The sequence below is a fragment of the Microcaecilia unicolor genome, chromosome 9, assembly GCF_901765095.1.
Source record: "Microcaecilia unicolor chromosome 9, aMicUni1.1, whole genome shotgun sequence".
In the NCBI taxonomy this organism is placed as follows: Eukaryota; Metazoa; Chordata; class Amphibia; order Gymnophiona; family Siphonopidae; genus Microcaecilia; species Microcaecilia unicolor.
This window is the reverse complement of record NC_044039.1, coordinates 133644822-133773824: the sequence shown is the minus strand read 5'-3', so window position 1 is coordinate 133773824 and position 129003 is coordinate 133644822. Positions and strand designations below refer to the sequence as shown.

Genomic DNA, 129003 nt, shown 5'->3' with positions numbered 1-129003 from the left:
ATATTCAAAAATGAATTATGTAATCGACTGGCTTCCTATGTCTTCACCCCCACTTAATTCAATACTTTGGGAGCCTGTTTTGAGGCGCTAACAGCCTAAGTTGTTTAGCATAAGTTTTTACCAACATTGCAGTTTTTGCCCCTTCTTCCTCGACTAATTTAGGGCCCCTTTTACAAAGTGGCGGTAAGCCCCCAACGCAGGCTTACTGCTCGCTAAAAAAGAAGTACCACTGGGCTACCGTAGCAGCCCGGCGGTACTTCCCACCCCCAGCACGCTGTCATATCCAGCACTACAAGAATATATTTTTGTAGCACCAGTGTGTACCTGGAGGTAATCGGGCATGGCTGTGCACTGTCCAGTTACCGTCAGGTTAGTGTGGTAGCCCTTACCAGCACCTCAATGGGTGGTGGTAAGAGCTTCCCCCTGAAATGGCCATGTGGCAAGTGCTTTATTTGCTGCACGGCCATTTCCTGCAGAAAAGCAAGGACCTACCTTTTACCCGCTGCAGTAAAAGAGGGTCTTGGCGCAACTCAGAAATACATGCTGATGCCAGCACAGGCCCCCTTTTGCCGCAGCTTGGTAAACGGGGCCCTTAAACTCTTGTCAAGTTGGTTGGGGATCACTATTGACTGCGTCTTGCCAGAGATATTCTGTTGAATTCGGTTCTGGGCTTCGACTGGGGCACACGAGGACATTCACAACCTTGTTGCCGAGTTGCTCTAGTGTTGCATTTGCTTTATGCTTAAGGTAAATCTTTTATTCAATCCAATGTCTATGGCAGACTGAAGCCAGGTCCTCTCAGATATGCCTGTATTTTGCACCATTTATCTTTTCATCTTCACAAGCCTCCCTATCACTACTGCTGCAAGGTATCCTCATGCCATAATGCTGCCAGCACCATACTTCACTGTACAGATGATACTAGCAGTAATGCACTATGTTTGTTTTACACCACACATATCACTTAGCCTTGAGACTAAAATGGAACTTTTTTTACCTCTCATCAGTCTACAGAACCATCTCCCGATGTGCCAGTATCCACCCAATGTTTCTTTGTAAATGCAACCAACACAGTAAAAGGGAATACAAGCTCAAACCCTTCTGAAGAAAAGATCCACTTCATTCATTGTAGTTAGATTCCTACAGAATAATACATTCTCTATCAATGTATATAAAACTAACACTGATGGTTAGAATATTGTTTGTGTGCTCAAAGGTTTTCACCGGCCTGTCACTGATCAATGGGTCTAAACATGTCCAAAATATTTAATCATCATACCCTCAGCTATCTGACATTTTTTTTCAAAACTTTTCATGTGCCACACCTTGCTCAAATTCAAAATAATGCAAATTAGTCTTTATAAATGATAACTTAGGGCCCTGTTTACTAAAGTGCGCTAGCGTTTTTAGTGCACGCTAATGCTAGCGACACCCATAGGAATATATGGGTGTCTCTAGTGTTGGCGAGTGCTAAAAACGCTAGCACGCCAACAGCATGGCTTAGTGAACAGGGCCCTTAGTTTAATATGATGTCTTGGGTCGGTGCTAGTTTTACATACAGTGATGGAGAATTTATTACTCTTTGAAAATGCGAGATAGCACATCCTACCTTCATTAGCAGAAGCCGCCGTCTTGCCTCTGTTCTGTATGGGCAATGTTTGTGGAATAATCTTGAAACTGTTGAATAGTCAGCGTTTTCTCCAGTGTCAGCCAGAGTCATCTTCTGTTCTATAATTAAAGTAATCTTAGGCTTCAGCGTGATCTTCCTCAGCAATTTCCTTAACCCATGATTACTGATTTTGGAGGGACAACCTGATCAAGGCAGTAAGTCGGTGATGCCAATCTGTCTACACTTTATAGTGATGGAATTGACAGTGCCCCCAAGTGTATTCAAACACATTGACATTTTCTGATAGCATTCCTCCAATCTAACCTCTGAATAACTTTATCCCACAGTTCTTTTGGCAGCTCTGTGTTCAGCTTGTCTAGAATTTTGCTTCCAGTGCACTTCCTGCAACTGCTTGATTTTCATTCCAATTCAAAGTCAGATCAACTACTGTGACTGGACACAAGTGTGCTCTCCTTAATTTATTATAAGCCTTACAAAAGTGATTTCTGGAAATGATGATGATTTGGATTTTCTCCAACAATGGGTATGAAGACTTATATAATCAAGGCTCTTTGTTTTCTTATTCTTATTAACTTTTCATATAGACAGCATAACTTGAAGAAAGTGCAAGGGTGTAAAGACTTTTATAAGGCATTCTATATAGTGAGACTATTATATGTTTTTCCTCACATGAGTGTACTAAGCGCCTACATATTGCAATATTATAACATATGTATTCCTTGTCATTGTCAGTAACTGAATTTAAACTGGTTTATACTTTTCAATGATAAATATCCACTGTCTCTTTTAATGGAATGCTTTATCTACGGGCTTGATTCTTCAAGGTCTTCTCCCATACCCAAAGAATAGAAAGAAGGCTTAGTGAATCGACTCCCATGTATCATATTGTAACATGCAGCAAATTGAAAAGCTTATTTTCCTTCTAGGTCAGCAAGCCAGTTGCTGTTAGTACACAACACATTAAGATAAAGGGTACTGCCAGGAAGGATATTGAAAGGTCTTTTCTTCCACAGTTCTGGCATCCTCACCTGTTTCAGCAGGCAAATACAGTACATTCCTGACATACTGTAGTACTTCCACTGCTCTCAGAACAAGTCACTGGCTGGAAGCAAACCAAACTTGATCCTGCGAGTGAGTGGTTCTCAAACCTGTCCTGGGGACTCCCCAGCCTGTCAGGTTTTTAGGATATCCACAATGAATATTGATGTGAGAGATTTACATGCACTGCCTCCACTCCATGCATATCTCTCTCATGAATATTCACTGTGGATATCTGAAAGCCTGACAGTCATTTTCCTTATTAGGACTATTGATTTTGCTTGCAAAGTGGTCAGTCCTACAGCCATGCTTGGAGTGAATTGAAGAGAATAGGGGGGAAGGCATCCAGTGGGGTGACAAAGGCTGGAGGAAGAGATCCATCATCTTTGACTTGATGTATTTAAAGAAGGGCAGTAGTCTATAGAGACACCAAACTGCAGAGGAGTTGAAGAGGAAGATAGAAAGGAAAGAGTAGTTTCTAGAGGAGTGGGGTGTATGAATCCACCCGATCTGAAGAGCAAATCATCAGTGCAGAATAACCAAATGTGACTTTTACATATATACTAGTAACGAAGGCCCGTTTCAAATCGCAATGAAATGGGCGCTAGCAAGGCTCCTCTCCGTCCGTTTGTGTCTCCGTGTGTCGCCGGCCCCCCTGCAGCCTCCGTGCGAATGTGCTGTCACCCTGGCCCTTTTGGCATGCCCCCCAGCGTCCGTGACCGTTCCCTTCCCCCCGATGTGTGTGTTGCCAGTGCACCCCCTTCCACCCCCACCGATGTTGTCGCTGCTGGCGCTCCCCCACTCTCCAAAGGACCCCCACCCCACTGACCTGGCGAAAGGAACCGATAGAGTAACGTGTGCCCCGCCGTCGACGTCATTGCGTTTTGACGCAAGGGCAGAGCACAGCTACAGTGCAGTACAACATTGGAGCTGAGAATGTGCTCCGCCCTCAACGTCATAACGTTTGACGTGAGGGCGGGGCCCACAGACTGTGATTTTGTGTGGCTTCAGAGCTTCGAACTTACGAACCTGGCTTCAGTGACGTCAGTGCAAATAGATATATATAGATAGATATTGGACTCTCTTGAGTCATTTGTTTCCTTCTGAAGTACAAAGACCCCGTTTCTTGGAAGATTCTGCTGGCTGTCTTAACCTCCCTCTCTCTCTGAAACAAAGAGACCAAATATTTATTTATTATTTTTTATTTACAGATCATTGATATACTGCAAAAGGCCAATGGATGACATCTATGCAGTTCACAAAGTACAACAACTAGAAGGGAGGGGTAAGGGAGAAGGAGGGTAATTAGGGCAGAAAGCTATATTTACAGATCCTTGATATAGTGCAAAGGGCCAATGGATGACATTGTGGTTTACATGCTTTGGAGGAGCTGTATTCCATGCCCAGTTATTCCTCTCTCTGCCAGGTCTTACTTGAGCATCGTTATAGAACTGGTTTGTTAATCACTGGACATGTTAATTGTTGACATCCTGAGGTTTTAGATCAATGTTATTATGCCTAAAGTGAAAATGTTCAGTTATTGTTCTATACTGTGTATGCAAAAATATTGTTACACTTCCTTTTCATTTTGTTTCAAGTCTTTTTAAAATTGATTTTACTGTATCTCACTGTTTTGCTTTTAACATATGCTGTCTTTAAATAACATTCCAAAACAACAGAACCACCAGAAAACAACATTTTCTTCTCATGTATGTCGGTCAGAAAATGCCATGATGAAACGACATAGGTAATATTGTTTTGAACAGCTGTACATCCCTAAAACATAGTGACTTCAGAGCTGCATGCAATAAAGGGTCAAATATCTGGACATATCCAAATCGTGGGATATATTTTCATGCTACTTGAATGGAATTGTGGAGAGATGAGGCCTGATGTATTAGAGGATTTAGTGCGCCAGTAACCATTTTTTTCACACTTGAACCTGACAATGAAAGGGGTATAAAGATCTTCAAGGGATCCAGAGGGATATATTTGGACACCTTTGGACCTGTAAACGTCCCCATATCACCAAAACGACCATCTCAACATTTAGGTCGACCATCTCTAAGGTTGACCTAAATGTTGAGATTTGGGCGTCCCCGACCGTATTATTGAAATGAAAGATGGATGCCCATCTTGTTTCGATAATAGTGGTTTCCCCGCCCCTTCACGGGGCCATCCTGCGGGGATGCCCTCAGGAAAACTTGGGCGCCCCGTTCGATTATGCTCCTCCATGTTGACAAATATTGGAGATGTAGGTCTATGGGATGAGGTCCTCCTCTAACATGGACCTCCTAAATCCTCCTGTGAAAAATTCAGGTATTGGGGCCAGTTCAGCTACTACACTAGTCCCCAAACAAGCCCCTGCAGGAATTGCCACAGTGGCACAAAAAGTGGTGGTCCTCTTCCAAGAGTGGTAACAAGCCAATAAAGCAGTATTAAAAATGGGCAGATATCACCCAGAGGCAAGATAGGGTACAAATACAGTGGAAGCAAGATGACCCTGAGTGGTGGGAAGACATCTGGGAAGAGTTGTTATTTGCTCTTCCCCACATGTCGCAATGTCTGACCCATCTAAATACACAACATAAAATACTGTTTCGGATATATCTTATCCCGGTGCAATTGAATAAAATGCACGGGGCCATTCTGGATACATGCTGGCGGGGATGTATGGAGCAGGGTGATTTTGATGATATGTGGTGGGGGTGTCCAAAACTGCAGACCTTTTGGGCGCAAGTCAAGAATGAGATTTATTTAGTGACCAGAGAACTTCTCCCATTGGATAAACATATGATGCTGCTGAGTTCTGCAAAAACATCTGGCTTGAGAATCCTATCAAAAAATGACATTCCCTCTTACTCGCTTTTAGTGGCAGCCAAGTGGAGGAAGATGGAGCCCCCATCCATGCAAAAATGGTGGACGAAGGTCTGGCAGATTGTAGATCTGGAGAGAGCAGCAGCAATTTTCTATAACAAATTACAGGCCTTCGAATGTAGATGGAGGTCTCTCTCCTGTCACTCAGATAGCTCATAAGTTAGGTCGGAGGAGTTTAAGATTATCCTCCATTATGGGGTAGAGAAAGAGAGTCGGGTACGCTTTTCGGGTTGTTTTTGTATGTCATGAATACCTATCATACTGGATATGCATATGAGTCGAGATATATGCATATGTTTCTATACTTATGTTTATGCACCTACTGTTGTTTCTCATGATATGATGTCCCTTCCTAGTCTGCCTTGACTGAGATTTGTTCTGGCTCTCTCCTGCCTTTTATAAAAATAAATAAAAGCAAGCAAGCACCTGGAAGCAGATTCCCAAATGGGGGTGAGTATGGGGGCCTGTGCCAGAGCTGGAGGTGGGACTGGTGGTTGGGGGGGCAGGGATAGTGCTAGGCAGACTTATATGGTCTGTGCCAGAGCCGGTGGTGGGAGGTGGGACTGGTGGTTGGGGGGGGGGGGCGGGGATAGTGCTGGGCAGACTTATATGGTCTGTGCCAGAGCCGGTGGTGGGAGGTGGGACTGGTGGTTGGGGGAGGGCGGGGATAGTGCTGGGCAGACTTATATGGTCTGTGCCCTGAAAAAGACAGGTACAAATCAAGGTAAGGTATACACAAAATGTGGCAGCTGTGAGTTATCTTGTTGGGCAGACTGGATGGACCGTGCAGGTCTTTTTCAGCAGTCATCTACTATGTTACTATGTCCCACCAGGAGGAATTTCGAATCCACTTGAATACAGATTTACAGGTTGTTAGATGTTCACATGTAGTCAGTTTGCATTTTGTATCCAGCAGTTTATTTGCTTAAGACTTAATTATATCATTGCTTGCATTTGCTGTATTATGTATTTGAAAATGTCAATAAAAATATGGATTAAAAAATGGGCAGATAATAACATGCTCTGCCATCAAGTCTGGACTGGAGTTACACCAGAGCCCTCTTTATTTCCCACCTCTGCCCCCTCATGGAAAAGATGCATCCTGTGAAAGCCTCACAGGCCTCAAAAAAAAGGGACAGTTCACCCACTGTTCCAGCCCTGCTCATATGCTTGAGACAAGCTAGAATGACAAACACTCCAAAACCCCTGCAGTTACCAAGCCCTCCCCACCCCCTTTGAGGAACCCAGGTGCTCACATGAAAGTGCATCAAAAATAAGTACTGCATCAATACAAGGACATCATCTCTCACCAGTGCAATAACATCAAATTCAAAAAAATTTCCAAGTCAACATCTGCCTCCTTCAGGAGGGCCCATCTCCCCCTAAGTGCCCTTGTCTGGTCTCCTATGAGACCATCAGTGGTCATTCCTACCAGTGCCTTATGTGAACACTGATGCCAGATGCAACCATCCAGAAATGCCCTATTACTGCAGTTCCTGCATAAATGATTCCAGGACAATGTTACTTTCTTAAAGACCACCACTGGTTCACCAACACTGTCACTTCTGTCATTTAGCAGAAAGGCTTCAAGCGGGACCCTTTGGACCATTATCTCCTTTCAGACCATCTGCTGGGGTCCAACTGCTTGTCAGATGAAGGCTGAGAGTCCATAACATTATATCCCATAGAGACCCATGTACTCTGAGGGTGACACCCTTTCTCATCATAGTGCTATGGAGACAGGAACAATCGCTGAGCACAGCAACTTATAAGGCTATCTTATCTGAACTGGATGGGCAGTCTATTAATACTTCTTTTCCAAACTTCTTGCAAAAATTTTCAAAATACTTCTTTCAGCTGATGCGGAAGGTTCCAAAAAACAACCAAGATTTTAACTCTGTCTTAAACTCCATTAATGTCCTAAGGGACTTCAGTGGCCTGCCTATCCATCAAATCTTCCAAGCTCTCCAAAAAAATATGGTAAGAGCCCTTTTCTGTAGCAGCCATAGCCAAACATTTGGATCTCAATTACAAAGTACACTCTGCCCCAGGACATGAACATCCTCAACTTCCACACCACTCAGTTGTGGTGGAGACAATGCTGCAAAGATCGAAAGTTGCATGGTCTTATGCCAATGTACCACATGACAAGGACCCTAAGATTGCTAGGAAAATGGCTGTGTATTACTTGGAATGCACATTTGAATGGTAAGTCGCTCATTTAAATAACTTAGCATGCAATTATCAGCTGCTACTGTGACAGGAAAAGAGCCCACAAACCCCTATTTATTTATTTAGATTTTGCTCACACCTTTTTCAGTAGTAGCTCAAGGTGAGTTGTCTTGCTGAACTCCGTTCTCGCTTAACCGGCTAAAACCAGTATAAAAAGCACATTGCTGGCTCGTTCATTTTTGTGCATCTGGGCCACAGTCACTGGATGAATATAGGGGTCCTTTTACAAAACTGCGGTAAGCACTAGCGTATGTTTCCTGTAGCTGAAAAGGGCTTACCATGGGACATGCTGAGGCATCCCGTGCTAATTTTGTAATGTGTGTGTGCAAACCACATGCTAAAAAAAGTTTGATTTTTTCACTGGAAGCAAAAATACATAGTAAAAACTTTTTTAGATACATTAAAAGCAGGAAACCGGCCAAAGAGTCGGTTGGGCCGCTGGACGAAAATGGTGTTAAAGGGGCGATCAAGGAGGACAAAGCCGTAGCGGAGAAATTAAATGAATTCTTTGCTTCGGTCTTCACCGAGGAGGATTTGGGGGGGACACCGGTGCCGGAAAGAATATTTGAAGCGGGGGAGTCGGAGAAACTAAACAAATTCTCTGTAACCTTGGAGGATGTAATGGGTCAGTTCAGCAAGCTGAAGAGTAGTAAATCACCGGGACCTGATGGTATTCATCCCAGAGTATTAATAGAACTAAAAAATGAACTTGCGGAGCTACTGTTAGAAATATGCAATCTGTCCCTAAAATCGAGTGTAATACCGGAAGACTGGAGGGTAGCCAATGTTACTCCGATTTTTAAGAAAGGTTCCAGAGGAGATCCGGGAAATTATAGACCGGTGAGTCTGACGTCGGTGCCGGGCAAGATGGTGGAGGCTATTATTAAGAATAAAATTGCAGAGCATATACAAAAACATGGACTGATGAGACAAAGTCAGCACGGATTTAGTGAAGGGAAGTCTTGCCTCACCAATCTAATGCATTTTTTTGAGGGGGTAAGCAAACATGTGGACAATGGGGAGCCGGTTGATATTGTATATCTGGATTTTCAGAAGGCGTTTGACAAAGTGCCGCACGAAAGACTCCTGAAGAAATTGCAGAGTCATGGAATCGGAGGTAGGGTATTATTATGGATTAAGAACTGGTTGAAAGATAGGAAGCAGAGAGTAGGATTGCGTGGCCAGTATTCTCAGTGGAGGAGGGTAGTTAGTGGGGTCCCGCAGGGGTCTGTGCTGGGTCCGTTGCTTTTTAATGTATTTATAAATGACCTAGAGATGGGAATAACTAGTGAGGTAATTAAATTCGCCGATGACACAAAATTATTCAGGGTCGTCAAGTCGCAGGAGGAATGTGAACGATTACAGGAGGACCTTGCGAGACTGGGAGAATGGGCGTGCAAGTGGCAGATGAAGTTCAATGTTGACAAGTGCAAAGTGATGCATGTGGGTAAGAGGAACCCGAATTATAGCTACGTCTTGCAAGGTTCCGCGTTAGGAGTTACGGATCAAGAAAGGGATCTGGGTGTCGTCGTCGATGATACGCTGAAACCTTCTGCTCAGTGTGCTGCTGCGGCTAGGAAAGCGAATAGAATGTTGGGTGTTATTAGGAAGGGTATGGAGTCCAGGTGTGCGGATGTTATAATGCCGTTGTATCGCTCCATGGTGCGACCGCACCTGGAGTATTGTGTTCAGTACTGGTCTCCGTATCTCAAAAAAGATATAGTAGAATTGGAAAAGGTACAGCGAAGGGCGACGAAAATGATAGTGGGGATGGGACGACTTTCCTATGAAGAGAGGCTGAGAAGGCTAGGGCTTTTCAGCTTGGAGAAGAGACGGCTGAGGGGAGATATGATAGAAGTGTATAAAATAATGAGTGGAATGGATCGGGTGGATGTGAAGCGACTGTTCACGCTATCCAAAAATACTAGGACTAGAGGGCATGAGTTGAAGCTACAGTGTGGTAAATTTAAAACGAATCGGAGAAAATTTTTCTTCACCCAACGTGTAATTAGACTCTGGAATTCATTGCCGGAGAACGTGGTACGGGCGGTTAGCTTGACGGAGTTTAAAAAGGGGTTAGATAGATTCCTAAAGGACAAGTCCATAGACCGCTATTAAATGGACTGGAAAAATTCCTCATTTTTAGGTATAACTTGTCTGGAATGTTTTTACGTTTGGGGAGCGTGCCAGGTGCCCTTGACCTGGATTGGCCACTGTCGGTGACAGGATGCTGGGCTAGATGGACCTTTGGTCTTTCCCAGTATGGCACTACTTAGGTTGCATGTCTGAAGCAGAAAGCGGACATTTCTGCGCTAATTAGTTTAACACATCTGTATTCCTGCATGCAAACTGATTTGTGTGTGATTAGTGCATTAGCCCTTACTGCCTACAAAATAGGTGGTGGAAAAAACTCACACGCTAATCTTTTTAAATGACCACATGCTAATGGTAAACTTAGGGCATCTTTTATCAAGCCATGCTAGCGGTTCTCGGTGCGGTAATGCCGGCAAAACCCATTCACTTTGAATAAGCTCTGTTGGCGTTACTGCACAGGAACCGCTAGTGCGGCTTGACAAAAGAGGCTCTTAGTGCATGGCCATTAATTAAAAGAATGGAAAACCAGCCATTTTCTGGCTGTGCTAAAAATGGCCTTAGCATACGGGAAAGACCCGCATAAGGGCACACTAAGGCCACTTGTTTGCACAGCTTAGGAAAAGTACCCCTTAGGTATCACAATTGCATATAGCATAATAGGAGGGCGCTCTGGTGTGTTCACCCCAGATGAAGACTTTTACTGCCGTGATTGGGCAGGTGAGCTGGAAGGAGATATGGATTATGAGAAAATCCTGGATATTGTGAATGAAGGCTTTCAGTGCATATGTCAACAGAGGATGGTCCCCTTGAGCTGAAAGGCCAAAGAAGCAGGACGAAAATGATGGCCAAAACAGTAAACAAATAAAATTAATCTAATATAATAATTCACACCTCCAACGTTCTGAAGCTGACTCCGTGGCAGTGAAGCCGTGTAGTGTTCGTAGGGTTCGTAATCGCCCCGCCCTCGAGGGAATTGTATAGTTGCCAGGGAAAGAAATGCAATGTCAGAAGGAGAAGGGACCAACCACAGGCCTCGCATTCGACCTCAGTGCCCCGCCCTCAGAGGGAAGGGAAGGCTGCATATAATATTCACCCACCGGAAGTTCGTTCCCTCCCTCCGAGTTCCAGGGTCATCGTCCGTCCCCCCTCCCTCCCAGTTCCAGCGTCCTCCCTCCCTCCCAGTTCCAGGGTCGTCATCCCTCCCTCCCTCCCAATTCCAGGTCCCCTCCCTCCGAATTTTAAAAATAATCCTGACTTACCTCGCGTGGTAAAAAGCATGCAGGCTCGGCATTTACTTCAATTTTTCCTTCTCTGTCTCTCAGCTCTGGTCCCGCCCTTGCAGAAACAGGAAATGAGGGCGGGACCAGAGCTGAGAGACAGAGAAGGGAAAACTGAAGTAAGTGCCGAGCCTGCACGCTTTTTACCGCTGCTGCCGGCTGCCGAAACCCCGACGAAGTAAGTCAGGATGACTTTTAAAATTCGGAGGGAGGGGGCCTGGAACTGGAAGGGAGGGAGGGATGACGACCCTGGAACACGGAGGGAGGGACGACGACCCTGGAACTTGGAAGAAAGGGGGGGGGGACCCTGGAATTGGGTGGGAGGGAGGGAGGACACTGGAACTTCCCTTAAAAACATTAATGGCAGAAGGTAATTACCTTGCTAGCACCTGTTTCATTTCAATGAGAAACGGGCTTTTTTTTACTAGTATATAATAAATTACATAAACTTAGAAAAAGGACATCATGTTAGCGGGAAAATATTGTTAACACATACATGCAGCACTATGGAGAGACATCCTAATGGAGAATATGTGGATAAAAATTAGTATTAGCTCATGCCTTTTCCAGTTATAGCTCAAGCTGAGTTACTTTCAGACACTGTCCCCAGAGTGCTTACAATCTAAGGAGCCCTTTTAATAATGGATGTTAAGCCCTAACAACATGCACTTAGCACGTGAAAAACAAGCCTACTGCAAAATGTGTTAAAGTGCTTTGTGGCGTTTTGCAGTATTTTGTCTGTTAGCATGCGCTAGGTACACAGTAACTATTTTTTAAAAGATATTATTTTAGAGAGGACATGTTGTGGACAGAGAATGGGCATGGAAGCATTAACCAGCTAGCGCATTCACATTAGCATGTGCTAACTGGCTAATGCTCAGTTAACACAGGAGCCCTTAGCGTAAGTGCTCTCACAGTAATTTTTTGTCAATTCCCATGCACTAATGGAAAAATTAGCGTGGGAAGTGCAAAAAAAAAAAAGGGCCTAAATACTGCCTCATTAAGTCTGGGTTTAATGTGTGGGGAAAGTCCTGCATTAAGATGCACTAAACCCAGATTCTAATGCCCTTTAGTCAAAGGGTCCCTAAATTTCTACCTGAGTGAATAGAAGGTTAAGGGGTTCTTTCATTAAGCTGCAAGAAAAAGCGCCATGCGGTACTAGTGGGGGCATTCTTCCCATGTGTCAGGGCCTTTTTTACAGCAGTGGGTAAAATGCCCCCTCTCAAAAAAGTGGCCATGCAGAAAGATAACCCTTACCACATGGCCATGCTGTGGGGACCGCTTACCGCCACCCATTGTGGTGGTGGTAAGGGCTCCCGTGGTAACTGGGCAGCACACGGCAATGCCCAATTAAAACTGGGTTGGCACTGTGCTACAGAAACAAAATTTCCAAAGTGCTGGAAATGGTGCATTCTCCAGCCAGAACTACTGCCAGCGCCCACATTAGACCGGTGGTGGTCACGGATTAGCTAGCAGTAAGCCTGCACTGGGCTTACTGCCGCTTTGTAAAAGACCCCCTAACTGAGTTGCCCAAGATTGCAAGGAGCCACAGTGGGCTTTGAGCTGGACTTCCCTGGTTCTCAGCCTTCTGCCCTAACCCTTATGCTTTTTTTCCATACTCATTGGATTAGACCATAGCAGTGCAGGTGATATTACAGAGGTGTGGTACATTCAAAGCCAGTGTGTACTGCTACCATTGCTGCAAGCCAACCAGGGGCACTGAGGGTGCACTTCAAAAGAATAAAATGTGGCAGAAAGGGGAAGAAAGAGGAGACGACAACAATAATTATAGTACATAAAAATATTTGTGTGTGTGTGTATATATATATATATATATAATTTAAAATAAGCTATAAAACACGCTAATAACAAAAATAATATGCAGCAAAAGTAGTGTATGTGCCTCTCAGGTTCAGGTACACTAGAAGCATGGACTGTTAGCAATTCTCGGTTCTGTCCACTAGATGTCAGCAGTAATACTGGTAATGTGCCCCCAGAATTGCTCAGTCCATTCTATATAGGTTGCTGCTCTCTTTCTTTGAATTACCTCCCCACCATTCTGATTGGACTCCTTTTTCACTATTGTGAATTACCTCCCCATCATTCTGATTGGACTCCTTTTTCACTATTGAGAATCTCATTGGATCAGAGGGAGAACTCATCAGTCTGTCGCTGTGGCATACGATTGCTTCAGGCGCAAGGCCAGCAGACAGTTTAATTGAATTCCATGGCAGGCAGCCAGCTGCTCTGTACTTTGAAGCAGCTTATTTATTGTATGGTGTAGCCTTTCCCGTGGTCCTGATATCGCTAAAGATTGGGGCCCTTACCAATTACAAACTGCTTGATTTCCTAACACATTGCTAGATGAGAAAAATGCATTTTTAAGACTGATTTGGAGTATTTCTTTAAGAGGTACAGACATCCTGGCTCTGTCTGGAGTTGATGTAAAGCTCAGACCTAGGAAGAACACTTTATGAAGAGTATCTAAAAATAGCAACCTCTGTCTATAATTTATGTATTAATTTATGTAGCCTGGTCCCTCAGGGAGATATCTGAAAGCCTATGGACGCAGATAAGTGCTGAGTAGAATTGGTGAAAGCTTAAGAAAGCCTGTCTAGTTACCAAGCTTCCATTTGACAAAAACAGATTTAAAAATGCAGCACCACTGTACCTACCTACAAGAGTAATTCTGTAACAGGGCACCTACTTAAGGAGCTTGTTATGGTGCCTATTTCAAACCTACGCTGCAAAGATTCTTTATAGAAGAAGCACAAGTAACCAAAATGTGCTTATATTTAAAGTGGGAGCACTTACACCAGCCCTAGAGCTGGTGTAAATCCCAACACCTAGTTATGGTCGTGGCTTATTAACATATTCCTTCCAAACCTAGGTGGATCACACATTATGGGGCTCATTTTCAAAGCACTTAGTCTTACGGTAAGTCTAAGTGCTTTGAAAATACACCTCTATGCTAGGGATGGACAGTCATTTCCTGTCATTGACAAACAAAAATGGGCACGATTTTGTTTGGCAACGTCAAAACCCCCCGAGTCTCCCTCCCTGTAGCCCCTCCCTTCCTCCCTCCATTCCCTGTAGCCCTCCTGGGCCTAGCTGAATCCCTGGTGGTCTAGTGGGGGTTCATTGGGGCAGGAACAATGCCCATTCATTCCTGCCCATGATCATAGCTGTATCCAATATGGCAACTGTGGCCTTCCACCCTAGTCTCATAGTACTTAGTACTATCAGACTAGGGTGAAAAGTTGTGGCCAACATATTGGATGTGGCCACGGCCATGAGCAGGAATGAATAGGCCTTGCTAGACCACCAGGTAGGGCTGGGGGGCCACAGGGAAGGTGAGGGGGGTTGGCAGCTTCTGGTGAGGGGATGACAAAAGTGTGTGTCTGGGCATTCCCCTAAATGACATGAGAAACAACACAAAGCAAATCCAAATACCCATCCCTAATACATACATAATCATAAAAGAAAAAGCCTAAAAGTAAAATACAATTGCAGAAAACAAAACTATAAAATTGAAAAAAAAAGAAATACAATAAAACAAACATACAAGAAATACTGCCATGTTGTCACTAGCCATACAGATATCCATGTCCTATGCTTAACGATAACAATAAATCTCAAAATATTATAACAATCATCATACACCTGAGCTAAAAAGAGTATGCACAAGCCTACTTCATATTCCAAATGCTTTAACAAACAAATGACATGTCAATAATTACTTAAATGCTGCAGTGTCTGAGTTTTCTTGATGTTCAAAGAAAGCTGGTTCCAAATAAACCTATTGAAAACAAACCCTTGTGGGTTTCCTCAAAATGAACTTTTCCTAAAGTTGGAACAGCCAAATGGCATGTGCCTACTGATCTTAAAGCACAGTTTGAAACATATATTTTCAGTACATTTGATAAACATTAGGCAGATTTATTTTCAGTGTGTTATGTATCAAAAACAGGATTTCAAAATTAATCCTTTCACTAGGAACAACCTGGTACTAAAGATGTCATACAGCATTTTGAAACCTGCAAAACTCGGATCTTGAATGCAGGTTATCCAAAATACAAATGAGTTACAATGATCTAAACCAACCACTCACAATTGAACTCTGTTATCGCAAATCTAAAATTATCAGCTGGTATACAGTTCTTCAACTTAATCAACATCCTCAATTTATAAAAGCATTGATCCATACCTTGCCTCGTTTCATCAATAGTAAAAAGTGAAAGTGACTCGGTATTGTGTGCTTTCCGGAATCCATATTGGAATGCATCCAGCTGATCTGCCTTTCCCACAAATTCATCCACCTGCAGCAAAACAACTCTCTCAATGATTTTTGCAAACATAGAAAGGGAGAACATTGTGCACTAAAATGTGAAAAATAATTATAGTATTCTACAATTTATGTGCATACTTCAGCACCACACTCTGCCCAAACTCTGTTCACTGGCAAAGTATGCACTGTGCACATGCTCCATTCTGCACAGGCTCTGTTCATACACAAGCTGTGCTGACTGCGGTGGCAGCACTTTGAGCCAATGACAGCTGTGGATTATGGGATCAGGGCGGGAGGGAACGGAAAAAGGGATGCAGAGGAGTGGGGTGCTTAATGCGCACCTATGGTCACCGTAGGCTAGCCCTCACCCCCTCCCCCCCAAAAAAAATGGTGTCCTGGTTATGTCACTGGGTGTTAGTAGTTATGCATGTATATGGCTGGAATACCACCATATATGTGCCTTCTTGCCACCTATGAATAGGCAGCTCCTTTTAGAATTACCCCCAGTGCATGGAGAAAGAGAAGGTCTCTGATATGTGCAATCAGAGATCAGGAGAACATGGTGGAAGGACATAAAAATTGTCCCAATGTCCTAATAAATGCATCAGAGACCAGGAAAAGATGGCAAAAGGAGTCGGAATTGTTCCAGTTGTATTGGTACTACTAGCCTGATAAAAAAAGAATTTTGAATTGCCATGGTGAAAGTACTAAGCGGCAAATTCAAGAGCTTGAGATCATATCTAGAGGAGTAGCCTAGGGTTAAAGCACTGGGCTGCAGGGCCACCGAGAGGGGAGGCAGAGGGGGCAAAATTCCCCGGGCCTAGGCCTCTCTCTCTCTCCTGCTTCTGACGGGACCTGGGAGATTGTCTCCCAACGGTAGCAGGAGAGAGAAAACTCAGGCACCGGGTCCCCCTTGGAGGCTGGGAAGGACCTGGAGGAACAGACACAGAAGGCTGCTCTTCTTCACAGTCTGCTGCATTGCCTTCCCCTGCGGCTGCTTTTCCCCCTCAGGCCGCGCATGCGCAACCTGAGAGAAAAAGTAACCGCAGGGAAAGGCTACGCGGCAGAAGGAAGAAAAGCAGCGCTGGAGAACTCTTTTACTGGCGGGGCCTTGGGATCCCCGCCAGCCAAGGTACCCAGTGCAGGTGGCAGCAGTGATCGGGGAGGGTGGGACGGCGAATCCTGGGGGGGGGGCCTCACGGTGGCAATGATTCTGGGGGGCCTGCGGTGGCGGCGACGATCCTGGGGGGCAGGCCCGGCAGCGGTGATGATCCGGGGGGGGGGGGGGCTGCACCAGCCTTTCCCAGGCCTGGCTCAGTCTCTCGGTGACCCTGCTGGGCTGACAACCAGAGAAGCCAAGTTCAATATGGCTGCTGCTCCTTGGGATCTTCTTGGGCAAGTTGCTTAACCCTCTGTTTCCTTAGGTATAAAAGATTGTGAGCTACAAGTAGGTACCTGAATATAACTCACCTTGAGCTAATACTGAAAAAGCCTTCAGGTGTGTATGAGAGAACAATCCAGATGCATTCCGGAAAATGTCCTGATGGGCATTTCCTTCTGCTTTGAGTCATGCATAACTGGCGCCTAACTTCTCATTCAGGCCTGGACTTTGAAAGAAAGTTGTTTGAAAACACCTTGAAATGCCAAAAGTTTGAGTTTGACAGCTTGGCTCCATAATTAGTTCCCTGCAAATATGGAGTTTAACAAAATCCACCTTACACACACTTAAGTAGTAGAATGCCACTTACATGTGTAAGTTGTGCTATTTAAATGAGTGATGCGGCTCTTCTTTTGAATGTTTTTCATTTTAGGTAAAATGATGCTTTCTGATACGTATTGTACCAAATACTGTGTACTGTGATGATTTTACAAGTATTTTGGAAAAAGCTCTCTTTGTAGAGCTCTTCCTAAAATCCAGATCCAGATGTGCTCTGAACTGACTCCTGGTGACCATACAATGCAGGATCCCCCTCCCCCACCCCCTTGCAGTTTTCTTGGCATAATACCGGAGTGGTTTGGTATTGCTTTCTCCCAAGGCACGGAGGGTAAAGTGACTTGCCAAAGGCCACAAGTTGCCGCTGTGGGATTTGAACCTGAGTCTTCCAGTTCCCAGACCACTGCTCTAATATTAGGGTACTCCATCACTCTTTTCTAAAATACTAGGTTTTTTTAAATGCATGGACATAAATGTCAATTTTCCTACCTAGACATCCTATAAAACGTTACATGCTAATGCCGAATTAGCCTGTTTCTTATCTGGGTTTAAATCTTTGCTTGATAAAATTTCTCTTTGTCTCTCTCACTTTCAGTTTGCTTTCACAAACTTAATTTAATTTAGTTTAACATCGGCATTTATATTGTACCTCAGTGATACAAGGCAGATTCCAGATATTTGATATGAAACAAGCTGTGAAAATGACACCCAACTTATATAGCAAACACTCAATATCAATAAACCTATGCCTGTAAAAACATTCAAAGTGGCCCTATTTCAGGCAAAAACTCAGAACAAATAACACATTTTCCAGCTTAACTGTATCAGTGACATTTTAAATCATAATTGATGATTACAGGCTCATCTCCAGGGTTGATGCAGCAAAACTGCAAATGTTGGCATGAGTTTAGCACATCTGTGCACAGATCTGTGGCCCATGATGCAGAAAACAGTTTTGCAGAGAAGTTAACCCTGCGCAAAGCCACGCGTGAAATACCAGTGCTTTGTATATTAAAATCAGTGGTTATGAGACTATTAGCTATTCTATGCAGATGCAGAGAAATGCACAGAAGACTTTAAGGCTGAGCAAAATGCAGGAGCTTTGACATCTGAGGAAGCATAGAAAGGTTAGCTCATTCTTCTGTTTCTTCTGTATTAGCATCTGTGAGGATTAACCTCCTCACTCTATAACAGATCTCCTAAATTTGAGCTTATAGAATACTGCAATGGTTCTCAATCCTGGTCCTGGAGGCACCCCAGCCAGTCAGGGTTTCAGGATATCCACAATGAATATTCATGAGAGAGATTTGGATGCAATGCATGCAAATATCTCTCATGGATATACTGAAAACCTGACTGGCTGGAGTGCCTCTAGGACCAGGGTTGGGAACCACTGGAATACTGCATCTACACAGGTCAGGATAAACTTACACACATACATGGCAGTAAAGGGATCACGGATTTGATATATTGCCCTTCTGTGGGTATAATCAAAGTGGTTTACATATATTATATAGAGGTACTTACTTTTTCTGTCCCTACTGGGCTCACAATCCAAGTTTGTACCTGGGGCACAAGAAGCTGCAGTGGGAATTGAACCCAGTTCCCTAGTTTCTCGGCCCACTGCACTAACTATTAGGCTACTCCTCCACTGGAGCTCTTTTTAAGGATCAGCATACATTGGCCACCCTCCAATCTGCAGATACTACAGACAATTTTAATGACAGGTTACAGATCATTAACAAATTATATCTTAATTTTTTTCAGTACACTAGGATGTATACCATCCAGTCCAGGTGATTTACTACACTTTAGCAGAGAAGTAATTTGGAGAACTAGTAAAGAATACTTTACATAGGACATTGAGGTAGGAATTGGAAAGCACAGGCATGGACATTCGCAATTCCCCCAATATTTTACAAAAGGCTCTGCCAAACACAGAACCTTTTGTTTGCTGGCATGTATAGTGGGAGAATTGATTTCAAGAACCTACACTTGCAGTAAAAGAGCAGCATCACTTGTAATCTTCCACATATAAATGCCACCAGAGATTAAACTTGGAAGTGCTGATTTGTAGTAATTCCACATATAACTGTAGACACTATACAGTACACATAAGAGCCATATTTCAGACAATTATAAGTACAACCAATTAAGTAGTGAAGCCCCAGAAGTTAATGTTTACATTTTTAAGGTTATAAATGTATCAGGGGATTAAGCACACTAGCCCCGTCAATCACTTATTTCAAGCTCTGGCTGAAATAAACACTTCGCACAAGCTTATGCATACCTCAGAGGAGGTGCAAAAGTTGATAGGGAAATTTTTAGAAATAAATGTGTATTCCCACTGTAAAATTGGAAATAACATGTATAATTTTTGGCCTGCCCAAGTCACCTCCACCCCTTTGAATCTTGGTGTCTCAGGAGATCTGCATGTGTAAATAATGGCATTCTAAGATCACCATTTAGGGGCACATTTATCAATGTGGGCTACTGTTAAGATGTGTTATTTTACCAGTACCTCATGCTATTTTAGCATAGATCCCATGTTATGCAATGAGACCTGGCTACTAATAACTGGGATTAACAGTAATAATAACACATCTTAATGGTAGTTATGTTGACAACTTCCCCCCTTAATTAAGGAAAAAAGAAACGTCTCTAGAAATCAAAATCATTACAATATGTAAGAAAAGTAAGCCAAGTATAGAGCAATTAAGCCATTGTGACATTACTGATGAGGTTGGCTCTTAGGTATTAGTGGAATGAGGCATTATGACATCACAATATCAGCTCTGATTCCCAGAGCCAAAACCTCTTCATACTAAGGGGAGATTTTCTCAACATGGACTACTGTTAAGATATGTTATTTAACCACAGGTCCCATTTTATGCAATGAGACTTGGGCGCTCATTTTCAAAGCAGATGGATACCTCAAAATGCCTAAAAAATCAAAGTCCATCTGCTAAAAACATCCAAATCCCGATTTTGGAAAGTCAGCATTTGGATGTTTCAAGTTCATCCAAATAGCAAGGGGGCATGTTGTGGGTGTGTTTTGGGCAAGACTAGGGAAGGCACAAAAGTAGGATGTCCGACAGCGATTTTCAAACAGAAAGAATTGTCCTAGTCTAAAAAGAAGGACATTTTTTTTCTAGACCTGTTTCAGTCTCATCCAAGTTACAAAAAGGTGCTCTATTTGAAAAGCTGACCACTGGAGGGATTAAAGCGTGATTCCCCCTTCTTAATCCTCCAGTGAATGCTAGCCCCTCCTCCCCCTCCCCTGAAAGTGAAACCAGAAAGGGAAAAAAAAAAACAGGTTTTATGTCAGCTGCAGGTATTGTAGCTATTTATTCTGAACAAAGTAGCAAGTAGGTTAGAGCAGTAGCCTAGTGGTTAATGCAGTGGACTATAAACCAAGGGACACAGGTTCAATTCTACTGTAACTCAATCATTTTTATTTCCTAGGGCTCCCCCTAGAAATAGAAAAATACTTACTGTACCTAAAGATATAAGACACCTGAAAACCTGAAGGCTACTGTGTTACAGTGGGATTTGAATCTGTGCCCTTTGGTTTACAGTCCACTGGACTAATCAATAGGCTTCTTCTAAGAATATATAACATAGCAAAAATTATTTCAAAAGTGCAATATGTACTCTCAGCTGGAATCGGGGCAAGTATAGCACTGTGACCGTTGACCACGACATTCTATTTCTTCACCACTAGAAGGCAGCAGCAATACCAAAAATGGATCTCTGTTTAAAAACTAGATTGTACACTACTGATAAAAGTGGTTGCTGGCTGTGCTGATTGGCTATTAGAGAGCACCTGAGACAGGTGGGCCTTTGAATTTATCATGTGAACACCAGGGAAGCGTCTATCAGATGACTGAAAATGACAGGGTGGGGAGCTTCACCTTGTTAATACAGCAGAGTAGTAAATTGCCTAAGAATAGGCTAATTGTGCAGTTTCTCCCAAAGCAATGGGATTGCGGAAGCCTAGGGGCACAGAGCATAGTATGAAGGAGGCATGAAATATCAGTTCCAATTCTGTAGAATATACTACAAATTTACATACAGACACGAAAACAAATACTGTGAGAGGATTTGAGTTGAAAAGAGTGGTGTCATGATTAGGAATAGCTAAACTCAGGACTATAGATGGGATTGAGGAAGGGGCATATTTAATTGAGTAAAAAATGCAAGAAATGGGGCTTTAAATTTGTGTAGGCCCTGCTTCCTGGGTACACCTCTTAGTTCAGTGGTCTTTGCTGATTTTTAAGTCAGATCCACTTTGTGTCCAAAAGAAATAAAGAAGAGCTGACAAATATCTTCCTACATAGGGCAAGGTGAAGTCATTCCTACAGAGATGAAGTTTTCCTTCCAGTTCCTGTTTAGAGTCCCGGGATCCGCTCCAACAGAGCTCTTTTTCCAATTCTTCCTCCCAAGATTTGAGTTTTTGGTGGATTAAAAATGTTAATTGATAATGCAATTCAATCTACTTCCCCACAGACTGCCAGTCCTGCCCTCGACTTCCACAACTGCCTCTCACATAGCAACCCATATCCTCCCAGACCTCCGCTCAAGCAAAACAATTCTCAGAATATAGTGAGCATAGAGACAAAGCCTATTCTCTCAGCCCACTCCCCTCCCTCGCATTTGGTGCGGTGGAGGATAGTGACTCTGTGAGGTCGGGGCCTAAGCTCTTTGAAATATGAGCACTATATTGCTAAAATGAACACACAGCAATATATAAGTACAGGCAGAGAAGTTTGCAAGAGGACAGTATGTAAGAGTGGCATCTGCTGTATTTATAATTTATTTATCACTGCTCTCAGCTCTCTCAGTTCCTTCTAACCACACCCCAGGCACTTTCTTTTTCATCCTTCAATTCCTCCTTACTCCTCCAATGAGTACTCATCTCATTCTTCAGCAGACTCTTTTCCTCTTATGGTTCCCCTTGAACTGATACCCCTATCCCTCTTCATCCTTCCTGAGCCAATGGTTCTTTAACCACGCCCCCCCCCCCCCCCCCCCATACCTGTGTCCTCCACTGGTCCAAGCTGGCAGGAAGAAGAAGACTAGGTCTTTGGGTTACATCCTGTTTCTCTATTTCTTGGAGTCCACTTATGCTTTGAACCATAAATCAATGCAGTTAAATGGAATGGAGGAGCGGCCTAATCATTAGTGCAGCAGGTTGCCAACCTGAGGAATTGGGTTTGATTCCTACTGCTGCCTGATAGTTGGCAGTGGATTGAGATCCTGGGGAGCCAAACTCAACTCCCTCTGCAGCTCTCTGTGACCCTGGGCAAGTCACTTAGCCTTCCATTGCCCCCGGTACAATATATAACTTAGATTGTGAGCCCATTAGGGACAGTGCAAAGTATCTGTAATAGAAATTACAAATCACATAGTTGCCTCAGGGATCACTTGCAGTATATCAAGAGCTGAAAATTAAAAATAATAATAATAATAATAATAACTGTAGAATTTACTGCTAGATGATCTGGTTAAGGTTAATAATATTTAGCTCAGTTTACAAAAGGTATGGACAAGTTTCTGAAGCAGGGCCAGCGTTAGACATGCTAGCATGGGGGCCAGTAGCATAGCCAGATGGCCAAATTCTGGGTGGGCCCTAGCACAAGGTGGGTAGGCATGCAAGTCTCTCTCCTCCCAACACCCTTCCCCTCCCAGGTCTTCTCCCTCTGCTTCTTAAATTATAAATACCTTTGTTGGCAGGGATGGCAAGCCCCACCAGCAGAAGACCTCTCTTGATTGACTTGTGCCTGCAGCATCACTTATTCAGCAGGTGCGCTTCGCCGCTAATGTCAGCTGTCCTGCGCATGCTCATCTAGCATTAGCAGCGAAATGTGCCTGTTGAATAAGTGCTGCTGAAGACACCCTTGGCATCCTCACCAACCAGGAAAACAGAGGGGTCCTGAACCAAAAGTGTGGGGGGGGGGGGGGGGGCAGGGCAGAAATTTGGGAGGGGGCTTCAAAGCCTGCAAGCAAATTGTGCCTCCTTCAGCTTTTTGGGCTCCTGGGACAGATGAAAGCATAGGCAAACTAGGCATGTGATTAGGGTTCCAATATTTAGGGGGGACTCTTTCAGATGTGTTCAGGACTCAGAACGCAGGGATTACCAACGATTTGGATTTTTCAGAGTTTTATAAATTTGTAAATTAACTGTCAAAGCTAGAAGGAAGACTAAAAGTGTCTGGATATTTTTCAGAGTTTAGCTCTATTTAACTCTTCAATATTTCCTCTTTTCAATTCAGCCAATAAGAAGTTTGCCCTAGTCACAGGGAGGAGGGACTGAGCTTCAAGTGCTGTGGGGGAGACTGAGCTCTGCAAGATGCCTTGAAGAGAGTCGGTGGAACCAGTGAGTGTTCAGGGGAGAGAGGGTTGTTGAGAAGGGGAGGGATGTAAGAAGAATGGGAAAAGGTATGAGAGGGTCTGCTGCTGCAGGCTGGAAGAGAGAGCTGGTAGCAAAGGCAAGAAGTTTACATGATAGTGGGCAGAGCTGGGGGGTGGGGCCCCTGGACCACTAGGTGGGGGAGGATTGACCCAAGGCCCACTGGGCCACCAGGGACATCTGAGGAGATGCTAGGGAGGTTAGGTGGGCTGGAGACCCCCTGGATCTCCAGCCCCCCTCCAAACTTGTGTCATGGGGGGTCAGGGGGACCGGAGGTCCACCAGACCTCCAGCCCCCATTTCACTTGGCTTGGAGTGGGGGTAGTTGGAGTCTGATGGTCCCATGGACCTCCAGCCCCAGTGTTTGACAGGTCTGGGCTGTCAAACAAGTGCATGAGGATTGTGCCTGAGCATCCTCCCGCACTTCTACCCTATGATCAGAGAGAATAGCGTGCTTAAATTTGCATGCAATTATCTCTGATCATAGGGGCGGTAAAGCCCCCGTGCTGTTCCAGCGCTATTTTTAGAGCGCTGTTTGGAACAGTACGTGACTTTTGATCATCTGCCCATAAATGACCACATAAACAGCACCAAAAGAGTGCACTTGTCTTTCTGAAAAGACTGAAAAGTGAGTGTGCCTGAAGAGCGAGAGTACGTTTGCATGTTTGAACAGTGAGAGTATGCATGTATGGATATGAGAGTGTGTGTGACTGAAAAGCAAGAGCGTGCGTGCAAATGTGTATATTGTAAAGGGGTCCCGCTTCCTCCGCTCTGGGTTGGGGCCGGCAGCCCTGTTAGGCTCACAGGTTTCCAGCAAAGAACCAGACTGCCATATGGACATAAGACCAAAGTGCTTTATTCTCAATTCAGTTCCACTCTCAAAATTGAAATGCAGTTCACAAACAGGGTTCAGGCTGGGTTCCAAACTCCAGCCAACATTTAGTTCCTTAACAGTTCAGGCCCACTTCCTTTGCACTACCTCCCCTCCCCCTCAGAAGGGCTTAGTCAAAGTCCAGCCTGCTGTTCTGTTCTATACATCCCAATAATTCAACCCTTTCACAAATAGTCTCTTCAAAGGAAACCACTACTTAATGCCCCTGTCCTCTTCACAGCACCCAGGAGGACCCTGTACCAAACAGGGCTGGCAGCTTTCCTCCTACCTCACAGCACCACACCCCTGTGGCCTCTCACACTGCCTTCATGTGCTGGACAGGGCTACCTTTACATTCTCACACTCCATGGCAGCTTACTCTCCCCCCCCCCCCCCCCCCCAGGGAAGCTCCAGTGGCAGGCCCTTTCCATCCTCCACCTATTCCATGGCAATTTCTCTCTCAATCAGTTTCCTCTCCCTCCTGGTGGCTGGGAGCCCCCCCCCCCCCCCCCCCGGAAATCTCTCTCTTCTCTCACAACTGGAGGGAATTATATACTGACGATGCAGCTAAGGGACTGAGCTTCACACCTCCCCTTCTCCCTCTAGTGAGGAAGGGAGTAACTGGCTCCCCTAGCACTGAGCCACTGCTCCCCCTGCTTTTGGGGCTACCCTCCATTCCACCCTTTTGGGGCTACCCTCCTCTCTCCTGCTTGCAAGGGCTTCTGGGAACCATAGTTCAGGGATTAGCTGCTTCTCTGTGGGGCCCCAAGTGCTAGCTTTGTCATAATATTGTGACTCTGATGGAGACAGTTTCATATAGAGTTTCTTTTTGAAAATTGGGCTAAAATAGAAAAGTCTGCTAGTACAAAGTGACTGTGTACACACTAAGGGGGTCCTTTTACTAAAGAGCAGTAAGGCCACCGTGGGCTTACTAGGTGCCAATCCAGAAGTACCGCCAGCCTACCGCAGGAGCCCAGCGGTAGTTTCCACCCATAATGTGCGCCATTTCCGGTGCTATAAAAATATGATCTATTTTTATAGTGCTGGAACTTAACTGGTGGTAATTGGGCAGTGCGTTACCATCTCAATGGGTGGTGGTAAGGGAAATGGGACTTGATATTTTGTCTTTCTGAGGTTTTTGCAACTACATTCAAAGCAGTTTACGTATACTCAGGTACTTATTTTGTACCAGGGGCAATGGAGGGTTAAGTGACTTGCCCAGAGACACAAGAAGCTGCAGTGGGAATCAAACTCAGTTCCCTGGGATCAGAGTCTGCTGCACTAGCCACACTAGGCTACTCCTCCACTAGCAACATTCCATGTAGAAGCCTGCCCTTGCAGATCAGCAATGCAGCCACGCAGGCTTCTGTTTCTGTGAGTCTGACGTCCTGCACATACGTGCAGGACGTCAGACTCACAGAAACAGAAGCCTGCGCGGTCGCATTGCTGATCTGCGAGGGCAGACTTCTGCATGGAATGTTGCTAGTGGAATAGCAACATTCCATGTAGAATCTCAAATAGTAGCAACAGAATCTCAATGGTAGCAACATTCCATGTAGAATCTCATATAGGGAAAGGGAAATGGGACTTGATATATCGCCTTTCTGAGGATTTTGCAACTACATTCAAAGCAGTTTACGTATACTCAGGTACTTATTTTGTACCAGGGGCAATGGAGGGTTAAGTGACTTGCCCAGAGACACAAGAAGCTGCAGTGAGAATCAAACTCAGTTCCCTGGGATCAGAGTCTGCTGCACTAGCCACACTAGGCTACTCCTCCACTAGCAACATTCCATGTAGAAGCCTGCCCTTGCAGATCAGCAATGCAGCCACGCAGGCTTCTGTTTCTGTGAGTCTGACGTCCTGCACATACGTGCAGGACGTCAGACTCACAGAAACAGAAGCCTGCGCAGTCGCATTGCTGATCTGCAAGGGCAGACTTCTACATGGAATGTTGCTAGTGGAATAGCAACATTCCATATAGAATCTCAAATAGTAGCAACAGAATCTCAATGGTAGCAACATTCCATGTAGAATCTCATATAGGGAAAGGGAAATGGGACTTGATATACCGCCTTTCTGAGGTTTTTGCAACTACATTGAAAGAGGTTTACATATATTCAGGTACTTATTTTTTGTACCAGGGGCAATGGAGGGTTAAGTGACTTGCCCAGAGTCACAAGGAGCTGCAGTGGGAATTGAACTCAGTTCCCAAGGATCAAAGTCCACTGCACTGACTACTAGGCTCCCCCCCCCCCCCCCCCCCCACTGAAATGGCTACCTGGTAAGTGTTTCACTTACAGCCATTTCTTTTCCTCCAAAAAAGACAGCCTTTTACCCGCTGCGGTAAAAGGGGGCCTCAGCGTGCATCAAAAACATGTGTTGACACTAGCACAGGCCCCCTTTTACCGCAGTTTAATAAAAGGGCTCCTAAGTGAAGGTAAGGTTTCAGCCCAGGGAATTACCAGCCAAATATTGTTAATGGGAAACTTTCTTTGAAATCTGTCTTTATGCTGCCTCCACTGTGTCTATATCCTTTCAGAGGCACCAACGAAAATGAAATATCATTTTAAATCTTATTAGAGTAATACCTTGGACCCATCTCCTGTAAATCTCACTCTTTGAGGCAGTCCACCCTTGACAATGGAGGGAGAAAAAATCTTCCCCAAATTCCTTGATTCTCAGCCCACTGCTGCAGCCAAGTAACCCAGTTCCAGAAGGAAAATGCTCTGGCCAGTTCTGCTTTTGAATTTACATTTTAATTCAGTGTGCTATTTGTAGTCCCTGATTCTATCCATTGAATCAGCACTGCAGGGTCCAAAATGCATCAGGATGGGGTTATCAGAAATCCAGAACTGGCCTAAAATCCCCCATGTAGACCTTGATAATTTGACAGCTCTCTAGCTCTAACCATTGAGCCACTCCATTTGAAGCATGTGCTTGCTTAGTCCATATGGTCACTCATAGACTATTACTAGCACCACCCATGCAACTGTACTCTGCACTTCCTCTGCTGCTTCTGCAGAAATGAAATGTGTGTGTGTTGGGTGAGAGGGAACACCATGAACGAACAGCTGGGTAGGGAAAGTGAACATGACTGGGGCAGGGATACGAGAAAAGTAAATGGGAGGGGGGTAATGATAGAGTGGCTCTCAAATGCACGATTACTTAGGACCTAGTATAGTGTTAATCCAGTCCTGTGGCCTCTTGTGGAATGGGGGCCTGGGTAATTACCCTACCTGTATTCCTCTAGTACTGGCCCTTTCTGGAGGATATATCCATTAAAAATTATTTAGTCAGACATGGAAATGGGAAATAAGGAAAAGATCTTCCCATTATAATCTGGATTGGCCACTGCCAGAGCCATGAAGTTTGGTTGATGGACCATTAATCTGACCCTGTATAGTACTTTTGAGTTTTTACCAAGTCCCTCTTTCTTTTGCTGGTCCATATCAGCAGTGGCGGGTGAGGCAGAAGTCATCAGGCAGGAGAGGGGATCAGTCTTTGTTCTGATGGGATGGGATCTGCAGGGCTTCATTCTCTGGTCCATCAGAATGGGGTCCTCAGGACCAGCTTGGCAGTGTGCTCCAGGCTTCGGTCCAGCAGGATGACCTCCACGGGGCCACATCAGTGTGCCTCTTCCTTCCAAGCCCCAATTAGGGGTGAAAGATCTACCACCTCCTGCTAGGTTCCACATCTGGGTATGTTTTCATTGGGGCACACATCAGGAACACACAATATGTCATTCTCCAGTATATATGCAATAGATAGATAGATAGATAAACACCTTTATGTTTGGAGGAGCCAAAGAAACCAATCTCTCTTCCTGTCCCCAAGCTCTCTAGTTGCTGATGGTGTGTTGGGTAAAAGGTTGGTTGGAAATGGCCCCAGATGGGCACATAGGCAGGCACATAAAGCATTCTCCAGTGCACATACTGTAAATAATGCCTAAAAAAAAGCCAGTTTATTTCTCTGACACACTCCCATAAAAGGAGACTGACATCATAAAGTATCTTGCCAGTCAATCAACTTTTGAAGCAGTTGCCAGGCTGAGGGAGGGAGAGATTGAGGTTGTGGTGAGGGCACTGAGGTTGAGAGAGGGAATTGAGGCTGGCTGGGGTTGAGGGCTGTCACCCATTCTGCTCAGAGGAACAGCCACTGAGAGGGGAGACTGAGGCTGAAGGGGGTAAACTTGAGGATGATGGGGTGGAAACTGAGGCTGAAAGAGGGGTTGCTGAGGGCCACTGAGGGGGATGATTAAGGCTTGGAGGGGGGGTGGCACTGAGGGAAGTGTGAATTGAGAGGGAGAGGAGACAGAGGACTGAGGATTAATGGAGTGGAGAAAGGAGAAGAGAAACGCTAGGGATTGAGCAGAGACACACAACACACTCACACACAATGTAAAGCACTTTTTGTGAATTCTATGTACTCCATGCAGTACACCTTTCCAGTGCTGAGAGGTAATGGACGGTTTGTGTACAACTGTGATATTTTGGAACTCTCTTTGGCATTCTTCTAGTTAACATTGAAATTATTGCTCTGTGGCTCTTTGCTGCTCCTTTCTCTCTCTCTCTCTTCCTTCCTTGCCTTGGACTTTAGGAAGCGCTAAGAAATGAGGACGCCTCGTCATGGTTCTACCAGGAAGGCAGCTATTGACTCAGCAGTTTAGGTATTGATTCTGAGCATCTCTCTTGGTCTCGCCCTCTCTCTCTCTCTCTCCTGCTGTGTTATTCTACTTCACTGTCCGTCTGGCTTTCCCAAGCACAAGAGATGTTCACTTCCAAATCCACCTCGGTCTCTCCGTCTCCTTCCATGGACCAGGCAGATACAGATGCTTTGGACATCAGCACCAAAGTGCAGCTGTATGGCGTGCTTTGGAAGAGACCCTTTGGCAGGCAGTCTACAAAATGGTCCCGAAGGTAAGGAGCACGATTTGGGGGTTGGAGGGCACGGGGGAATGGGACAGATGGATGTGGGAAAAGTGACATTAGATGCTGGGGTGGCAGGGAGAAGGGCTCATTAAATTCCTCGCTGTTAAGGTTGTTAAATTCTTCATTGTTATCCGTTTCCCTAAAATTGCCAGTGCTTTAAAATTGCTATTTCCGAAGTTTATTTATTTTATTTTGCTTTATCTCTTTTCATAATTTTTTTTTTGCTTTTTCCTCCCAGTTATCTCGTTTGCATACTTTTTAAACTGTTTTAACCCCTCACCTCATACCTTGCATTGTATATCCTCACTGAATTAACAGACTGACCGTAAAGTCTCTTCAGAGAGATTCTGCAAGGATTGATCCCAATTACATTTCAGCACATTAAAGCAACCGTCCTAGCAGCTCTGGTTATATAACACAGTTTTATAAATTCTTTGCTTCAGTCACAGGATTCCACGTGTTAGGAAACTCTTTGACATACGGATATGTTCTTGTGTGTGGGTTGAATCTATACGTAAATGATTAAAAAAAAACTTCTTAAGAGCAGTAGCCTAAAAAGAAATACTCTGTAATTATTGTTCAGGAAGCTGGCTCCCATTTTGTCAGTCTGGCATGAGCTATATTTGTTTTGCCTTGTGCGCTTTTTATTTGGGCAACGAGGTGAAAAAGGTAATTTTATGGAATTTACCAAGGTTGTTTTTCTTGTGCATAGCAGATATCCTATAAAAGAGTGAACAATTTTCACTAAGACGTCTGATCGTTAGTTGCAGCAGAAGCCCCCCAGCCCAGATGTCAGTTTGAGATACATTATAGCCTGTTTTGTACTTTTACAGCGATTCTGGGGGTACCTAAGGGGGGCCCGTGGCATCAAAGGTTTCCTGTTTTGCTTCCGTTCTTTTTACAGCTTAATGGTTTGCTACTTTCACAAAAATGAGTTAATTCTATAAAGACGATGATTGAAAAATATTTATTACAGTCAATGCCTTTTGCCTTTTTTTTTTTTTGCCTCTGCTTGAAAACAGTAGGAAGAGGTGGAAAAATGGAAATTGCTTCCATGAATACAAGGAATACACTGAATGCTTTTCTAATAGCATTAATAAACATGTTCTGAAGTTAGGGGATGAAGGAGGATTTTCTAATGACATCAATAATATTTTGTGAAGCATTGGGATGAAGGGACATATTTCCTCCCAAGTAAAGATTTCATATGCATGGATGTACCTTTCTGTTATCTCTGATTTAAACCTGCTTTGTTTCCAGATATACACCTCCCTATCACCAGGAAAAGCTTAAAGTGTACCATTTATTGGCACCTTGTAACAAAGAGCAAGATCAGAGATCTGAATGATTATTTTCTTTAACTCTTTAGGTTCTTGCTATACTCTGTTCTAAAACTGGAGTTTGGGGCTCCTAGGAAACCCCTCAATAAATGGAGCCTTACTATAAAATGAAAGAACCACAGGTGGTATGTTGAAGGTTTAAACCCAATATTATCATTAAGGAGCTAACCTCAAGAACTGTTGCAGCAGAAAATCTGCTTCAAGTCCATTATGGCAACTTATAATTTCTATAACCCATCTGGATTTGGAATTCAGATAAACTAAAGCATGGATGTCTTTGTATGCTTTGTGTTTGGATATTAATGCACGGTGTGTGTAATTGGATTACATAAAGGTTTTTCAACATCTCCATCAGTCAGATTCTGTGATCTGCCAGACTGTTAATGTTTTTGAGTATTTCTGTTGGGATATGGTACAGCCTGGTTATACAGAGAGTTAATGTTCATGAATGTTTCTACTAGGGTATGGGGTGTTGTAAAATGGTCAGTAGTCTTCATCATAAAGCGTATTAGGATAGACTTAAGATCTCAATATGTATATTTTTGAAAGAAAGGCAGGAGAGGGGAGATATGATAGAGACGTTTAAATACCTATGTGACAAAAATGCATAGGAGTAAAGTCTCTTTCGGTTGAAATGAAGCTCTGGAATGAGGGGGCATAGGATGAAGAGTGAAAGGGAATAGACTCAGGAGTACTTCTTCATGGAAAGGGTGGTGAATCTGTGGAACGGCCTCCTGGGAAAAGTACATAGAATCTCTAAAGGAGAGAAAGGAAGAGTACATGGCATGGATGTGCAGACCGAATAGGCCATGTGGTCTTTATCAGCCTTAATTTTTCTCTGTTTCTATGTTTATACAGAGAGTATTAATGTTCATGAGTATTTCTGCCAAGGTATGCTACAGCCTGGTTATACAGAGACTTAGGACTAGATTCTATACATGGCACCTGAAAAACAGGCATCAAAAATATTTCTGTCTAGGCGTGTTCTGTAAACAGCGCCTAGATTTAGGCACGGTTTATAGAATACACCTAGCTGGTTTATAGAATACACCTAGTGGCCATGCCTGCACCTAACTCTAGGCACATCCATTTACGCCAAGTAAAACTTGGTGTAAACACAGTCTACTAGTACCTCATGCTATTTTAGCACAGATCCTATGTTATGCAATGAGACCTAGCTACTAATAACTGGGATTAACAGTAATAATAACACATTTTAATGGTAGCTATGTTGATAACTCCCCCCCTTAATTAAGGAAAAAAGAAATGTTTCTAGAAATCAAAATCAATATGTAAAGAAAGTGAGCCAAGTATAGAGCAATCAAGCCATTGTGATATCACTGATGAGGAACGGAGTTCGGCACGGAGAGGTGTATTCCACAACCATGCGGGTAGACTTTCAGAATGCCCATGGTCTGCCCATTCCATGCCCATGGCCATGCCCCCTTTTTGGCTGCACGCATTAAAATGTACACACACCACTTCACAGAATATGCCTAGCAAACTGTGCATGTAAATTCTCATTAATACCAATTAGTATCAATAATTGCTTGTTACATGGCAATTATCAGCACTGATTGGCTTGTTAAGTAATTAAATTGTATGTGTAAATCCAGAATATGACCGGATTTGTGCATACAATTTTAGTCGAGCTATATAGAATCTGAGAGTTAATTTTTATGAGTATTTCTTCTAGGATATTGTACAGCCAAGTTATACAGAGAGTTAATGTTCATGAGTATTTCTGCTGGGATATGGTACAGCCTGGCTATATTGAGAGTTAATGTGTATGAGTATTTCTGCTGGGGTATTGTACAGCCTGGTTATATAGAGTTAATATTCATAAGTATTTCTGCTGGGATATGATACAACCTGGCTATATTGAGAGTTAATGTGTATGAGTATTTCTGCTGGGGTATTGTACAGCCTGGTTATATAGAGTTAATATTCATAAGTATTTCTGCTGGGATATAGTTCACCCTGGTTATGCAGAGAGTTAATGTTCATGAGTATTTCTGCTGGGGTATTATACAGCCTGGTTATACAGAGAGTTAATGTTCATGAGTATTTCTGCTGGGATATGGTACAGCCTGGCTATATTGAGAGTTAATGTGTATGAGTATTTCTGCTGGGGTATTGTACAGCCTGGTTATATAGAGTTAATATTCATAAGTATTTCTGCTGGGATATAGTTCACCCTGGTTATGCAGAGAGTTAATGTTCATGAGTATTTCTGCTGGGATATGATACAGCTTGGCTATATAAAGATTTAATGTGTATGAGTATTTCTGCTGGGGTATTGTACTGCCTGGTTATACAGAGTTTTGTTCATGAGTATTTCTGCTGGGGTATGCTACAGCCCAGTTATATAGAGAGTTAATGTTTATGAGTATTTCTACTGGAGTATTGTACAGCCTAGTTGTAGAAAGAGTTAATGTTTGAGTATTTCTGCTGGGCTATGGAACAGCCTGACTAATAAAGAGGACATGATGCTTCTGTCAAAAACTAGTACCAAGATATACTTAATAAAAACTAATAATGTAGCTACTTGATCTTCATTGGGAACTTGCAGTCTCTTTTCATACAAGCACTACTGTATCTTCGGTAGAATACATTTGCACTATTGTAATAAAGAATTGTCCCAAGCAGATTACAATACTTAAAAAATATATATTTCATTTCAATAGATTTCATACAATTCATTTGAAAATAGTACCTGCTACATATCACCTTGGTTGAATCTCTTCATAATAATTTGCTGACACCTAGTGAAATTCATGGGAAAAATGTGTTTAGTTCCCTTGTCTCTGCCAAATCACCTTCCCTCAGTCTGGATGTCCTGAACATAAACCCCAGCTGAAGCGCAAACCCATAAGTCTCTCTCTCTTTCTTTCTCTCTCTCTTTCTCTCTCTCTCTCTCTCTCTCTTTCTGAGCTGCCTCTTCTTCCTTGTCTCCATACTTTTCTCTCTTTTTCTCAATCCCACTTCCCTTCCTTATTGTCCTCAGCAGTTTCTGTCTCTCTCTCTCTCTCTCTCTCAGTCTCCTCTCCTTCCCTGTCTCCTGCAGTTACTCTTACAACTTCCCCAGCCAGGCACCAGCAGCCATCATTCTGATAATTCCCACCCCCACCACCTCTACCCACTTTCCAGGCTCCAGCAGTCACTCTCACTATTCCTTCCCTTTGCATGATCACTCTGAGACCACAGTTGAAGACAGGCTGTCTTCCTCCACGGCTTCTCTAGTGCAGCTCATGGACAACATGGCCTCTTTCCTCAGCCATGGCTTGTGGAAGAGATGTTCTTTTTTCCTCTACAACAGCTTGCTTTACCTCACAGCTTCTGTGGCATGGCAACGAACCTGCCTCTTTTTCCTCTCTTAGACTGCTTAATCCAGGCTTGTCCCAAGTTCAGTCCTCGAGGGCCGCAAATGGGCCACATTTTCAAGATATCCCTAATGAAAATGTATGAGAAAAATTTCCATATAATCGAGATAATGGGCACATTATACCCTAAATGCAGTAACAGAATCTACATCAACATTCTCATCTGAATTGCTGCTGGAATAGTCATGGTTTAAAGAGCATCTTTAACTGATATAATACTCTTTTAATCTAATCTCAAAAGGGAAGCTCTTTCAGTGACACATGGCACTATAATTTATGGCTTTTATCATATGAGTCCATAAGCAGCAATTCTTTGCAGGTTGGCTGACCCAACTTGTTAATGCCAGTAGTCCCAATTTGTCTTACAGAGGTACATAACTTGACCAGTAATAACATAAGGAGCTAAGCCATGAAAAATTATAAAAGTTAAGCACAAGAGTGTTTATGGTATAAAAATGTAACATTAAAGACGTGCTGCTGATCACTTTAATGGCCAACATTTTACACTCTAGTTCCAGGCGTGTCAACTATAGATTCTGGCTCATTAACAACGTAACACTAACTTATATTGTTGCATTGGGATTTGACCAGATATCCAACAGCTCTTACGCGGGGGAGTAATACGTGTGACAAATACAGTTACTTTTAGAAGACACATTTTTGTCAGTTGAGTTACTGGACATTTGTTTAGAAGGTGACACTTGTCTAGAGAAGATTTCAACCTCTGAACATCATGCTGTGATGGGAGTACTGATGTCGTGCCTTGTTTGAATATTTTTAGACACAATCCCCCAATATTCAAAGGGGGTCTTTTACAAAGGTGCAGTAGCGTTTTTAGAGCATGTTAAATGCTAGAGATACCCATAGGAATGTATGACTTACTGATATGTTAGGCAGTTATCTTCTATATGTCTTACTAGGAACCCTAGATATATAAACACTTCAAGCTTACTTGGTCCTAGATATACAATTATTTCTTATACACTTATCTCCACCATGTTTTCCAACTTTTACAGTTTAATTCAATTTTTTGCCTCAGTAGTGCTCATTTGCCAATAATTATTTTTTTGGCAATTCATTTAGCACCGAATTCTTCATCGGCTTTTATGCAATCATTTTGATTATATATTAATACTTTAGACACTTATCTTTATAGATAGTCAGACTGGGGGCTCAAAACTGTCCGACATGCATGTTTCGCCTGCTAGGCTGTGTCAAGGACTTCCCCTAAAAAATTAAACAGAAAAACGTCTCAATGCATTAGGTATGAGTTGTACCTTTACTTCTCATACAAAATGACTACCTCCTTTCACTATCTATTCATCATACATCTCATAATTACCCTTTGCCGTTTAGTGCCAGCTTCGCTACATTATTTTCGGGATTACTCCTGCAAAGATGGCGACGGCGTTCTAATGAAACCATTTAAATGATTTGTGTTGTGACGTCTCAAAACCCCTCGGTTCCTATTGGATAGTACCAGAAAGACATTTACATTAAGGAGGCCCATTCCAATTCGGCATTTAAGCCATTCGGAGTTACCGTCTTTAAATTATAGATGTGCCATTGTTCTCTATAATTTAATATTTTCTTTATCGAGCCACCCTCACTACCCTGCTGTATGTGCTCCAAAACCTTTCACCTTATATCTTCTGCCGTATAATTTTTCTCTAGTAGTAGCTAGCAATGGCTGTGCATGCAGAAGCTAAAGATAACTTCGAGATTCCTTATAAACTTCAGACGTTGGAGAATTACCCGCATTGGCTGATCCTGAGGTCTCTGAATTTTCCTCCGCCAGCTAATGTTGCTCTGGCAGATGAGATATTGATGGTTCTGGATAATGCTCATCTTTCCCCTCTCCCCCATTGTTAAGCTTTTAAGAAAAGATAGGAACAGGGTGCTCTGGTAGGGTATGTGATTTGGTCTTGGATAGTCTCAATTTTATGTAGTATTTGGTTAGAAGTTGAAGTGGCATCTAGAAACCTGTTGATGTGCAAACTGATTGGGAGAGGAAATTGAAGTTATTCTTTAGATGTTAAGAATGATTTGTTTTGGGGTAAGTTCATCTGGGTGTTTTCTGGATGTATGGCAAGACAGTTTCTCAAAATGTTCCAGGAGTGCATAGCTCTGGGGGCAACTTTTCTTCTTCATTTCTCATGTAAGTACTTAGTAAATTTTGGTATAGATAAGTATAACACTAGAAAGCCAAGTGACATCCACAACAAAGAAAATGTTCCATTCAGTGGAAACTTAAACGCGTGAAGCAATCCTTCCTGAGGGAAGCATTTCCCAACCTGATACAATCAATAGTACTAAGCCACTTAGACTACTGCAATTGAATCTATGCAGGATGTAAAGAACAAACCCTAAAGAAACTTCAGACTGCTCAAAACACGGCAGCTAGGCTTATATTTGGTAGATCATGATTTGAAAGTGCAAAACCCCTCCGTGAAAAACTACACTGACTCCCAATCAAGTAACGCATCGCCTTAAAAATCTGCATCATGGTCCACAAAATTATCTACGGAGAAGCCCCGAGTTATATGACAGACCTGATCGACTTACCAATTAGAAATACATCCGAATCAACACGGACTCATCTAAATCTGCACTACCCAAGCTGCAAAGGACTTAAATACTGAACTTACGCATCTAGTTTTTCCTACATAAGCACACAACGCATTTAGAACGCATTACCTAAAGCCTTGAAAACAACGTACGACCACCTAAACATCCGCAAATCACTAAAAACTAATCTGTTTAAGAAGGCATACCATAATGACCCAACCTAAATGCCCAGTCTCAGCAACATGACCAACCTAAAGCATGCAGTGGACATAACACAACTCTTCCGCTCTACGATTCCCTAATGTGGCTGTACCATATGAACTTTATCTTACCACAACAACACCTTGTATTTGTTCACACCGGAGCCTGCAAAGGCCCTCCGGTATTATGTAAGCCACATTGAGCCTACAAATATGTGGGATACAAATGTAACAAATAAATAAATAAAATAAATATGTGTACTGACTCTAAACAGCTAAGGAGTTTTCTTAATAAAGGGCTTCTCCTGGTTGAGCGTTAATATCCAAGGATGAGGACCATTGCAATATGCCAGCTTCTTTCAGTAATTTCCTGCATTTGTTAATGATTAATGTATTCAGCTTCTAAGACTGTTGGTTCCCCTCCCTTGACTATCCCTTCCTCTCCCTGCTGCTTTTGTAGGCTAAGAAGTATATATTATGTTTTCTTTTTCTTTTTCCTTTTTCTGTGTTAGTAGATGACTTCTACTGTTGTACACCATTTCTTTGTCAAATACTATTTTTCATGATCTATATGTTTAATTCCATAAATAAGTATCAATAAGTGCCCACTTAATACAGACTAAAATCAGTAATCAAAATTTTATATATTATATAGAGCTACATTGTGATCACTGTTTATATATACATACAGATATTTTTTTTATTATTATTATTGTATTATCTTCAGACTGTTAGAGGTAGAACTCCATTCACTGGCAATACACCATATAGCATTTCACTTATGGTGACTTAATTCATACCTTTCTCGTCATCAGTCTTAAATTTTTATATATATATATATTTTTTTTATTTTTACTGTGTTATTATTAAGAAGACATGGAGGGGCATAATCGAATGGGGCGCCCAAGTTTTCCTGAGGACGTCCTCGCAGGACGTCCCAGCGAAGGGGCAAGGAAACCCGTATTATCGAAACAAGATGGGCGTCCATCTTTCATTTTGATAATACGGTTGGGGACACCCAAATCGCAAACTTTAGTTCGACCTTAGAGTTGGTTGTCCTTTGAGATGGTCATCCCTGGTTTTCGGCGACAATGGAAACCGAGGACGCCCATCTCAGAAACGACCAAATGCAAGCCCTTTGGTCGTGGGAGGAGCCAGCATTCATAGTACACTGGTCCCCCTGACATGCCAGGACACCAACCAGGCACCCTAGGGGGCACTGCAGTGGACTTCAGAAATTGGTCCCAGGTGCATAGCTCCCTTACCTTGGGTGCTGAGCCCCCCCAAAACCCACTCCCCACAACTGTACAACACTACCATAGCCCTTACAGGTGAAGGGGGGCACCTACATGTGGGTACAGTGGGTTTGTGGTGGGTTTTGAAGGGCTCACATTTACAAACACAAGTGTAACAGGTAGGGGGGATGGGCCTGGGTCCGCCTGCCTGTAGTGCACTGCACCCACTAAAACTGCTCCAGGGACCTGCATACTGCTGTCATGGAGCTGGGTATGATATTTGAGGCTGCCATAGAGGCTGGAAAAAATATTTTAAAGTTTTTTTTAGGGTGGGAGGATGTTAGTGACCACTGGGGGAGTAAGGGGAGGTCATCCCCGATTCCCTCCAGTGGTCATCTGGTCAGTTCGGGCACCTTTTTGAGGCTTGGTCACAAGAAAAAATGGACCAAGTAAAGTCGGTCAAGTGCACGGCAGGGCGCCCTTCTTTTTTCCATTATTGGCCAAGGACGCCCATGTGTTAAGCATGCCCCAGTCCAACCTTCGCTACGCTTCTGACATGCCCCCAGGAACTTTGGTCATCCCCGCGATGGAAAGCAGTTAGGGACGCCCAAAATCGGCTTTTGATTATACTGATTTGGGTGACCCTGGGAGAAGGACGCCCATCTCCCGATTTGTGTCAAAAGATGGGCGCCCTTCTCTTTCGAAAATAAGCCTGAAAATCTTTTTTATTTAGCTTTAGAGTCTCAATGTCTTGTCAGACTGAGAGTCGGGGCTGCATACCGACACGTATTTCGCTGATAAAGCTTTTTCAAGGTATGCCCCTTTATGTCTCTGTACAGAGTATCGAATGCTCAGACTCCATCAGCCAACATCATGACAAGACATTGAGACTCTAAAGCTAAGTAAAAAAGATATTGTCTTCTTAATAAGAACACAGTAAAAATAAAATATATATATATATATAAATTTAAGACCGATGACGAGAAAGGTATGAATTATGTCACCATAAGTGAAATGCTATATGGTGTATCGCCAGTGAACGGAGTTCTACCTCTGATGGTCTGAAGATAATACAATAATAATAATAAATCTGTATGTATATATAAACAGATATCACAATATAGCTCTATATAATTCCATAAATAATACATTGCTGCCGGGGGTGGGGGTTGCTCTTTCAATATCACATTTTCAGTAGCATGGAATGGTCAAGTTCTGCAGGATTCTAGAGGACACGTCTGTCCTTAGCAATTGAAAATACAATATCGAATCGGCAGCACCCTCCACTGGCAGCAATGTTGTTGGAGGACTCCCGCTCAGCTTAGAGGGAACTGTGCAGGGCATGCCCCCTACAGTTAGCACAGAGGCTTCACACCAACTCTGCATTAGTTTTTTTCATTTAGTGTATGGTAAGTGCAAAGATTTACTGCACTTTAGCAAACAGGCCCCATAATCTTTTTTCAAGATATATTAAGTGTAGTTTTAGTCAGAAACTATAAATGTAGTTGGCTGTACATCTGCATTGCACAAGTTAGATTTAGTATGCTTGAGAGATTTTGCTAGCAATTTTGGATACCACACAAAAGTACTTTTAGTATATAGCTTCTTACTTATTCAGTGACTGCAGATGCACTATGTACAATGCTAAAACGAGCAGGTCTGTGAAGAAAGAGGAGTCCGTACAATCAAAGCATGAAGATAATGGTGATCTGATGACATTATAAAGATTCTGTGGGTTGATCTGATGTCATTACAACAACCTCCTTAGTGCAAAATGTGACCTTTTTACAGCACTGGATGGTTTTCTGTTATTTATTTTTAATGTGGAAAAATATCACTTAGCTTTTTGGGAGTTATTTGTGTTTTTATATTGCGATTGATTTCTCACCTGTGGATGTCTGTCTTCTTACTTGAGAAAAGACTGAAGAGCTTGGGAAAGTTAGCAGGAAAGCAGACTCCCAGCTTCTTTGGCTTTTGTTGCACTGCTACATTCAGGGGTGAAGTTATTATTATTATTAGCATTTGTATAGCGTTACCAGACGCACGCAGCGCTGAACACCTGATACAAAGAGACAGTCCCTGCTCAAAAGAGCTTGCAATCTAAATAATACAGACAGACAAGACAGTTACGGGTGAGGGATGTAATGGGTGAGAAGGAAGGAAGGGACAAGGGGAGGGCAATTGAGTAGTGGCTAGGGGCTAAAAAGCAGCAGTGAAAAGGTGGGTTTTCAGCATAGATTTGAAAATAGGTAGAGATGGAGCTAGATGTATAGGTCCAGGAAGTCTATTCCAGGCATAAGATGCCGCGAGAGAAAAGGAACGAAGCCTGGAGTTAGCAGTGGAGGAGAAGGGGGACGACGAGAGATTTGTCTAGTGAGCGGAGTTCACGGGAGGAATGTAGGGAGAGATGAGAGTGGAGAGGTAATGGGGGGCTGCAGAGTGGATGCTTTTAAAGGTCAGTACGAGAAGTTATCAATGTGGGCTACCGTTAAGACGTGCTATTTTACTGTTAATCTCAGTTATTAGTAACTAAGGGGTCCTTTTAACAAGCTGTGGGCTTACTGCTGCTCTGTAAAATGGCCCCTGAGTACACGCTAGCATTTTTAGCACATGCTAAAAATAAGCATGTGCTAAATACTAGAGACACCCATATATCCCTATGGGTGTCTCTAGCATTTAGTGCACGCTAAAAATGCTACTGCGCTTTTGTAAAAGGGAAAGGGGGGAAGGGAAATGGGACTCAATATACCACCTTTCTGAGGTTTTTGCAACTACATTCAAAGCAGTTTACATATATTCAGGTACTTATTTTGTACCAGGGGCAATGGAGGGTTAAGTGACTTGCCCAGAGTCACAAAGAGCTGCAGTGGGAATCAAATTCAGTTCCCTGGGATCAGAGTCTGCGACACTAACCACTAGGCTACTCCTCTACTAGCAACATTCCATGTAGAAGCCTGCCCTTGCAGATCACCGATGTGGCCGCACAGGCTTCTGTTTCTGTGAGTCTGACGTCCTCCACTACCCCTCTAAGTCTCATTGCATAAAATGGGACCTGTGCTAAAATAGTTAGCGGTAAAATCACATGTCGTAATAGTAGCCCATGTGGGTTCTCTGTGTTTGACTTATAAAATGTGGTCTGAGCTTTCCTACACAAAATGTAAAGTGAGTTTTTAAACCCATCTTTTCAGTTTGGTATTTATTGGGCTTTGATGCAGGTTGGGAATCTGTGGGGCAGTTCTCTGCTTCTATTATCTTGTCTTTCTGCTTCTCACTATTAGCTGTCTTATCATATTATTGGAGTTCTTTTCTTCTGTCTTTTTACTTTATTGTAAACTGCTTTTATATTTAGATATGACCAGCACTATAGCAAATTCTCGCAATAAGCATAAACACATTAATAACAAGCAGTGCATTAATGGTTTATGAATGAGGGCAGTATTGGCAGTATTCAGCCCCTGGGGATTAGCAGAGGTTTTGGGGGGGGGGGGGGGGGGTTTAAGCACTGGCCACTATGGGCTGATTTTGACCTAGATTTTCAGTGGCTACTGGCGCTGAATATTTGGATTTTCAGAGGATGGTGGAAGTTATCCAGATACCACCGATATTCAGTGTCGATACCCAGATACTGCGTCCATTGAGATCCTCTCAAGGGCTATTATTATTATTATTAGCATATGTATAGCGCTACCAGACGCACGCAGTGCTGAACATTGCTTGAGGTGCCATCTTACCATATGGTGTGATTGGAAGACTATAGGTCTTCTATTTTTTCCATCATTGGTCCCAAATTTTGGAACACCCTACCATTCGAGCTTCACGCAATATGAAACATAGGACAATTTAAAAAAGAATTAAAGACCTATTTCTTTCTCCGAGCATATGGGATTGAGGAATAACCAGGACCTATTTTATCTGGTTTACATTGATACCTGAAATGGGTTTTTTTTAATGATATGTCTGTAAAGTATTGATAGTTTGTTTATATTATTGTATATGTGAATTGTTCTCCCCTTAGAATTTGTAGATAATGCAGATTATAAATAAATGTGTTATTATTTATGTGGTCTTACTTGCCCAGAGAGTTACCGGGTATCTGTACTAAATCTCCATGTTGCCTGGATAACTTCTGGGCCCGTCTTAGCTTTGCTGCCTGACTGACCCAGCACTCACCAGACACTGCGGAATGCCTAATATTCAGTTAGGACCTGGTCAGCAGGAGTTAACCAGAAGGAGCCGCTCCTGCCTGGTAAATCTCACTGACTATCACTGGTAGTCTGGCCAATTGCTACCTATCAGTCTTGAACGCTATGTACTCAAATAGATTTACTTACATCTTGTCTCAGGCTTGCATTAGTCAATTAGGGAAGATGGTATTAATTACTAGGAAAACCACAAGAACTCTTTATACAGGTATCCAGTAAAAAAGAAATTCAAAAATATGTTTTGATAGCTTGCTTGCTGTGCAGTCTAGTGTAGATATATTTACATTATTGGGACAAGTACTGAAGCCTCAGGCTGCCTCATTATTGAATTTAATCATTACAGTGTTTGGTCTCTTCTTTCCAGGTTCTTTATTATAAAAGACAGTTTTTTGCTTTACTATGCTGAAAATGAAAAAAGAAGTTTTGAAAGTAATAAGTACTTCAACATCCATCCGAAGGTGAGATAGCTCAAATGGCATTTTCTTGCTCTGTGTAGTCTGCTGCTTTTCTTTTTGCACCTGAAGGAATTGCTGCAGGGTTGGTTCAGTCTTTCAAATTAGACAGACAGCTTCTGTATGGGAGATAATACAGTCCATAGGAGCCAACTTTTCAAAATTATTGGGGGTGCTAAGCCCAAATGAAATAACCCCTCCCTGGACACATACAAGGAATTTTCTCAATATTGGGGGTGCTCAAGCACCCACAGAGTCGGCTCCAATGATACAGTCCAAACCCTGTAATACAAGGGTGATGAGAATAGCATTCCTGTACAATAGAGTGATCATAGTCTATTGGGAGTTCTAGACTAGAAAGTTCTGGAGGATTTACAACACATCCTTCCCCTGAACAGCTTGATTCCTACTTCTGTCTCTTCTTCCTCCTTTCTCAGCATGATCCTCATGAGATCTTCCTCTTTCCTGGCCACTCTCTATTTTCCCTTCCCCTAATTCATACATATTCTCACCCATCTCCATTAAAGGTCAAATAATTAGTGAAAAGTGTGTAGCATACAATGAAACCAGAAAGCTCTTCAAAAGTAGTAGAAATTTATTGCATAAGATAATGTGGTTGCTATGTTAGTCCACTTCACAGGTAATAAATAGAAATAAAACAAAACAAAAAGAGATAAGATGATACCCTTTTTATTGAACTAACGATTCATTTTTTGACTAGCTTTCAAAGGCAATGTCATCTTCTTCAGGTCAGAATTGAGCAAAAGATGACAAAATATCAGAATATATAAGTGAAGCATACAAACATTCATTTCCAATCACATTCTTAGGGTGAAAAGTAGGGGGTGGAGGATGGGGCAAGAAACAAAGAGAAATGTAGATGGGTAATCAGAAAGTGACAAAGCAGTATAATTTTATGGTTCATAATGTGATAGGAGAGAGAGAAGAGAGCAATGTAGTACCTGAGAGAGGGAAAGAGAGCTCCCTTGTTGGAAGATTCCACTGTTGGGTGGTAACATTATTTTGCCTCTGTGACATCTCGATTGGAGCCAACTGATCAAAAGCACACCTGCCCCTGCCTTCTGGTGGGAGAGAAAAGAGCAATGTAGTTAGTACCTGAGAGTGTGAGCCCCTGAGAAGTCATCAATTAGGACCGACTGAAGAGATAAAAGTGCACCTGCTCCTGCCTTCAGATGAGAGAGAAGAGAATAATGCTGTATGAGAGAGAGAGAGAGAGAGAGAGAGAGAGAGAGAGAGAGAGAGAGAGAGAGAGAGAGAGAGAGAGAGAGAGAATGCTCCCTTGCTGGAAGATTCCACTGCTGGGTAGTAGCATTAGTGAGCCTCTGTGACATCATTAATCAGAGCTGACTGAAGAGACAAAAAGCGCATCTGCTTCTGTGTCACATGGCCACAGGGGTACAGAAGACCAAAGGGGCTTGCCCATTTGGAGCCCAAGAGCCTGGTGCCCGGAAAATATTTTTCATCTGATTATTGGACTTCTCAGGTACATTTTTGTATTTCTTCTTGCTTGATAATGCAATGAGACCATTGTGAAAAGAGAAAGTGAAAGACTCAAGCTCTCATGGAATAGCATCTCCTATGGATAAACATTTATTACCAAAGCAAGGAACCTTTCAGGCAACTGTATCTTCTAGACTAGTTTCGGGAGCTTCTCCCAGTTTGGAAGACAGACCTACCCTGCCTCCACCTATCTCCCCTATGAATCCAGTAGGATTAAGTGATACCCAAGCAAGTTCTCTTTTCCTACTGGAGAGAAATCAGTCCACCCCTAATTTAATGTCAGTTCTACCACTGAGTTCATTGACTGTGATTTGGAGTGAGAGGGTTGGAAGTGAATATTCTGTCCCTCTTACTGGAGTAACTCTGGTAGATGTTCAGAAGATTGTTCATGGTTTGGAAAACCTAATGAGAGGTCCAGTGTTTCAGCTTTGTGATTTCTCCCATCAAGTGATCTCATTTACAAAAACTGGAGAATCGTTTGTCTTCTATTGACTCTTAGCTTGGAGGTTTACTTGCAGCAAGAACATCAGGAAACAAGGATAGCTTGGAGACCCTGGAAAACCAATCAAGAAGTAGGAATTTATGTATTTTGAAATTTCCAGTATGTTCTTTGCTTTCAGCTGAAAAAAAATGTTTAGAAAATATCTCAAAGAGATTTTAATGATATCAGAATCTGATAAAATTATTATTTCCTCGTGTTACTATTTGCCTTGAAATGCAATAAAGGTGAACCAAAGGGAGGGTGAACTGGGTATATTGAATCCTGTAGAAATGTTTAATTTAACTAATTTCCTTGAAGCATCTCAAGACAATATTATTGAGTGAGTCACCCTTCTGGTGACCTTCACATGTGAAAAGATAAGATTACAGTATTAAAATATTACTTCAGAAAGAAAGATTTCCTGTTTAGGGGTAGTAAACTTCAGATATTTCCAGATGTGGCTTGTGCCACATAACAGCATAGAAAAGTATTTCTTCAGTTAAAACCATGTGTTTTGGCTGCAGGAGTGAGCTTCTTTTTGAAGTTCCTCTGTAAATGTTTAATCAAATTTCCTGAATCCAATTATATTTTTTTACAAAAATCCTATTCAACTGGAACAATTGCTTTAAAAAAAAAGAGAGGCTAAGTGATTTCTTTGTCAATCAATAGGGGTTCTAATCTTAATTAATAGGTGATGTGGAGGAGTGGCCTAGTGGTTAGCACACCAGTCTTGCAATCCCAAGGTGGCCGGTTCAAATCCCACTGCTGCTCCTTGTGATCTTGGGCAAGTCACTTAACCCTCCATTGCTTCAGGTACAAACTTAGATTGTGAGCCCTCCTGGGACAGAGAAATATCCAGAGTTCCTGAATATAACTCACCTTGAGCTACTACTGAAAAAGGTGTGAGCAAAAGCTAAAATAAATAAATGTGGTAGAATGTAATCCTAATTGCCTTATATATCTGGTTTTCCTTTTACTATATTCTTTTCTTTCTCTGGAAATGTAGACTTGATATAGTTTATTTTTGCTGCATTGTATTATACGTAAAAGTTGAGGTGAAATATATATTTACATTTACATAAAGTGATAGGAAACCCAGATCTCTGTTAAGATCTCTTTTGCATAACATCATCTTAACTTCAAAGGCCTTTCATTCCTGGATTGTTTTAAAATTCCCTCTTAGTATTCTGACCATAAAGTCATTGATGCTATGCTCTGGTCTTGCAAAGTGCTCTCCCACAGATGTGTCACCCTGGTTAGCTTTGTAGTGTTTAATATTGTGTTGGTGTGAGTTGATTCTTGTCTTTAGCATCTGTCCCGTTTTTCCAGTGTAGCATTCTTCACATTTTGTATATTGAATGATGTGGAGGAGTGGCCTAGTGGTTAGAGTGGTGGACTTTGGTGCTGGGGAACTGGGTTCCATTCCCACTGCAGGCACAGGCAGCTCCTTGTGACTCTGGGCAAGTCACTTAATCCTCCATTGCCCCAGGTACAAATAAGTACCTAAGCCACATTGAGCCTGCCATGAGTGGGAAAGTGCAGGGTACAAAAAAAAAAATTACTAAGTTTGAGGACCTCCTCCCCATTCCTATCTTTCCCTATAAGACTGTCATTGGAATGCCATGTTTCACTTATATGTTCTGATATTTTGTCATCTTTTGCTCATTTCTGATTCAAAGAACAGGGTGTTGCCTTTGAGAGGTAGTCGAAAAATATATTGTTAGTCCAATAAATAAGTTATCATCTTACCTTTTTTTTGTTTTGTTTTATTTCTATTTATCAGAAATTCATTGTAATCCTGGAATACTTAGCACAAAAACCTACAGTAATCCAGCCCCACAAGGAAATATCTTGCTATTCTTAGTTACCACAAGTGTAGCATTTTTCTCACCCAATCAGCTGATTCTTTCCTTTGGGCAGAAGTGATAAGATCAAGAACTGAGACAGGTCAGTTATATTTGCTCAGAAGAACTGTTCACTCTCATGGATGGTTGCTTCTTTTTGCAGACCGGATGGAAGTCCTTGTATGTTTATCTGTACGTGTATGCCTGAAGGTTGTCTTCTCTTGAAACTATCAGCAGGAACCTGTATTCCAAAAGCTGTCACTCAGACTATGGGTTATCACCCATCTGTGCCTGGAACATGTACTGGCCTAGGCTGTGCCAAGACTTTGTGGTTTGCTTCTTTTGGGTGTGTTATGCTTTGTCCTTTGCCAATAAACATGTCCATAAATGGAATCCTTATAATTGGTTAGTTCTCACCAGATTTCTTTGGAAGATCTGTGTATGTGCAAAGATAAGGTGTATTGCAGCTGAACAGATGCAGGAAGTTCATTGTTATCATGACTTTGACCAGATTATTCTGCTTCTGACATTGAGTTTAGGAGGCTGATTACCTTAGCCTATATAGGCCTTGCTATGCTAAGTAGGGGAATAGGATTAGGCCACAAAAGAGCATGTGAGCACACATTGACTGATAGGCCTCATACTCACTGACTGCCACTGCAGCTTCCTTCAATTTCATTACAGGAGAGGCTGTTAGGGGCAAAAAGTGGAGGTCTAGGGACTCCTAGAGTTACATGAAAACCTAATCAGTTTGTCTGCTTATGCCTAGCGCCAGCTCTGTATAACTAATGGGATTATTCTATTTATTATTGCTTTTTTGTTTCATGCAAAGTATGATGACCATCTATGCTAGTCTATAAATTTATTGAGCCTTCACTCTGAAGATGATGGCAGGCCAGCCTGGTGGCACAGGCAGCAAGTGTTGCCCACTGCCATGTGAAAGGTCCCTGGGTCAATCCCTGCATCTTGGTTTCTGTTGCCTAGGCCAGCTAGGGCTGGGGATGCTGCAGAAGCTGGGGGGAGGGGGGCAGGTGGAGGATGTTCTAGTCATCTTTCACCTGCCCCCCTCCTCCAGCTTCTACAGCATCCCCAGCCCCAGCTGACCCAGGCAACAGTGGCCAGATTCAGGGCCCATGACTAAGTGTTCCTGAAAATTCCCAGTTGGTGCAATGATGAAATTAGATATATTGGCAGTAAGGGGGAGGGAATTTTCAGGTGGCTGCAGATTCCAGAACTGGAAGCCAAAAGAAGTTGGAGGAAGTGTCGGGTCAAAAAAAAATTGTAGCCAATAAAATACGTGGAAATGAATCATTTTATGTGGAGAAATGTCTCTGATGGTGTTTTGTTAGCATCACATGAGCATTTCAGGTCTAGATGTGTGGTTTCCTGTAAATTAAAATTTATATGACATTTCTCAATGTTTTACAAAGATGTCTAGACAAAATGGCTCTTCTGTATTCCTTTGTTGGGATAAGACCATTCTTTCTCTGAACATCGTATTGTTTACTTCTACAACTCATTTCAATAATAGCAAGCATTTCCGATATTACTTTTAACACTAATTATATTTTCCTCCCACATTACAATATAATTAGTGTTAAAAGTGATATCGGAAATGCTTGCTATTATTAAAATGTGAAGTACTCATATAAGCAAGGCAGCCATATTAATTTTCAATTTTACTTCTACAGCTGAAAAAAAAAATCTCAAAAAGAAAGCTTTTTTGCTGATTTTGCTGAACAGAATTAATCACATCCTGTACTAAAATATGTGTTTTCCAAAAAAATCAAATACACCTTCAATCAGCTTTTTTATTTTCCCCATTTTCACTTATATAATATATCGCCAGCTCCTTTACATTATGCCTAACCCTAGTGGCTAGAGCAATGGGCTAGGAAACAGGAACGTTCAACTTTATTCTACTTTCAAATGCCACTTTGACCACTGACATAGCAAGTCACTCTCTGCCTCATTCTATAAACTGGCAACTAAATATAGGTACCAATATCGTGCCACATGTCGTGATGCATGCAAATTATAGAGTACTGTCAGTTGCTTGTGTTGATTGCTGCACTTAGGCACACCAGCTTTTTACACTAGCCATTGGCATGACACAAATTGGTGCACCTAATGTTTGACATGCCCAAGCAGCTTCGCACTATTTATTTATTTATTTATTTAGATTTTGCTCACACCTATTTCTGTAGTAGCTCAAGGTGAGTTACATTCAGGTACTCTGGATATTTCTCTATCCCAGGAGGGCTCACAATCTAAGTTTGTACCTGGGGCAATGGAGGGTTAAGTGACTTGCCCAAGATCACAAGGAGCAGAAGTGGGATTTGACCCGGCCACCTCTGGTATTCTACAATGGTTTAGATGCACCTTCAAGACATTATAGAATTGTCACAAGGGGTCCTTTTACTAAACTGCAGTAAAAAGGGGCCCATGCTAGCATCAGCAGGTAAAAGGTTACCTTTTTCTGGAAAAGAAATGGCCGTGGTAAGTGAATCACTTGCCACATGGCCATTTCAGGGGGAGCACTTACCACTACCCATTGAGGTGGTGGTAAGGGCTCCTGCGGTAACCCTATAGTAACCGGTGCCCGATTACTGCCGGGTAAGCACCGGCGCCAGAAATGGCGCGCACTGGGAGTGGGAACTACCACTGAGCTCCTGTGGTAGCCCGACAGTAGTTCCAGATTGGCGCATGGCAAGCCTATTGCCATGCGCCAACCCTTTAGTAAAAGGGCCCCTAAGTGCACCTGTTTGTGGTTTCCTAAAATGAGGTGCAAATTTATAGAATAGCCCCTTATACCTTCTGCTACCTCTAGGGGTGTGGAAGCCAACATTTTTCAGTTTGTTTAATTTCCCATCTTATTTATGGGATTTTCTTTGTGTTTAGTTGTTTTTTTTTAAAATATACCGTGAAACCTCGATTTTCGTCAATAATCCGCCCGAAAACAATCGGCGAAATCCAAAACTGATGAAAACCGAGGCAATTAACGAGGGCGCCCAAAATTGGGAGAAGGACGTCCATCTTCCGATACAAATTGGGAGATGGACGTCCTTCTTTTTCGACGAAATCTGAGGCAACCAACAAAAACCGAGACAAATTTCTCGTCAAAAAAATGAATGAAATACGACGTCAACGAAAACCAAGGTACTACTGTATATATTTGGGAGGCAGCATCATCAACAGTGTGAACTGTTGCTCAGCAGCATGCACTATTGATCAATAACATGCACAATTTAGCAACCTATTGCTATATTTCAATAGTGTCTACTGATTTTTTTTTTTTTGTTACATTTGTACCCCAAGCTTTCCCACTCATGGCAGGCTCACTGCGGTTTACATATTGTATACAGGTACTTATTTGTATCTGGGGCAATGGAGGGTTAAGTGAGTTGCCCAGAGTCACAAGGAGCTGCCTGTGCCTGAAGTGGGAATCGAACTCAGTTCCTCAGGACCAAAGTCCACCACCCTAACCACTAGGCCACTCCTCCACCGATAAATATTGGGCCCCTTTTACTAAGCTGCGTAAGTGTCTACGTGCACCCAATGCACGCCAAAATGGACTTACTGCCCAACTACCGTGTGGCTCTTGTGGTAATTTCATTTTTGGCACATGTCCGACACGCACATCTGAAAAAAAATTTTTATTTTCTGGCCCGCGTAGCGGACATGTGCCAAGTGGCATCTGACGCGCGTTGGTCATTACAGCCCAAATTCTTTACCGCTAAGTCTGTGGCTGACGATAAAGTCTGAGACCCAAAATGGATGCACAGCAATTTTGATTGTGCCGCACATCCATTTTCAGGAAAAAAGAAAAAAACAGGCCTTTTTTACAGGCGTGCTGAAAAATAATTTTGCATGCGCCCAAAACCCGTGCCTACACTACCGCAGGCCACTTTTTACAGTGGCTTAGTAAAAGGACCCCATTGTGTACTGTTGAGCAATAGTGCATGTTATTGATGAGCTGAGAAATCCCCCCCCCCCCCAAAAAAAAAAAATATATCAGATTTTTCTTGTTGTTTTGGTTAAAAATGACATATGCTCATCCCTAATAGCCTTTGGTACCAACATGCATTGTAAACTCACTATTCTAACATCACCAATATTTGGAAGAGGTGGAAGAAGTAGAATAAACAGGGTTTCAGAGTGACATAAGCTTGAACTAGAAGCAAAGACATAATAATGCAGGTGCCCACTTTAATCACCACCCCCTCATTTACATAGCATGAGACTAGACCATAGTAAGCAATAAGGCATCTAAGTTCCTACTAATGCCTGTTACATCTGCAAACATTTGAAGAAATAAAAAAGAGAAAAGCAAAGCAACTGCTAAAAGCACATCTTCTTTAGCTGAGCATTCTGGTTCCTGGATCCTGCAGTGAACTGCAGTAAAGTAAAAGAGGAAGTGAGGTCAGAGCTCATTCTAATTGCTTTATTAGCACTTCAATGATTGCCTCAACCTTGCAGTCAGTCAGTAACCTATGTGACTTTGTGCTTTGAAAACGAGCCTCTAAATAACACGCTCAGGCCCACAATGAGTATGAGTGATAGATGTGGTATTTGAACCTTGGTTTCACTGGTTCTCAGCCCATTCTACTAACCACTTGGTCACTTCCTCTGCCTGTATTGTACCCTTGCTGAGTTCAGTCTATTGTTCTGTTCTATGCTAACTGTGCCTCTTAACTATAGAGCTAAATGTTATCAAATAATCAGCATACTTTGGTTAATAGGGTGTTATTCCTTTGGGAGGCTGTGCTGTAGATGCCAAAGAAGAACCCAACATGCCTTTTGCAATCACGATTTCCCACAAAGACTTTCATGTAAGTGACCGTGGTCTGCAGAATATATCTTTAATTAGGGTTACCATATGTCTGGTTTTACCCAGACATGTCCTCTTTTTGAGGACATGGCCGGGCAACTGGTCAGGTTTTGCCAGCCTGCCCGTTTGTCCGGATTTCCAAACAAACAGGCAGGCTGGCGGGTGGGCCTAATGGTGTCCTATCCCCTCCCCTTACTTTACTCTACTGCCCTGGTGGTCTAGTGACCTCTTTGGGGCAAGAAAGAGCCCCCTCTTTCCTGCCCAGAGCACTGCCCTGCATTCTCTCTCTTCCCCTTGCAATGCTGACGGTCCCGGCGCCAATTCAGAATGGCTGCAGAGAGTTGAAGCAGCCTCACTAGACCACCAGGGTGGTAGAGTAAGGTAAGGAGAGGGGACTAGGGGATAGGACACCCTTAGGGGGGTGTGGGGGGCGGGGGTGAAAGGGGTGGGGGTGGGGCATGTGTCCTCTTTTTGGGGGGACCAAATATGGTAACCCTATCTTTAATATCCTTCTTCAGAAGAAATATGAAGGCCCTGGTGAAATCTTGCTGAACTGTAACAGGGAGATGCATGCTTCAGTATAACGGTGGAGAAGTCACTTTCTGCTTCTTCTGATCTCAGACTGCATTTTGTTGCATCCCTGAGTCAATAAAATCTGGACCTAAAGACGATAATGTTTGTGCTTCAAAAGTCATGGCAGGAATCCAGTGTCCAAATGGAAAACAATAACCATAACAGTATATTTGGCCAGTAGTTTCATTTGTAAGTGGCCACCTAGGCACCATGATGTGTTGGCAGTGCAGCACAATCTGCTGGCCAACTAACCTTTAAAAATGATTTGACTATCAGTTGTTATTACCAAGGGACTAAATGACCACCAAGCTTTAGAAGGATTTCTGTCATGATGATATCATGCTAGCCTTAATGGCTTAGATAATTAAATACATCATTTGAAGAACACTTTTCAAAGACACATCCTGGTCAAGAACAGTTTACCTGGATAAATGGGCCTGTCTGAAAACTGTGAAAGGTACACTATGGACCTGATTTTATAACAGGGCACCTATGTGAAAAGGCCAAAAAAACCACCTATTTTAACCCTGTTTTCTAAAAGCAACATAATTCCTTATGTGCCTTTATAAAATCAGCTCCCAGATCCAGCCAGAATAGCATACAAATGCTGATAGTGGTGTAGTCAGGAGGTGATTTTTAGGTATGCCAACAGTGCATTTCCTCTCCACCTCACGCTCCTCGTCTAATCTCCCCCACCTCCATCTCCACCCCCTCATCAAATTTAAAAAATGAATATCTTGGTTGACAGGGATCCTTGAGTACTGTGTGCCAACATAGTTTTATGGCCTGGGGGTTTGGGCTGAGAATATCTTCAGCTGATAGGACTTTGGAAATCCCCACCAGCTACATCAGTGGTGCACACTGCTACTGGAGGAGCCTGAGTTGAAAGTGTATAGGCCCATGCCCTCACATGCTCACCCATAGCTACACCCTTGTGATACATATATTTACTGCTATTCTGAAGTTGGTATAAATGTGTACTTCTAAGTTAAGCATGTACTTGCCTATTTTATATAAAATGCACATACATTGCAACTCTGCCCTTAGAGGGCACTTGAAACTGGGGTTCTTGGTTTTGACCAACCTGAATCAGCAGCCAAAATTTGTCGCTTGGTTTTGGCCAAAACCAAAACTCAAATCGAAAATGGTGCCCCCTCCCTAGTAGAAAGCTGGTCCTCCTGGGCCTCCCCCAGCAAAGAATGGGTCTTCATGGGCCCTCCCAGGCCCTCCCATCCACCACAACCCACCTCCCATCACCCAAAGGCCCTCCCCAGGCCTACCTTTAAATGCCCTGGTGGTCTAGTGACCTCTTCTGGGCAGGAACAATCCCTTGTCACTCCTGCCTCAATCAAAATGACTGCCGGGATGTCCCTTGATATGCTTCATGCATCTTATTATTCATGTGATTTAGTGTAGTGTTTTACACATTATTAGTTGATTTTTCTCATTGGTGTTACTTTAATTTTGGCATACATTATTTTTTATATTGCAAGGTTAGTGTTTTCATAGACTGCTTTGTTGGGACTTTTTAGCCAGGAAATGTGGTTTATACGTTTTTAAATAAAATTAGTATAAATCATCATTTATAATGCTATTGAGTTGTCTTTATTTAAAGAGATCATTTTTCACAAATTTGCTAACGCTGGTCTCGTACAAACATATTGAGTCATGGCCTTGCTACCTTAACTCAGGCTCTCATTTTTTTTGTTGTGGATCCTGTGTATATTGTCAAGACTGTAAGGGGGTAATTCCATAAAGAAGGCGTTAACATTTATGCGCCTAACACACGCATAAATGATTATAGTACTGGCATATTCATGCATATGTGTGCAGTATGTACATAAATGCCAAAATTCCAGCTACGCTCTATTCCATAAATTCTAGCTATGCTCTATTCTATAAATAGGTGCATAAATGCAATAGTGTATAGATTGAAGGTGAGCGTACACATGTGCAGCATTTAGGTGGAGTGTAGGCAGGGAGCATATAGTAACAATAATTACTGAATTCTATAGGTTAAACACATTCCAACAATTTAGGCCTGAGCAATTACACCAGCCTTGTGGCTGGTGTAAATGCTTGTGCCTAAATCACAGGCATGTATTTTACCTGCACCTACTTTCTTTTATAAAATATGTACCGTCACTGTACCCTCTAAGCTGAGCAGGAGTCATCCAACTACATTGCTGCCAGTGGGTGGTGGTGCTTCAATGGTGTATTTTCAGTCAATAGAGACAGGCAGGTTCCCTGGAGTCCTGCAGAGCTTGCCTATCCCTCACTATTCAAAATGTGATAGTGAAACAGCACCATAGCGGAGAGATTAAATGAATTCTTTGCTTCGGTCTTCACCAAGGAAGATTTGGGAGAGATATCGGTGCCAGAAATGGTATTCAAAGCTGATAAGTCAGAGAAACTGAATGAAATCTCTATAAACCTAGAGAATGTAATGGGGCAATTTGACAAATTGAAGAGTAGCAAATCTCCTGGACCAGATGGTATTCATCCCAGAGTACTGAGATTGGAGGGTAGCCCATATAATGCCGATATTTAAAAAAGGTGCCAGAGGGGATCCGGGAAATTATAGACCGGTGAGCCTGACATTACTGCCGGGCAAAATGGTAGAGACTATTATAAAGAACAAAATTACAGAGCATGTTCACAAGCATGGATTAATGAGACAAAGCCAACATGAATTTAGTGAAGGGAAATCTTGCCTCACCAATCTATTACATTTCTTTGAAGGGATGAACAAATATGTGGATAAAGGCAAACCGGTTGATATTGTGTATCTGGATTTTCAAAAGGCGTTTGACAAAGTAATTGTAGAGTCATGGGATAGGAGGTAGTGTCCTATTGTGGATTAAAAACTGGTTAAAGGATAGAAAACAGAGAGTAGGGTTAAATGGTCAGTATTCTCAATGGAAAAGGGTAGATAGTGGGGTTCCTCAGCGGTCTGTGCTGGGACCGCTGCTTTTTAACATATTTATAGATGATCTAGATATGGGAGTAACTAGTGAGGTAATTAAATTTGGTTAAATCGCAAGAGGATTGTGAAAAATTACAAGAGGATCTTACGAGACTGGGAGACTGGGCGTCTAAATGGCAGATGACGTTTAATGTGAGCAAGTGCAAAGTGATGCATGTGGAAAAGAGGAACCCGAACTATAGCTACATAATGCAAGGTTCCACGTTCGGAATCACCGACCGAAAAAGGGTTCTCGGCGTCATTGTTGATGATGCGTTGAAATTCTCTGCTCAGTGTGCTGAAGCGGCTAAGAAAGCAAATAGAATGTTAGGTATTATTAGGAAAGGAATGGAAAATAAAAGTGAGGACGTTATAATGCCTTTGTATTGATCCATGGTGCGACCGCACCTCGAATATTGTGTTAAATTCTGGTCGATTCCCTTGTAAGTGTTTTATTTCCTTATTACTTATTTGTTGAACCCAAGAAATTACAAGAGTTTGTGGAAGTTAAAAGAACAGATGAAGAACCCTCTGCAGCAACTTCCTTTAGTTACCACTGTACCAGCTGCAATTACCGATTAACCTTCCTCCCTCAGAAAATATGAATTTGTAAGATTAACCACTTGGTGTTTTTCTTATTTTCTTTGAGATTGTTTTCCTGATCTTGGATCCCCCAATTGTGGACAATTCTATATATTGTTGAGAGAAAATGTTTTTTCTTTTTCCTTATATTAATTTCTGTTTTTCCTTACATTTACGTGATAAATGTGAATGTAATTAAGTAAAATGATAAATAAAAATTTTTTAAAAAAAATTCTGGTCGCCGCATCTCAAAAAAGATATAGTGGAAGAATTAGAAAAGGTAAAGAGAAGGGCGATGAAAATGATAAAGCGGATGGAACGACTTCCCTATGAGGAAAGGCTGAAGCATCTAGGGCTCTTCAGCTTGGAGATGAGACAGCTGAGGGGAGATATGATAGAGGTCTATAAAATAATGAGTGGAGTGGACTTTGTTTACTCTTTCCAAAAATACTAGGACTAGGGGGCATGCGATGAAGCTACAAAGTAATAAATTTAATACGAATCGGAGAAAATATTTCTTCACTCAACGTGTAATTAAACTTTGGAATTCGTTGCCAGAGAATGTGGTAAAGGCAGTTAGCTCAGCTGGGTTTTAAAAGGGTCTGGACGACTTCCTAAACGAAATGCCCATAGGCCATTATTAAATTGACTTGGGGAAAATACTCTGCTTATTTCTGGGACAACCAGCATAAAATGTTTTGAGTTTTCTGGGATCTTACCAGGTATTTGTGACCTGAATTGACCACTACTGGAAACAGGATGCTGGGCTTGAAGGACCTTTGTGTGGAAATACTTATGTACTCACTGGCAGGACTGTAGGTGGAGGACTCCCACTCAGCTTAGAGGAAACAGTAGGCACCATATAGACACCCTCTAGGTGCTTAAAAATAGGCACTCTGGTAAAGAATTGCCGTAAAGTCCAAGGAGTAGAGATTATCCATTAACCCCGTGATCCTGTATATGGCGCCTTAATTTCCATGCACAATCGAAGCATATTCTATGACAATGCTTATAACTTAATTGGTTAACTAGCCAATCAGTGCTGTTAATTGGATGTTAACAAGCAATTATCAGCACTAACTGGCATAAATTAAGATTTATAAGCACAACTCACTAAGCGTGTTCTGTAATGTGGTGTGCCTAAATTTTAAGTCAAACTTGAAAAGCAGGTGTGGCCATGGGTGGGGCATGGTCATTTCTATACTCTATGTGTGTTGTTAAAGCAGAATTTTCAAGTGCCATATATAGAATCTAGCCCTAAGTGTCTTTATCTAGCGCTACAAACCTCTGATATGCGCTACAGAAATCACAATAATGCCACCATCAGTGCTTCAGTTCTGAAAGTGTCAGAGCACCTTCAGTGGGAGACATAAATTCTGATATTTTCAGCTGCATTCAAATTTGTATCTGCCATGATGCTTTTGTTTCTCTCCTCCAGGGTAATATCATGTTGGCAGCAGAGTCGGAGTTTGAGCAGGCTCAGTGGCTAGAAATGCTGCATGAATCAGGAAAAGTGTAAGTAATTAGATTGTTTTTTTTTCTGTCCTTAGCCTCATATTAACAATAATTTAGTAACAGTAACAACTGTGCAGAGGAATTCTATAAATGGCGCTTAAAATTGTGCTCGCAAATTTAGGCGTGTGCCCAATTGGCACATGCAATATAATTGACTAATGAGGCTAACAATTATTGGTGCCAGTTGGCAAGAATTTGGATTTACGTACGCATCTTGCTGAGAGCTAAAAGCCCACCTTTTTGTTGCTGCTTTTAACTCCTAACCCTTATTCACTTGTTCAGAACCCTTATTTTTTCATCCTCACTTTAATATTCCCTTATCTATTGATTTTCCTGTTTGTCTGTCCTGTTTGTCTGTTTCTTCATGTTCAAGTGTACAGCGCTGTGCACGTCTAGTAGTGCTTTAGAAATGATAAGTAGTAGTAGTAGTATCTATTGTATGAAGTTGCATGCACAAATCCTTCAGCATGCACCTGAGAAGGGGGTGTGGCCATGGGAGGGGCATGGGCGGATTACAGGTTACTTCCTGTTCCGGGGCAGAGGGAGCTGCAGCCAACGAGCAAAGTTAGTAAACTTGCAGCAGGAGCATGCTACGGCACCCCCCCCCCCCCCCAGCAGCATACACCCGGGGGGGGGGCTCTTTCGCGGGGGGGTGTCTTTCGCCGGGGGGTCCGCGCTGCATCAGGGGGGCGGGGCGCTGCACCCGGGGGGCAGGGCGCCGCCCCGGGTGTCCCCCCCCTAGGAACGCCACTGGGTAAAGGTGGTTAGCTTAGCAGAGTTTTAAAAAGGTTTGGACAGCTTCCTAAAGGAAAAGTCCATAGACCATTATTAAATGAACTTGGGGAAAATCCACAATTTCTGGGATAAGCAGTATAAAATGTTTTGTACATTTTTGGGATCTTGTCAGGTATTTGTGACCTGGATTGGCCACTGTTGGAAACAGGATGCTGGGCTCGATGGACCTTTGGTCTTTCCCAGTATGGCAATACTTATGTACTTATGTTGCTTAATGTTTGTCATTATTTTGACAAAAAAACATTTTGTTGTATTAGTTCAGGATCTCGCATTATCCCATCTAGATTACTGTTAACAGTTTGTATTCGTCTATCACTGTTAAATTACAAACTAAATTGTAGATCTTATAGAACGCTGCCGCCAGACTCATATTCCATTTAAAGAAGCATGATAGTATTACTTCAGCCCTGATTTCCCTACACTGGTTACCTGTACAAGCCCACATTTCTTTTAAATGAGCTTGTTTGGTATTTAAAATGTTTAATGGAATCAGTCCAGAATATATGTTAAACTTGGTGGTCTTTCTTTTCAAGAGATCCTCAAGAACAGGAGATCCTTTTCTCTTACTCTTTTTTCGTTTGTTGGCATTAAGCATAAGAGAATTCTAGAAAAATCTTTTAGTTATCAAGCTGTTCAGTTCTGGCTCTTATTACCTGAGGACCTGCATTCTGTTACCTCTTACACTGTTCGTAAGGATTTTTAAAACATATTTATTCAGGAAATATGCCTGAAATCTGCAGAAATTATTTCTTCTCTTTCTGGTTTTTAATATGTGATTAGTCTATAACCTGCTTTGAACCACCATTTGGTTTGGGATTTAGCGGGACATAAGCACTATGCCATATTATATATCATATCATACTTATAGGATACAAAGCAAACAATGGGATCATAAGAGCATATGTTCAGGAGACAACTGTTTTCTGGAAAACATCCTTTTCAGAGATCAAAAATGTATGTAATAGCGCCCTTCGTACAATGTTAGCTATCTTGTAGCATGTTTTCCTCTCCCTTACTCTGTAATTGTTGCCACATTTAATCACTAGCTCACTCCTTCCCCAGATAAATACCTGGGCACCTCAAGTTCCCTGAGTAACTTCCAAATAAACCTCCAAAACTACAAAAAATGGTTTCATAATCTTTTCTCCTTGGTATTCAAAACTCATTGATAGAGATGAATTAAAGTGTTCTACCCACATATATTATGTCTGTTTTAGAGATATTCAGTGGCGATTTGTGCTGTCCCATCCAATTAGGATCATGACTATGTTTTTCAAGGGGAAAAAAGAACTGCATATCATCTGCATACATTCTATAAGAAACTTGCAAGTTCTGAAACACTTTTCCAAGAGAAACTATAAACAAATTGAATAAAACTGCCAACAGAGCAGATCCCTGTGATACATCTCGTGAAATAGAAAAAATTTCAGAAAGTTTCCTGTACTTTGACATGAAATGGTCTACCCTGCAAATAAGAGTTAAACCATGACAACACATGTCCATGAATACCAAAATCAGATAGGGGCCTTTTATGAAGCCTCAGCAAAAAGTGGCCTGTGGGTGTGTGTTTTTGGCGTGCGTCAGGCCAGTTTTTACCATGTCTGGGAAAAAGGTCTCTTCAGAGGGCCAGGAAAAGGGCCTGTGGTAAAATTGAAACCAGCACGCACCTATTTATGGCCTGAGCTCTTAACATCACCCATTGATCTAGCAGTAAGGGCTCTTGAACTATATGTGCGGTGACCGGGTCGGTGCGCGCCAACTGCTGATTAACACTGGAAATGCCACTCGTGGTAGGAAAGAGAAAAAAATAATTTGTCACGCTAGCCTGGCAGTAGTTTCATTTTGGCGTGCTTCACGTGCATAGAGCCTACCGTGCCCTGTAAAAGGGCCCCTTAATATATTAAGTAAAAGCTGATGGTCAATGGTGTCAAAAGCAGATGCAATATCTAGTGTAACAACACAAAAACATATATTCTGATCCATACCAATTCTTAACTCATCAAGCATAGATAACCATAAAAATTCTACACTATGATCTGACCTGAAGCCATATTGAAAATCATCCAACAGATGTCAATCTTCCATAAAATCCTTCAGTTGATGCAACGCTGCCTTCTCAATAACCATAGCTAAATATTGGTTTAAAATCAGTTTCCATTATCGCCAAAAACTGGGGACGACCATCTCTAAGGCTGACCTAAATTTTATGATTTGGGCGTCCCTGACCGTATTATCGAAATGAAAGATGGACGTCCATCTTGTTTCGATAATATGGGTTGCCCCACCCCTTTACGGGGCCGTCCTTAGAGATGGGTGCCCCCATTTGATTATCCCCCTCTCTGTCACCTACGAACCTTAATGCAATATAACTCTGTATTTCTCATTCCGGAAATGGCGATCGCCATTACGGAACAATGTAAGCCACAATAGTTTAACAGTCGCCTGTTAAAGAGAGTTTACCAAAAACCCTTCTTGCAAAGATTTATTTACCAAATTGTTCAAAAAAGGCACAATCACATCAGGAATTGATCTAAACAATGCAGACGAGCATGGATCTAACTGAGCCCTGGCAGGTGATAAACCCTTCACAATAAACTCTCTCACTTTCTCACCTGCTATAGAGAAACTATTCCAAACAGTATCAACTTGCTCTTTCACTAGTAATAACAAGTCTTATTTAACAATTCAAACACAAAGAGGGGCATAATTGAATGAAAATGTCTATCTCCATGGGCGTTTATCTCCGAGAACGGGTCCGTGAAGGGACGGACCGAACCGTATTTTGGGAAAAAATAGACGTCCATGTTTTATTCGACAATTTGTGAGCTGGGCGTTTTTGTTTTTCAGCGATAATGGAAAATGAAAGCGCCCAGCTCAAAAACGAATAAATCCAAGGCATTTGTTCGTGGGAGGGGCCAGGAGTCGTAGTGCACTGGTCCCCCTCACATGCCAGGACACCAACCAGGCACCCTAGGGGGCACTTTTACAAAAAAAACAAAAAGGTAAAAGAGCTCCCAGGTGCATAGCACCCTTCCCTTGGGTGTTGAGCCCCCCAAATCCCCCTCAAAACCCACCACCCACAAGTCTACACCATTACTATAGCCCTAAGGGGTGAAGGGGGGCACCTACATGTGGGTACAGTGGGTTTGGGGGACGGTGTGGAGGGCTCCCATTTACCAGCACAAGTGTAACAGGTGGGGGGGGATGGGCCTGGGTCTACCTGCCTGACGTCCACTGCACCCCCTAATAACTGCTCCAGTGACCTGCATACTGCTGCCAGGGAGGTGGGTATGACATTTGAGGGTGAACATAAAAAGTTGTGAAACGGCATATTTTTGTGGTGGGAGGGGGTTTGTGACCACTGGGGGAGTCAGGGGAGGTCATCCCCGACTCCCTCCAGTGGTTATCTGGTCATTTAGGGCACTTTTTGGGGCCCTATTCGTGGAAAAACAGGGTCCAGGAAAAGTGCCCTAAATTCTCGCTACAAACGCATATTTTTTTCCATTATCGGCGAAAGGCGCCTATCTCTGATCGGCCGATAACCACGCCCCAGTTCCGCCTTCACCACGCCTTTGACACGCCCCCATCAACTTTGTCCGCATCCACGACGGAGTGCAGTTGAAAACGTCCAAATTCGGCTTTCGATTATACCGCTATATTCGTTTTTGTGAGATAAACGTCTATCTCCCGATTTGGGTCGCAATATAGGCGTTTTTCTTTTTCAATTATAAGCTGGAAAGTGTATTAACATAAAGCTTCCGATGCAACCATTCTGCATATACATGGGGATCTAAATACATACATACATACATCAAGATCCACATGGTATATGTATGTGCACAATATGGAACAATTTTTAAAGGGATTTTCTCAGGTAAATGAGCATTTATGCATAGAAGACTTCTTTGAAAATTACTTCTCACTTTATCTGTGGGAAGAATAATACACTCCCCAGATTCCATATAAAGCAAGGCAAGCAGCGAACATTAAATTTTGTACTACTCAATTGAGTAATAGATAATTAGTTGTCATAATTGGCCGATAACCAATTATTATCACTAATTGGCAATAACTGGAATTTACACACGTGTAAATTCTAATGCGCATAGCTAAAAAGGGGGTGTGAACATGGGAGGAGTGTGGATGTGTTGGGGGCATTACTCAAATTTACGCATGTTGTTATAGAATTCGGAGGAACACACTTACATTTAGGCGTGGGTATGTACACCTGGTTTTCAGTGGCATAAATGGCCACTCCTGAATGTAGGCGAATTTCCCTGCCCTATTCTACATGCTTTTTTTTTTTTTTTTGGACATGTCTAGATTTTAGATGTCACTTACAGAATCTGGCCCACTAAGCTTGTACTTTTCACCTTGAGAAGATGGAGCAGCACCATGAGTTCATTTAGTTGATAATGCTCCTGGGATTTTATTTTGGGGTGCAGAAATCCAAAGGGACTATATACAATAGGAGTTGAGAGGCTGATATGCACAGACCAAGAAAAAGAACTTAGGGTTATAGTGGCTGAAGATCCGAAGGTGGCAAAACAATGTGACAAGGTGAAGGCCAAGGTCAGAGGGATGCTTGGCTTCAAAGAGAGGGGCATAACCAGCAGAAAGGAGGAGATAATAATGCCCCTGTACAAGTCATTGGTGAGACTGCATTGGAGTACTGTGTTCAGATCTGGAGGCCTTATCTTGCCAAGAATGTAAAAAGGCTCAAATTGATCAGATGAAAGCAATCAAAATGTTATGAGGTCTGTACCAGAAGAGACTTGAAGACTTGAAAATATATAGCCTGGAGGACAGGAGGGATAGGAAAGATATGATACAGACATTTAAATTCTTGAAAGATAATAAGTGCATTCACTCTGCAGCTCCTCAGTACCTCTCCACTCTTATCTCTCCCTACACTCCTCCCCGGGAACTCTGTTCACTGGGTAAATCTCTCTTATCTGCACCCTTCTCCTCCACTGCTAATCCAGACTCGTTCCTTCTATCTTGCTGCACCATATGCCTGGAATAGACTCCCTGAGCCGGTACGTCAAGCTCCATCTCTGGCCGTCTTCAAATCTAGGCTAAAAGCCCACCTTTTTGATGCTGCTTTTAATTCCTAATCCTTACTCACTTGTTCAGTACCCGTACTTTATCATTCCCACCTTAATAATTCCCTTATCTCTTATTTGTCCTGTTTGTCTGTCCCAATTAGATTGTAAGCTCTGTCGAGCAGGGCCTGTCTCTTCATGTTCAAGTGTACAGCGCTGCAAATGTCTTGTAGCATTATAGAAATGATAAGTAGTAGTAGTATAATAAGGGACAAAACAACCTTTTCCAAAAACTGAGAGGCTATAAAACTACAGGACATGGAATGAGGCGGCAAGGTGGAAAACTTAAAAGCAACATAAGTACATAAGCATTGCCACACTGGGACAGACCAAAGGTCCATCAAGCCCAGCATCCTGTTTCCAACAGTGGCCAATCCAGGTCACAAATACCTGGCACGATCCCGTAAAAGCTCAATACATTTTATGCTGCTTATCCCAGAAATAAGCAGTGGATTTTCCCCAAGTCAATTTAAAATTGGTCTATGGACTTTTCGTTTTGGAAGCTGTCCAGACCCTTTTAAAACCCCGCTAAGCTAACCGCCTTTACCACACTCTCTGGCAACGAATTCCAAAGTTTAATTACACATTGAGTGAAGGAAATTTTTCCCCGATTCGTATTAAATTTACTACTTTGTAGCTTCATCACATGTCCCCTAGTCCTAGTATTTTTGAAAAGAGTAAACAAACGAATCATGTCTACCCGTTCCACTCCACTCATTATTTTATAAACCTCTATCTCCCCTCAGCCATCTCTTCTCCAAGGTGAAAAGCCCTAGATGCTTCAGCCTTTCCTCAAAGGGAAGTTGTCCCATCCCCTTTATCATTTTCGTTGCCCTTCTCTGTACCTTTTCTAATTCCACTATATCTTTTTTGAGATGCGGTGACCAGAATTGAACACAATATTCGAGGTGCAGTCTCACAATGGACCGATACAAAGGCATTATAACGCCCTCACTTTTGTTTTCCATTCCTTTCCTAATAATACCTAACATTCTATTTGCTTTCTTAGCCACCGTAGCACACTGAGAGGATTTCAACGTATCATCAACAACGCCGATCCCTTTCTTGGTTGGTGACTCCTAACGTGGAACCTTGCATTACGTAGCTATAGTCAGAATCCTCTTTCCCACATGTATCACTTTGCACTTGCTCACATTAAACGTCATCTGCCATTTAGACGCCTAGTCTCCCAGTCTCGTAAGGTCCTCTTGTAATTTTTCACAATCCTCTCACGATTTAACAACTTTGAATAACTTTGTGTCGTCAGCAAATTTAATTACCTCACTAGTTACTCCCATCTCTAGATCATTTATAAATATGTTAAAAAGCAGTGGTCCCAGCACAGACCCTGAGGAACCCCACTATCTACCCTTCTCCATTGAGAATACTGACCATTTAACCCTACTCTCTGTTTTCTATTCTTTAACCAGTTTTTAATCCACAATAGGACACTACCTCCTATGCCATGACTCTCCAATTTTTTCCTGGAGTCTTTCATGAGGTACTTTGTCAAACGCCAATATCAACCGGCTCACTTTTATCCACATGTTTGTTCAACCCTTCAAAGAAATGTAATAGATTGATGAGGCAAGATTTCCCTTCACTAAATCCATGCTTTTGAATATGCTCTGTAATTTTGTTCTTTTTAATAGTCTCTACCATTTTGCCCAGCACTGACATCAGGCCAATTTCCCGGACCCCCTCTGGAACCTATTTTTAAATATCGGTGTTATTTGGGCTACCCTTCAATCTTGCGGTACCATGCTTGATTTTAAAGATAAAATATTTTAAGGTTAGATCCAAGATGGCGACAGAGTAGGTCGCAGGAGTGGAACGCTCCTCCTCAGAATACTCAAAGTTGCCTTTTTCCCTGCGAGCATGCCGAAGAAAAAGGAAAAGCCAGGGGGACCTCCTCTCCCCAGGCCGGAGCCCTCCTCCTCGAGACAGACTTCCATTTCTGTTTTTTTGGTGTCCACACCGTCGGGCGAATCCATGACCGGGGCAGGGAAGAGCCCCGGTCTGGAGAGCGATATCTCGCTTAGCCCTTTGGGACCGGCTACCCCCCGCCGCCACACCTAATTGGAGCCGGAGTGCCGAACGCGGAAGAAAGCATTTCGAAGGGGCGGCAGACCCCGTTGAGAGAAGTGGTGTCAGCAGGTCATTCGGTTGAGGGGAAACGCTTGCCTACCATGGCTGGAGAAGAATTATCAACAGAGGGAACCCAGTTACTGTAGCTGGGGAGGAAGCCTTACTCTCCGCCCTGGTATTACAATCTTTGGTGAAGCCCCAAGAAATAACTTTGGACTCTATTTGGGCTGCTCTCGAAGTACTGCACAAGATAAGTACAGCATTTATTTCTGTCTCATTGAATAATGTAAAATAAATAAAAACTTTGAAAGAAAATATAGATACTATCTCTACTAAGCAAAAATCATTAGAAGGGGACTTAGTTAAAGTGAAGGAACAACAGGCACAAATGGCTGGGGATCAATTGATGATTTACAGGAAGATTGAAAACCTGGAAAATTCAGCCAGGAATTTAAATCTTCGGATATTAAATTTTCCGCAGACTAAATATACCGCGCCTAGAGAAATGTTTAATAGATTCCTAAAAGAGGTTTTTAAGTACCCCGCCACTACATAAAATATACTATATTGGAGAAAAAAGAGTGCAACAGGATTTATCACAAGCGACTTCTACTCAACAAGCACTTCCAGCAGAAACGTTGGATTTAACTGGCCTCCTTGAACAATCTATTGAAGATATTAAAACACGAGCAACTGTAATAGTTTCTTTTGTATTCCAGCAGGATAAAGATTCTCTGCTCTGTTTATACTTCAAAAACATCCAACCTGACTTTTTAGGGGCCAAAATTTTGATTTTTCCGGACATTTCTTGCTGGACTCAGCAACGCAGGAAGGAATTTCTGGACTTAAAACAGAGAGCCATGAGGCTTAGTGTTTCCTTCCAACTGAGGTTCCCCTGTAAATGTTTGATTTACTTTGAAAATACTAAATACATTTTCTATGAGCCAGAACAGTTTTGTAAATTTCTAGAGTTGCAAGAAAATAAGATTGCAGCCCAATAGAGTTTATTAGCCGGTAATAGTATAATTAAGGATAACCACCTACTCTATATTTACTGTGATTGATATATTTTATTAATAATCTAACTTCCTATGATTATAACCTTGGATCCTTCCTAATTGTGGACTATAATTACCAACTTTATTTTCTGTTATATAAAATAATGATATTCTTGTTATTAATGACCTACAGGTGGTAGTGTTAACTTGTAGTTGGTATATCCTTCAAAGATTTCTGATCTTTGTTTATAATGAAAATCAATAAAGAAATTAAACATAAAGATAAAATATTTTTTCACAAAGAGTGGTGGATGCCTGGAATGTTCTTCTATTGGAAGTGGTGGGATCAAAAACAGTGATGAAATTCAAGAAGGCATGGGGATAAACAGAGAAGTTTCCTTTATGGCAAGAAGATGAAATGAAAGTGTAGAACATTTCCACTCACTTTAAAACTTCAACAACTTTCATACTTTAAGGAATAAAAAATAAGCATAGATGGGGGGCGTGTCCAAGATGGCGACTCACACTCGAGGCTGAACGCTCTGGTGCTGCTGGATGTTGTTCTCTTTCCTTGAAAATACAAATCGGAGAGAAACCTAATGCCTCACACCAAGAGAAAAGGTGTGGTGAGGAATATGCCGTCGGTGGTCCTCACCTCTACGCCTCTCCAGACAACGCTGGATCGTTTCGTCGCGAGCTGCCCTAGAGGAACCGGCGTGGTGCAAGCCGCTGTGAATGATGCCGAAGGAGCGACGCCATTCCAGGCTGTTGAAACATCTCTTTCACCGCCGGAGTTTAACACCCCTCCGTGTCCTGCTCGCGAGAGAGGGGGGATGTTGGACCTGATCTCATCGGAAGGCGACGGAGACAGGCCTGAAAATGACGGCGCCACCCCAGAACGAGCAGAGGAATTATCTTTGGAGTTATCAACCCCACCGGTAGTAACGTTGGATTCAATTTGGAAGGCTATTCAGGCCCTGACAAAAATAGTGACGAATACTGCCCAGGAGACCAGACTTCTAGTGAGTAAAGTAAATACCGTGACAGAAATAGTGGAGAAAGTAAAAATTGAGTATACAACAAAGTTTAAGTCAATTGAAACAGATTTAACAACGCTGAAAGCAGTTAATATGACTATAATAAAAGATAAAACGTTGATGATGAGGAAAATAGAGAAAATTGAAAATTATAATAAACGTTTAAATCTAAGGATTTTTAATTTCCCAGTGGTAGATGGTATTGCTCCAATGGAACTATTTCAAAAATATTTAATTGAGATTCTGCAATATTCCCCTTCACTTATACCCTTCATTGAACAAAATGTTTTACATTTCCTTGCAAAAGAAAAGTCAGGGGGAATTGAGGGAAGAAACTCAAGTTGAAGCTGGAAATAGTTTACAAGATTTAACAGCATTCTTGGAACAGTCTTTGTCAGTGATATCTCAGCGTCAAACACTTTTAATTTCTTTTGTCTTCGAGCAAGACAAGAATTCATTATTAAAACTATACTTTAAGAATTCTAAGAAGATTTTCTGTGGCTCAAGGCTTTGGATATTCCCGGACGTTACAAAGACTACACAGGATAAGAGAAAATTATTTCTATCACTGAGGGAAGAAACCAGGGCTTTAGGAGCCACTTTTTTGTTGGCGTACCCATGTAAATGTTTAACCAAATATCTGAATGTAAAATACGTTTTTTTTGAACCAGATCAGTTAAAGTTTTTTCTGGAACAGAAAAAGCTCTCCAATGTGAATCCAACATAGTTTGAACATACTGTTAACATGGGATAAGAGGGTAGAATATAAGTCAGGCCATTTTTCTTTATTATACATATCTTATGTTCTCCTGGTTAAAAGACTAACCCCCCACATGTAGTGGTCTAAGGAAGAGTAGAAATTATGATGATGTATAACTGCTTGGTTTATGGAAGAGAATTATTTATTTGAATTTTACTATCTCTGTTTTTCCTGATACAATATGTATATTCTTGTAAATTGTTAAAATAAATAAATAAATAAGCATAGAGGGAATGGACTGCATCAGGCATCAGTTACAACCCCAAGGCGAGGGGTGGGGGCAACCTGCATGGAGTTGCAAGTACAACCATGGCTATCTTTCTGGGCAAACTGGATGGACCATGATGGTCTTTATCTGCTAACATTTACTAAGTTTCTATGAGAAACATGTCACAAAACTCAACTGAAATGCATTGGACAGGATAAATTCTATCGCAGGAGAGGATGAAGAAATGTTTTTCAACTACCTGGCCGTCTTAATGATGCTCTCAATTGAAAAGGAATGGCCTCATCCTCCCCTCCTACAAACAAAGGTCTAGTGCAGTTCATTGTATTTCTAGCAAATCTATTACATCTAATAAATTATTTAAAAAAAACATTAGCAAACGGGCATCTGGCACTTAACTTAACCCAGGTTCAATGCTTCCTTTGCTCTAGTCCAAAATTCTGGATCTACTTTTGATTCATGACACATTGAAAGAGCAAGGCAGACTTGATCTGTTATCTGCATTGCAGCGTGACTGTACTAGCCAAAAAATCTGCTTACATCATTTTCTTCCTTACCTTCTTTGTCACTGTTAACATTGAGCCATAGTGATTGGTCTGTATTTCACCTCTTGTGCTGGGCATGATGTGTGAAGGACGAGGAAGATAATGGGATTTAGGTTTGCAAAGTCAATGCAGTAGGTGAATAGATTTAAAAAGTACTCACTTCATCTCTTAAATAATTCAGTGATTGAGACAGTAGTTTCAAAGAGGAAATATAAAAATAGTAGTCCACTCACAATTCACACAATGACGTAAAGACAAGAGACTTTGGTCCATTGTCTTCAGCAATGACATCATGAGATGCATGTATGGTCCACAAACCCATAATGCATGGTACTGATGGCAGGAAAAGGTCAAATGTAAACATTTGTGAAACAGAGGGCAGAAATGTGATTAGCATTCTTGAGGCAGTGTAGAGTGACTGAGGATTCCCAGCCAGGTGGTTTGCTCCCTACCACATGCAGGTCCATGAGCTGAGCGGAAGGGACAAAGCAACTAAAGGATATTTGGAAGACTGGGAGATAGAAAGTGGCGACCCACCTACACTTCCCACCGTTATTTACAGAAAAAGTTGAGTTCCAGCTGCATGGCTATCTTCCTTCTGTTCTACTTCTCTCTCTTTTTCAGGACTTGGCAGAATGCCCAGCTGGGAGAAGCAATGATTGAAAGTCTAGAAGCCCAGGGCCTCCAGCTTGCCAAAGAGAAACAGGAATATTTAGGTTTGATGAGTTCTGTTTTGTGGTATAGATTTTGAGATGCTAAAAACAGTCTCTTACTTTGGGATAGGTTATCTGGGTAAATACATTGAATTGGTTGTTCCCTCCTTCTTCCTGCATCTTAACTCATTCTTGTATATTGCTGATAAGATAGCCTATCTCACAGGGGTCACCCTGACATATCACAGCTACACAGATTAGGACTTTGCTCAACTATATTTTGCCACACTTACTTGAGTATCATCAGTGTTCTCTAATAAGAATGCTAAAGGTTGAAAAGCAAAAGCAAATGCATGGGAAAAAATATAGGAATAAAACAACACTTGCCTGAGCTGCCTCATATAACACAGCCAGCACTCCATGGCGCAAGATTTTGCATTTAATGCATTTTCAATGGCAGTTCTGCTAAGAGTCCTTCCTTAAACTTTTAAATGACTATTGATTTTCTCTTGCCTTTTGCTTGTGTATTTGCAGATAAACTGATGGAAGAGACAGAGGAGCTGTGTCTGCAGAGAGAACAGAAAGAGGTGAGTGTCTGGTAGCCTGTCCACCACCTTTCTCACACATCTACTATAATAAAACACACCCTCAACTTTCTGAGGACACTGACGTCACTGCAGGCACTCACACACCGGTTCATAACTTCATGATGGTGAAGCCACAACACTCACCATGTCTGCATGCCCCGCCCTCGCGTCACACGTGATGACGTCGAGGGCGGAACACGAAAACAAGGCAAATCAACACAAGGGGAGCAGTAGTTTCCCTACTCCTCCCCTTCCAACAAATCCCAGCCGCAAATGACGACGTGCCCATCACCCCGGCCCCTTTCACCACATCGCCCCGCCCCTTTCAAGGTACCGGCCCGCCCCCGGTACCACACTCTTCCCCTCATCACCTTCCCTCCCCCTGTCACCTCCAATCCCCTTACGCCACTATCCCTGGTGGTCTAGCGGTACCTGTTCGCTCTGGCAGGAACAAAGGAACCCCCGCTTTCCTGCCCGGAGCGCTGCTGCTAGCTGCCCGGCTGCATCGTGTCTGAGTCTGGCTCTCGGCAAATCAAAATGGCCACCGAGAGTTGAAGCTGCCTCGCGAGACTTCAACTCTCGGCGGCCATTTTGAAACACCTAGAGCCAGACTCCCACATGATGCAGCAAGGAAGCTAGCAGCACCGCTACGGGCAGGAAAGAGGGGGCTCTTTCTTTCCTGCCCTGACCGAACAGGTACCTCTAGACCACCAGGGAGACAAGCGTAAGGAGAGGGGAAGGGAGTCCGGTGCTGGCTAGAGCCCATTTCATCAGCGGCAGAAACGGGCCTTTTTTACTAGTAAGCTATAAAGTGAAAGAATTTGTACTAGAAAATTATTTTGACCAAAGAAGTCTTAATCTGTTAAAAGCCAGAGTACTTTCAGAGGAGAAAAAATGAGATGGTATTTCAACATTCTGTGTCCTTTCATCTTAGGAGCTTGAACGACTGAATCAAGTGTTAGAAGCAGAAAAACATAAGTTTGAGGAGGTGGTCCAGGAACTCAGGTGTGAGCAGGAACAGATTAGAAGGTAAAGAAATCTCTGCATTGGGTCTGGTAGGCCACTGTTTACCATAACTGCAGAATATAGCCCAGTGGGTATCAGGGGCGTAGCCAGACTTTGCGGTGGAAGGGAGCCAGAGCTCAAGGTGGGGGGGGGGGTACATTTTGTTCTGCTGCTCCGCTGCCACCCCCCACCCCCCACCACTACCACCTTGCCCCCTCCCCCACCAGCCTGCCGCTCCCCACCCACTGCTGCAGCAAATACCTTGGCTGGCGGTGGTCCCCAACCCCCGCCAGCTGAAGTGTTGTCCAGCACCGATCTCTGGCACTGGCACGTTGCCTGCCCTGCTCTGTCTTCCCCTCACGTCCTGCATACTCCTTTTAGTGAAAATGGAGCGTGCCATACGTGAGGAGAAGACAGAGCAGGGCAGGCAACACACCGACGCTGGACAACGCTTCAGCTGGCGAAGGTTGGGGACCCCCACCAGTAAAACCAGGGGCCCAGAGGAAATTTGGGGGGGAGGGCCCAGGCTCCTGTGGCCCCACGTAGATACACCACTGGTGGGTATACAGTCTCAGCTTTTTCAAGATCTATGTATCCTGAGTATAACGCATTTTTATAAAGTGATTCTCTCCCTAACACAATGTGCTTTTTATAGCCCTGCCAATTAACTTACTGTACAAACTTCAATTTGCATAAGGAGAGGATCACTCCAGTGTTAAAAATCTTGCATTAGTTATGGGGACCCGTTTCACCACCAGCTTTTTCAAGGGAACTGCCTGCTTTTATCTTGTGCCTGTAAAACTCACCTACTACTACTACTATTAAACATTTCTATAGCGCTACTAGACTTACGCAGCGCTGTACAAATTAACATGAAAAGACAGTCCCTGCTCAACAGAGCTTACAATCTAAATTGGACAGACGAACAGACAGAACATTTTTGTGGTGACTCCAATTTTATTAGGGATATGAATTCATGTTGAAACAAGCTTGTTTTGCTTCATTTCAAAATGAAATGAATAAAGTGCAATGAAATTCATTTTTTTTTAAATTTTGCTTCATTTTGTGTGAATCCTGAGGGACTGAGCAGATGTTGCCTCTGCTGCTGGGTGAACACACACTCCGGTCGATATTCAGCACGAGTTAACCAGTGGGGAACGGCCACCGACCAGTTAACTCACTTGTCGGCAGCTAACTGGCCATTTTCAGCGAGACTTAACCAGTTATTTTTGCTGAAAATGATCAGTTAGCACCAAAGTGCAAGTTGGCTATGTTAGGGGCATTCCAGGGGCTTTTCAGGGGTGGAGTCCAGTTAGTTCCCGGGTTTTCAGAGCTAACCAGACAATGTTAGCATGTAAAAAGGACCACATAAATAGCTGTCCTACCTTTATGTGACCTGTTAGCTCTGAATATCGAGTTAACTGGGCATGCACTAGCCAGCTTTTTTAAAAAATGGATATTCGATTCCAGCAGCTAGCTATGGCCTGACATTGAATATCTTGAGTTTAACACCAGCGGGGAACATCAACAGCACTGCCCGCCACTGGCTGAATATCGGGGTGGACTGTGAATATTGTTGTGTGGGCAATTGTGACTTCCATGGAGAGAGATATTGTGGGTTGAACTGTGATATTCCTGTGTCTTAATATTCTTAATAGCCTTTAGGGCAGTGATTCTCAAACCTGGTCCTGGAGGCACCCCAGCTGGTCAACTTTTCAGAATATCCATAATGAATATTCATGACAGAAATTTGAATGCACTACCCCCCCCCCCCCCCCCACACACACACACACATACACACACTACATGCAGATCTCATGAATATTCATTGTGGATATCCTGAAAACCTGACTGGCTGGGGTACCTCCAGGACCAGGTTTGGGAACCACTGCTCTAGAGGCTTTTAAAATCCTTGAGGCTAATATTCAGCCCACGGCAGGCAGTAGTTTTTAGGCTGCTTATTGCCATAGGCTAAACTGAGCCCAGATATTTAGTGCTGGGCCATTTCCAGGCTCCAGCATTGAAAATCCAAGTATGTGCAGCAGTGGCGTAGCTACGTGGGGCCACGGGGGCCTGGGTCCCCATAGATTTGGCCCTGGACCCCCCTGCCGACGACTCTCTCGAACCCCCCTCCTGCCGCCAACCATCCCCCGCCGCCACTGTCAGCTACCTTTGCTGGCGGGGGATTCCAACCCCCGCCAGCCGAGGTCCTCTTCTTCCGGCGCTTTGTTCTGTTTCTGTGAGTCTGACGTCCTGCACGTACAACGTGCAGGACGTCAGACTCACAGAAACAGAACGAAGCCTTGTGCCGGAAGAAGAGGACCTCGCTGGCTGATCTGCAAGGCTTCGTTCTGTTTCTGTGAGTCTGACATCCTGCACGTTGTACGTGCAGGACGTCAGACTCACAGAAACAGAACAAAGTGCCGGAAGAAGAGGACCTTGGCTGGCGGGGGTTGGGGGTCCCCCGCCAGCAAAGGTAGGCGACGGCGGCGGCAGAGGAGGGTTGGCGGCGGGAGGGGGGTCGAGAGGGTCGTCGGCAGGGGGGTGGTCAAAGTCGGTGGTGGTGTGGCGGCAGGGGAGACAAAAATGGCGGGGGGGGGGGGGTCAGCGGCACCGGGGGGGCCTAAAATGTGCCCCCTCACCTTGGGCTCTGGACCCCCTCCCGCCAAAGTCTGGCTACGCCCCTGATGTGCAGTCACCCAGACTCTGGAGAGCAACTGATATTCAGACCAGTGCCTGGTTAGCTCAGCAGATAAATTTAGAACAGCATTTAATTTGGAGGAACTGAAACAAATCTCAGTGAAACTGGAAGATGTAATGGGGCAAAATGAGAAACCAAAGCATAGTAAATTGCCTGAACTGTATGGTATACACCCCTGTGTACTGAAAGAATTCAAAACTAAAATGCAGATCATTGGTTTATTTGAAACCCATCATTACAAGTTTGGAAAATGGCCAACATTCGCCAATTCCAGGTGTGTTCTGGGAAATTATAGACAGCTGTTGTGCCCACATGCTGCCCTCACTCCACTCTGACACTAATCCCTGGATTCTGTATAGGTTACCCAAATTTGGGCGTGGATCCCAGATTTACGCATAAACTAATTAGTCAGTTAGGTGCTAACAATCAATTACTGGAGTTAACAGCACTTAATTGGCAGTAATTAGCAGTAATGCATGAATCTGACCTATGCCCTATTCTATAACATATGGGCCTAAATTTCACCCTCAAAAGGGGCGTGGCCATAGGAGGGACATGGGCAGGTCAGAGTCATTCCTAGAAATTAGGTGTGATGTTATAGAATCCTTGTATTTGCGCGCCTAACAGCCATCAGTTGAGTGCAAGCATTTACACTAGCTTTTGGCAGGTACAAGCACTCGTGCTGCGTGGCTGCACCTCAGCAAAATTAGAGACAAGTGATTACAATGTGTGTGTAGATTCTGCACACTCACGCTTCAGAAGTAAATCATAGAAAATCTATTTCCAGATGAGCAGGGTGGGGTGTCAGATGATCCTGATTATATGCCCTGTGCCACAGCCTCAGGGGTATAGATGGTCATGCCTCCTCCCCTGCCCACCCCTCTTTTTCCTGATAGATTCATGCAACTTTTTTCAAGTCTGCAAACCAGTGGCGTAGCCAGACTTCGACGTGGAGGGGGTCCAGAGCCCAAAGCGAGGGGGCATATTTTGGCCCGCCGCCTCATCACATCAGGGGCATATGGGTGTACCTTTTTAGTTAGGGTCCGGGTTGGGAATGGAAGTTGGTCGCTCTAGTGCCACTGCTGCGCTGCTGCAGTGCTGTGTTCTCACTCTGACAATCTGTCTCGGCGCCTAGCTTGCCTCCCCCCCCCCCCCCCACACTTCCCAAGTGCTCCTGCGGCACACACAGAAAAATCTGAAACCAGTGCCACAGCTCGGCTGGCTGGGTGTCCTCCACCATGCCAGAAGTAGCTGGAGAACTTATTGGACTCTCTCAGTCTTATTCAATCTGCCTTGAGTTGAGCCCCCTTTCCCCAGGCATCAGCACTTCCCCACGGCCACAAACAGGTCAGGCTCAGGAGCTAGCAGCACACAAAGCACAATTTGCAGTGCTGAGTCTGCATCTGCCACCATGTGCACTGAGTGCATGGTGTGCATAAGAATTTGGAAAACTCAAGTCCAGCTGCCCAGAATGTTTTTTTTAAATATTATGTACAGTGTAATGTGTGGTGAACTTCTTGGTAGGGGTGGGCTCTTCACTGCCTAGGGGGAAAAAGTATATTTAATCATTAAATATACTTCCCCCCCCCCCCCCCCAGGCAGTGAAGGACCCACCTTCACCCAGAAAGCCACCAACAATGTAGGTGGGTTTCTGAGTGGGGGTGAGCTCTACAGTGCCCAGGACATTAAAAAGCAAAAATTTTTATATTTAATGCTGGTGTGCTTCAGGGTGGAAGAAGGAGAGATTGGAAAGAGCAGGGGATAGGTAGAGGTAGGACAGGGCAGACACTAGGCTATAGGGAGAGGTGGGGGTAGGGTAGGGCTGATGCCTAGCTATGGGAAGGATGGTGGGAAAGGAAGAGCTGATGCTGGGCTACAGGGATGGATAGGAGGGGAGTAGGGAAAGGAAGGACTACAGGACAAATTTTAATTTTTGGTCCTTCATTCTGTAATTGATGAGGGTTTATCTGTGTTCTGCCTGTGACCGAGCAGATGAGAGATTCTGCTGGCATGTGGTTTGTGTGAGGATCTATGAGCCTGACTTGTCTGGCTGTTCCATTGGGATGTGTATTGCTGTTGTGCATATTCACTACTGCCTTTTTAAAGGTACTATTATTGGTTTTCATGTTCAGAATTGGTGTTAAGGTTTGTAGCATAGGCTCTAAGAATCTTCTTTACAGGATTTAGTGTTACTTCACAAAGTACCTGTCAGTGAAGGGATTTTGTGTTGCTATTATTGAGGTGCTACCAGAATTTGAATACATTTTTCCTACTGTAAGAGGAAACATTCTAGCTATGTTCTGAATGTATCCCAAGAAATGCTACTCCTACCTATATACATAGTGCCCACCCATATTAGCTATGGGCCCTCCCAAAATGTCAGGGCTGGCTAAGCCACTGTCTCACATACCTTGGCTGGTGGGGGTCCCAACCCCCACCAGCTTAAACATTTGTCTAGCGCTGGTCTCTGCCACATTTTCTGCCCTGCTCTTTCCCTCACTGCTCTTCTCCTCAGTCACAGTAGCAGAGGTCACAGTAGAGGTAGCAGTAATTCTTTTTGCATTCATGCTCATTTTAGTGACACTAAGCATGCGCGACACTTCACACGTGCTCATTAAAGCAAGAATAGGTGCAACATGAGGGGAACAGCAGGGCAGGCAATACGGCGGAGACCAGTGCTGGACTAATGCTTCAGCTGGTGGGGGTCCCCAACCCCTGCTAGCCAAACCAGGGGCCCTAGAGCCAATTTGGGTGGGCCAGACCCCTATGGCCCCCCCATAGCTACGCCACTGCTGCAAACTAATCTTTTCTACCTCCATTTCTAACATTAGGGAGCTGGAAATGACAGCTCGGTCTCTAGGAGGGGTAGAGGAAGAGAAGAAGGAACTTCGCAGCCTAATGGAGGCCTTGCAGAAAACGCTGGAGGCAAGTCACTGCTCTTCTCCTCAGTCACAGTAGCAGAGGTCACAGTAGAGGTAACAGTAATTCTTTGTATGTGCCGCTCAGTGAGGCAGTTTTTCACCATCTTAGTTACATTTCTGATATTCTTCTATGTTGTTTAACGAGTGAATGTTGGTTCTGTATTTTTTGTCTCTTATCCGGTTAGCAGTGCAGGTAAATGCCGCTGAATATCTTCACAGACTGCCTTGGTATTATCTGGATAATACCGGGGGTGGTCCACGAAGTTATCTGGTTAGCAACAATATTCAGTTCGCTAACTGGACAATTTTCTGGCTAAAGTGCTGTCTTAATTTTATCTGATTAGCTATCAAGATAGCAGGCTTAATATTGCCACTCTCCCGATAATGCCAACACCAACTACCCTATCCATATATTCAGCAGTGTCCAGTATCCAGATATCAGTGCTGAATATCCTGATTGTTTTAGCTGCAGCAGCTGGCATTTAAAAAAAAAAACACTGCGAGACTGGGAGAATGGGCGTGCAAGTGGCAGATGAAGTTCAATGTTGACAAGTGCAAAGTGATGCATGTGGGTAAGAGGAACCCGAATTATAGCTACGTCTTGCAAGGTTCCGCGTTAGGAGTTACGGATCAAGAAAGGGATCTGGGTGTCGTCGTCGATGATACGCTGAAACCTTCTGCTCAGTGTGCTGCTGCGGCTAGGAAAGCGAATAGAATGTTGGGTGTTATTAGGAAGGGTATGGAGTCCAGGTGTGCGGATGTTATAATGCCGTTGTATCGCTCCATGGTGCGACCGCACCTGGAGTATTGTGTTCAGTACTGGTCTCCGTATCTCAAAAAAGATATAGTAGAATTGGAAAAGGTACAGCGAAGGGCGACGAAAATGATAGTGGGGATGGGACGACTTTCCTATGAAGAGAGGCTGAGAAGGCTAGGGCTTTTCAGCTTGGAGAAGAGACGGCTGAGGGGAGATATGATAGAAGTGTATAAAATAATGAGTGGAATGGATCGGGTGGATGTGAAGCGACTGTTCACGCTATCCAAAAATACTAGGACTAGAGGGCATGAGTTGAAGCTACAGTGTGGTAAATTTAAAACGAATCGGAGAAAATTTTTCTTCACCCAACGTGTAATTAGACTCTGGAATTCGTTGCCGGAGAACGTGGTACGGGCGGTTAGCTTGACGGAGTTTAAAAAGGGGTTAGATAGATTCCTAAAGGACAAGTCCATAGACCGCTATTAAATGGACTTGGAAAAATTCCGCATTTTTAGGTATAACTTGTCTGGAATGTTTTTACGTTTGGGGAGCGTGCCAGGTGCCCTTGACCTGGATTGGCCACTGTCGGTGACAGGATGCTGGGCTAGATGGACCTTTGGTCTTTCCCAGTATGGCACTACTTATGTACTTATGTACTTATGTACTTATGTACTGACTTATGATGTCCAATTAAAATTGCGGGAGTCACATACAGACCAAGAGCACTCCTTGACTCTTTGCGAAACAGCTTGTTAGCCAACAGGGAGCCAGTGCTTCTTTTATTTCTCCACATCATTCTAACTCTTTCTTCATGCTTTCCGATACAATTGCAGAAAACATTTCCAGCGAAGACTGAAATGATGTTTTGGGCCAGGCGGAGGCCTTCTTGTGCCAGCAGGGTTCCCCCTATAAAAGCAACTCACCTTCCTTCCCCAGAGTTTGAGTTTGCCACCTCTATAGGTACTCGTACCCTGCCAGCCTCAGTAAACAATAGACCAGAAACCAGGTATCTGACACCATATCCCCAGCATGAAGTGGGCAGCTATTTATCAGCAGAGATTAATTCAATATTCAGGGAGAGGTTTTCCAGGCCCTGTGGCTTAAGCTGCAGCACAGAAGAGTGGTTTCCAAACCTGGCCCTGGAGGCACCCCAGCCAGTCAGGTTTTCAGGATATCCACAATGAATATTTATTGTGGATATCCTAAAAACCTGTCTGGCTGGGGTGCCTCCAGGCAGAGGCATACCAAGGGCTGGGCAGTGGGGGCGGTCTGCCCCGGGTGCACACCGCTGGAGGGGTGCAGAAAGCAGCCGTGCGGCTGTCGGCTCCACTGGTTCCCTGCTCCCTCTGCCCCGGAACAGGTTACTTCCTGTTCCGGGGCAGAGGGAGCAGGGAACCAGTGGAACCGACAGCCGCATGGCTGCTCCCAGCAGGTAAGAATGTACCCGGGGGGGGGGGTGTCGTGTTGCACCCGGTGGGGGGGTGCACAGCGACGATCCGCCCCTGGGTGGCAGCTGACCAAGGATCGCTATTGCCTCCAGAACTAGGTTTGGGAACCACTGGCATAGAGTGTTACAGAGTGTAGAATCTAAATTGAGTTCTCCCATCTGTCAGGGAAAGTATGACACAGAAGCGGTGAGCTTGGACTTGAAGAGGGAATGAAGACAGTTCCTACTACTGTGTCTGTTGTCAGCTTCACCAACAATGAGCAGTGCTAAAGAGGCCGCCTCTCTACTTTTCTAATATAATCTAATCTAATCCAGGCATTTATTGACTGCTCATCTCCAGAATGGGTCTAGAGCGATTTACAAAAGCTTAACTAAATGTACTCTGGGAATTACAAAATATAAATAAAACTTAACAGAAACCAAACAGATTTATATGTTTTGCTGAACTAAACGACCCTTTTACTAAAGCTTAGTGCACACTAACGAATATTAGCACACATTAAATGCTGCATGTCCTATTTTATATCTATGGGCCATGTGGAACTTTGCATACACTAATATCTATTAATATGCGCCAAGCTTTAGTAAAAGAGCTCCTAAAGGTTTTTGAATTAAAATTGCTTTCAGGTATTTCTGAAACAAAAAATAAGAAGGCTTTTACTGAGATACACCATTCCAAATATAAGCCACCTGATAAGGGAAAGGACTATCCCAAATTTTCTTAGAACCAAACCCTTAAACATGGGAAAATCTGGCAAGGGACCTCTGAGCCTGCTATTTATGAAGGGGATAACAGTAGAGACCACTAAGGGAAAATGACCAAAAAAAGAGAGGCATTCCTATTCAGAGAAATTAAATGGAACACATTGTTAGGAGAGAAGTGAGTGAACATGTCCCACTTTCAGCTAGTGCTAACTAGTTTGTATACTACCATCCCCAAGCATTATGAAATGTAATCTTGCATAATTATCTGAAATGAGAGTTGAAAGTTGGACAGGCCCAACTGCTGTCTTGAAGTTGGCAGGTGGATTCTGTATTCACGATAATTACTGTGGCCTGGGAGGTGGCCAAAGAGATATCACTTACTCATCTCTTTGGGGAGGGATGAAATAAATAGCATCAACAATAAAACTAAATAAATTATCTTGGACAAACATTATTAATTCTCCCCTGTGTCTTGCAATTTGCCAAAGGAGCTCACCGTAGAAAAGCAGAGAACCCTGGAGATGTTAGAGCAGAGTGAAAGTCAGCTGCTGCCTACAACCAATCAGAGCAGACCATCAGATCACAGATCACAGATCACAGGTCTCCATAGCAACCTGCAGTTGATTGAGGAGAAGATGCAGCAGCTCCTGGAAGAGAAACTCCTTGCAGAAAAGAGGTGAGGTGAAAACCTGCACTAAATTTTCTGTCTTGAAATGTCCTACAGGCAGCAGAAACCTTTAAAGTTCAAAACTCATGGTGCTGCGGTATGATTACCATCCCTTACCTACCATTTCACTTGTGTGCTTGAGACCATTGTTTCAATCTAGTCAACTTGCAGATATCATATATTAATACTAAACAAACTATATTAAAGAAGTGCTTTTATACCACTTAAACATAGCCATGATCCCTTAGATCTGTGAAAATAGATAAGATACATGCTACCACCACTGAACATAATAGGGCCTGTTTACTATAGTGATTCATGCTTCAATATGCAAAACAAGATAATGAGGTGATCTGGCACAATTTAGATCTTTGGAACCAGCACCAATGATCATTTCTACCCAGGTAAATAGATTAGATACGGTGGGGGTGGATGCCTAGTGGATGGATCCTCCATGAATAAAAGAAGTGGACTTTGGCGCTCCATGGACAAACCGAAAAACAACATCACAGATTCAATGAAATGGTATTTATTGAATATGGAAGACTTGACACAGCCCTGTGTTTCAGCCAGGAGGCCTGCTTCAGGAGTCTTGATACTGTATCTGAAGAAAACTTCCAAAAGGACAGTATGCCAATGGGTATTAGCAAAACAGGTCTTGAAAAAGACCTTTGGATAAATCTTCTGTGAACGCTGCTGTACTCTCAGAGTGCTGGATGAAACACAATGCTTTGTCAAGTCTTCCATCTTCAATAAATATCATTTCATTGAATCTGTGAAGTTGTTTTTCAGTTTGTCCTTGGAGCACCATAGTCTACTTACTACTGTTTTTTTTTTTAATCTTTATGTATCCCATGTGTTCCTCCACCACAGTGGGCCATCCCTGGATCCTCCATGGAATATGGAATGCTGGGAGGATGGGGGGGGGGGGGGCATCAGGCAGCCAGCTTCTTGGGAGCTGAGGTAGGGGAAGGAGGACAAGAAATTCATTTGGGCCACAAGAGAACCCTTTATGCACAGGGTGGAAGAGGATTTGGGCCATTGACAGCCCTTTAGGCATTGTTGGGGGTGTAGGTATTTCGTAGCTCTATCACGGCCAGTAATGCAGATGAGCTACTGGTAGCAGGAAAACATGTATTAATGCTGCTGGTAACGTATAACCATTGAGGCTCCTGGCCAGTTAAATTGCTTGTGCAGGGCTATCCACTGATATTCAGCAGCACTTAACCAGCTAGTGCTGCTGAATACAGCACTAACCATCAGACTGAAAACCGGCTATTTTGTGGGCAGTCAGTGGCGGTCGGCATTTATGTGGTTAAGTGCCGATATTCAGCACTTTACCAACTTAACCAGACAAATCTCATCGTTTGAAACTTAGTTCTATCTTTACCTGGTTTCACTAAGGCTGAATATCACACTTAATCAGGTAAGTGGAGGACTGGTCTAGTGGTTAGAGCACCTGTCTTGACATCCAAAGGTGGCTAGTTCAAATCCCACTGCTGCTCCTTGTGATCATGGGCAAGGCACAACCCTTCATTGCCTCAGGTACAAACTTAGATTGTGAGCTCTCCAGGGGCAGAGAAATACCCAGTGTATCTGAATGTAACTCACCTTGAGCTACTACTGAAAAGGTGTGTGTGTGAGCAAAATCTAAATAAATAAGAGATAGCTGGCCACATAAACCCAGATATTCAATATCAGTGCCTGGACATGGCCCATCATTGAATGTCCAAAGATAACTTCAGCAGTGGCAAAAAAAACCCACTGACTGCCACCAACTATCTACCCCTGTGCATTTTTAACATGCTTCAGGTAATAGGCCCTATAATCCCATTAAGGGGATAATTCTATAAAGCAGGTGCTAACATTTACTTATCAATTACATGCGTGATTAGAATAATGGTATATATATGCATATTTTGTGCATGAAAGAGGAGCAGGACTTGGGTGTGATCGTATGTGATGATCTTAAGGTGGTCAAACAGGTAGAAAAGATGACTGCAAAAGCTAGAAGGATGCTTAGGTGCATAGGGAGAGTAGGCCAGTAGGAAAAAGGAGGTGATGATGCCCCTATAGAAGACTCTGTTAAGACCTCATTTAGAATATTGTGTACAATTCTGGAGACTGCACCTTCAAATAGATATAAACAGGATGGGGTTTGTCCAGAGGGCGGCTGCTAAAATGGTCAGTGGTCTTTGTCATAAAGCAGGTGGCAACAGTCTTAAAGATCTTGATATGTATACTTTAGAAGAAAGGCAGGAAAGGTGAGATATGATAGACATTTAAATACCTATGTGGCATAAATGCATAGGAGGAAAGTCTCTTTCAATTGAAAGGAAGTTTGGAATGAGGGGGCATAGGATGAAAGTAAAAGGGGATAGGCTCAGAAGTAACCTGAGGAAATGCTTCTTCACGGAATGGCCTCCCGGTGGAAGTGGTGCAGATTTGAATTCAAGAGAGCTTGGGACAAGTACATAGAATCTCTAAGAGAGTGATAGGGAGAGTAGATAGCATCATGGGTGGGCAGAGTGGATAGGGTCTTTATCTGCCTACATTTTTTCTTTGTTTCTGTTTCACATATGCACACAAATAGCAAAATGCCACCTAAGCACTATTCTGTAAATGCAGGCATATCTTACATAGCACGTATCTGACAGATGGGGATGGAATCTGGATAGAGCATGGGCAAGAGTTTCTCAGGCCTAGCGTATAAAATACTATCAGTTACATATCTCCAGCCTTTAGGCCCAAGCACTTGCACCAGCTCTATGTGTGGCAAAGTGCTTGCACCTGAATGAACAAGCCAGAGGGAAAACTGCAAAACAAAGCAAACAACCTCAAACTGGAAGAACTAAGGTTTATTGGAGTACTTGACACCTTGTCTCAGCCAAGTGCTAACCTCAGGCTTCATATTGAAACAGCTTCCTGAGGTAACTCGAGATGTGGTCATCAAAACAGAAAAATACAGAAAAAGCTTCTTCTTGTGCTCCTCTCCCTCCTTAACAGTGTTGGGTCCTCCATTAAAACATCCGGCCGATATTCAAAGTGAGTTAATCAGCTGGGAGCGGCTACCGACTGGTTAGCTCATTTGTTCATGGCTATCCAGTCATTTTCAGCGGCACTTAACTGATTAGTGCCACTGAAAATGATCAATTAGCACCGAACTTCAAGACAGCTATGTCAGGGGCATTTCAGGGGCAGAGTCCAGTTACATCCTGATAACTGGCCAGGTTTAGCAGTTAAATAATAAATCATACATAGCTGTCCTATCTTTATCTGCTAACCCATGGCCAGTTAAGTTTGAATATTAACCTAACCAATCATGTGCTAACCATCTTGTAAAAAAACAGATATTCATTGCCAAAATCTAGACAGTGCCAGCGTTGAATTTCCGGTTTTAGCACTGGCGGCGGACAAAAAAACGCTGTCCATGGTCAGCTGAATATTGGGGGCTTGCTTCCTCCAATTTGAGGTTCTGCTGTCTTTATTATCCCATCTGGGCCCACTACACTACATTCTGGTGACATGCTTGCACCTAAGAGTATAAGCCCAGTTACATTAGCATTTTATAAAGGAAAGTAGGCGTCCTGTTATATATTTGCTCCTTCATCCACTGGGGCCCTATAATTTGGATCCTGGTCTGTTTGACATTGCCTTCGCAAGAGGTCTCCTGCCTTGTCAGGTGTGTATTGCCTCCAGTTCTTCCAGCCTTGTACCTCTCCACTCCAGCCCTGCCTCCAGTTGTTCTAACCTGTCTTCAGCTCCAGTGTGTCTTCAGCCTAGCATATCTTGAGTTCCAGCGTGTCTTCAGTCCAGCCTCTCCACAGCCCCAGCCCTGGCTTCAGTCCAGGTTGTCTTCAACTTATCCTCATCTTCATTCCAGCCTATCTCCTGGAGCTCTGCCAGACCGAGCCATATTCTGACTATCTTGAACCTAGCCCAGCACTGACTTACCTGCCGCTAGCCAGGGCCTAGCTAACCTCTAGGTTGGCTAAGAAGAATCAATCCAGCTGCGGTCCAAGGGCTCACCCCTCTGGTTGTGTGATAGATCGCGAAGGCCATGAGCTCTGGCGAGTCACCCACTCTGCAACTGCTCCAGCAACTGGCTGTTCAGCTTCAGCATCTGTCTGGTTCAGTCCAGGTCAGGACTACTCATATGGATCACCTACAAATGTCAGCATCCTCTCATGCCCTGACGGCTTTAGTTTCAGATCCAGCTAGGCCTGTGACCAGCCCAGTCGGGTCATCCACCTATCTCTCACCTAGCATCTACCTAGCAGCTCCTCCAAGATTTGATCAACTAACACCTAATAATTTTCAAGCTGCAAGCGAAGGACTTCTCCTTGGACAGGGCTAGTGTGACCTACATCATTTTTCTGCTCATGAGCCAGGCCCTTGAGAGATTCTGGTGGCAGTCTTCTGGCAGGAGTTGGCATCTCAAATTATGGACGAGCTGGCAGGACAAGACCTTCTCTTGACACTGGATGACCTCATCAGTCTCTGCAACTGGATCAATATCCAGTTTCAAGAACAAGTCCAGGAGCAGCAATCCTTCTGCAAGACTGTCCACTTGGCACCTACTTTTCAGCAAGCCATGCGCCCTCCCAGTAAGGAGACCGCATTCTCGGATATGGCAGAACCCATGCAAGTAGATCGCTTTTACATATTGGAGCAGGAGAAGCAGAAATGCCAAACTCGGAACATGTCTCTATTGTAGGGAGAACAGACACTATGCCCTCAACTGCCCAAACAAAGTGGGAAACTCTCATGCCTACCTCTAGCTGGGGAAACAGCGTTAGGCCCATCCATCAAGAATTCCTCCACTCAGTCCCTGGTCCCAGCTTTGTTAGAGCTGGATTCAGAAACGAAAGTTACCGAGACCTTCATTGACTTAGGAACAGGAGGGAATTTAATCGATGAAGCCCTCGACCAACACTATAAAATTCCCACAGAGGACTTAACTAAGGCCATTCTGGTTGCCTCCATGTATGGGAGTATCCAAGGGCACCTTAAGACCAGAATGGTGCCTATATGCCTCAGAATTGGGGTCTCCACAGGGAGGCTATCATCTTCTCCAGACATCCCTAAATCCCATCATCCAGGGACTGCCTTAGCTAGAGAGGCATAATCAAGTGATAGACTTGGGTAATGGAGAGATCACTGCCTGGAGTAACCCCTGTCACCAGCAATGTCTGAACAATTTTACACCAGCCGTAGCCCTGGCTACTGCCAACATAAAGATCCTTGAGGGCTTGCCCTGTGCCTACACGGCTTTCATGAATGTGTTTTCTAAGAAGCAAGCAGAAATACTTCCTCCCCACCAAGAATATGACTGTCCCATTGATCTCATGCCTGGGAAGATGCCACCCCGTGAAAGATTTCATGCTCTTTCGGTACCTGAGACTCAGAGTATGTCGAGTTATATTACAGAAAATCTTGAGCAAGGCTTCATCTGGCCATCTACATCCCTGGCAGGTGCCGGGTTCTTCTTTGTGGGAAAGAAAGACAGGTCCCTGCGCCTTTGCATTGACTATAGAGGTTTGAATACCATTACAATAAAGAACAAATACCCTCATTCCTTGATATCTGAACTCTTTGATCGCTTTCAAGATGCATGTATCTTTACCTAGCTGGATCTCAAGGGGAGCCTACAACCTGATTTGCATCTGTGAAGGAGACAAATAGAAGATAGCATTTAACATGAGAAATGGACATTATGAATATTTGGTTATACCTTTTGGGCTCTCAAATGTCCCAGCCATCTTTCAAAACTTCATGAATGATATCTTCTGGGATCTGCTACAGAGTTGTGTTTTGGTGTACCTGAATGGCTTTCTTATTTATTCCAGAATGCTCAATCAACACTGGGAACAAGTAAAGCAAATCCTTCAATGTCTCCAAGAGAAGTGCATGTTTGAACAGACCGAGTTGCCTTTTCTAGGTTACATTATATCAGATCAGGGTCTCAAGATGGACCCCGTCAAGCTAGCTGCCATCCAAAATTGACTTCTTCCCCATGGGCGATGAGCCCTGCAACCTTTCTAGGCTTTGCAAATTATCACCTGCTGCCAGCCTGGGCCTAGCTAATCTCCGGGTTGACTAGGCAGTGTCAATTCAACTGCGTTCCAAAGGCTCACCCCTCTGGTTCTGTGACAATGCATAACTGCATACATCTAGTTACAGAATTGCCCTGTAATTATATTTCTTTCAAATCTACCTCTTCAAAAACTATAAAATATCACCAAAACTCTACAATTGAACACAAAAGCTACCACTACCTTTTCCACTTCAAATCTATCTCTTCAAAAACTCTATGAATAACCATACGAACTATAGATGCCCTCTCAACATCGCACAACGCTATCGTAACTCCACCAAAATGTAAATTGTAAGCCACTTTGAACCGAAACTTGTTTTTCGATAATAGTGAGATACAAGAATGCATAAATAAAGTAAATAAATAAAATAAATTTCAGTTCCTTGATGTCTAAAATGACCAACCTTTTAAATTTACTGTGAAGCACAGGGATGTATTATATCCTACTGATGTGCAATAAAGTGGATTTCTTTTTTTAAGGTGTGGTACATTAAAATAGGAGAAAATAGTGATATTTTCTCTCAACAATAATGGATTGTCTCTCAAAATAGTCCTTTTAAGGGTTTTCATTAGACACCGTCTCCTACAGCAGTCATCCCAAGGTGTAGAAGCTGGGTTAAAGAATCAAGCTCAGGTCTTCCACACAAGAGAATACCATAGTACTGCTGGACTAATGGACTAGCTCAGCTGCAGGAGTAAGAAAGCTGTTATCATTTCTTGGCACCGTATTACCTATTACTAGGAAATGTCTCATCAGTATAAAACACAAATTTCCCTCAGCCCTAATGAATTGGCTTATAATCTGGCCGTCTTTCAGTATGAACCCATGAGAACAAACTGTTATACAGGCTGAAATAAAGAAATGAAAAGTGGACATGAATGAAGAAAATAGGAAAAAGCCTTAACACTGGTGTAAAGCATTTGCCATCTAACTAACATGGCAACTTTGAGGACATTCATAGCAAGAAAACTGTGAGGCAGTTGGTTGGACTATTAGACAATCGAGGGTTAAAGGGAACAGTCAGAGGAGAAAACCATAGTGGAAAGACTAACTGGTTGTTATTCAAAATGATTTAACTGGCCAGAAATGGCCAGTGACTGGTTAAATCACTTGTTTGGGGCAGGGCCACCGAGAGGGGGGGGCAGGGGGGAGCAAAATTCCCCGGGCCCGGGTCTCCAAGTGGGGGCCCGGTGCCAGGGTCAGGCCACTGGCGCTGCAGTTCCCGGTCTTACCTACCTGCCTCCTCGGCTCCGGGCCCCCTTCATTCAAAGTGGCAGTCGCAGATCGCGTCTCTTCTGGCCTTCCCTCCCTGTGTCCCGCCCTCGTGGAAACCGGAAGTTACATCACACGAGGGCGGGACACAGGGAGGGAAGGCCAGAAGAGACACGATCTGCAACTGCCGCTTTGAATGAAGGGGGCCCGGAGCCGTGGAGGCAGGCAGGTGAGACCGCGGACTGCAGCGGCGAGGGAGCGACGGGGGCAGCAGCGGCAGGGGGAGCGGTGGGGGCGGCAGCGGTGGTGGGGGCGGAGGCAGGGCGGCCTTGCCCCAGGCCCGACCTAGTCTCTCGGCGGCCCTGGTTTGGGGCTATCCACTAATTTTCAGTGGCACTTAAGCGGTTATCACTGCTAAAAATTAGTGATTAGTGCCTAAGTGAAAGCTGGCTATTTTGGAAGCCCTCCAGGGATGGAGTTGGTACTTGGCCACTTAAATGCCGATATTCAGCACTTAACCGGCCAGGGTAACTGCATAAATAGGTCCACATAAAATACAGTCCTCTCTTTATGTGGCAACCCATGGCAGGGTTAAGTTTTGAATATCGACTTAATCAGCCATGTTTTAGCTGGCGCTGCATGTTCAATGTTGAAGCCCAAACATGGTCCAGCATTGAATATCCGGGAATAGCGCCGATGGCAGTCAGCAAAATGCTCACCGCCACTGGCTGAATATAGATATTGGGATATACTGGCAGAAATGATATGTAGGGGGGAAGTTACTAAGCAGTGATAACATACAGCCTGATACTCCTAAAGTCCATGTTAAAATGGCCAGAGATAAAGTGCTGCATGAAACCCCATCCCCTCCCAAAGACACCCCCAGACCTACTACCACACTTCCTGGTGTCTAACAGTGGTAGGATAGAAGGATCCCAGTCACACCTGTCCCCTAGGTTGCCAGGTTCAAAATGGCACCGGTTGACCCCTAGAAGTACTCTCAATGCAGTACTGGTAGGGTTCAAACTACCAAATAAGGAGCACACTGGGGAGGAGGTGGGTCCATGCAGTATTTTATCTCTACCATTTTAAGAAGATTTCTATTGATAGCCTTTAAGAAGATAAGAGAATGGGACTTGATATACCACCTTTCTGTGGTTTTTGCAACTACATTCAAAGTGGTTTACAAAGTACATACAGGTATTTATTTGTACCTGGGGCAATGGAAGGTTAAGTGACTTGCCCAGAGTCATAAGGAGCTGCATTGGGAATCAAACCCAGTTCCCCAGGATCAAAGTCTGCTGCACTAACCACTAGGCTTCTCCTCCTACTGCTATACTGGGTGAGACCAAAAGTCAATTTAGCCCAGTATCCCGCTTCAGTCACCAAGCTAGGTCACAAGTACCGGACAGAATCCTAAAAAGTGGTAAGATTCCAAATGATGTCTTCTGGAAGCACCAGTCCATATTTTAGTGGCCTGATGCTCCTGGAATGGAAAAATAAAGTCAGTTCAAAGTTGACATTATTTTTCTATGAATAATTAAGCCTGTGAAGCTCAATGCAATCTGTATGTTCAATTTGCATAATAATGAGATTCTTTGCATCTCAATGTTAACTAACGTGTTGCAATAAAATAATTTAAGTTAAAATAATGCATAATTTTGCCATTTAAAAAATGTAGCATTTGGCAAAAAACATGTGTCCTCCTCCTTGCTGCGTGTTATTAACAATCTCCCTTAATGGTGATGATGTGGAAGAACTGAAACAAATAACAGTGAACTAGAAGATGTAATAATGCAAATTAGCAAACTAAAGAATAGAAAACTACCTGGACTGGATGGTATACACCCCAGAATACTAAAAGAACTAAAAAATGAAATTCCAGACCTATTATTAGTAATTTGTAATATATCATTAAAATCATCTATAGTTCCTGAAGAGTGGATGCTGGCAATGTAATGCCAATTTTTAAAAAGGGCTCCAGGGGTTATCCAGGCAACTACAGTGCCAGATAAAATGGTGGAAAATAATCTAAAGGATAAAATTACTGAACCCATAGATAGAAGTGGCTCATGGGGCAAAGTCAACATGGATTTAGCCAAGGGAAGTCTTACCTCACCAATCGGCTACATTTTTTTGAAGGGGTTAATAAACATGGGGATAAAGGTGAGCTGGTTTATAGTATGTATCTGGATTTTCAGAAGGCATTTGACAAAATCCCTCATGACAGACTTGTAAATAAATTAGAATGTCATGGAACAGGAGTCAGTGTCCTGTTGTGGATTGGGAACTGGTTAAAAGATATAAAACAGAAGGAAGGACTAAATACTCAATTTTTTCAGTGAAAAAAGTTAAATAGTAGAATGCCTCAGAAACTGTACTAGAACTGGAGCTTTTTAAACATACTTATAAATGATCTGGAAATAGGAGTAATGAGTGAGTTGATCAGATTTGCAGAGGACACAAATTTATTCAAAGCTATTAAATAATAACAATAAATAACAAGCAGGTTGTGAAAAACTGCAGAGGATCTTGTGAGACTCGAGACTGGGCATCCGACTGGACGATGAATTTAATGTGGACAAATGCAAACTAATGCACATATTTTATTTATTTTATGAATATTTATAAGTTGCACATCCAGTAAACACTTATTTGAGCAGCTAACAAATATACTGAACATAAAGGGGTAGATTCAAGAAAGACCGCCAAACTTTATGAATTCTATAATGGCAGTTCTGCGCGGAACTGCTATTATAGAATACTAGTATAAGTCAACAGTTTTACGCCTACCTTTAAGTGAGAGCACATACACCATGTCAATGCATGCAACTTTTCATGCTCAGCGTAAAGTTAGGTGCCCAATTTTTAGAAATAAGAAGCTACAATAGAGTCAACAAACAAACCACTAAAACAAAATAAATAAGATCAGCTATTTGCATATAAACTCTCCTGTCTACTTGCTGAATATTGACCCCATAGTTAATAGAGTGAAGCTGAAAGAATAAACTGAACCTGCAGCTTAAAGGTCAGGTAAGAGTCTGAAACTCCCAACCTCCTTACTATATTAGATCAAATATCCATTAAATGTGACAATTAAGACTCCAGACACAGAATCAGAAATGTTTTCAAATTCTTTCTAAACAATGCTTAGTGTGAACAACATCCTAAGACTAAGGGAAGTGAGTTCCATAATGAAGCAGTCTGGTAATGAAGTGACGCAGAAAAGTGCCTAACTGACTTTAAAGCAATGGTGCTGGGAAATTGTAAAAGGAATTGATTACATGTCTGATTAACTGCCTTCATCTAGCTGTATTTCCAGGGGTGGGGAGCAGCATCCATATCCTACCCACTCATAACAAGTCTTGTTGTCCTAATATTCAACACCAAGTAATTTTCAGATATCAAGAGGAGATGTACTGAAAAAGAGAATGTCAACTTCTCTTATTTTTCCTCTATGCTCTTCTCTGCCAATAGCAGCTGAACATCATCAGTGTACATCTTAAGAGTTTGAAGCAAATCTACCAAAAGCCATAAATATAGACTAAACAAAATGGCCAGTACTGAAGAGTCCCAAGACACCCTCTGGTCCAGCGGATACCAGGCTGAAACCACATTGGAGAAAAAAAGATTGAAACCACAGTTGTACTGTACCTGAAAAGCCACATTTGCCCAGATAGTGTGGTCAACTGTGTCAGATGTAGCCATTACATCAACTGAAACCAGCAACAATATAGGACCTGGGTCTATCTCTCAGCAAAATACATCCACTGTAGAAATTAATAAAGCTTCAGTACTGTAGCAACAGCCAAAGCCACGCTGACACATATTGTCAGACAAATACTTATCCTGCTTGAGAAAAACACATTTCTCAATTATCTTATTCAAAGTGGTGACATTGGAAAGCAGATAATAACAAGCCAATATGTCCTTGTCGGCCACTCTCCACTTTAGTACTACGTGGATAACAGCTCCTTTTAAAATGAGAGGATAAACTCTCATTTGTAAAGACATATTCCTTATTTGTGCCAAGCCTTCCTGTAATATAGGCAATGAGCAGTGATCCAGAACAGATCCGGTGATGTACTTTAGCACCAAATCCACATTAGGAGTCTCTACCCAAGAAAAGGATCTATGCATCCTCATTGACAATACATTGAAATCCTTGATTGTGTGAGGCAGTGGCCAAAATGAACCCACGCTGAACTGTGCACTAAGCCTCTCGCGCTTTATTTCATCAGACTATGAGTGGACATATGCCATAATAAAATCAGTGAAGGGAATCTCCCAGCATCTAAAACATATGCATATTTATTTTTAATGATGGAAAGGGCAGTGTTTTGCAAGCCTTAACTGGGCCAACAGTTTGAGTTGCATGTTGGCAAATAACTCAAATCACCTTAATAAAACAATATAGTTCTACCCAGGAAGGCCTTCAGGAGCTCCAGGCTCATGATATGGTTTGCTGCAGGACTTCAGTGACCAGTAATCTCCAATAATATAGAATTGTAGGCAATAACAGAAGGCAAGAACCACAAGATCCATCATATCTGTCCATATTAGTCATAATATCTACTATAATAAAACGCACCCTCAACGTTCTGAAGCCAACGTTCTGAAGCCATCTGACATCACTCCCAGGCTGAAGGGTTCGTGGATTCATGGTGGTGAAGCCATCCCACTCACAATGTCTCTCTGCCCTGCCCTCGCGTCAAACGTTATGACGTCGAGGGTGGATCTATAACAGTGAAGGGATCGCTCGAACCACCCGACCACGCCCCCACCCACACAGATGTCACTCTCTTCCTCCAACACTGCCACTTCAACGCCCCTCCCGTCCCTCCCACCGACTTCAACACTCACCCCTCCCTCCAATTTCAACACCCCCCTCCCTTCGCGTTACTGCCCCCACAGACCCCTCCTGGCACGAACCGGAGGACAACACGCTTTCCTGCGGAAAACATCCCCCCAAAGCCTCTGGCTGCTACCCGCTCCAGGTCGCTCGCTCGCTCACCCACCGATGCCACCGCTACGCCCACAACTTCGCCGCTCCACCCGCCCCCCCCCCCTTCCTAGCAACAGACCACGCCCCCTCCAATGAACGAACACTGCCTCTCATATCGCTTCTCTTCAGGTCTTCTTCCCTCCCTGTGTCCCGCCCTTACGGAAATTACGTCACAAGAGGGCGGGACACAAGGAGGGAAGATGACCCGAAAGGAAGCGAACTGCTGGGCTGGCGAGGCATACTGCGTGCAGCACTAGACCAGAGCTTCTGTGGGACAAGAAAGAGGTTGGTGGGCCAGGAATGGAAATGGTGACCGCCGATCTCAGGGGCAGGGGCGACTGGAGAGCTCAGGGGGAGGGGCATGTATGGCCTGGCCTGCTGCGTGCAGCACTTTATAACGGGGGTAAGATGCGGGGGGGGGGGCGTGACAGGCGATCTTGGGGGCAAGGGCGACCGCAGAACTCAGGGGGAGGGCCATGGATGGGAACAGAAAGGGAATGATGGTGGACATGGGGTTCATGGGGACAGATGTTGCATGGCAGGGCAATGTAGGAGAAAAGGCAGAGAAGTCAGGGAGCACTCTGGAACTGGGAGGGAGAGAGGACCCTCCAACTGTGATGGACGAAGGGATCCGGAAACAGGGACGGAGGGAGAGAGGGAGAATCATCAAACACAGAGGGAAGGAGCTGGAACCTGGAGGGACGGAGTGGGGGGACCAGGATCTGGGAAGTAAGGAGGGACCAAACCTGGAACTGGGAGGTAGGGATGACCATGGAAGAGGGGGGGGGGAAGTGGGGAGTGACAACAACCCTGGAACTGGATGGACCACACTGCAACTGGGAGGGATTGAGGAGAGGGGAGGGGGGACCCTCCCCCCCACAGACTCTCATTATCACACACACACTCTCTCTCACACACACACACACCCAGTCTCACTCTCTCTCACACACACCCAGTCTCACTCTCTCTCTGTCACACACACACACACACTCGCATATTCACTCTCTCTCTCTCTCTCTCTTTCTCTCTCATACACTCACTCTCACACACACTCTTTCAGACATACACACTCTGAGGAAACACCTTCCTAGCGCCCGTTTCATTCGTTTCAGAAACGGGCCTTTTTCAGTTGTTAGTCATAATACTCAGGCAGGACTGTTGCCGGGAAACTCAGTGCTCCAGACAATGAAGTTGTCATTGCTTCCACCACTCCCAACTGGTTGGGTGGTTACCATAGCACACCTCCACTTTGGAGAAGGCTGGGCTGGGCTACTGCTGGCTTGTTCATGAAGATGGAGAGGAAGGAGAATATCTAAGGGGGCCAGGAAATGTATGACTTGTGCATCTATTCTCTTGTGTCATCTGGCTTAGTGTCTTGGGAGGAAGCTCAGCTTGTCCACTTGTATAACTGGCTCTGATTGCAGAGCCTATCTGATCTCAGGCTTTATCCTCATTTCCTCACATTCCAGGCTCCTTTGTGATTATCTCGTGCTTTCTTCAATCATGTTATTTTTACTGTTTTGCCTTCCATCAATTCAGCTGGGATACTATTCCATATATCCACCACCTTTCTTGTGAAAGAAATATTTTGCAACTTATTCCTTAATCTAACTCGTTGTATCCTCAGGGCATGACCTTTTATGTCAGAATTTCCTTTTCACTGGAAATGATTTGCTTCTTGTGCATTATTTATACCTTGTTGTATTTGAATGTCTCCATTGTATTCATGTTTTCTTACACTTCTACTGAGCAAATCCAAATAAAAAAATATTTAATTCTTTGAGTTTCTTTTCATAGGGCTTATGGGCCTAGTTTTGTGCTATTCTCTGTCTTTTCTGAACCACTTCTACTGTGTGTAACTCCTGAAGATATGACCTCTACAATTATCTAAAGTATTGTAGATGAGGACTCACCAATGACCTGTAAAGAATCATTGTCCCATGTTATGCTATGTTATGTTATAACATGTCTTCTTACCCGCCATATACCTTAACGGTTCAAGGAGAGTTACACAATGAAGAAAACCTGAAAAAAATCATTCTAGGAGTTACAATAAAACATTCAGGGGCCCTTTTACTAAAGGGTTGGTGAACGGCAACAGGCTTGCCGTGCACCAATCCGGAACTACCGCAGGAGCCCGGCGATAGTTCCCACCCTCAGCATGCGTCATTTACGGCGCTACAAAAATATTTTCAATTTTGTAGCGCCAGTGCTTACCCGGTGGTAATCAGGCAGCACCATGCACTGCCCGGTTACTGCCGGGTTAGTGCGAGAATCCTTACCGCCACCTCAATGGGTGGCGGTAAGTGCGAAATGGCCGCGTGGCAAGTGGTTCACTTACCGCACTGCCATTTTTTCCCCACCCCCCAAAAAAAGACAGCCTTTTACCCACTTCGGTAAAAGGGGGCCTTAGCAAGCATCAAAAACATATGCTGATGCTACCACAGGCCCCCTTTTACCACAGCTTAGTAAAAGGACCCCTCAAGCATTAGATCAAATATCCATTAAATCTGACAATGAAGACTCCAGACGCGGAAACAGAAATGTTTTCAAATTCTTTCTAAACAATGCTTAGTGTGAACAACATCCTAAGACTAAGGGAAGTGAGTTACATAATGAAGCAGTCTGGTAATGGAGTGACGCAGAAAAGTGCCAATTGACTTTAAAGCAGTGCTGCTGGGAAACTGTAAAAGCAATTGATTACGTGTCTGAGATCTGTGAAGGAAATTCACTAAATCCAACATATACAGAGGAGATGCTCCCAACAGGATCTTAAAGATCACAGTACACACTTTGAAACGAATACATTCTTTGATAGGTTGCCAATGTAGTTTAAAATAATATTCCTTCACTGAGTCATAGCATTTTAAGCCATAGATTAACCTAACTGCCATGTTCTGCATAACTTGCAGTCGGTCTAATAATTTAATGGAACTGCCAATTAGAGTCAAATTACACTAATCAAATCTATTTTTAGATGTATTTCATATGAAATCAGAGCACCCATTGTCGAGTCTTCACCCCATGAACTGATGGATACTCACAGAGCCCCCAACTCTTGCCAACACAAGAAGAGGGTCAAACTCATGGCCATGGCAGAATAAAGATATGACAGCAAGGTCCCCCAACCCCACTGGCACAAGAATAAGGACAGACTGGTGACAGTGGCAATATCAGTGTGAGGTCCCTAACCCCTGCCAGCATAAGAATATGGGCAGACGTGCTGACCTATGACACACAGATGTGATCAGTGTATGATCACATCTGTCCCCAGCTCCCAACAGGACCTGAAGAAGGCAGATCCACAGTAGCTGAAGAGAAGGTTCAGGACTGGCCAATGAGTACTGCTTTCTTGGATTTCTGTGCCTTTAAATTCATAGGTGCACTTTGTTGCATTTATTCATTCAAGTATTTATATACCACTTAGACCTAAGCAGTTTACAGTTTCATTTTACAGGTACTAGGTCTGTCCCTAGTGGGCTCACTGTCTAAGTGGTATATTGTACTACTGTTGTACCTGGGGAAACAGAGGGTTAAGTGCAGTGGTGTGCTGGAGCCGGCTCGCACCGGCTCTGCAGAGCCGGTTGTTAATTTTTGAACAATTTAGCGAGCCGGTTGTTCTGCTCTCAGCTGGGACTTGAATGGGTTTTTTTTCACAAATTGCAGCAGGAGGCTGGAGGCACGCATGCCCAAACACACCAGCTGTCACCTGATATTGGTGCATGTGTGGTGTGTGGCAACCCTGCCTCCTCGTGCTGCACTGCAGGCAAGATGTTCGTGTGCATCTTCCGAGTTCCTGATCCTCTCTCCCCTGCTGCTGCCCTTCCCACTACCCCATGCATTGAACTTTGTTTCTTCCCTTCCATATCCGTTCCCTCTCCCTGCCTCCCTCCTTCAACCTCTTCCCCCCCCCCCCCCCCCCCCGCCGCAGTTCGGACCGGATCGTTACTTACTTGCAGGCAGTAGGCAGGACGCGGCAGCCAAAGGACAGCCAGGACCAAGGAGGTTTGACGTGATGAGCTGCAGGCAGCCTATCTACTCCACGGTAAGCAAGGAAACCAATTTGTTTAATCTTTGTTTTCACTCCCCCGCACAGCTGTCCTCTAGTGAACACTCAAACCAAACAAAGCAATCAAACCTATGAGCTGCTGCATCCACATTCTCGTTTTCTTTTTTTAATTCTTGGTCCATCTGTAACAAGTCTAAAGCTGTTTCAATTGGATAGGCAGTGCTTTAAAAGGTGGAGGACAGAAGTTTTTGTTTCATTTTTTTTTTTTTACTTATTGGACATATTTTTTATTTATTTGAAAGCTTTCCATATAATATAAATATCATGAAATAACAATTGAATATCACTAAAACATCTTTAAAAATTATTATAGCTGGTAGAAACAGCAATCTTAAACTCTGTATTTTGTGCTCATTTTTCTACACTAAAAAAAAAATAAATAAATACACTGTCTGTATACAATACAGATGGCCAAATTTCAGTGAGGATATCCTGTTTCCTGATGGGTTCATCTTAACTGTTGTTGTAATCTACCTTGGGAAGCCTTGTGTTATAAAGATGATGATGGAATATATTGAAATTAAATGGAAGTAGAATTAAACTCTCCTTTCATTGGGGCACATGGAATCAGATCTTAATCTGTTTTGTAGAAGTTTACCTTTTAGATACACAAATGGATTATTCTGTTTTGAACATGTTTCAGGGGCAAGTGGTTTTATTAGTCAAAATAAAAATATTTTGTTTCTTGCAGATTTGTTTAAACATAAATGGGCCATCAGCCCCTAATGCAGCCCATTGGTTTTCTTATATTTTGTTCTTGTGATAAATTATACTGTGTTAAAACTGAAAACTCTTGTCTCTATCTGGTCGATAATAAAATGAGCTCATTGTGAACACTATCCACCCTAAAAGGTTGTTTTGTGGCTGTACATGAAGAATTATGATATTGACTAAATACGTGTATGTGTGTGTCCCTAGTCCTGCATCCTAAGTTTATATAATCCTTTCAAGAAATCCAGTTAATCTTTTAACTTATTAGTGGAGCATAACCGCAGAGTCATCGTATGGTCGCATCTTCAATATCGTAATACTAGTGCCCATGTAAGGAACAGCCACGTTATTTTGAGAGTCTTCACTTGCTTTCCTTGTGCCATCACTATCCAGCAGGTAGGCAGTGTCTTAAAAGATGGAGGATAAAGGATTTTTTTTTTTTACATTAAAAGAAGGTAAATTTGGATGTAAGGATTGTTTGAAAGCACACTCTCTCCCCGGGTATATCCAGCTCTGCAAATGTTTTTTTTTTTGGCGGGGGTGCAGAGGTGGGGGGGGGGGCGCAGAGGTGGACCAGGGAGAGAGCCTGTTGTTAAAAATTTACCAGCACACCACAGGTTAAGTGACTTACCCAGGGTCACACAGGGCTGCAGAGGGAATTGAACCTGGTTCCCCAGGATCTCAACCCACTGCTGACCATCAGGTAGCAGCGGGAATCAAACCCAGTTCCCCAGGTCCACAACCTACTACACTAACCATTAGGCCACTCCTCCACTCCACTTATAATTGCCAAACTCTTGACCACTGCTCAGCTTTCTGCAGATTAGTTCTCACTTTTTCTTCTCCATCTGTACTCTGCTGTAGATCTTCATACCATGTGCACCATATGCAAAAAGACAAACATTTCCTACCAACCTCTCTGCAATGTCAATTATAAAATTATTGAGCAGCACTGGATCCAAGACTGATCCCCCGCTACCTCACAGAAAGCCCCCCTTTGTAGTGAACAACTACACCACCCTTTGTTGCTTAGCACACAATCATTTTCTAATCCTGTTCACTACTGTAGGTTGCTCAGATTGTTAAAGTCTCTTCTTCCCGATTGCCAGTTTTATTAAGAGGAAAACACATTCCCATTTCCGTTCCTCTGAAACCAATCTTGACTCCAAAGAGAGCTTGAATAGGACTCCCAGTGGATCTGCCAGAACCTCTCTATACTCCTCTAGGGGCAGTTTCCTAACTCTCCACATTGACCAATTCTAACATGGACTTTGCACACATTTCCAAAGAGAGGCTTTTATATCCATGGACATTTGCACCTGCGTTTTCTGCAGGTATTTTCTTTATGGAACATAATGGGTATAGAATTGACAATGCAATTTGTGTGTGTTATTTCCCCCTTTTGACCTAAACATTCTCCCAGGAAGGACACCTCCATTCACTGTGGTGAAAAGTACATCCACTGAGGAGCAATATACAGTAGGGCACAGGTTAAATTCATACAGCTATGCTTGCATTTTCACTCTTCATATTGGCAGCACTGAGGTGTGAGAGACTGTAAATGAAGTTTGACAACATAAATGATGTTTTTCGGGGCACATATCCCAGAAGTAATTTTCTCAGGTGCTGTCTAGGGTGTGGAAAGAGCTGTAGATTACAGTCCAAATGAAAGTCTACTTTGCTGTATTTTTGTGCTTGTTGTGTTGGTGTGAAGAGATTATATCTGCATGGAGAAAGAGAGAGACTTAGAGGACTCATACCGTGCCCCAGAATTGAAATCATAAGAAGTGTTGCATGTGGCTGTGAACATAGCTGAGATCAATTTAAGTAAAACTGCTGGGTCTTTGTGCCACTGCTTCTCCTTCTTTAGATTTGCATAAACATAACAGAGACTGCAGAAAATTGGCCAGGGCTTGGAGGAAATCTAAGGATCCATAGATATTTTCAAATTGGAGGAAGAAGATTAAGCACTACAAATTAACTGTGAATGCAGCAAAGAAATCTTACATTGATCAATTGATTAGTTCTGCAGTCGAGTCTTCAAAGTTACTCTTCAAGGTGTTTAAAAATGTTAGGGTTGATATTCAGTACAACTTAACAGACCAGAAATGGTTCCAGGCTGGTTAAATCACCTGTTCAGAGCTAACTGGTCACTTTCAGTGGCACTTAACCAATTAGCACATCTGAAAAGAACCTGTTAGTGATTAACTCAAAACCGGCTATGTTAGGAGAATTTCGAGGGCAGAGTCAGCAATTGTCCAGTTAAGTGCCAATATTCAGAACTCAGTCGGCCAGATTAACTGCATAAATTGGACCGCATAAGAGTCAGTCCTATCTTTATGCGGTAACTCATAGCCGGTTAAGTGCTGAATGTGGTATTGAATTATAGTTCCTTTCTGATTTCTTCCCATAGTTTGTATACCACTCTGATTCCAGTACTGAAGGGTAGTATAATAAGAACCATAATAAGCATAAACGTAAATATAACCGGCTATGTGTTAGCCAGCTCCGCAAACCCAGAAATTCAATGCCAATGTCCAGACATGGCCCGGCATTGAATTTCTGGATTTAGTGCTGCTGGCAATCAGCAAAACGCTGATCACCGCCAGCTAAATATGGACCCCATTATTTCTTCAGATACTTTGATTTCACTTTCTGAGGTTTTACAACCAAAAGCAGATAATGTGGCTCAATACTTTCTAAATTAGGTCAATATGCTTAGACAGTCATTTCTTCTAGATAATTCTAAATCTTTTGACTCTCAGTATCTTTCAACCTGGACACAGAATGATATTCTTGTAGATGGAACAGGATAATTTTGCTAAGGTATTACCCTCTCTGATTTCTTCAATTATAGGTAAGCTTTCACAAACTTCCTGTTCTTTGGATGCTTGTCTCTCTTTTTTTTACTAAAGAACTTTTCACCAAATATTCAATCTTGGCTGACCCCCTTTGTTAATATGGTTGTTAAAGTAGGGTCTTACCCTGACTCCTTGGGTGGTATTGTATTGTATTGACCCCCAAAATCCAAATCATGGGGAGCTGATTTGACTATTGTAGATAATCATAGACCAATGGCTAGTATCCCTTGGTATGCAAAGCTTCTAGAGTTTGTGGTCGCCAGTCAATTTTGTGGATATCTTGATAATCATTATTTACATCCAACTCAATTTGGGTTCAGATCCCTACACAGTACTGAACTATTATTACTTACATTAACCTCGGAAATTAGAAATTATTTGAATCGTGGTCAACAAGTAGCTCTTCTTCAATTTAATATTTCTGCAGCCTTTGATACGGTTGGCCATCAGTTGCTATTACAAAGGCTGAGTGAATTACTTATCACAGGATTTGTACTGAATTGGTTTGTGGAATTTCCAAGTAAGCGGACTTATTGTGTACAAAATTGGGATGTTACATCCTTCAAGTGGCATGCTTAATGTGGCATTCCTCAGGATTCTCCCCTTTCAACTTTGTTGCTCAATGTTTATTTAGTCAATTAGGTGATTTTTTTTTTGTCGAAATTAGGAATGTATGTTTTTTTCTTATATAGATGATATCTTTGTTTTGGTTTCAGTACTGCCCTCTGCCAAGGTGTCCTACTGTATTTGAATTGGTGGATCAATGGACTCTGAATAATTTTCTTAAGCTTAACAAACAAAAAACTAAGGTGGTTTGGTTTGGTGAAACTGAGTTGTTGGATATTACTAATATCACTTTATCCACAGTAGAAACTGTATCAAATGAGAATCAATTAAGAGCATTAGGTATAATTTTAGATTCTAAGGGTCCTGTTTACTAAGACGCGTTAGCATTTTTAATGCGCCTACAATTAGCATGCGTGCTAACCGTGTAGGCACCTATAGCGATATTGTAGGTGCGTACATGGTTAATACGCGTACACGGTTAACACGGATTAAAAACTCTAACGCGCCTATAACACAGCTTAGTAAACAGGGCCCTAACTTTACTTTCAAGACTCAAGTGAATGTCCTTATTAAAAAGATATGTTTTAAATTGAGACAGCTCTCGTGTTATTAGGTCATCTCTTAGCTCAAAGAATTTCAGCATGATTGCTCAGGCAGTTTTACCCTCTCAACTTGACTATCGTAATTCATTTTATCTTGGAATTTCAGTTAAACTACAGTGCATGCTGCAGCTATTACAAAATACTGTTACTAGACATAGTTTTGGCTTGGGTAAATTTGAGAGAGTATATCCTCTTTTGAGGAATCTACATTGGTTACCTTTTCAGGCTCAAGTTCAGTTTAGAATGGTATTCAAGACTTTACATGAAATGAGTTCATTTCTTCTTTATCAATTACTTGTCTTTTCTGTTAGGCATAATCCCCAAGATAGTCAGCGCTATTTAACCAGTTAGAACAGCTGCTGATCGGTTAAATAGCGCTTAACCGGCTATCTGCCGATATTCAGCAGGGGATAACTGGTTATCCTCCACTGAATACCCCCGGTTAGCGGCCAGTGGATAGCCGGTTATATTGGCCAATACAACCGGCTCGCCACAAATTTTTAAACCGGATTATGCAACCATATTTGGCAGCGAGAAAACCTGGTATATCTTTGGCCGGTTTAAAAATAACCAGCTAAGTCTGAATATTGACGTAGCCGGTTATGTTTAAACTGCCCCCAAATAAACCGGGCTATCCAACTATGAAGAAAATGCGACATAAACAAATTTTGGAATATTCTTTTTCTTATCAAGGGATGATATTCCTTTGCAGATCAGACTAATTCCTTCTCATATATTATTTTGTAAAGCTTTGAAAACCTACTTATTCTCAAAAGTTTTGAAAATTTAATGAGTGATTTTTAAAAGGGTATTAATTTTATTTTATAATGTAATTCTTAACTAATGTTAGTTGATATAGTAACATTTATTTCTTAGGATTTATTTGCTGCCTTTTTGAAGGAATTCACTCAAGGCAATGTACAGTAAGAATAAATCAAACACGAGCAATAGACAATTTCAACAGTAAAAATATTCAAATAACAATACAAAGTATGGCATAGCAGGGGCGTAGCTAGGAGGGGCCATGGAGGCACGGGCCCCCACAGATTTAGTCCTGGCCTCCTCTACTTTTGACCCCTCCCCCGCCGACCCCCCCCCCCCCCCCCCGCCATCACCGCCGTTGCCACAAGGTACTTTTGCTGGCGGGGGTCCCCAACCCCTGCCAGCCTTAGTCTTCTTCAGTGCCGGTCTCCAGCACGTTCGCTGATCTGTGCTGTGAGTCCTCCTGACGTCAGTTTCACTTAAAGGAACGTGCAGGACGTCAGGACTCACAGCACAGATCAGCAAATGTGCCAGAGATTGGTGCTGAAGACCCCCGCCAGCAAAGGTATCTTGTGGCGGTGGCAGCATGGGGGTCGAAAGTGGAGAGGGAAGGGCGGCGGTGGCTAAAATGTGCCCCCCCAACCTTGAGCTCTGGCACCTCTCCCACTGAGGTCTGGCTACGCCCCTGTGGCATAATAATCCACCTTGAATAAATAAATAAAAGTTTATAGGCTCCTTTTGCAAAGCCATAGTACTGATTGGTGGCATGCCAAATGTGACGAAGCCCATTCAATTCCTATGGGCTTTGCTGCATTTGGCACGTGGTGGTCACTGCCGTGGCTTTGTAAGAGAAGCCCTATATCAACTGTGGTGCTATTTTGGATGTTTTATTATTGGTTCTTGAGGAAGGAATGATCTAATAATTTTGTGGCCTATAGTTAAGGCTTCAGATTTTATTAAACACTGATAACCCTCCCTCCCAAAGCAAAAAAGTAAAATAGGTGTTCATTGGATAAAAACTGGAAGAACCTCACTTCCCCTAATGCTCTTTCACCCACTTCCTTTCGTTCCTTGAATCTTCAATTTGGTGTTTCTGCCTTTTCTGTACTGATGACTCTTCAGCTGGCCATTTGGGGGTTTTTTTCATAGCACAGGCACCATTGCTGGATGTATTTTCTGCTGGAATCTAACACTGATTTTATTGTACTCTTAATTAGCTGGAAAATAAACACTGAAATTTATAATTTATGAGCACCTAAGAATAGAAGCCCTAGCTACAATATTCTATAACTGCTTTATGTGGAGATGTGCAGCTCCATGTTTTAATTCTGATTGGTTTGTTTCCCATTGTGTTGGTTTTTCATTTTGGCACTGGGCATCTCTGTTACCTATTCCAAAGCGTTATGCTTAAAGGTATTCTCCTGGGCGTCTAAATGGCAGATGACATTTAATGTGAGCAAGTGCAAAGTGATGCATGTGGGAAAGAGGAACCTGAATTATAGCTACGTCATGCAAGGTTCCACGTTAGGAGTCACAGACCAAGAAAGGGATCTAGTTGTCGTCGTTGATGATACTTTGAAACCTTCTGCTCAGTGTGCTGATGCGGCTAAGAAAGCAAATAGAATGTTAGGTATTATTAGGAAAGGAATGGAAAACAAAAATGAGGATGTTATAATGTCTTTGTATCGCTCCATGGTGCGACTGCATCTTGAATATTGTGTTCAATTCTGGTCACCATATCTCAAAAAAGATATAGTGGAATTAGAAAAGGTAGAGAGAAGGGCGACGAAAGTGATAAAGGGGAATGGACGACTTCCCTATGAGGAAACACTAAAGCGGCTAGGGCTCTTCAGAAAAGGCGGCTGAGGGGAGATATGATAGAGGTCTATAAAATAATGAGTGGAGTGGAATAGGTAGATGTGAAGCATCTGTTTACGCTTTCCAAAAATTCTAGGACTAGAGGGCATGTGTTGAAGCTACAATGTAGTAAATTTAAAACAAATTGGAACAAATTTTTCTTCACTCAACGTGTAATTAAACTCTGGAATTCGTTGCCAAAGAATGTGGCAAAGGCGGTTAGCTTAGCGGAGTTTAAAAAAAGGTTTGATGGCTTCCTAAAGAAAAAGTCCATAGACCATTAAATGGACTTGGGAAAAATCCACTATTTCTGGGATAAGCAGTATAGAATGTTTTGTACTTTTTTGTGATCTTGCCAGGTATTTGTGACCTGGATTGGCCACTGTTGAAAACATGATGCTGGGCTTGATGGACCTTTGGTCTTTCCCAGTATGGCAATACTTATGAATTGTTGTGAAACTGGGCAGAATATAAATCTATACAGGCCGAAATTCAGCACCATCTAACCGGCCAGGAATGGCTCCTGGCCAGTTAAATAGCACTTAACCAGTTAAGTGCTAGTATTCTGCAAAATGGCCACTTATCTCTGCTGAATATTAAAGCTTAGTTCATAGTGGCTAACCGGCTATATCACGCAATATAACCAGCCAAATTAATATTCAGCGCATTGCTGGCTAAGTTTAGCAGCCAAATAGGACCACATAAAGAGTAGTCCTATCATTGGCTAATTTAAACTTAACCAGCCAGAGCTTGGCCAAAAAAAGGATATTCAATGCTGGTCATCGGAAGCGGCCTGGCATTGAATACCTGGCCTCAACACAGATCACAGGACTTAGCAAGCCTGCCTCCTGCTGGCTGAATATCGGCCGGCTAGAATAGAATAAAGTTGTGCTATGTAATTCCAGGTTTTACTATTATGGTGTGACAGGTTTGCTATAGGCTCTGACAGGCCGATGATCAGAGGTAAATGCAGGCGCTAGAGGCCATTAGCATCAGACTAGCAGGCGCATTTACCTGTGCTTCATGTTCAGCCACCCAGAGTCAAAAGGTAACTAAACAAAAAAAGTCCCACTGGCCAAGCAACAATACACAAGAAAGTGGGAGCAGAGGATGGCTAGACAAACCTCAGGAAACAATACAATTAAAATGTATTAGTCAAAGTATATATATATATATATATATATATATAAAATGGCATAAAACCAGTACTTTAAAAAATACATATAAAATAATACACCAAAACTAAAAGAATGTGCCTGCCTCAGGAGTTTGACAATGAGCGTATCAAAAAAATGCTAGGTGGAAAAAGCGAGGAGGTCCTTAAAAAGACCGTGCATGTTTGAATCTGATGCACAAAATAGGGAAAGATGGTGTAACAAAATTAAGGCAATCGTTCTGAGAATGCAAGGTAGCAGCATGCCATGCTGACTCGCTTTGCTTCATGTTCAGCCACCCAGAGCGCCAGAATGAAAGAGCATGCAGCAGATCAATGCAAGTAGCATACTAATACTGGTGCGCTCTTTTGTTACGGTGTGCCATAATCAAAGAAAGCGCGCTGAACAACGGTGCTCTACCACCTAAAACCCTACACCAGCTTGGAGCTGGCATTAGGGCAGGAGGGGAAGCAGAAGGGCAGCAGCAATGCAGCAGGATGCAGTTCTCCACCTGGGCTGTCACTTTCAGCCTAGGGGGTCCTGTGGACCCCTGGACTCCCCCCCCCCCAATGGGTAAGGCCCCAGGGGTCTACCAGACCCCCCAGCTCTCAAAAAACACAAACACCCTGGTGATCCAGCGGGATTCCTATCTGAGACTCCTGTCAAGGATCCCTTCCCTTGGGCAAGTCACTTAACCCTCCATTGCCCTAGGTACAAAAACTTAGATTGTGAGCCCTCTAGGGACAGAGAAAGTAACTGCGTATAATGTGTACAGCACTACATCTTCTAGTAGTGCTATTGAAATGATTAATAGTAGTAGACTCATTGATAACTTTGCATCTTTTCTTTGCAGGCTGAGCTAAGAAACCAGAAATAGATACACATTTGTGTGCAGTGTATGAAATTACAGCCCTGTCATCAGAATGTTTAATTTAAGCTGGTTAGAGAGTAATTCAGTGTACTAAGGACTACATTTCTTGCCCTCCTGTTATTTTTGTCCAGAAGTGCACAGATGTGTTCCAGGAAACCTCATTTGACTTTTACAACTTGATTTTATATGTAATAGATATGACATGTAGCTACTTTCTGTTAGATATGTGTACAGCTAGGCAAAAAAAAGTCCAAATGAAGTTCCCTGCATGAAGGAAATTTTTCCCTCATTATTCAATATCTGTCTTTTAAATAGTAATAATAGAAAATATCAAGAGCATTCCACAAAACAAAAGGAGCAAGTTCCCACATACCTTCTCTTTCGCTTTTGATCTAGGCACAGGGAAAAAAAAGATTTTAAATGCTCCCAGGTTTCAACCTAATAAGCTTTAAAAAAAAACTTTGTAGTTAAAAATAAAAACTGTGAATGTTGATCACCTGATTCTCATAACATTTTGTTTGCTTTGCTGGTCCTTTACTAGGTGAAAACATCTCAGCACCAATACAACATGTGCTAGAGTGTCCCTGTAACCAACCCCTCGAAATGACACACTGATTATGATTTAGAAGTAATTAACTGATGCAAGGTTATTGCGTTCTGACGGATCCTCTGTGTACATCCGTATGCTGCACAAGATGACATGTTTCTATAACTGAGATTACATATAAATGCTACCAACAAGGATGCAACAGTGAATAGTTTGTTTTGTGTCCACCAATATGACAGCTCCGCGGGGGGGGGGGGGGGGGTCGACTTTTTGACGTCATGCCATCTCTTGTCTTAATCCAACTTCCTTGGCCACACCTCTATTAAGTATGATTTGATTCTTGAGCAAAAGAGAGAAAAGGAAAGACGTTTTTTTTTTCTTTCCAACCATGAGATAGCAAATAGCAGAAGAAATTTCTGGAAAAATTCAAAATTGTGTTTGCTATATGCATATAGTTTTAAATGTTATCTAAATGGCTTTTTAAACAATATATTTATTTTAAGATACCACAGTAGTAAGCATATATATTTGTTTATTGTGTATCAGAATGAAGGAAAATGAGGAGCGGTCTCGAGTCCTGGAGGAGGAGCGAGAGTTTTACTCCATGCAGTCCCGGGCACTTCAGAGCTCTCTCTCTGAGCTAACTGCCGAAAAACAGCAAACAGAAAGAGACCTGAAGGTATGTACCGCTGCACATGCAACCTCCACATGCTGATAGTGAGGCCAAAGTAATAAGGAGCTGTAAGTTGAAGGCATGCATATAGCTTAATGACTTGATTTGATTTATTGGCTTAGGGGCTCATTTTTGAAACAGAAAAATATCCAAAAAATGGCACAAAACAGCAGGTGGATGGGCTATTTTTGCCAAAATGTCCAAATTGCTATTTTCAAAACCCATTTTTAAGACTTTCTCTATGCAGTTCATATGCAGTCCATCCAAATTGCAAGGAAGCATGTAGGGAGCGGGATTTGGGCGTTCTCAAAACACGGATATTTTTCTGCCATAATGGAACAAAGCAAAAACATCCAGGGATAAAAATTAGATATTTTGGTCTAGAGCTATTTCAATCATGACTAAGTTACAAAAAAGTGCCCTAAATGATCAAATGACCACTGAAGGGATTAAGGCATGACCCCCCTTACTCCCCCAGTGGTCACTGACCCCTCCCATACCCCAAAGATGTGAAAGAATCAATATATACCAGCATCTGTGACAGCTTCAGATGTTATGGCCAGTCCTTATAGAGTAGCAAGCAGGTCCATGGAGTAGCCTAGTGGTCAGTGCAGTGCACTGTAGAGAAGGGGACCCAGGCCCATATCCCACTTTAACTGGTACACTTGTGGTGGAAATTGTGAGCTATCTAAAACCCACCAAAAACCCACTGTACCCACATATAGGTGACACCTGCAGCCATAAGGACTATTGTAGTGGTTACATTTGGGTATAGTAGGATTAATATAAGGGGGTAACGGTGAGATGTGTACCTGGAACCTTTTATGTGAAGTCTACTTCAGTTCCCCCTAGGGTGCCCCACTGCTTTGCTGGGATGTCTGTGTGGTCAGTCTACTACGAATGCTGCCCCCCCCCCCCCAATACATCCCAATGTCTTGTTTTTGTGCATTTTTCTTTTTCTTTTCTTTTTCAAAAATGGTCCTAAAAGATAGACACACTGAGCAGAAAAATATCTAGCAAATGGCCATTTTCAAACAAAAAGATGGACATTTTTGTGGTTGGAAAATCACTAAGTTCGCCACTTATTATACAGTATGTGATCCTGACGTGCTCCCGTATCTCTCTCTTACAGCACAGCACAGGCTGGGTGTCTAGTGTTGCATACAGGATTCTATCGTGTCTCCACTATCTGTATTCATAGTTCTGCCATCCTCCCAGTATCTCATTCTGAAATCCAGCACAGGCTGAAAAGATTGCAGAGCTGTAGAGATCTGAGACATTCATGGAAATCCAACATATATAACAAGTCAAAGTGGTTTTCACATTAGCTTAGAAAAGTACAGACATATCTTGACCATATAGTAAAACATATAGAAAAATGCTTAAATTAGAACAAAGCTCCCCTTCCTTTCTGCTAAGCAGAATTTTTAGGAAATTATCCTCTTTTTCTTTTATGTGCCTATGACCAACACACCTACCCACATAATGAGAGAAACCATCTCTGGCCTATTAGTCAGTCTGGACACATGGGGGTGCTAAAGAGACAGAAAGGCATTGCTGATCTCTCTGTTTCCCTGCTGGTTGAATCTGTCAAAGGAATTGTGTTTGTGCAGCATAAAATTTTCCGATTTGATGAAGAAGGGCAACCTTCGAAAGCTAATCAAGAAATGTATTGTTATGTCCAATAAAAAAGGTATCATCTTATTTTCTTTTCCATGTTTTATTTTGTTTTATTTCTATTGATTACCTTTAAAAGTGGACTAACACAGCTACCACACCTCTCTACTCAAATATAGAGAGCAAAGAATACATATCAAATGCATTTCAAACAACAATGGGAATAGACATGCATAATACACTCTCACTACTCTCACTTACTCTCACTACTCAATGGTACTAAAGGGCAGTGACTTAACAGTGGAGCTTGTTAAGAAAATGGTCAGGAAAGAAAACATGCTTTAAAATTTAAAGGGGTTAAAATTAGAAGAAACAATAAAATGCTTTGGGGGGCAGTTGTGATGGTTTAGCGGGACGTGCTGTACCCTGCTATACAGAGGACCAAGATTCAATTCCAGGAGCTGGTTCCTGCTCCCTGCTCCCTGCTCCCTGCTCCAATAATACTGTGCAGGCAGCTTTTGAGTCCCTGAGTAGACATTCAGTTGCTGCTCATCAGTGACACCTAGTGGCTGGACTTGGAGCAGACATCAACTATGCTTTAGAATTAGTCAAGGACTGTCTTGAGGTACTTCTACTGAATTAGATGTGGGATATAAAACTAGAGTAATATGCTCTGGGCAGTTGTGAATAAATGTTAATGGTAACATACCCCAACTAAGGCCAGTTCCAATTGTGCTGGAAGCCTAAAGAACAGAAAGAAAATACTTAGTCCAAAAAAAAAGTCTCTGGAGAGTAGTGAGGATAGGTATTGTAACAATTTCTCAAGTCCCTGCTTCTATGAAGCTTCCCTGCAAGATTCTTCATAACCAGGGCCTTCTTAAGAATTCTGTCTATCATTCTTCATTTTGAATGATGTTTGAAGGTTCATCTATCTAGAAAGGCTTTTGGATAACGTATTAGGGGAAAGAATGTCTGCTACTTTTCTGGGGGGGGAGGGGGGATGGACAATGTTTTTGTTCCATGTTATCTTGTCTCATTTAATGTTATTTTATGAATGGTTGGAATCATAGGCGGTCGGTGGCCCAACTGTTTGGGGAGGCTCAAGGGGGCGGGGTTAGGGGTGGGGCCAGGGGCGGAGCTTACCTCCATAACTGTCTGACAACACACAGAAAAAAAATAAGTAAAAATAATAGTCACAATTAATACCTTTTATTAAATTTAAATATTAGATATGTATCATATGTCAAAGAATAAAGTGGTTGCTCAAAGCATATACTAACCACAATTGCTCAACTGCAAAACACTATGCACAACATTGTGCAAAAACACACTCAGAACCTTACTGTACCATAAATATTACACTGGGCAGAACCTAATACACCAATATACCACCCATACGGAAAATGCAGACCGTCAACAATATGAAACAAGGGATCATGATATCACAATTCTCATGTAGAGCCATTGAACATCCTTTTAGGGTGGATAATGTTCACAATGAGCTCCTTTTATTAACGACCATATGTAGATCCTTCAAGAGGTAGTGTGTCATGATTTAGGCTCTAAAACCCTTTCTGATGTTTTGGTGCCACCTCAGTGGCACCACACAGGCCAATACACAATCTCTCCACCGCAAAACACTATACACAAACTTGTGCAAAAACACACTCATAACCTTACCAAACCATAACAGCACTAATTCCAAGGACAGGACGAGCTACAACCTTATGCATAGAAAGGCAGCACTATAATTACACTGGGCTCTAAAACACCTAGTGAAACAACCTAGTGAAACAAAAAAAAAACACAAACAAAAAGAGCTGCAAATACTACTCGCTAGCAGAATACTGCACCTTGATCACACATGAAATACACGACACAACAGATATGAAGGCAAAATACTGAACTGGAAAGTTACCTCAAGAAGTCAGACTCAGCATGCAGCAATACTAGAAAAATTGAAACTTACATGCAAAATATCACAGATGCACATTTCCAAAAGCTGACATATTCCAATTAATAAATTCTGAATAAAAAATGTTTTCTACCTTTGCTGTCTGATCATTTAGTTTTTCTATTAGTGTCTTCTGTTTTATGCAGTGTCTTCTTTCCATTTGATATTTTTTCTCTCACCATGTCCTTTTTCAAGATCTTATTTCCATTTTGTTTCTTCATGACGCCCAACTCCTTTCTTTTCCTTTCTCTCCTATATCTGTCTCTGACACTGATCTTTGTTTCTTATCTATGTTTTTATCCCTCCTCCAGTCCTCAGTCTCCCTCCACTTACCTCTCTAGTTCTCCCATTTTCATGTCTCTCATTCTTTGTCAGCCTCCTATTCCCTTGTCTTTCAGCTACTTTTTAGTTCCCCATTTCCACTCTTTGTGCTCATCCTCTTCCTAGACTCATCTACATTCATCTTCCTCTCATCCCTTCACACCCCTTATCTACACTCCTACCCCACTTTTGCTTCCCCATTTCTAACCTCTCACACCTCCATCAATGACTTCTCACTTTTGTTTGTCTCTTACCCTCTTAATAGCCCTCTGCCTCCTTCTTTTCATCCCTGTGTAATCAGAGGTTTAAAAAAAAAGAGGGAAAAAAAGTTACTGTCCTTCTGATGGCTGCAATTTTTTTGAAGGATGGCTAGCAAGAGAGAGAACCCTGGGAGCACAACTGGCTTTGGGGGTTGTTCTGTAGCTGTGTGGTTGAGGTGGAAGCCAGCAGAAGACTGTCAGCACGAAGAGAAGGTAGTGAAGGCAACAGCTACAAACCAAAAAGTGGCCACAAACCAAAAAGTGACCATGGCAGCGGCGTCAATCATGAAAAAGGCATTACAGGCTCGCCTCCAGCTTCTCCCTTCACAGTGTCCCGCCTTCGCAGAAACAGGAAATGCATCATCGCAGAAGGCGGGACACTGTGTGAAGGGAGAAGCTGGAGCCGGAGGCGAGCCTGTAGTGCCTTTTTCTTGATTGACGTCGCTGCCACAGAAAGTAAAAGGTTAAAATGTGCGCTCGCGCGGGAGGAGGGCTGCCGATCGGGAAGCCAGCAAGGCGGCAAGAGTGGGAAGGAAGGAGGGAGAGCTATCTGACAAAAGTGCTGCGTTTGTGAGGGCAGCAGCCAAAGGAAGTCCATGATTGGGCTGGGGAGGCTTAGCCTCCCCAAGCCTCTTATACGGGGCGCCTATGGTTGGAATCCCTTTGAACATTTTTTGCTAGGTGAACTACACATTTTAATACATAGGATAAATAGAAACAAAATGGCAGATAAAGGCCAAATGGCCCATCCAGTCTGCCCATCCACATCATCCACTATTTCCTCCTGTCCCTAAGAGATCCCACATGCTTGTCCCACGCTATCTTGAATTAAGAAACAGTCTTGTCTCCACCATCTCCGCTGGGAAGCCATTCCACATATCCACCACCCTCTCTGTAAAAAGTATTTCCTTAGATTACTTCTGCGTCTAAAACTTTTTAATTTCTTCCTATGCCCTCTCATTCCTGAGTTTTCTTTCAGACTGCTCACTTGCCCTGTCCTTTTATCCTCACCTCTTTATTCCCTTACCCTTATTTGTTCTGTCTGTCTGCCTGTCTTATCTAGATTGTAAGCTCTTTGAGCAGGGACTGTCTTTTTTTTTGTACAGCGCTGCGTATGCCTTGTAGCGCTATAGAAACGATAAGTAGTAGTAGTAGTAGTAGCTGAAATAGACTGCCTCGTGCATTAATGAAGATATTTAAATGTCTCTTATCATATTCACTCTCTACCCATCTTTTCGTTCATTTTTCTAGGCTGAGATGAAAGTTCGCATGGATCTAGAGAAAAGACTCAGGGAGGCTGAGGAGGCCCTGAGGAGTTTAGAGCAAGGTCTGAATTCTCACGACCGCAACAAGGAGAAGGAAGAACAAATGAAAGCCAACGTCAGTCATTTGAAAAGTAAGTCAGCTGCCCACCCATCGCCTCTACTAGCAAACGTACCACAGAATAAAGAGGGGTATGCAAAGGGAAAACTTTTATCACTTACTATTCAACTTTAGTAGGTTTAGAAAGGCCTAATCTGGAATATATTGTCTTTGGGAAATGTGCATTGCAAATGGCGGTATGTTTAGCCTTAAGATGAAATACGCATTTCTGTTTTTACTTCTTCAGTTTTGCAGTACATGCTAAGTTTGATTTATTGGGGTTCCCAATTCAATTTTTGTCTTCATATTTCTATTTATAATATGTGATCTTTTGTTGTGTATTTGGTGAGGGCCTGTCTGTGTTTTGAGTGTGACTGAGGTGTGGTATTCTGATTGCATTTAGCTTCTGTGTAGAGATCTGTAGCTGCTCCACTTGTACTTTTTACCTGTAGTGTAGTGTATTGGTGTTTTAGGGCACAGTGTAATATCTGTAGTGCTGCCTATTCATAGGTAAGGTTCTTGCAGTTTGAATCATAGGATTAGTGTTAATGTTGTATGACATGTTTGCTACATGTATGCTGAATTACAGTTTTTCAGGTTTTGTATTATTTCAGTGGAGGGATTTATGTTGCTATTGCTCAGATGACATGAGAATCAGAATATTGTTTGTTTGGTGGCTTTCATGGAGAAATTTCCTAGTTATGATATGCATTTGCTGTTGGGGAGGGTTATTGGATTTTTGTGGATGCAGAGCATATTTACTTTTAATTCATAAGAACTGCTGTACTGTGTCAGACCAAAAGTCTGTGAAGGTCATGTATTTGGTGTGTCACATATGTGAGCATTGTCCATCATGTGTGTCTCAACTGAGAAAAGTTTGAGTAACCACTACCCTAAAAGCTTCAGCAGCATTCAGAAAACAAAACAACATGGAGAGATTTCCAAATTTATACCTCGGATGCACCACTAGCTTGATTTAATGATTTTGTATAGTTCTACATTAGGTTTTTGTCTATAGTGAGTTTTAAAGATATTATGACAGATACAGAACCAATAATCTCTGCCACATGTGAGGTGGGGGGAGGGGCCATGATCCTTATTGCCTCTGGTAGGTGCTCTTTTATAGAACTTCCCTTTTTCCTGGGGATTCTATATATGATGATGAGAGTTCGAGGACAAATCATAGCCAATTTGTGCGTGGAACTTAATTAGGTAATAAGCTAATCAGCGCCAATAACTGGATGGTAACAAGCAATTATCGGTATTAATTGGCACTAATTAGGATTTCCATGCATAGCTCGCTAAGCATATTCTATAAAGCAATGCGCGTAAATCGGACCGCGCGTCTCTCAAAAGGGGCAAGGTCATGGAAGGGCATGGGCAGTTCACGGGCGTTCCTAAAATGTATGTGCAGTGTTGTAGAATATGACTGATCTGCGCCTAAATTAGTCATGTGCTTCTACTCCAGATTTTAATTGGCGCAGGAACGAGCACTGCACATATTCTATAAACCTATCTTTAGGTGAAATTTATAGAATAGTGTTAATCGTGTTTTTTTTTCTGTGCTGATTTTTTAGGTGCCATATATAGAATTTGGTCATTTGTGTCTTACAGAGGATGGTCTTTTGGAATGGGGAGGAATGAAAGACATTTGGGAAAGAATGGTGCTATTATTTTGACTTGGCTTTGTGTTGTACACTGCTACGAAGCGATAAAGGACTGGTGGGCTAACAAAGTTTTATAAATAAATGAAAAACAAAAATGTTCCCTCTAACACTCTCGGCGTTAAAATGTTAAGTGACCATGGGGATCACGTTCAAAGCACTTAGACTTACAAAGTTCCATAGGTTACTAGCAGGCTTATTTTCGAAAGAAGGGTGCCCATCTTTCGACACAAATCGGGAGATAGGCGTCCTTCTCTCAGGGTCGCCCAAATCGGCATAATAGAAAGCTGATTTTGGGCGTCCCCAACTGCTTCCCGTCGCGGGGACAACCAAAGTTCCTGGGGGCGTGTTGGAGGCGTAGCGAAGGCAGGACTGGGGCATGCCTAACAGATGGGCGAACTCGAGCGATAATGGAAAACAGAAGGGCGTCCCTGACGAGCACTTGGCCGACTTTACTTGGTCCATTTTTTCTTACGACCAAGCCTCAAAAAGGTGCCTGAACTGACCAGATGACCCTGGAGGGAATCGGGGATGACCTCCCCTGATTCCCCCAGTGGTCAATAACCACCTCCCACCCCGAAAAAAACAACTTTAAAAACTTTTTTTGCCAGCCTGAAATGTCATACTCAGATCCATCGCAGCAGTTTGCAGGTCCCTGGGGGGGAGGTATGTGTGTGTCAGCGGAGGCATAGCAAAGGCATGGACGTCCTTCTTTCAAACATTTTGGACATCCTGAACTGCCCCCACCCCCCAAAGGGATGGCCAAATTTCAAGGGAGTGGAGTGGCGTGGTTAGAGTACTGGTCTTGCAATCCAGAAGTGACCAGTTCAAATCCCACTGCTGCTACTCGTGATCCAAAATCCAAATAAATAAAGGGGGTGGCAAAGGCATGGACGTCTTTCTCACAGAAACATCCACATTTTGGACATCCTTCACCTTCACCCATACTCTTAAAAAAAAAAAAAAAAGACGTCCCTGACGAGCACTTGGACATTTTCACCTGGACTTGTATTTTTTTAAGGTTGTAGACGGCAATTTATTTAAGGTTGTAGACGGCTATTATACATGCAGCTTGTCTGCATGTATGAAGCCATCTTTGGCATGCTCAAAGCAGCCACGCATAATGCTTGGCTGCTCTGCACTAGCTTCCCCTCCTTAGGAAGGAAATCGTGTGCAAATGAGCTGACAGTGAGCAGCTCATTTGCATGCATTGTAAAACATAGTAACATAGTAGATGACGGCAGAAAAAGACCTGCATGGTCCATCCAGTCTGCCCAACAAGATAAACTCATATGTGCTACTTTTTGTGTATACCCTACCTTGATTTGTACCTGTCCTCTTCAGGGCACAGACCGTATAAGTCTGCCCAGCACTATCCCTGCCTCCCAACCACCAGCCCCGCCTCCCACCACCAGCTCTGGCACAGACCGTATAAGTCTGCCCAGCATTATCCCCGCCTCCCAACCACCGTCCCGCCTCCCACCACCGGCTCTGGCACAGACTGTATGCGATTTCCTTCATGCATGCCCGTTCCTTTCCAAATTGCTAAGGGATCGGTAAGGGAAGGGCTTTTTCTGTTCAGTTAGTGCATCAGTTAGTCCACTGCAGTGCCCCCCAGGGTGCCCGGTTGGTGTCCTGGCATGTGAGGGGGACCAGTGCACTACAAATGCTGGCTCCTCCCATGACCAAATGAGTTAGATTTGGTCATTTTTGAGATGGGCGTCCTCAGTTTCCATTATTGCCGAAAACCGGAGACAACCATCTCTAAGGTCGACCTAAATGTTGAGATTTGGTTGTCCCCGAACGTGTTATCGAAATGAAGGATGGACGCCCATCTTGTTTCTATAATACGGGTTTCCCCGCCCATTCACGGGGACGTCCTACGAGGACGCCCTCAGGAAAACTTGGGCGCCCCTTTCGACTATGCCCCTCTATGTAATTTTGTAAGTCTAAGTGCTGTGAAAATACATCTCTATGACTCCTAGGATTTCTTAGCTAGGTCAGACTGTTCCAAACCTTAGCCTTAGGGATGTCTGCTGCATCTTTAGACAGTTTCCTTCTAACAACTTGCCTCCTCAAGTCCTGACAACCTCTCTGTTCTGCGCTGTTCTCATATAGCTGTCTAGTTATTGGATTTGGGTGACATGGAGTCCTGCCCCACCCGCTACATATGACGCAACCCTCAGGGACCCAATTCAGACTGCTTTGAAGAAATCCAAGTTATACCCAACGTTATAGTACTTCTCTTAATTGCCAAATCACTGTTTGATTTTTTTTTCCCCATTGGTTCCCCACCCTTCTCTGATTCAGAATATAGAGCCTCCTCCTAAAGCCGTTCTCTGGCATACCCTGTCTTAGTATGCAGATACACCTGATGAATAGTTTATTTAGATATTTTGAAAACCAGTGGGTCAAAAAAAATTTTTTTAATAGAATTTTAAATTATAATCAAGTATAACACTTGTATAGAAAAGTTATCTGGTTTTCATTATATAAAATGTGAAATTTTATATTAAAGAAGAAAAAATATAAAGAAAATATCTCATCAGAATATACTCATCCACAATTGGGATTCAAAATGTTACATATATGGATATTTAAATTATTTATCTAGAAAACAAAACAGGAATTTGCTGAGTCTGATTCCCAAAAGGTACCAGTAAATTATTACACAGAGCTATTCCCACCCCTCCCAGTAGACCCCTTAACTGTTAAAAAGGCAGTGAGTTGAGGAGGATCAAAAAAACATACTTATTCATCTGATATTTAACAACACACTTGCAAGGATATCTTAGAAAAAATGTCACCCCCAAATGAAGTACCCCTGGCTTCATCATAAGGAATTGTTGTCTACGCTTCTGAGTGTCTTTAGTAACATCAGGAAAAACACAAATTTTCAGTCCAAGAAAACTTTTTTCCCTATTCTGAAAGAATAGTCTCATTAGCCAGTTTTTATCTGGAGTTAATGCCACAATTGCAATCAAAGTCAACCGTGTTACCGTTTCACTATCAGAAGCTTCCAGAATCGCTGAACTAATTCTTGAGAAATTTGATTCTCTTTTGTTTTTGTTGGCAGATAATATATTTGAGAAAACGGGGGGATGGCCTCTTCGGCCACTCCCAATATATCCTTTATGTATTTCCTTAACATATCTCTTGGAGAAGTCGCAAATTGTTTGGGGAAATTCAAAAAACAAAGATAATTATTTCTTATCTCAGTGGGTCAATTTTAAAATGGGACATTCAGTGATATCTGCTAATTTGTACAAAGTACACATTTAGATTAGGTGGATTTTCAGCAATACTGTATTTCTAGGGATAATTCTACAGTGGTGGAAATAAGTATTTGATCCCTTGCTGATTTTGTAAGTTTGCCCACTGACAAAGACATGAGCAGCCCATAATTGAAGGGTAGGTTATTGGTAACAGTGAGAGATAGCACATCACAAATTAAATCCGGAAAATCACATTGTGGAAAGTATATGAATTTATTTGCATTCTGCAGAGGGAAATAAGTATTTGATCCCCCACCAACCAGTAAGAGATCTGGCCCCTACAGACCAGGTAGATGCTCCAAATCAACTCGTTACCTGCATGACAGACAGCTGTCGGCAATGGTCACCTGTATGAAAGACACCTGTCCACAGACTCAGTGAATCAGTCAGACTCTAACCTCTACAAAATGGCCAAGAGCAAGGAGCTGTCTAAGGATGTCAGGGACAAGATCATACACCTGCACAAGGCTGGAATGGGCTACAAAACCATCAGTAAGACGCTGGGCGAGAAGGAGACAACTGTTGGTGCCATAGTAAGAAAATGGAAGAAGTACAAAATGACTGTCAATCGACAAAGATCTGGGGCTCCACGCAAAATCTCACCTCGTGGGGTATCCTTGATCATGAGGAAGGTTAGAAATCAGCCTACAACTACAAGGGGGGAACTTGTCAATGATCTCAAGGCAGCTGGGACCACTGTCACCACGAAAACCATTGGTAACACATTACGACATAACGGATTGCAATCCTGCAGTGCCCGCAAGGTCCCCCTGCTCCGGAAGGCACATGTGACGGCCCGTCTGAAGTTTGCCAGTGAACACCTGGATGATGCCGAGAGTGATTGGGAGAAGGTGCTGTGGTCAGATGAGACAAAAATTGAGCTCTTTGGCATGAACTCAACTCGCCGTGTTTGGAGGAAGAGAAATGCTGCCTATGACCCAAAGAACACCGTCCCCACTGTCAAGCATGGAGGTGGAAATGTTTTTTTTGGGGGGTGTTTCTCTGCTAAGGGCACAGGACTACTTCACCGCATCAATGGGAGAATGGATGGGGCCATGTACCGTACAATTCTGAGTGACAACCTCCTTCCCTCCGCCAGGGCCTTAAAAATGGGTCGTGGCTGGGTCTTCCAGCACGACAATGACCCAAAACATACAGCCAAGGCAACAAAGGAGTGGCTCAGGAAGAAGCACATTAGGGTCATGGAGTGGCCTAGCCAGTCACCAGACCTTAATCCCATTGAAAACTTATGGAGGGAGCTGAAGCTGCGAGTTGCCAAGCGACAGCCCAGAACTCTTAATGATTTAGAGATGATCTGCAAAGAGGAGTGGACCAAAATTCCTCCTGACATGTGTGCAAACCTCATCATCAACTACAGAAGACGTCTGACCGCTGTGCTTGCCAACAAGGGTTTTGCCACCAAGTATTAGGTCTTGTTTGCCAGAGGGATTAAATACTTATTTCCCTCTGCAGAATGCAAATAAATTCATATACTTTCCACAATGTGATTTTCCGGATTTAATTTGTGATGTGCTATCTCTCACTGTTACCAATAACCTACCCTTCAATTATGGGCTGCTCATGTCTTTGTCAGTGGGCAAACTTACAAAATCAGCAAGGGATCAAATACTTATTTCCACCACTGTATAACTGAGCACCTGGTTGGAGCTGATTCTACAAAGAAATGTAGGTGCCTACTTTCATTTATACAATACTAGGATAACGCTGAAAATATACATCTATAAGTTAGTTTTCAGCAATTATGCCAGCCATGAAACAGATGTACATAAGTGCACCTAAGCTTCAGAAAAACCCACATAGGGCCCAGTATTTAAAAGGGTTTAAGGAGGCCCAAGATGCTCCAGCCTGGATAAACCAGGCCAGTCATCAATATTCAGCAGCACTTAAGAACATAAGAACGTAAGAATAGCCATACTGGGTCAGACCAATGGTCCATCTAGCCCAGTATCCTGTTTCCAACAGTGGCCAATCCAGGTCACATGTACCTGGCAGAAACCCAAACAATAGCAACATTCCATGCAACCAATCCCAGGGCAAGCAGTGGCTTCCTGTATGTCTGTCTCAATAGCAGACTATGGACTTTTCCTCCAGGAATTTGTCCAAACCTTTTTAAACCCAGATGCACTAACCACTGTTAGCACACCCTCTGGCAACAAGTTCCAGTGCTTAACTATTCATTGAGTGAAAAAATATTTCCTCCTATTTGTTTTAAAAGTATTTCCATGTAACTTCATTGAGCATCCTCTAGTCTTTGTACTTTTAGAAAGAGTAAAAGTTTGATTCACTTCTACTCGTTCTACACCACTCAGGATTTTGTAGACCTCAATCATAGTCAGACCTCAGGAAGGAGCCCAGCTCCCATGGTCAGTGGCCAGCCCAGATATTCAAGGCCTGGCCATTTCCTGTGACCAGCATTGAATATCCGATATATTTTTGGCTGGTTTAAACTTAAGTTTATTCAGAGATAGCCAGTTAAGTTTAAACCAGCCAAGTAATTATGTAAATAAATAAAAAATAAATGAATATAATTGCTTAATCAAATCAACAAATACATAATGACATAAATAAACAAACAAGTAAATACATAAAAAGTATTTGGGGAGCCAGTTATGATGTTATTACATAACCTCGAGGAGTAATCCACCGCGTCTGCATCTGAATAGCCCTTGGTCTGACTCAGAATGGCCTTTCTTATGTTCTTAATTCATTTTGCAATGTGGCTGTTGATAATAATTCTTCCCCTTCTTCCCATCTCTTCCCCCCCCCCCCCCCCCCAACTTGGATGTCGGCAGGGTTCTTTGAGGAGTGCATACGCAATGCTGAGATAGAAGCCAAGAAGCCAGTCATCATGAAGAACTCAGTGTACATGCAGAAGGCCGCCACACGCCGCATCAAGAGCTGCCGCTTTCAGCGTCGGAAGCACAGCTCTTCATGGAATGACCGTAAGTGGCACTCTTGGGTTTACCATTCACAGAGCCGCCAAGTTACCCAGTTCCTTGAGAGAGATTTGTGACAACCACGTTTTGATTCATTATGGGATCTGCAGCACCGATTTCAGTGGGTAGAGTCAGAGACTGTAAATCCCACATTGCTTTGGGATGTACATTCAAAACCAGGACTGGCCCGTAAGTCTCCTGGAACTGGATAACTTGGCAGCTCTGCTGTCAGACAAACAATTCATTCAGCCAAATTGTTCAAAATGCTAATGACTCTGTTTCTAAGCTATTGCTTCCTGATTTGATATTATTGCTAGACCTTTTTGTCATAAATCAGTTTAAATATTTTATACTTTTCTACCATTTTATAAGAGAAATGTAGGTGCCTTTTATTATACATTTCTAAAAGTCTCCTGCTCTAAATTCACTCTGTAGGCTGCTTGCTGTTTTCTTCTTATACATATATGGGGTAAATTCTATATAAGGCACCTAAATATTCAGGGGGGGGGATGCACTAAAGTCGTCGTTACAGCCGTTCCGTACCGAATTCCATAGCGAATCGGTAGGGAACGGCTATGCATCAAGGAAAGAGAATGCAAATGAGCTGCTCATTGCAACTCACTTACATTCTCTAATCCTTCGTAAAACCGTCGGATAATCGGCCGGTAGAGCATGCGCAGAGCAGCCAAGCGTTATGCTGGCTGCTCTGCGCATGCCAAGGACGTCAAAAAAACAAACAAACTACGTCCTTTATGGACGTCCTTGCCCCCCCCCCGCCCAAGGTCGCCGCCGCCGCTCCCCCCTGCATTGAAATCAGAACTTTACTCCTTCCTTCCTTCCTTCCTTGAAATGACAGCTTCCCCACCATCCTCCACCCCCCGTGGCCCCGCCCCGCCACCACCACCTGAGGTCGTCGCCGCCGCTTCCCCCCTCCACCCGCCCCCCTCCGTCTGCTACCGGGCCCTCACAGCGCCTCTCACCTCAGTATGAAGGCGCTGCACCGGCAACAACACCTGATCACCTCTCCGGACTTCCCTCCTTTCCTCCCTGGCCCGCTCTCGTCTGACGTAAGACGACGGGGGGGGGGGGGCGGAGGATGGCGGGGAAGGAAGGAAGGAGTAAAGTTCTGATTTCAATGCAGGGGGAGGGGGAGGGGGGAGCGGGGAGCGGCGGCGGTGACCTCGGGTGGGGGGGGGGGGGCAAGGCCGTCCATAAAGGATATCCATTAAGGACGTGGGGGTTTTTTGCCCCCTCCCGATTTTTTCTTTACATTTTTATACGTTTTCCAAGCCCACGCAGCCCCAACGAGAGGTACAGACCTCTCGTTAGATTTCCCAGCGTTTTCCAGCATTAGGGCATACCCGAGTTTGATTTGTCCTTGCCATTCTCAGGGCAAACTCGGGTATAAAGTATCACATACCATGTAAACTGAGTTTATCTTGTTGGGCAGACTGGATGGACCATACAGGTCTTTATCTGCCATCATTTACTATGTTACTATGTTTGCACACAATTTTGGCTGCATGGCCAAATTGCGTGCATAACTTACTTGCCTAACAAGCCAATCGGCGCTGATAACTGGCCACTAACAAGCTTTTATCGGCACTAATTGACACTAATTAGAATTTACATGCACAACTTGCTAAGCGTATTCTATACAGTGGTGCATGTAAATTTTACCATGTGGATCTCAAAAAGGGGTGTGGCCATGGAAGGAGCATGGGTGGATCGTAGGCATTGCCCAGCACCGTTCTTGTACTAAGTTCTGAAGCTAACATCGAAACCCCTTAAAATTTACACTCCAGCCCATCCCTATCTATTCAGTCACGATCAGGACGTAGACCATAGAAGTCTTCCCAGCACCGGTTTTGCTTCCCAATTACCAGCGTCACCACCTAATCTCCGCTAAGATTCCGTGGATCCATTCCTTCTAAACAGGATTCCTTTGTGTTTATACCCACGCTTGTTTGAATGCCATTACCGTTTTCATCTCCACCACTTCCCGCAGGAGGGCATTCCACATATCCACCACCCGCTCTGTGAAAAATTACTTCCTGACATTACTCCTGAGTCTGCCCCCCTTCAACCTCAATTCATGTGCTCTAGTTCTATCGCCTTCTCGTCTCCGAAAAAGGTTTGTTTGCGGATTAACACCTTTCAAATATTTGAACGTCTCTATCATGTCACCCCTGTTACCTTCTGAAAAGGATTGGCTTCCCAATTCACTTTCACCAGGGGTGGAAAGCTCTGCTCCTTAAAGGGCTACAAAAAAAAGTTCAGTGTTCAAAGTAGCCCAGATATGCAAATTGGCTTAGTCTTGCATGAAAGGCATGCAAATATACTTCATGAATATTCAGTGTAGATTTCCTGAAAATCCAACCTGTCTCTGCCCTGTGAGAATAAGTGCTTCACACTTGGGGCCCCTTTTACCAAGCAACGGCAAAAGGGGGCCTGCACTGGCATTGGCATCTGTTTTTCACGTGTGTCAAGGCCCCATTTTACTGCAGCTGGTAAAAGAGAAGTCGCTCTTTCCTGCAGGAAATGGCCATGTGGCAAGTAAAGCATTCACTGTGAGGCCATTTCGGTGGGGGGGGGGGGGGGAGCCCTTACCGCAACCCATTGAGGTGTGGTGGTAAGGGCTCCCGTGCTAACCTGGCAGTAACCGGGCAGTGTGTGGTACTGCCCGATTACTGCCGGGTACACTCCAGCGCTACAAAAATACATATTTATTTATTTATTTATTTATTAGGATTTATTTACCGCCTTTTTGAAGGAATTCACTCAAGGCGGTGTACAGTAAGAATAGATCAAACATGAGCAGGAGGCAATTAGAGCAGTAAAAATATTCAAACAACAATACAAAGTATGGCATGGTATACTACTTGCAATGACAACACAACACATGTACTAGAACATTATAATTGGTAGTGAAGGGTAAGGCAAAGTTGTAACATATAGATGAGTAAGAAAGTAGGAAGAATTAGAAAGTAAGGTGATTGATTTGAAGAAAGTTGCATATGAGGTCAGATGGTTAAATGTTATCTCAGCTAGGGTAGGAGTGGATAAACATGTCCCGCTGCAATATGTGCAGCCCGAGTCAACCCTTGTGTGTGTGAGTGAGACTAACAAGTTAGTTACTTCTTCCATTAAAGGGTTGGTTGAAGAGCCAAGCTTTCACCTGCTTCCTGCAGTAGAGGTAGTCTTGTGTTAAGCGGGGCCTTTCAGGCAATGCATTCCAGAGTGTAGGGGCTACTCCGGAGAAGGCTCACTTGCAGGTATCACATCGTGTAATGTCTTTTGGAGAGGGTGTAGTTAGTGAAAGTCCTTGGGAGGACCTTAGTGTCCTTGGCAGTATGTGGAGGATCATCCTATTCTTCAGATACTCTGGGCCATTTCCTTTCAGGGCCTTGAAGATCAGACATAGAATTTTAAATTTAGCCCTGTATTGTACTGGTAGCCAATGAAGTTTTTGAAAAAATGGTGTGATGTGGTCACGTCGCTTGCAACCTTCTATGAGTCTTCCTGCTGCATTTTGAATCAACTGGAGCTGGTGCAGGCCCTTTGTAGTCAGACCATTGTATAGTGCATTGCAGTAATCCAGTCTTGATGTTATCATGGCATGTACAACTGGGATAAGATTTACCTTCTCGATGTAAGGAGACAGGCAGCGTAGCTGTCGCAAATAGTAGAAGCAGCTCTTGAAGGTTGCTTGGATTTGGAGAAACAGAGTAAATGTTGAATCTAACTGTATTCCAAGGTTTCTGACTTGTGATTTGAGGGGGAGTTCATACTTCCCAAAAGGGATTTTGATGTCAGGTATGTATCCATTTGTGTTAGGGACCCAGAGAAGCTCGGTTTTACTTGGGTTCAGGCAAAGTTTGTTGTGTTTAGCCCATTCTTGGATTGATGTTAGACATGTGATCAGTTTATTCAAGGCTGTGTAGGTAACTCAGGTTCAATAGGTATGAGTAGTTGCTCATCATCCGCATAGATGTAGAACTGAGTGTCCATTGACCAAATCAGCTCAGCTAGTGGCTTGAGGTAGATATTGAACAGAATAGGTGAGAGTATCGATCCTTGTGGTACCACTCAGGTCAGTGTCCATGGTGGTGATGAGTTGCTGCCAATCATTATGGAATATTGCCTGTCTGATAGATAGGATCTGAACCAGGCAAGTACTGTTTTTTTAAATATTTTTGTAGCACCAGATATGGCGGCGTGCTAGGGGTGGAAAGTACTGCTGGGCTACTGTGGTAGCCAGGCGGTACTTCCAGTTTAGCAAGCAGCAAGCCCACATTGTGCTTACCACCGCTTAGTAAAAAGGGCCCTTGATTCGTAATAGTGGAAATGGTTAAGTTGAAGGAACTTTCAAAGGATTAAAATGGTAATAACGTCTTAGAAATTAAACAAAGGCAAAATTAATAATTTTACTTGTTTGAATATGTTTTAAAATATATTTTCGGTTAAGTTGTTTAATTTTATTTGGTTGAATGATTTGTGTCTCTTGTATGAATGGATTATTTTTCTGCTTTCTTATAATCTATTTGTCCTACAGTGAGGCACTCTCAGTCCTTCATCGTCTCTCCAGCGGAGGTGGATAACTTTGAGGAGCTGAAAGAGGCAGCCAAGCGGCTCAGCAGAGACCAGCACTTCCGGGAAACAATTTATCAAATCATGACTCAAAAAGGTTCTGTCCTGCAAGATGAGAAATAACTTCAGAACCCATGGAGCAGAACCTTGCAATGAAAGACTTTTTTATACTTCAAGTATGGACATTAAAGGTGCTTGGCACTGGGGTCCGAAAGAGCAATGGACAGCATTACATAAAGGATTAGTTACACTTTATTTTCATGTATGTCTCTTGTGAATATTTATGGCTCTTACAGCAGTAGTACATGCTGTCAAGGTAATTCAGTTCACACTGCACAATAAACAAAATCATTGCATTTCCTTCGTTTCTAGATTGCTGCTTTCTTTGAGGAGACCTGTAAAGTTTTGGAAAATCCTTTCTGTTATAACTCAAAGTACATCAGGTACTGGTGTGCTGATTTTAGCATAATGGTGTTGTCAAAGAAGGCCCTCTTGGCCCCAAATGTCTACCCGGTTGCCCCAATTTATAAGTAATCGCAGACTCTGAGATGGATTTGAGATTTCACCAGCCATAGAAGGACAGCAGAGGACAGGGTCCAGGGAGTTCTCTCACAGATTTAAGATCAGGGTAGGGGATGTCCCAGTTTGAGTGCATGTGGAATTTGGTGTCCTAGGCATGAGCCTACATTGCCTATGTCTAAATCTAGTCCTGTGCATACCATATGTAACTTCTAATCATCTTCCTGCCTATCCCTTTTCACTTTCCGCCTTCTCTGACCCAAACATGCCTGAACTCTCACACTTTCACTTCCTACCTCCTCCACTGATGGGTGACTCCAGAGATTCACTCCCTCCGATATTCAGCGCTATGTAATCAGTCAGAACTGGCCGCTGACTAAATAGCGTTTTTGTGGCTTCTCACAAACTTAGTCCTCTGAAAATCATATACAGCAAAAAAGACTATCTTAACTTTATGCATTAGTTAAGCGGGCACTGGTTGACTTCCGAGTGACTGCTGATACCTGGATATTCAATGCCAAGAACCACGCATGCCACAGCATTGAATATCTGGGTCAGTTCAGCCTGCAGCTGTGAGCAGTGGCGTAGCTATGTGGGGCCACGGAGGCCTGGGCCCCCCAAATTTCCTGTGGGCCCCTGCTTTTGCTGGCAGGGGTCCCCAACCCCTACCAGCTGAAGCGTTGTCCAGCATTGGTCTCTGGTGCCAACGTATTGCCTGCCCTGCTCTTTCTTCCCCTCACGTTTGGCACGCTCCTTTTAGTGAAACTGAGCATGCGGCAGGGGTGGCAGACTAAAATGTGCCCTCACCTCAGGCTCTAGCCCCCTCCCACCGCAAGGTCTGGCTACACCCCTGGCTGTGAGCAGCCCAGATGCTGCTTATGGCAACGGGCTGAATATTGGGTGGAGAGCCTTTTGTAAAATAGGTACAGAACCACAGGAAATTCATGTGTATTTCCCTAACTATGGAGTAGAAGTAAGCATTTTATAAAACTGCACATTCAAATAGCATAGCACCACTTGGCAGCTTGTATGGGCATGTGCCTGCACTTACACGTACAAGCTTCTCAGGCTTTGAAGGAGACAACGAATTATACACATGTTAACTGGCAATGTTCTGCCTAAGCTTCCCTCTGTAACTACCTGTGTAACGTATATAGCACATAATTGCAAAGAGCTGAACACAATGGCGGAGCTTGGGCTGAGTATAGGCGAGGCTCAAGTATCTGCAGCACTTAGATGCTAATATTTGCCCCAGCTCTATAGCTAGCATTAAGCCACTAATTCAATAAAATCGCAGGCACAATTTGACGCTTAGCACACAAAGGTACCTGTACAAATATATGTAAACTGCCTCGACTCATGCTCGAAAGGGGCGGTATATCAAATTAATAAAAATGATAAATGAAAAATGGCAAGTTATAGAATAGTGAAAAAGTATTAAGGGACAATTTACTAGGTACTATTCTTCAAACTATATATACTCCTTAAATAATAATAATACAATTAAAAGTATCATGTGGCTATTTACTGCCTGAGCACTTACTGCCACCTAGCAGTAAGGGTTCATGCGCTACTCATGCAGTAATCAAGCAGCGAACACCAATGTGGCTGCGCTTCTGATTACCGCCGGGAATGCCCCTGCGGTATAAAATAGAAAAATATTTTCTACTGTGAAAAACAGTGTGCACCAACTTCAAAATTAACACCAGGCGCCCATACCAGTGGCGAAGCCACAGGTGGGCCTGGCCCACCCATTTAGGGCTCGGGCCCACCCAACAGTAGCACACGTTTAGTGGTAGCTAGTGGGGATCCGAAGCTCAGCCAGCTGAAGGCTTCCTCCTGATGGTAACGAAAACACTACTCTCCATAATACTGGCACCTGAGCATGGTCCTGTCTGTTTGTCCTGATTTAGATTGTAAGCTCTTTTGAGCAGGGACTGTCTTTCTTCTTCATGTTCAATTGTAAAGCGCTGCGTACAACTGGTAGCGCTATAGAAGTGATTTATAGTAGTAGAAGTAGAAAGAAGTATTTTCCCACCAGCTGAGATATTTTTTTGGTGGTGGTTGTGGGGGGGGGGGAGAACACTTGGTGCCCACCCACTTCTTGCCTAGGCCCACCCAAAATCTGTTGTCTGGCTACGCCCCTGGCCCATACTACCCCAGCAATAGCGTTGATTTGGCATGCGCTACTCGCACATTAGGCCCCTCAAAACATAAGTACCCTGTTTAGTAAGCCACGCAGCAATGCCAACACAGCCCATTCAAAGTGATTGGGCTGTGTCGGCGTTAGCGCATGGCAGCTGCTAGTGTGGCTTAGTAAACGGGGGGGGGGGAGGTATCCATGGGCGTAGACTGGGGGGGCAAAAGGGGGCAATGCCCCCCAAACGACGACGACGACTGGCGCCAGTAGTAAAAAAAAAAAAAAAACAAGCAGGCACGCTCGTCTCTCCATCCGCTTCGCTTCCCTTCCCTCTCAGCGTCCCATCCGAAAGGAAATGACATCAGAGGAAGGCGGGATGCAGACAGAGAAGGCAAGGCAGGGAAGCAAAGCGGACAGAGACGAGCGTGCCTGTCTACCCCCTCTCTTCCTCCCTCCCTACGGCGCAGGCAGCAGTCTTCTTCAGCCTTTCTGTGCTCCTGGCAGCGGTAGCGACGTATACACGCTGCCTTCGGCTCAGCCCCGAAGCCTTCTCTTCAAGTTCCTGTTCCCGCATAGGTGGGAACAGGAACTTGAAGAGAAGGCTTCCGGGGCAGACCGAAGGCAGCGTGTATACGTCGCTACCGCTGCCAGGAGCACAGAAAGGCTGAAGAAGACTGCTGCCTGCACCGGATGGAGGGAGGAAGAGAGGGGGTAAATGGAGTCACGATCCTGGACCTCGCGGGGGGGGGCAGCAGAGGGAAGATGGATGGGACTGGGAGGGGTGGGGAGCAGAGGAAGGAGCAGGAGATGGATGGGACTGGGAGGATGGGGAGCAGAGGGAAGGAGCAGGAGATGGATGGGACTGGGAGTGGGAGTGGAGGTGAGCAGAGGGAAGGAGCAGGAGATGGATGGGACTGGGAGGGTGGGGAGCAGAGGGAAGCCTACTGGAAAGAAGACACTACATAAAACAGAAGACATTGGGACCAAAGCGAATAGAAAAACTAAATGATCAGACAACAAAGGTAGAAAAAAGTATTTTATTCAGAATTTATTACTTGAAATATGTCAGCTTTTTGAAATGTGCATCTGTGATATTTTTCTTTATTCAACACCAATTTGTGTTGTTTTAATCAAACCGATATTTGTATGAGACAAGCCTGCAGTGGACCTAAGTTTGGGTTAGGAAAGAAGGAAGGAAGGGAGAAAGAGCGGGCTTGATATCTCATACTTATTCATTATGGTTATTCCCCAAAAAAGCCAGCTCTTTTTCCCTTCCTTCCTCCACATTAGCATATTCATTTGC

General features: G+C 43.1%; 1 protein-coding gene across 1 annotated transcript; it reads left to right on the top strand.

Moving 5' to 3' along the window:
- Window positions 1-29202: 29202 nt before the first annotated feature.
- Window positions 29203-125164, top strand: PLEKHD1 (pleckstrin homology and coiled-coil domain containing D1). Its single transcript, XM_030215102.1, has 13 exons — window positions 29203-29351; window positions 42656-42749; window positions 51332-51421; window positions 56979-57055; window positions 69234-69325; window positions 69797-69849; window positions 70784-70878; window positions 76387-76480; window positions 79874-80061; window positions 106915-107047; window positions 112445-112589; window positions 120308-120457; window positions 125007-125164. The coding sequence occupies exons 1-13, from the start codon at window positions 29203-29205 to the stop codon at window positions 125162-125164; spliced, it is 1518 nt and encodes a 505-aa protein (XP_030070962.1).
- The last annotated feature ends 3839 nt before the right edge of the window (window positions 125165-129003 follow it).

Coding starts and splice junctions, on each gene's coding strand:
- PLEKHD1 (XM_030215102.1), top strand. CDS start 29,203: ATGTTCACTTCCAAATCCACCTCGGTCTCTCCGTCTCCTTCCATGGAC. Junction 29,352..42,655: donor TCTACAAAATGGTCCCGAAG/GTAAGGAGCACG, acceptor TCTTCTTTCCAG/GTTCTTTATTATAAAAGACA. Junction 51,422..56,978: donor TTTCCCACAAAGACTTTCAT/GTAAGTGACCGT, acceptor TCTCTCCTCCAG/GGTAATATCATGTTGGCAGC.